Source organism: Peromyscus leucopus, chromosome 17 (assembly GCF_004664715.2).
Source record: "Peromyscus leucopus breed LL Stock chromosome 17, UCI_PerLeu_2.1, whole genome shotgun sequence".
NCBI classification, from domain to species: Eukaryota; Metazoa; Chordata; class Mammalia; order Rodentia; family Cricetidae; genus Peromyscus; species Peromyscus leucopus.
Genome location: NC_051077.1, coordinates 25109081 through 25246803, shown reverse-complemented (window position 1 = coordinate 25246803; position 137723 = coordinate 25109081). Strand labels below are relative to the sequence as shown.

General features: G+C 37.9%; 2 protein-coding genes across 2 annotated transcripts; one reads left to right on the top strand and one right to left on the bottom strand.

Moving 5' to 3' along the window:
* Window positions 1-19855: 19855 nt before the first annotated feature.
* Micu3 (mitochondrial calcium uptake family member 3) lies at window positions 19856-104858 on the bottom strand. Its single transcript, XM_028872365.2, is given in 16 exon segments — window positions 19856-21040; window positions 23269-23337; window positions 25117-25274; window positions 27338-27446; window positions 30201-30372; window positions 30814-30914; window positions 36664-36759; window positions 45217-45255; window positions 47823-47894; window positions 49671-49753; window positions 51131-51178; window positions 54293-54371; window positions 65196-65227; window positions 69291-69444; window positions 104423-104448; window positions 104451-104858. Coding segments are annotated over 15 exon segments (1578 nt in total). The 5' UTR covers window positions 104791-104858; the 3' UTR covers window positions 19856-21040.
* A 24621-nt stretch (window positions 104859-129479) lies between these two features.
* Fgf20 (fibroblast growth factor 20) lies at window positions 129480-137357 on the top strand. The gene is made up of 3 exons (XM_028872384.2): window positions 129480-130122; window positions 135428-135531; window positions 136657-137357. Exons 1-3 carry the CDS (start codon window positions 129834-129836, stop codon window positions 136900-136902), a joined length of 639 nt encoding a protein of 212 aa, XP_028728217.1. The 5' UTR covers window positions 129480-129833; the 3' UTR covers window positions 136903-137357.
* Window positions 137358-137723: the final 366 nt, after the last annotated feature.

Sequence of the window (137723 nt, the reverse complement as noted above, 5' to 3'; positions counted from 1 at the left end):
ATATTAGTGTGTGGTGTAGTGGTGTGTGTGTGTGTGTGTGTGTGTGTGTGTGTGTGTGTGTGTGTGTATTACACACACATAGCCTGCTTCATCCATTTAGTGTTGCATGTATGCTTCTGTGTTTAGGGCAGAGCACTGATTGGATAACCTATCCAGGCCTCAACCCTGTAAAAGACTGATTCCCCCCTCTTAGCAGCAGATAATAATTGCCTATAGCTCTTCATCTAGGGCAGAGCCTGTGAGCTCCAATCCACGTTGGCATGGCAACTGATGCTGTCATTGTGAAAATCTTGTTTAAGTGATCAGATGTCTGAGATTTACAAGGTGCAGCTCCCCTGTTCTATATAAAAGACACTATTTTCCAACATATGCCCATGTCTTCTGGCTCTTAAAATCTTTTATCTGCTCTGTTCTCTAAGTCTTAGGCAGAGGGCCTGAGCTGTAGAAGTATCCATTGGTGTTGGGCATCTGTCTGCTGTCCTCTGTGTTTTGACCAGTTTTGGATTTCTGTAATGATCTCCAGGAAAGTATAAAGGGACCATGGGAGGTGGGGGGAGGATGCTAAAGAGCGGGATATAGTAGAACACAGGTGCTCTGAGGAGGAAAATGGGGAAACGGGGTAGGCTATAACTGAGAAAGGGAGTGGAAGAGCAGCACAGGGAAAGGGGGATCATACCACTAAGCTTGTTTAAAAAGACCCTTAGGTAATAGTGGGGGACCTGCCCCACCTTTATCCCTCAGATACTCTTGAGGAATGAAGGATAAGAGATTTTGATAGAAATATAGAGAAGAGAGAGACAGAAACACAGGATAGCCTCAGGAGGGTTTGTCTAAGGGCTTTTTATAGAAATGCCAAGGGGTGGAGCAAAAGACCTCCCCCTTGCCAGATCAAAGCACACTGCACATCCAAGTACAGACCCTTCCAAATACCTGGTAACCACGCACGTGGTCAATCCATCTCTTTATGCAGCCCTACTGGGTAAAGCCAGCTCAAATCTCACTAGGAAATCTCTGTGGGTTCCCACAGGTTTATATTTTATATTTACTTAGAAATACATAGATAGTTTTTTAATAAATGTATGGATATACATGCATACATATAGGTATATAGCTTGAGTCAACTTATGCCACTTAGGGTGATAATGTTCTCTCAAGAGCCGTAAAAAATCCAGTACTAGAATGGGAAACCTCCTTTTGAGTTGTTGGCCAGGGGAGTACAAGCAACTCAAAAACAGCAAAACAACAACAACAAACTATGTTATTGCTGTAACCATCGCTTGCTTCCCAGAAGGTGACAGTAAGACTCTTTTGTTGAAGACACCACACACTTTGGACACAGGACTTTGCAGAATCAAGCTGGAACCGACCTGAAAGTCAGAGGATAGCATCTCAGCTCTCATAGTATCTAAGGATGCTGTACAAGCTGTCAAGGCAGAAGAGCAACCAATAGCATTACCCAAGTGTAAAGCCTATGAACCACAACACTAACTAGCCTGGCAAGACATCTCCAAGGGTACAATAATGGCACTTATATTTTAGGGGTACCCAGCAGGCATCTAAGTGGACACAAGACCCTCTCAATAAGAGAGTTTATGCCTGGTACTGTACGCCTGGCCAAGTACCCATGGCTGGTGAGGTCATGGATCCTGGAGAAGAACCTACCACTGCCACTTTCCTAAACCAGGTTAATTTCTAAGTGAACCCCAAATACTTTCCCTCTAACAGACAAGTGTAGCCTTCACACAAAATCAAATAAGCTTCTTTTCACAGAAGACAAAGACATAATTAAAGTTAAAAATTCTTAACATTAAAAATTCTTCATCTCTCCGGGCGGTGGTGGCACACGCCTTTAATCCCAGCACTCGGGAAGCAGAGCCAGGCGGATCTCTGTGAGTTCGAGCCAGCTGGCTACAAGTGAGCTCCAGAAAGGCGCAAAGCTACACAGAGAAACCCTGTCTCGAAAAACAAAACAAAACAAAACAAAAAAAAATTCTTCATCTCAGGAAAGAACCAGCTAGATAAATTTGGGAGTCCAGAGCAAACTGAAAATGTAGAACCAATTTAAAAAAAAAAGAAAGAAAGAAAGAAAGAAAAAAGTGTGGTTATGATATTACTATGATAAAACTTCCCCTTTCTGTATTTCTCTCAACTTTTAATGTTCTTTACTTACTATTTAATATCATTCTGTGTCAATAAAATTTGTAAAATGTTAAGTAATTATTGCTAGACATGGCTATAATTGGGAGGCTGAGGCAGGAGGATTGTTACAAGTTGAAGTCTAGCTTGATCTACATAATAAGTTCTCAGCCACTCAGGGCTATCTAGCAAGACTCTGCCTTGTTTTATTTTTTTTAATGGTTAAATAATTAGTATGACTTTTACTGTTTATACTGTAAAATGTCACTTTAAAAACATTTCAGAATATTTAACTGCTATGTAGACTCACTGAAATCACACAACTCATATCTCATGACACAGTGCCAGATGTTGTGTCCAACTGCTCAGAATGCATACACCAGCCAGGCTCATGAAGATTGAGAGGAAAAAGTTTATCCAGCATGTGACTAGCTGAGGAAATACCCCTTGACACAGGATCCTGGCAAGGTGAGTGCCATTGTAGGTGCCTGGGACTCTATGCCATGACATAGGATGTTCAGGCCTCTGCTCAGGACTGACTGGTGGCTGTCAATTTACCTCTGGTGCCTGTTGGGAGCCAGGCCAATCTGAGGCTTTCTCAGAGGCCCCAGTGAAAGGACAAAAGGAATGTTAGTTCTGTGTTTTTGCCCAGGGGCAGACTTGGCAAAGTCCAGTCTGGGGCTGCGGCCAAGTCCTCAAAGGACTCAAGTTTGTGGTTTCTGGGAACTCAACTCTTACCCCTGGGCTGTGATTATCAGCCTCGGGCAGTTGCGTCTGATTATCCTCTGTTCTTTCTCTATTGCTTAATCAGCTTTCTAATGACTATTCTATTTCCTCCCTACAAATTCTATATACAATGCTGCATTTCTTAATAAGCTTGCTTAGCATAAGACATAGCTTGTAAAGACCTTATGATCCCAAGTTTTATCTTTATTTTCTGGTTCCCTGGTCCGTTCTTTCAGGAACCCGTCACAGAAAGATGAGTTGCTGGTCCAGGTTAGGCACTAGCTGCTATCTATACTGATGCAATATGCTCCAGGCAATGTCAAGACAGCCATCTCCTTTTCCACAGCCTGCTGCCCCAACCCACAGGGGAAAGACAACCTTTGAGGATACTGCAAGTTTCACGCTACAAGGCTCCAACTACGTTTATCAGGGGTGAAGAAGATTCATCCTCACTGGTGCGGGGCTTTGGCTGGGTACCAGCTAATACACCATGGCACAGGCAACTGAGGGGCATGGTGGCCTCCCACAGGCTCCACTTTGAGACTTTGTTTAGTCTAGGAGCCTAATTTCTTCCCAACCCACTCCTGTATCAGGGGCCTGCCAGGGGCATGTAGGATGCCAGAAATTGCCTGGAAAAGGTGGGGTCAGGTCAAGCAAGGCAGAAGGTGGCAGTGGACCAATTCTCTGCTGATGCAGAGGAAGTGAGAAGGACAGTATCATGCGAGCAGGAGCTGAAAGCCACTCCACGAGCTCTTCTCCCCCACGAGCTCTACTCCCCCACTGACTTCACAAACAAAGCACAGAATCAGAGATCAACGTATTAAGAATTTGGGGGGCAGGAGAGATGGCTTAGCACTTGTTGCTCTTCCAAAGGACCATCTCTACCTCCATGGGATCTGATGCCTCCTGGCTTCCATGGACACCTGCAATCATATGCATGTATACACATAATTAAAATAATAAAAACAAAGTAAATCTTCAAAAATTATGAAGAATTTCAGGAGGGTGGCAACAGACAATAAAATCCATGTGTGTGGGTCTTTTGATGGGGCTTGGTACAACAGCATGAGGCCACACAAGAAGCCAAACTGTGCAGGAGCACTGTGAAGGATTGGTTTGTGATTCACAAAGAGGCAAAGTGTAAATAAACAACTGTTTTAAAATAAGATGAGAAGATAACTGTTTGAATAGTTGTTTCCTATAGTTCATACACACAAAAAATTAAAGGCCCATTTTATTTTTAAATCACCTCTAATAAATATTTTTAGAAGTCCATAAAGATACAGTTTTAGGGTTCAGTAGTTAAGAGGACTGGTTGCTTTTGCAGAGGACCTGAGTTCAGTTCTTAATACCTGTCTGGCAGCTTACAACTATCTGTAATTCCAGCCCTAAGGGATCCAATGCCCTTTGGCTCCTGAGAACACCAGGCATAAATATGGTGCACAGCCATATTTGTATGCAGGCAAGGCATCCATACAAATAAATAAATATTTTAAAAGTAATACTTTTAAGAAATCAAAATCTCACATTGCCATATTTTCCAACCCCACAGGTGTCAGGACTTCTTAGGGAGTAAGGTGAAGAGGCACTGTCTTATTTGATGAGTTGATAGAATTTGAAGACATAAAATCAGGTTAGAGAACAATCTCTGCTATGTGTATTAGTATTTTATATTGTTCTGGAAGACATTATTAACCCAAGAATACAGAAAATGGGTTTAAGAACAATAAACATGGATATAAATGAAAAAGACATCTGTGAGCTCACTTGCCTATAATATAAACTGAGGGGGGATCAGCTGAAAAACTCTCAGAGTGACCAAGAGTTCATCTGAATGGCTGAACATATCAATTTCTCTGCCATATACCAACAGCAGTCAGGTTGAAAAGTTAATGAGAAAATTCCCTTTCTTCATAAGTATTTATGATCTATTACAGATCCTCTGAGAAGGCAGTTTGTCTTAGGGGGTGACAGCCATAAACTGTGGTATGAGAGCAGAATAGATAATTGAGATGATGGGACAAAATTATAAAGGTATTCTGATGTTTAATGCTGTGTCACTTTGACATTTGGTGACCAGATATTTGCTCAAGCATTACTCTGGATGCCTCTGTGAGAGAATTTTTCAATGAGATCTGCATTGAAATTAGTCGTCTGGGTAAAGCATTCTTTGCTGAATAGGTAAGCCACATCCAATCATTTGAACTCCAGAAAAGAACATAAAGGCTCATCTTGAGTGAGAGGGAATCCTTCCCAAAAGACTATCTTTGAACCATCAGGTTTCCTGAGTCTTTTGCTCTGCCAGTGTTCAGAGTAGCTATCAGCTCCCCAGTTCTCAGGCCACAGGGACCTAGACTGAAAATAGTTGGATTTGTGTAGCCTGTCAACTCAGGCGACTTCATGGCTTTTGGTCAAGAACTCCACACCGCCCCCAGCAGCATATCTTACTTCCTGAGTGGGGCATGGTTCCTCTAGGTGACACAAGAATTGTTCTCAACTGGAGAAAAAGAGATTCCTGTTTGGCTATTTTGCATTTCTTATGCACATAGATCAATGTGCAGAAAGGTAGGTTGCTCTTAGAGTTGGAACAATTTGGTCTCTATTACCAATAGGAAAATGGGTTACTGCTGTATGTTTCAGTTTGGAGGACTAAGGAAGCCAGGAGATTCTCTGGGGTTATTAGTACTCAGCATCACGTAGGAAAGGACCTCCAGCAACTCAAATGAAAGAGAGTGACAGAGGATTCAGACCTTCTAGGAATGAAGATTTGAATTAATCAACCAGCTAAAGAGAATCCTCAGCAGGGGCTCTGGCTAACAGTGGAGGCAAAAAGAAGAGTGACATGGGCCCCGTGTAACAAAGGAGATCAAAGGAATATCATGGTTCTGTGTATTTTCTTGTTTTTTATCCATATGTGAATTAACTAATCTTTTCTTTTCCCTTAATTACACACAAGTTGCTATAATTGAGTTTTAATGCAACAGACCAATTATTGAAAATATGATGGATTTTGAGGGGCAATTAATAAAGAGCTTATGATGTGTTTTATTGGGCTGTGTATTTCAGTTTGAGAAGGCAGTGAGTCTTCTGTTGGGGGAAATAAAGGACTGTTTACTGTCCTGTGGGATGTGACACACTGTGCAGGGTACGTATGGAGGAGGATTGAGTGGTCAAAGGGGTAGTGTGATGTTCATCGATTATTTCCTCTTACTCTGTAATCACAAAGCTGGACTTTGCAAACATTTCTGTTGCTGTGTAGCCTGGTGTGAAACCTTGCAGGTAGAAGATTCTAGATGGATTTTCCCTCCCTGATTCTGGTGCTTCTGGAGTCTTGCAGAGTGCACTTTCTGTTCTATTGGTACCACTATATATATATTTCTTATGTGGTCTAGGTGCCTGCAGGTTACAACATTCTCCAGGACTTCCTTAGACTGGGGTGGCATCTTAGATTCCATGACCAGGCCAACAATTGCCCCAACCAAGGCCATTACCCCCCACACTCACTCTTTAGCCTTATTGTGGCAAGGCTACTCTGGCAATGTTTCAGGCTCCTGAAGAGGGCTGCCTTCTCCAGGTCACAGCTCCAGCAATGCCTAGCTATCAGCAGCTGCCTTGGTTCTTACAGAGTTGAGACAACAGCCAGGGCCTCTGACGATTGAGGATCTTTTTTCTTTTTTTTGTATAGACAGCCTCCCTGGCATCCTGGAGACTCTCAGCAAATCCCAATTATGCTCCAACTTAGGAGACGCCTACGTGATGCAGGGAACAAGCTATGACTTTCTCAAGCAGTCTGGCTCTCAACTGTAGTAGTGGGAGTGCTACCTCAGGAGCCCGTCTCAACCCTAGCAGTGACGCTTATTTCCATTACTGTGTGGACTATATTCGGAATCCTCTCATTGACAGTTTCCAGGGAGGATTTACTGAGGTGGGAAGACACACCATGAAGGTGGGTGGCACCAGTCCATGGACACTCGAGTGCCAGACTGAATAAAATGGGAAAAGGGGAAAGATTAAGTGGGAAAATAAAATCAAAAAATAAAATGGGGGAGGGGGCAGCATTCATCTCGTGCTGCTTCCTGACTGATGAAATGTGACCAGCTGAGTCATGTTCTTGCCCCAGCTACCAGAGCCACCCTCAACACCATGCCTTAAGGGACTGTCCCTTCAAATTGCAAGCCAGAATAATTGCTTTTGTGAGGTATTTTGTCACAGTGATGAGAAAATTAACTAATAAAGTTGTTCTTGGTAAGGTATTGTTAGAATTCTCTTCAACTTTCACAAGTTACCTTTTTACTGTTCCTGTACTCTTTTATGCTGGATAAAAGGGTTGAAATTGTTTTCCTGTTGAAATTGTTGTATGGCTTCTGTCTCCTAATGACTCCAACAAATGTATCTGGTGACATTCCTTGCCTAGTTGTCTACTTTGTCTGAGGCCAGTATAACCATTTTAGTTCCTTATTATTAGTGGTTTTCTCCACCATCTTTTGTATACACTATCTATGTCTTTATATAAGTAAAGCATATCACCACTAGATAGTAAATAATACTTATTAAAAATTCAGTATTTAGGGGGCTAGGGAGATGACTCAGTAGTTAATAGCACTGGCTGCTATTCCAAATGACCTGTGTACAATTCCCAGCACCCATATGGTGGCTCACAACCATCCGTAACTCAAGTTCCAGAAGATCTCACCAAGCATGTATAGGCACATATGCAGACAAGACACTCAAACATAAAATAGAGACCATTTTAAAAATACAATATTTTATTGGAATGTTGAGTCAACTTCTAGTTAATGTAAGTATTAATCTGTCATTGCTACAGCTAAATACGTGAAACTGAGTGACTTTGTTTTTACTTTTATTTATTCATTTAGTTCTTTTGAGACAAGATCGTACATATCCCAGGTTGGCCTTGAACTTGCTCTGTAGTTGAGGATGACCTTGAACTCCTCATCCTATTGCCTCCACTGGGATTACAAGTGGGTGCCGTGCCTGGTTTGTGTGGTGCTGAAATGAAGGCCAAGCTCAGTGCTTCATGCCTGCTCAGCAAGCACTCTGCTAATGGAGCTGTTTTTCCTGCCCCCAAACTCAGGACTATAAAGACTTATTTGGTCCCAGTTCTGGGTTTTAGAAACCGTGGTGCTAATATCAGCTTGGTGGTAAGGCCTGAGTGGACAGGGTTATTACTAGCAGGATTATATGTGGGAGGAAAAGGTCACATCACCAGATGGGGGCAAAAGCATGGGTCAGGGTTTAGTACCCTCCTAAAAAATCTCATTCTTGCAAAAACTCACTCCAAGATACCAGTCTTCCCTTGAGAGCAGGGCCCACAGTGAATCAAGTAAGGGCTTCCTACCAGCTTCCACCTCCAAAGGGTTCCATAACCGCCAACATGGACAGCACAGGGGACCAAACATATAACATACAGATCCTTCCTTCAGAGTCAAACCATATCAGACACCACAGCATGGAATTATTATTAACTTGTTGGAGTCATGCAATTATTTTTCTATGTATTTTTTTTCTGTTTGTTCTTTCCTGCCCCATGGGTAACTTCATCACTGCATCTTATCTGGTTTATGGCCCTATGGTTACACCATACATTAGCTGAATGGACTGTTCCATCACCACAACTGTGATGTAAGGATTTTACAACAAGCTACTTCCACTTATCACTTTCTGTTCTTTGTGGTATCATCATCAAACATTTAAATGATAAATTCAATAATACATTATTCTGCTTTAATCAGTTAATTACCTTCCATACATTTAAGAGGACTATGTATTTACTGAAAGATCATTTTGTACCCATCAAGGTTTTTGGATGGTTTTATTTTCCATGTCTGGACAACTTCTAGTTTTTCCTATGGTGCCAATCTGCTGGCTTTCTCTCTTAGTCTTTATGTGAAGGTTCTTTCCTGCCACCATCACGGTGAAAGGCAGTTCTTCTGGATGAAGCCTTCTAGGTTAACTCTTTGCACTTTACGGGTATGGCACCACGGTCTTTTGTTCTATTCTCACGTCACTCTCTGTGTTGTCTCCATCTTTTGTTACCAGTTTCAAGACAACTGTTTTCCCAGAAATCTGATTAGGTTGCCATCAAGTGTGGGTTTTGTTTCGGATCATTAAATTTGAAACTCTGGTTTATATAGCTCTTTAAATATGGAAAACAAATTGGCTATTACCTCCTTCATGTTCCTTTGGTGCCTACTCCTTCTTCATCCCGTTATCCTTAGGGAGTTGTTTCATGTGCTTCCAGCTATCAATCAGTAAGATGCTATTTTTTTGAGTATATTTTTTTCTTTGTGCATCCAGTTAGATAGCTTGTATCTTCTTGCCTTCAAGATTAGCAGTCTTTTATTCCTCCCCTAAACTTTCATTAATTCACTTACTTTTTTTTTTTTTTTGATGAGGTATTATTATGTAGGCTTGGTTGGCCTAGAACTCAGCATGTAGGCCAGCCTGGCCTCAAACTCACTAAGTTCTGCGTGTCTCTGCCTTCTGAGTACTGGGATTATAGGTATGCACTGCCAAACCCAGCCAAAAATATTATTTACACCTATAATTTCCTTTGAATTTTACAGTTTTCATTTTTCTATATATAATTCACATTTTCATTACATTCAATTTTTCATTTAGTCTCTTGAACTGAGATTACCACAGCATGCGAGGTTTTTTATCTATTAATTCAAACACGGGCGTCATTTCTAGACGTACTTCTTTGGACTGAACTTTCCCTGTACTTAAGGATCCTATTTTCCTGTTTCTTAGCAGGTACAACACCCTTTTACTTCAAAGTGGGGGCAATGGACGCCGTGCTGGTTGGGTTTTGTCAAGCTGACACAAACATAGACATATTCTGAGAAGAGGGAATCACTATTGAGAAAACGCCTCTATAAGGTTGACCAGTAGGCAAGTCTGTTGGGCATTGTGTTCATTAGGGGTTGGTGCAGGAGGGCCCATTCCCACTGTGGGCAGGGCCGCCACTGGGCAGGTGTGCCTGAGTGCATACAAAAGCAGGCAGAGCAAGGCCTCCATGGCCTCTGTAGCAGTTCCCACCCCCAGGTTCCCACCTGAAGTTCCACGTGACCTCCCTGAATGACGGACTGACCACAAGCTGTAAGCTGAAACAAACCCTTTCCTCCCAAGTTGCCCTTGCCTGTTGTCTGTTGTCCTTTTATTCAGTTGTTGCTGCCTTTAAGCCACAGCTGCCCGAAACAGCAACGTCAGCTCAGCAGCTACCAGCAGCGGTTAGGCCGCAAGGGCCGTAGCTGGAGGGAATTCTGTACCATCAGGCTCCAACTCTTTCAGAGTTACAAGGGAACTTAACTAAACCTGTGTCCCTCTAGAAAACTCAAGATTCAGAGGTTAGGGTGGAATTCTGCTCTTCAGAGAGGCTGAACAACAAGTAGCTCACCTCCTCTCCTTACTCATGTCCTCCAAAAAGCCCTCATGATTCTCCTTGCCCCTCTGTTAAAACCCCTTCTCCCCCTGGCTCCTCCCTACCGCTTCCTGTCAGCCAGAAGCCTCCGGACCACAGGTGAATTTTATGTAATCAAACACATCTTTGCTTCATTAAACAAATGTTCCAGAGCAGAAACAAAAGTAATACACCTTAAAGTAATATTCTACAACACTTGGCCATGGTGTTTTATCACAGAAATAGAAACCATAGCTAAGACACATACTACTTTATCAAAGGTAGAAGTTTTTGTCTTTAATATTTGGGATACTTAGTGAGGCCTGTGAGTTCTGATTTGAAGTCAGAAACCTCTTAGCTCTGTGACTGCCAGGCGCTGCTTTCTGCCATGCTCCCCTGCATTTTGCCCTGCTCATGTTCATCTAGATGTTCCATCAAAGACTTGGGACTCAGCAGACCTCAGGGCTTCTCTGTGCAGTTTTCTTTGGTGCTCTCCTCCTACACAACTACCAAGTAACTGAATTCTGTTCTCATTTCTGCCACCCCAACATTTTTTCTTCTTTGTTGAGTTTGAGTTACCTACAATGTACACCAAAGCAGAGAGCCAGAATGAATGTAGAGGTGAATATAGGTTTCCTTTCTCTCAAGTAAAGAACAAAATCCCGAACTGTTGTTCCTTTGTTCTTTGTTGTACAATGTTGCAGCTCTTTGTGGTGGAAGATCCATTTGATAACAGTTACTTGGCCAAAACTATCCAGTGTGATTTCAATTTCAACTCTATTGTTCACTTTCTAGAAATTCTACCTACTGTACTTATTTAATTTCTAATATTTTAAAAAATACTCTATGCGTTTCCCTGGTTTACTTCACATGTATCTCTTTTGCATTTTGTATTCTGTGTAGATGAATTGCTAAATGGTCTTATTAAAGAAAAAACCCAGAGCCAGATATTGAGGTTAAAACCTGAGAGATCAGAGGAATAGGAAAAGCCACAACCAACCTCACCTTATTGACCCTCAGCTTCCAGAGACCTACTTCCTGTATACCCATGCCTATATGTCTTTCTGTTCTGCCATCTCATTTGCTCTCTCTGTTCAGTTACATCAACTCCTCTTCCTGCCCAGCTCTGTCACTTCCTGTCTGTCTGTACAGACCTACAGACCTCTATGGTTAACTAGTGTTGAAATGTTGGAATTTCAGACATGTGCCACCACGCTTGACTCTGTTCCCAGTGTGGCCTGAACTCACAGGGATCCAGACGGATCCCTGCCTCCCAAGTGATAGGATTAAAGGCGTGTGCTACCACTGCCTAACTTCTATGTTTAATATATAGTGGCTGGCTTTTTCTTCTGATCCTCAGATAAACTTTATTGGGTTGCACAAATAAAATACCACCACAGCTCTGTTCTAACATCTATATTCTTGGAGTCTAAATTCAATGCTTCTGTTAATTCTGATCCATAGTTGCTTTCCTGTTCTGCATTTGTCAGAATCTTTTAAAAAAAATATTATGCTTGGGGCTGGAGAGGTGACTCAGCAGTAAGAGTTCTTGTTGCTTTTCCAGAGGACCAAGGTTTGGTTCCCGGCACCTACATGGCAGCTAACAACCTTGTGTAACTCCAGTTCCAGATGATTTTATGCCCTTTGCTAGCTTCCACAGGAACTGCATACACTTGGTATCCATATACATAAAAGAAACATAAAATCTTTTTAAAAGAAGTCATGCTGTGGAGAGGAGTGTGGCCCAGTTGTGGAATACTTGCCTAGCAAGCATGAGGCCTTGGGTTTAACACTCAGCAACACGCACACACACACAAGCACCACACGCTGTGTCTGTAACCTGTGAGAAACTCCGAAGGTTTTGTTTTCTGCTTCAGCCAGTTGTGCTTGTGCACACACATGTGCTTGTGCACACTTATCTCAGGACCCCTTCCTTAAGATTTCTAACTCAGAGAAGACATCTAATCGCCATCTCAAGCACATTGTATTCACATTATTAGTAGAAAACTGTGGGTTCAGAGCAAATCCTCCCCTCTCCCCCTGCTGATTGCTGGCTCACTACTGTTGAAGTTCCAACTGCCACTCCATCCCTTTGCTCTGGCCCAGGCCCCTCTTCTGTACATTCTGGTTCCTGCTTGCTTATAGCAAGTTGAGTTCTGAGCCATCTGGTTTCCACCCATGACTACCTGAAGCTCAACTCTCAGATTTCTAAATTTTTTCTTTTTTCTATATTTTTTTCTTAAGGGGGAAAATATCCCTGGATACTATAATCACTAAAACATATTTGGGGTCCAACAACTGTGCATAGGAATTAAGCTTAGCTTTGAAACTGCATGTGTCTGGAAGCAAAAACACACATGTCCATTTTCTGCTTAGCAAAGCGAGTATCAGAAGCAGAAACTGAGTTGTTAGCATAGCCTATTTAGAGTTTGTTTGTTTCCTAATTTACTTCTCATGCTAAATATAAACTAAACATTTCGCATGGCCCGAGCTGCTGTAAATGTTAGAAATACACACGTGACAAATGAAGGCTGACATTCGGCTATGCTTTAATAGGCTGAACAACTAGAAAATCCCATTCTTCTATTTGTTCCTTTTGCAATAAGGCTTGACATCACCTTCTCCTCTTTCTTACATTCACTTGCTTAGCAGGCACAATGCAGGTTTGATGTGCAATCTGATTTCAAAAGGATCTTTGAGACAGCTAATCTGTACACTCGCTGTAATTAAATATTACAGCACAAATGGTACATAAGATACCCACCTTCTTGAGAACTTCTCAGCACCAAAGAGCAGTGACATAAAAGTATAGATTTCATGGCACTTATTTTTAGGTTTTCAGCTTGAACTTTTAACTCGCATAGTACACCCAGAGCAATATACAGCACGGAGTGGAAATTTTCATTGTCTTCCACTCTGCCCCAAACTCTCATTTTACCTGGTTTAAAAACCTGCTATCATATTAATCTGTTTACCTTTAAGCTCCCTGCTTCCTTCCCTGCATGCTTCAAGCTGCTTGTCTGGAAATATTCCTACAGAGACGCCATGCTGAAGTGCAGTTGCCATTAAGTTTAGTGTCTCACAAATAAATGTGATTAAAAATATTTATCAAGCTCAGGTGCTCAGCGTGGAAGACTATGCTTGTCTTGATGTATAAATAATGTGAGTAAAAACATGGACTGCTCTCACAGAGGACCTAGGGTCAGTTCTCAGCACTCACATTGGATGGCTCACAACTGCTGTAGCTCTCGCTATACGGGATCTGCTACCCTTTTCTGGACTCTGTGGGAACCTCCCTACATACACACATAATCAAAAATAAAATAAACCTTAAACTTCCTTGAAGTAAACATGAGGCTGGAAAGGCACAGCTCAGTGTTTCAGAATAGTTGGTGCTCTTGCAGAGAGAGGACCCAGGTTTGGTTCTGAGCATCCACATGGAGACACAACTAAGTGTAACTCTAGTTCCATGGACCCTGACTTCATTTTTTGGACTTTCAGTGCACCAGACATACATGTAGTAACATACATACATATAGATAAACAATCATACATATGAAAAATAATACATCTTTCAAAAAAGTAGTTATGTTAAAAATATTCAAATAGTTCCATAGCAGCTCATTAAATAAAAAAATAACAAAAGTTCAAATTTCAAAGGCAACCATTTTTAAGTTTCTTATATATATTTCCAGATATATTCAGAAGATGGAGTATAAGTACTCTATGTCGTTTTGGACACACATTTCTGTCATTCCTTGAAATGATGCCAAAATAACAGAATAAAAGCTGATTATTTTTAAAGTAAAGTTTTCTTCTTCATGGACAAGAATACTGGAAATAATAATACAGGGAAAGGATTTTTTTAAATTTTAACTTCAGAAATGGGCAGTAACTAACTTAGGTCAAATGCATGCAAATGCCTATAGTAGGGGAGAACTGTGTAGAGGTGGATTCCCAGAGTTGAGTTCACCAAAGCTCGAGATGAAGGATCATGGCACCGCAAAGCTTGCATGATAAATGCATGGCTGGGTCCTCCCTGCCCTTCCCTTCTTCCTGCTCCCTAACATCCACCAGCAGAGAGCCCTCCCAAGCTTCCAAAGGATTCCATGCACAGATGGAAAAGCTCTGAGGAACAAAGGAGGTGGGAGGTGGTTCAAGATCTCTTTCGTGTATTTAGCTCTGAAGAACATCAAAATGAAGCTTTGAACTATCTGGTAGAATCCTAGCCAGAGAAAAGACCTGTCAGCATGGATAGTAAAGGGCTTCATAGCCAGGCAGGCTGGCCAGAAGAGCAGAAAGGGCAATCTATCCCTTCAAACCTCACCCTATCCACACACAGACTCCAATGTGTTGTAAAATACAAGCATATAGCAAAGAACTACTAGATACTGAACCAAACCCTGTAACATGAGAGGCCTGACATGCAAATGCACAAAAAAGAATGAGGCAATAAAAGAAGTAGGAGAAGACATCAAATAAATGAAAATTAGACAATTAGAAATAAGTAATGTACATATGGAACAAAAAGAGAAGACAGAAAAATTCAGAACATAAATGGTAGAATTAAGAAAAGTCTGGGTGCTGGAGAGATGGTTCAGTGGATAAGAGCACTGGCTGCTCTTGCAGAGGACCAAGGTTCAAATCCCAGCACCCACATGGTGGCTCACAACCACCTGTAACTCCAGTTCCAAGGGATCCGGTGCCCCCTTCTGACCTCCACAAGCAACAGGCACACATGTAGCAAACAGACATGCTGACAAAATAAATAACTAAAAACATTTAAAAACTCTCTAAAGAGATGGATAAGACAAAAGGTATCTCAAGGAGACAGAGGGTGAACAGTGGGGATTATAGGTTGAGTGTAGAAGGTACAGTGTCTGAGTCACAGATCCTTTCAGGAAAAAACAGGCGGAGAGGACAAAAGGAGAGGCCATTCTCAAATACTTACTTCAAAAGTTCCTTTCAAAACTGGATGTTGTGAGTCCATAGATGAACCACTGCTGTGTCAGCACCACCAACGGATAAAAGGCCTGCTGTGTCTAGGTGCAGCAAGGAGAGCCTTACCGGAATGGGGATTGGCAAACAAAAAAAAAAACAAAAAAAAAAAAAAAAAAAAACAAAAAAAAAAAAAAAGCCTGCAGCTTCCAAGAGGGAAGGAAACCAGGTGAGATGAATCTAGAATGAATTAGTGACAGGGAAATGAGGTACATAAAATTTTCAGCAAACTGAAATGGGGAAAGTTATCAATTTTGACTGAAAAGTAGAGTTTATAGCTCTTTGGCTTTTAAAATACATACAACGAAGTGGCTGTCAATCTTCCTAATGCCGCAACTTTTAATACAGTTCCTCATGTTGTGGTGACCCCTAATCACTAAATTATTTTTGTTGCTACTCCATAACTGTAATTTTGTGGCTGTTAGGGTTGTAATATAAATATTTGTGTTTTCAGATGGTCTAAGGTGACCTCTGTGAAAGGGTCATTCAACCCCCCCCAAAGGGGTCGTGACCCACAGGTTGAGGATAACTGATATAATTAATACAATTACAATACAGTACTATGTAATGAAAATGTATTTTGAGCACAACAGTGGCAGAGTACACAATTGTGTACATATAAAAGTATAAATGTAAGTGTATACATCGTGATACTGTGTTCCAGAGGTAAAATCTGGGGGAAGAATTTTGTTTCCTTTAGACAGCTTCACCAGCACTGGTAGAGGGCACCAAACCACCCCACATACTCATGAGCCCTACATACTACAAAACCATCTTTGCCATCTGGAACTCACATGAAAACACTTATCACTTTTTACCTTTATGTGCATGTACTTAAAATTATTTTTCCTGCTGTGTCCCAATTAAAAAAAAAATCTCTTCCCCTTCAGATCCCTTTCCCATGTACCTTATTTCTCATTAGCATGTGTCCCTTTTGTCCTTTGCAAAGTGGACAAAATCATCCCTGCAAGATGAATTTCATAGTAACCCTCCTTTTTAAAATTTAACTTCTTTATTGACTCTTTGGGAGTTTCACATCACGCACCCCAATTCTGTTCACCTCCCACTTCCCCCACATCCTCCCCTCATCCCCACACGCCCCCCACGTAAGGAAACCAATCAAAGTATGCAAACAAGGGAACAAAAGCAAAACCAAAAACATACAAACCAACCCAAACCCAAACCAAACCAAGCCGCAAATCACAACAATAGACAAATCTCTTTGCTTCTGCTTTTCTAACATCTCTTCATTCGTCCTGGTGGCAATGGAGGCCTCAGTGTGCCATACAGTACACCTCTTTGTCCATCTGTTTTACTGGAAAGTGTTTATTGCAATGAATCACTGGTCTGGTTCAAGGCCTCTGGATTCTGGTACACCATCATCACTGGAACCTCACCAGAACTCCTCTGGGATATCTTGTGGCTGCTATGAGTCTTTCGAGTATTGTTCCATAGGACTGGTCCCTTCAGCAGCTCCAGCAGGTTCTAGATGGCAGAGATGCTGGGGCGGGTCAACCCAAGACCTGGCTATGGGGCTGGTTGGTAGCCATGCTGGTCATTCTGGGCCCCTGGGGCCCCTGACCTCGGGTGAGGGGGTGGAGGCAGCTCCCCTTCCTAGTAACCTTTTTTTTTTTTTTTTTTTTTTTTTTGGTTTTTCGAGACAGGGTTTCTCTGTGTAGCTTTGCGCCTTTCCTGGAACTCACTTGGTAGCCCAGGCTGGCCTCGAACTCACAAAGATCCGCCTGCCTCTGCCTCTGCCTCCCGAGTGCTGGGATTAAAGGCGTGCGCCACCACCGCCCAGCTCCTAGTAACCTTTTTATGTTCTACAAGCATTGCATACTTATATGCATAAAGTTACAATTTTATAGCTATGTTCTTATTTTTAAGATGTCAATAATATTTATTATAATATAAAGACAATTAATTACAAAGATATTTCACAGAATGCAACATGTGTCATTGCAGGATAAGCTATTATTTCATGAGCTGCTAAGAAAGTAAAAATGCTGCTCATAAAAGGAAAAGAAATTATAATACTTTCTTAATGCTTATGTTTTTTATTTCACTTACTGAATATTATACAATTCCCAGTTTCACGTCCTTTGGGAATACAAACACTGCAATTTAAAAACTGTTTATTTACTGATAGCAGAAGTGGGATGAGGTGAGGTGACACACATCTAAATTCCAAGAACTCAGGAGGCTGAGGTCAGAGGACGGCTAGAACCATCTAAGGTGGTTTGAAAGAAAATGGCCCCCAAAAAAAGTAGCACTATTAGGAGGCGTGGCCTTGTTGGAGTAGGTGTGGTTTTATAAGAGGAAACGTGCCACTGTGGAGGTGGGCTTTGAGCTCTCATATAAGCTCAAGCCACACCCAGTGAGACAGACTACTTCCTTTTAACAGCAAGTCAAAGTGTAGGACACTCAGCTACTTCACCAGCACTATGTCTGCCTGCATGCCACCATGTCCTGATGATAATGGACTAAATCTCTGAAAATGGAAGCCACTCCAATTAAATATTTTCCTTTATAAGAGTTGCTGTGTTCATGGTGTCTCTTCACAACAATAAAAACCCTAACTAAAATACCATCCTTGACTACAAAGTGAGACTTTAAACTAAAACCAAACCAAAATAAAACAGGAGAGAAAGATAACTAACAGACTTTTAAAATGTAATTTCTAGGTGTCCTCTTAACAAGATAACTCCTATAAAAATAGCAACACTAGTAACATGGGCTACTATAGTTTGACTTTATTTTAAGCCATTTAAATGTTTAGTTCTGTGAAACAGAATAAGACTATCTGTTAAGTCACAGGTCAACTTTCTGACAATCTTTCCAGTACTAACAGCTACAGTTCTATACGAGAGGGATCTCTCTGACACACTTGGAGAAGGCTCCAAGACTCTGCAGATTACTTATCTACAGAGGTATTCGTAAGTTCAATTTGATAGCATGGAACACTATGGAAGTGGATTTAAGATCAATGGTAACCCACAAAGATTTCCCAAGTTAGGAAATATTATTTTCAGAAAGAAATTAGTTCACCGATATACACAATAGCAAACTCCAATGTTTCTTGGTTCAAAGAAGGTACATTTATTTTAAGATAATAAAACAATGTAAGACATGTAGCTTTAAAATTAAGATTTATAGTAACAATCAGACTTTAAGCTAAAACAATTTATTATAAACTATTCTGAAAAGTACCAAGTATCATTTATCATGTAGACTTTCTTTAAGAAGCATAACACTAAAATTTTATGTAGAGTTTAATGTTTGTCAAATCTGTATAATTTGTAGAGGAAAAAATTGAAGCTAACATATGTGTATTTAGTGCATTATTTGCAAAATATTCAAAATATTTCAGTTGATGTAGCCAACACCCCAGTGAGATATTTCTACCTCTATTTTATAGACAAAAATGTTTAAGAGTGATACAAAGGGAATCATTGTAATTCACTATTCTCTTACCATATTAATTCATCAGAATATTTTATTTATTTTCATTTTTATATTATCTTGCCACCTTATAAACTGACCCATTCACAATAAAGCAATAAAGAATAGTGACTATGTTTATATTATGGGTGTTATTTCTTTGGGACAATGACAAGACTTATAAAGGATCTTTAAATAGGTTATTTAATTTTTAGTCCATATTAACAAGGTTTCCATTTATTTATGATAAATGCCAAAGACTAATTTGTACTTTTTCAATTATTTTACATTTCATATATTACCAAGAACATTCCAGGCCTGAGGCATGATAAATGAGTAGGTAGGTAGGCATTTCAGTCTAGACATCAAATGACTAAAATTTCAAAGCAGGTGAAATTAAATAAGTATACTATACTATTTTGTACATTATATTTCTATATTGGTGCAATAAATAATACCAGACAAAGAATGTGGAAAAGTCTAAAAAATACAAAATCAATCAATACTAATAACACCGAAATAACATTACTTTTATAAATAAGCTGATGCAGATCAAGTTCACAGTCAATAACTTAGAAAAATAAAGCCAGTGTTTCCTATTTTCATATGCAAAAGAAAGTAATGGTTGGAGTGTATGCAATTTATACTAAATAAGTCTTATGGAAGAAGAGAAATGAATATATTAATCTTCTAGATATTAGATTAATAACATAATACATGCAATATATAAATATATTAACTTAAACTCATTGCTTTATTTTATAATACCATTGTTTAAGCCAATTTTATCAGGTAGCCAAAGTTCTATTAAGTATTCTAAAATTCTTTTTTAATGTGAAAAATCTAAGATTTCTTTTTCCTCTTTCCTTCCTTCCTTCCTTCCTTCCTTCCTTCCTTCCTTCCTTCCTTCCTTCCTTCCTTCCTTCCTTTTTTCGTTTTAAAAAATTTTGTGGGGTTGGGGATTTAGCACAGTGGTAGAGCAATTGCCTCAGCTCTGAAAAAAAATTTTGTTTGCAGTGTTGGGAATTATACCTGAGGCCTCATACATGGTAGGCAAGTACTCTGCCAGCTACTTATTTCCCCAGCATTTTTATTTTTGGCAGGGTTTTTCTAAGTTGCCCAAGTGCCTTGAGCTTGTGTTACAGCCCAGGCAGGCCTTGAGTAGTAACTGTCTTGGCCAGTTTCTCAAGTGGGTTTTTTTTTCAATAGAAAGTTTTATTTTCCCTTTTAAGACATATTATTTCAACATAATGAGTTATATATAAATGATTCATCACTACTGGCTGTTTGGATCAATTTTGCATGTGGTCCTTTTGCAAGAAACAAAAGATTATCTTCTACCTATTAAATGTACATCAATCTTCTAAATCATTTATATTAGTTTTGATGCTATAGACATATGTTAATAATATCCAGTATATTACTAATATTATTTCCATATATTCTACTTGCAATTAGGAGCAGCACCACGTTTACCCCATGGTAATTACTAACTACTACCACTGTCCTGGCTTTCTAGCATCAGCATGTGATCACTACCCTTCAAAAAAAAAAAAATCTAAATTGTTTTTTAAATAAAATACCTGAAATCCTGTTGACTTTGGTACAGAAATAAAACAAAACACACAAAGAAGAGCAAAACAAACAAAAATTTACACAAATCCAACAATGTATATTACATAAGTACTTTTAAAAGTTGAAAGTACAATGTAAACCATCATATTATGTAGTAAATTTTCACTTGTTTTCTGAAATTACTTCAGTGTAATTAAATATAAGGTAAATAACAGCGACTTACGAACAAGTCTAAGGGCCCTAAGACAAGTCAGAAGCAATATTCATTGCCTGAAAACAGGTTCACAGTCCAAACCAGAAGAAAATGTGTTTCTGTTTTTAAGCTATCTATATTCTATCATTCATAAATTCTTTTGAAATAAAGACATTTCTAATAAATAAATAGACATTTAATACATTCTCAGTTACTGGGACTACCCATGTACTTGTGAAGGGAATGAAAAAGTTCAGACTTTCATCAGTCAAGGTGAAAGGTCAACTGATCATATTCAGCATCTGCAGTAAGTGTTCTCTTGGTGGCGCTAGGGATCAAACCCAGGGTTAAACCTTGTAATTAGAAGGTTCAGTTCTCTTCTGTTTCACATTGACAAACTCAGCTTAAGGAAAAAAAGTAATTTCATAGTATTTCACTTTCCCTTTATTTTCTGCATGCTCTGACTTCACACTTGGATCCACACTCTGAAACTTGCTTCTTGCCTTGTCACACAGATCATAATCCTTCAGTCTTTGTTTTAGGAGGATCTAGTTAAAAAAAAAAAAACCCACAATGTCAAAGCAATAGTTATGTAATGTAACTCAAGGTAATGACATTAATCAAATTTTTACAAAATTACATGAAGCAGTCAGGCATCTAATTAAAAACTGAGCATATGAAATATAAGAATAAAGTATTTAAAAGTTCATAGCTTGTTAAAAACTGTATTAATCTATTCATATTTGTGCATGGGAGCAGCATGTGAATGTATGTATGTGGGAGTCTATTATCACCTTCCATCATGTGGGTTCAAGTTGTCAGGCTTTGGGCCAAGTGCATTTATCCACTAAGACATTTCATTGGCCCCAGTGCATATTTTGTTAAGAAACTTCTTTGGTACTCGGTTTCAGAAAGGCATAGATTTGGGTAATCATTTTGATCTACGGTCTATGCCTAATATATATTACCAGTAGGGTCCGTGTGATGCTATCACAAGTACGATGGGACACCATATACAGAGATGTATAAAGGGGATGGTACTCATTTTTCAGTGAGTTGTTCTTGTTCCGTGAGGCAATACACAGTTTCTTAAAATAGAAGTATGGAAGACCCTAGGTAGCTAAATCACAAGTTACCTTAACAGATAAATAAGCCTGTTTGTTTCTCAATGTCTTGGACCACTGCTTCCCAAAGTGGATTCCATATAATACTAGGCCTCCAAACCACCCCACAAAACACTCATACTGCAGTTTCTCTGTAGAAAGACAAAAACTAATAGTAGCATAGTGAAAGCTGATAAATCTATGAGGAACATAGTAATGTGGCCATTTCTTTTACATTTCTCCAAGTTGACAAAGTGTGATGGTTGGTTAGTGTTGACAACTTGAGAGAACCTGAAATCACCCAAGGAGACAAGCCTCTGGGCAGGCTTGTGGGGAGTGTATGGACTGCAGTTTGAGATGGGATGATTCACCACTCTGACTGGGGTTCTGAAGCGCACAAACGGGGCAGGGCAGTAAGCAGCAGTGCAGTCACTGCTCTGCTTTCCGACTGCGGATGAGGTGTGAGCAGCTGCTTCCTGCTGCCTTCTTGCCAGGATGGACTGAGCACCCTTAGATCGTGAGCCAGAGTGAACCCTTCCCCCTGAAACTGCTTTACTCAAGTATTTTATCACAGCCGTGGAAATATAAAGACACAGAGCAACTTGTTTTTTCTCTTAAAAACTGTTTACCAGTACCGAGAAGAGCCACTTTGGGAAACATATAAAGAGTTTAAGCTTGAGGGAAATAGTAAGAAATATACATCAGAACATATTCTCATTAAATGAGCAGAAAACCTCCAACATGGGAACCTAAAATGACTGACCAAAATCACACAGTAATTATTGATGCTTAAAATCAAAACCAATCTTGATTCTGGAGTCTACAAGTTTGAGATATTTCTTTGACTTCCTGAATGACTCAGTGGCACAACTGTTAAGGCCCGCAGTCCATGCCCTCTGAAAGCAGAAGCAGGAAGATCACGACTTCAAGAGCACAAAAACCACGGGGTGAGAAGCAGCGGCGGAGTGGCTGCCTCGCACACCCAAGGCACTAGGTTTGATTCTCAGCAATGCAAAGCTGGGCGAGAAAGATCTATGTGTAAGAATACATAAGAACAATGCTTAGCATAGTGCCACACACTTACACTCATTCTTTAAAAGTAAAGCTGCCATTTTTGTGGCAACATTTAGAACCACACTCCCTCAAGAACCTAACACCAATTCCCTAGGTGCTAATGATCTTCTATTACAGAGTATTGTACCTGCACAGGAACTGAGCTACAAACTTAACATAAAACATTCCTTCCTTCCTTTTTCTTTCCCGAGACAGTGTCTCATGTATCCCAGCTTGGCTGAGGATGACCCTGTATTTCTGGCTCTCCTGCTTCTACCTCCAATGTTGGGAGAAGGGGCCATGCACCACTACACCTGTGATTCTGGAGATCAAACCAGGGCCTTATGCATGCCAGGTGAGCACTCTACCAACAAAGCTTTGTCCTCAGCTTCTGAACATACAGTTTTTAAACCACGACACCCTCTCTATCTCCACCAAATTGTAGGTGACAATTACATTTCTTTCAGGTATTTTCTTCTCTTGTGGAACATGGGATTTAACGTGTGCTCTAACACTGAGCCCGAACTCTAATCCATTCCCATCTGTTGTTTAGATGTTATAAAAAATGTATCTATTCTCAATTATTACTGGGAAATTAGAATAAACCTAAGTTAACATACTTATCTGCTGTGAAGTTCTTTTTTCAGGCAGGATTTGAAGGTTGGATACTTCTGGACTGTTTTATAACCCTGTGGAATAAAGGATTACAAATGTCCACATGTATATGAGAGAGATCCAGTATAATTTAATTTATATTTTGAAGCTATAAGCCAAATTTATGGACATAGAGCAGGATGCTGGTTTTCAGGATGGGAAGGTTTGCAGACACAGGAAGAAGTGAACCATAAGTACAAATTCCAGTCACACAGGAAAAATGCATTTTCAAGATCAATTGCATAGAATGGTGGCCATAGCTAATAACCACGTGTATTTCAAAGCTGCTTAAAAATAGATTTTGATGCCTCACACTACAAAGAAGTGCAAGATTATATTAACTGGATTAAGATAATTGCGCTACAATGTGTTCATGTAACAAATATGCAAATAATAGTAAAACACTATGGGAACATAGGCATGCACAGATTAGTGAACAGAGTGAGACTCATGGTACCTAGAGGGAAAGCTGTGCCCAAGGCTTACAGTGTGGTTCATACTAAATTGAACCTGGCTATTCTTGAGGAGAGATGAATGGATTTCTATGTACACCCTCACAAAGTGAGCAGCATGTGAAATGTTAACAAGCAACCACTAGGTGGCACTTAAGTACAACGGCGTCTTCTCCAAGACAGCTTGGGCAGGAAGTTATTAAACAAATCTTTGAATTACAATTTCTAAGTGATAATCTTTCTTTTTTCTATATATGGATTTATATACTTCAAATGTTTATCTCTGACTGACTACAGCAGCTGTTAATTTTAAAGGGATTTTTTTCCTCTTCTATTTCTTGAATGTCCATTAAGTATGTTAGCAGTGTAAACATTTATTAAGCTGCATTGTAGTTGAAATTTTTAAAAAGTGTTTTTTAGAAAAGGGAAGATGATCTTCTGTTATTTATTAGTATGTCAACAGGAAAAATATGCAGGAAAAATTATTTCCAGTTTATTTTATTCGTAGGAGTATGTATGCAGTGACTTAAGAGCCTGTTTCCTACTGGAAACATCCAGTGTGCAACAAGGACAGTTTCCTGTTAGCTCCCAAGTCTGAAGCCAATGAGAGGATTACATGAAAATGACAACAACTGGCAATGCCCTCCCCCAAACAGCAACAGACGTTCCCTAACTGAATATAAAAAGGAAGTAAATGGGCGCTGGTGGTGCACACCTTTAATCCCAGCACTAAGGAGGCAGAGGCGGGTGGATCTCTGTGAGTTCGAGGCCAGCCTGGACTATAGAGTGAGTTCCAGAACAGCCAAGGCTGCACAGAGAAACCCTGTCTCAACACCCTCCCTGCTCAAAAAACAAACAAACAAAAAACCCAAACCAAAATAAACAAAACCCCAAAACCTGAAAAAAGGAGTTAAAAATAAAATGTATTATATATATATATATATATATATATATATATATGTATTTTTAAAATTATCTTTTCCCTATGGTGGGACACCTTGCTCAGCCTTGACACAGGGGGGAGGGGCTTGTTCCTGCCCCAACTGAGTATGTCAGCCTGTGTTGACTCCCCAAGGGAGGCCTTACCCCCCATGAGGAGTGGATGAGGGGGGAGGAGTTGGGGGAAAGTGGGAGAAGAGGACAGAGGGGGAACTGTGGTTGTTATGTAAAATGAAAAAAATTTAGGTAAAAAAAATAAATAAAAATTATCTTTTATCACCTTGAATTGTTTTTAAAGTAGGTAAAGCCTATATAATCCTAGTTTAAAAATCATTTAATGTTTATAACCTTAAAATTTCACAAATTCTTTTTGAACTTAGAGTTAAAAAGGATTATCAATAGGTTTGAAATCTACAGACTTACCCGGAATCCTCTATGGAGTCTGTCTTTCATAATTCCAATAAATTCTTTGTAACTTAACTGGTCATCTTTGTCAACATCAAAAATCTTGAAGACGGTGTTGACCAAATGTGGGGAAAGTTTCAGTCCAGTAGCTACATAGACAGCACGTTTAAATTCATCTGGATAAGAGTCCCAAAAAAGAAAATGCGGTGTCTTTTTTAGTATATGATGCCAATTACTGAGAAGGCAGTAAAAAGTTGTTGTTGTTTTTTTCTAAACATGAGCCACGATGGTAGACAGCACATGACTTCCACTAAGTGTGCTGTCTTTCAGGGAAAAAGAAGACACTGTGGTTTAATGAACGAGACAGGGCTCTATGGTTATTAATACACTCTCAATCAATGAATGTTGAAGGAGCAGCTGCTGTCAGCAAGAGACACTTTAGAGGTTATTAGGATAAATAATTCCCAAGACACAGTTCAGATGGGAGACAAGATTGGCAGATACAACCATTACAAAGGATCCCACAGAACATTCTGGAAAAGTGCTCTTGAGAATTTGGAGAGGAGAGATTAATTCTGTCTACAGTGTGAACGAGGGAGGAGGGAGAAAGGGGCAGGGAGTGATTTCAAAAGGCTCTGATTATGCATTGAGCTAAGCCCCAAAGGGAGTAAGGTTTCAGCAGTGGACTTGAGAGAACCTGAAGGAAAATGTGCTGTGAGGGAGCAGAGACTGCAGGCTGTGTTGACAATGGGATGTCTCCCTGGTGAGGGAGAACAGAGGACTGGGGACCCAGGGAAGCGCTGCATGGACGGTGAGGTCAGGAACCTGTCCATTCTCCAACAGACGATTGGGAAACTTGAAGTTTTCCACAGCAGTTATACCAAAGAAAGGTCGATTTCTGTTTGAGGGGAGTCTTCATTGTGTAATGTGTTTCAGGACTAGCTAGCGGAAGGAATGCCACTTAGGTGGCTACTGCAAATACCTTTTAAGAAGTAACTGCCTGAATTGATGGGCTGACAGCAGCAAAAGCAAAAGATATTATTCCAAACATTTGAAAAAGCGACACAACAAAAATTTTCTTGTTTCCTAGTTCCAGAAAATAAGACAGCAACTTTCTGCTCTGAACCAAATAAACTAATTTCTTTCAAAGGATATATTAATCTACTAACATATACTACATATTAAATATATGATATATTTATATCATTTGTGATATAAATATTTATGCCATATATAATTTATGGATATATACATATATATACATATATGTATATATATATAATTTGTGATAAAATACATCATTTGTGAAGACATGCCTTCCAATATTTGAGCATATAGTTTAGAGAAAGAATAAAATATAAAAAAATTTCTTTTAATTCAATGAATAAAATGAGGCTATACAACAGACATTAACATGTGGGTGTTGAGTGTTTTTGAAGCTGGCAATTTGAACCAGGCCCTCATGGTTCAATGAGAGAAGTAATTATCATTAACGTTTATGGGGTGTAGTTTGGCTTTTCCCTAGAATTTGAGAATAAAAAAACTGAAGACTATAATTTGAGATCTAACATAGCAGATTCTGGCAGAGGCAGGTAAAGTTGCCTTAAAGACACAATCAGACCCTACACAACAAGAAGTTTTAATAAGGACATGGTTACAAGGGAGAGAATCCTAGAAAAAGGATTTAGCTTTTGAGTCAACCCATGAGCAAGGGGTGAGGTAGTCTTGAAGACATCAATATTTGAAGTTATATGACAGATGTATTTCTTTGAAAATAAAAAAAGGTAATCAATTTCATATATCAGCCTCAAAAACTCGTTAATTTAAGTTAATGGCTAAGTGGCTCTGCTCCTGTATTTCTGGTTTCTGGTTAGGCAAAGATCAGTGAGAATTTGTGGAGTTGGTGAGTGGCCAGCAGCAGCTTTTACAGGCTGCCATGTGTTCCCTGATGTTACCAAGTAACTGCAAGGTTTCTTCTTAGACCTTTTACAATAAACATTATTAGTTCTTCCTCATAATATGAAATTAAAGGGCAAAAATAAACCCAGTAATAAAACAGCACATTCCCCTAGAGTTTGTATACTTTTCAATTTCAGCACTGATTTCCCACAGAAATTATAAAACCAGACTTTCAGGTAAGCTGATGCACCATCAAACATCCCTCACTAGCCTCTTCCAAAGTCTCTGGGAACAAGGTAGGGACGCTTTGACTTTCAAATTTTGAAGAATGATTTCTTACCTTGTCCTATAGAACGGCTTGCAAAATTATACATATTGAGGGCTATTGCAAAGTCTTCTAAGTTGTTCAGAAATTGGAAAAATGACCTGAACTCATCAAATGTGATGCCCTATTTTGGGAAAGTAAATGTGAAACAATTAGTATTGACAAAGATATTAATATAAGTGCAACATACTTAATAGAGGGAAACATTAGGATCTGCAATATATTTCATAAGCAAGCAGTCCAGGCATACTTGGAAAAATTCTCTAAATAAACTGCAGGACTCACTCAGACTTATTTCTATTGGGTAGTGCTGCTCCTCTAATAATAGTAAACTGTTAAGACATTCCCTTGTCAACACCAAGTTTCAAAAAGTGCTTCAATAAAAATGACTGGAAAAGTTCCAATTATAATAATCCTCTAAACACCATTTCCTAAACCTATAGGAAACCCATGAGAACATGCTTGCTTTGTGTATATATTCTTTCACATGATTCGGCATCGGGCTGTCAATATGTTTATAATGAGAATACACAAATTAGGATGTGGAGGAAGCGTCAACTGTCATCGACTGAACCTATTCAGTCGTTCAAATGCAGCCACGTCACCAGGGCAAGTGCAGTGACTGCAGAGGATGGCACTGAGGCGTCCAACACAGGAGGGCACAAAACAATGAAGGAGCGTGCTCAGAACCACCTGTTCTGGGATGGTCCATGGCTGCAGTTCGACCATTGGTGTTACTTCAGTTAAATAGGAACAGTATTTGAAATAAAAATAATGTATCTCAGGTTTGGATATAATCAGCAAAATTTAAGTAATCAAGAAATATACAGGAAAAAAAAAAAAAAAAAAGCACAGAGCCAACAGTTCCAGCTTCCCAAATCTCAGCTTTGACTGCAGGGGTAAGTGAAGAGGAGGAGCATCAGTAAGGAAGTGCTGGGTGGCCAGGGAACTAATGAGGAAGGTAGTTTTCCAGACCCCCAACATTAAAATTTATAAGCATGGTGACAGCTTTCTATTTACTCTTAGTATCACCATTAGAATTACATCTAAGCCCCCTTTTTTAGTTTCTGGAGTTCTATCAGACCCGACATGTATCTAACTCTCCCTTCTCATCACCTGCTATTTTCCTGGTTATTTAGGAAATGTCAAAGCATTTTCTTAAATAAACTAAGCTTGCTCTGTCCCCAGGCCCTTGCCATTTGTTGCTCTCCTGTCTAAAGTACTCTCTGTCCGATTTTTGCACAGCTCATTAGTAACAGGCTTTGTTCAAAGCTACTTTAGAAGAACTCTAACAGCCTGCCTTCTTTTTAGTCTCCATATTCTCGGTCCTTTTCATAGCATTTCTCTTTATTTGGAAGTAGATCTCTCTTTGTTTACTTATTTTGTTTTTCTAGTAAAATACGTTTCAATTGAACAAGGATTTGCCTATCTTGTCATTTTATCATTTGTGCCTTGAATAAGGCCTTATATTTAATATCTGTGAATGAAAATGAAATTAGTTTAGAAATATTAAGTGCCATTCAGGTATCAGCTTGTCTTTCTTTTCTGTTGCTGGGGAGAAGAGGATGAGGGTGGATGGAAGGGAAAGATTTCAGTAGAGTACAGTAGAAGAATCATTTGCTTAGAGAATCTTGGGTTTGAGTGGACAAGTGTCCAAAGTCCTTAGTTCCTCCTTTTCCAAAAGAAATATGCCAATGCCTGCAAGATTGTTCTGAGAGATGATAGAAGAATCCAGAACAGGCAATCACCATGTGATAAGAATTGAAGAGATACTTTCACAAATTAGGTTTATAGAAAAGCTGAATTTAACTTCAGATTTTTTTATTTTGAAATAATTTTAGATATAAAAATTAATTGTAAAAAAAACTATGAAAAGTTTCTATAAGGTCATCCTGCAATTTGATCTTCTGAATTAGTTTTTCATGTTTCCCTTAGAAAAAGAAAACAAATAGATTAAAAGTCCTATATAATATTATACAGCTTGAATAGCATAATTTATGATTTTTATTTCAAGGGAATTATCTACTGGTTAGAAAAATCCAGCTTAGTGGGTAAAACAGATAAAAGTCCTTTGATTAAAAGATAATGTAAAGTAATAGCCAAATGCATCAAGCCTTTTTTTCTTTTCATTCCTTAGAGCAGTCTGAGAATTGTTAACACTGTCACAGTGTGTCTACTCTATAAACAAACTCAAACTATTTGCAAGTTTTCTTGAACAGTTTAACCTGATCCTTCCATAAACAAACAGAAGGCAATCGATCCCAAACATCCCAGGCTTAAAGGGATACTTGTGACAGCAGTTTCTATTTGGTTGCAATGAAGCATTCAAACACCACTAGATAATGCAACTGCTCCAAAGGGCTGACACCACATTGGCTACCAAGCAAATACACAAGGAGTTGTCCTGGGTTCTTAACCATTCCTGGCATCCAAACTTGTTGAAAAGCCTCACTTCAAATGCAGATAAGATCATTCACTCAGCAATGGCACCTTTCAAATGACCTTTTATTAGAAGTGCTATCCAAATGAGCAGAGGGTGACAGGAATAATGTCAATATCAGCTGCCTTACATGTTTCCATACTAGTAAAAATACCTAACTCACCAGAATTCTCTTGAAAAATAACAATAGTCATAACCTGAAAAAACAAATAGTCTTAAAGATTTTTCAGTATTTCTAAGAATACTGATCTCTACTTGAATTAAAAATTAACAGTCCTTGGGATACAGAGGGAAAGAATGAAATATATCCAAAAACAGTTTTAATTCACAGAGGAGCTAAATTAATAAAATTGTTTAATCAGTCTCTAAAATGCCATTTACTGGATAATGTGTTTCAATATAATGGATGTAACAAAGCAAACATAAGGGGTTAAACACCTTTTCTTCAGGTATACTGTAGCGCACATTTTCCAAAAACACTGATGTATTTTCCACATTAGTGTACCGTAGAAGAATATGGGCAAAATCTTCTTCACTGATAGTATTCATTCCATTAGAGTAGGAAAGAAATTCTATTTCTAGAACTTCTGTTTGTAGGTTATCCATAAATCTGTGATAAAATAATGAAAAATAAACAAGGTAAATGATCAAATGTTTTCTATCCTAGAAAAGGTTACATGGAAATAATTTAACTACATAATGGCTCAAAACTTCACACTGAGGAATTACTGCTCAGTGACTGTAGTACCTGAACATATAGCTTCCTTCTCCGGGCCTGAGCCTGCCCATCTGCAAAATGATTAACAGCACCTTGTTGGGTCATCATTACTGTGGCTTGTTGATACTGAGGAATTTTCTTCTAAATACACAAGCTATAACAATCCACATGTCCTCATTTTTTATCTTTCAATAACTATATATCATAAATATAACCAGAGACAGCAGTACCAGTGGATAGGACATGGAGTGGCACAGTATCACTGTACTAGATGATTTCCCAAGATCACTTGACTTCAGCAGTCTAATCATTTTCAACAGAAATTTAGCTCACCTATAAAAATCTTCAAAGTTGAGCTCGGCTTTTCCTTTCTTTCCAAAAAAGTGTACCAGAAGTGTAGTGTCTGCTACTAAGCTTGTGATGTCGTCAGCACGCTTAAAAACATAATTTAAAATTATCAATAAAAAGAAAAAACAAAGCAAATCAGGATACTCAATATCCCTCCAAGAATTTTATCAAAATATAAATCAAGAGGGGCTGGAGAGATGGATCAATGGTTAAGAGCACTTGTTCCTCTTCCAGAGGACTCAGATTTGGTTCCCAACACCCACAAAGTGGCTCATAGCCACCTACAACTCCAGCTCCAGGGCATCTAAAACCTTCTTCTCATCTCCACAGGCTTAGGCACATACATGGTACACATATATATATATGCAGGCTAAACACTTTTACATATAAAAATAAAAACATCTAAAAAACCAAGAATGTAAAGTACAAACACTAGAATGAAGAGCAAAGGCTATAATCATGAATGTAACTATGAATATAACTAACAAAAGTGGTAAAATTTTAAAAACAGAAATTTGAGCAATACTGATCTTTATTCTCAAAAATTTTAAAGTCATAGTTATATTTTAAAAGTATTCTATCTGAAATTATTATGCACATAGGGTACCTACACTTTATATTATCTAAAATAGTTCAGTTATTTAGACATCATTTAACTATGCTGCTTTTATTTAAGTAGTTAGGTTTTTTTTCTAAACAACCTGAAAAATTCATTCAAAAGACGGATATTCTCCAAAAATACTGACTAAATGGAGATGACAGGGAATGAACCCAAAATTTCATAAAACAGCTTCTTCTAACCATATCTATTATGTAACAACTGATTTTAAAAATGTGATACTGCTTTTAGAAAGAGGAATTAGAGTAGTAATTTATCACTATACTTTTTTCAACACAACGCATGATGTAATTTTTTGAATGGTCAAGAAGTTAATTGCGCAGGATTTCCATTCTTTACTCAACTTACTCAACTGTGTCTCGGCACACACACTCCTAATGTGTCTGATTATGGCCTCACAGAATGGAATTACTTTACACAACTTCCCACCTCAGGGCTTCATCAGCCTTTCCCTCTTCTTCCCTTTCCCTATCTACTTTGTCATCAACTCATACTTCCTTTATAGATTCAAGTTCACAGTTCAGGAAATTCAACAGATTACACCTCACAGGAAACACAAGGAAAGGAGTCAGTGTCACCATTTCCAATATTAGTGAGCAGTTGTGTATGGCCACCGAAGGTGAGGAGCTGAAATAGCACTGAGCAGAATCACAAAGCAGAATGGTTTTCTAAAAGAGATGGGTTTCACGGCAGTTGTGTCTCACTCATCGACAACAAGGTACATTTTGATATTGATTTGACTCCTTAAAATGCTCTCCCCTGTCTTTCACAAAGGTAGTTCTAGTTTTCAACATTAGTCGGATCTCACTTCCTTTTTCTTGGACCAAATATTATTTTCTACTACTGATTAGCATGTGGCAGAATTAGATTGCCTACTTCCCCTCTTAGATGTTCCTCTTCCACTCCATTAAACTGCTTTCTAAAAAGTGATCCATGCTACTTGGATTATTCAAGTCACACCTGAGCCAGGTGTGATTGCACATGACTTTAATTCCAGAAATTGGGAGGCTGAGACAGGAGAATCAAGAATTCAAGGCCAGCCTTAGCCACCTACTGAGTTCCAGCCCAGCTGGTGCTATATGAAACCCTATTTCAAAAAACTAAATTCAAAGTCAAATCCAACACTCCCCCCAAAATGCCAAAAACTCTTATCTTGTAGAGAATCTGTACTTGAAATAAGTTAAAATTATTTAAATTCTTCAGTAATTACCCATTTTTAAATAATTAAGTATAGATTTTCTTACTGGTCTCCAGTATACAGCTTCCTTATACTCTGAAAGAGCCCTAGTACCCACTCTCATTTTAATTTACAGAGAAGTCCAAAACCCTGAGGAAAGCCCTACAAGGCTACGCCTCTGAAGATTGAAGATGGATAAGCCCCATCTGGTTGTTAGTGGAGAAAATAATACAGGTAGCTGAGTATTACACACTATCTTAAAAATATTTGTTTGAAAAGCATATTATGAATGTCAAATAATGAGGGAGGTACTAGCCCTTCTTTCAGTGTCCCATGCAAAGAAAGAGTAACCCTGAAAGACACTAATTCACCAGTAACTGGGTAGAGGAGGTAGACTGTTCTAGTGGGAAAAGGACAGGATTTCAAATCAGAGGTATTGACTGCACTGACAATCTTGTCCATAACAACGGGGAGGAGAATGCTACACTATGCAGATAAAGCGTACACATGGTAGTCACAGGTGCAAACATCACTGGGAAAAATCAACTGATGTTAATCATATGTACTTTTATGATTTTTGTATAGTCTCACCCAATCAATTTATTTTGCTCAGCTGTCAACAGGGTGGTCGCAGAGATCTTGGAGGCATGCTCAAGTTGAGCTTAAGAGTAGGCACTAGCCTATTAGCATGAAAAGCCAGTGCACCTGCCTGGAAGCTGGAGAAATGGAGCAGGAGATAGATTTTTCCTGTTTCTTAGTTGAAAATTGTTTTCATATAATCTATTCTGATCATGTTTTACTTATTTTTGTCAAGTTTAAGAAGTTGAAACATGACTTAGATGACAAAACAAAAGTAATTTCCAAAGATAATGGGAAAATAAAGATTGTTACATGGTACATGCTTACTTCTTTGTTACTGAAATTAAATCTGTATAAACTTCAAACAAGATTTTCAAATTGGGAGGCTGCAGGAGCACCAGGAGTGAGGAGACATGGCTAACATAGTACTGCCTTCGTGCTGTGACGTCCCCACATGTCAGGATGATGCTAGCCTACGATGAGGACTGTGTACACAGGCTGCTGGAATGAGCTCACTGAGCAGGGAAGACCCTCGCTGGCAGTCTTCAGTGTCCAATCTTACTAGCTTCAGTTTGCACTCACTCAGGTAATCCAGTTCAACAGAGGGTAAGTAACACTGGACATCAGAGAAAAAACACAACCAAACAAAAGACCAGAAAATGCAAATGGGGACCCCATTCCCTTAGGAAAACTGAGCCCTGGAGCCACTGAAAGGTATACCAGTGTTCTGGTATCCTAGCGATTTACATAAATTACAAGAAGGTGGAAGCAAAAATAAAAGACTTTATCCTTCTGATTCTTGTGCTTATTGTTAAAAAATGAGTTCAGATGTTTTCATAACAAAGTGAAAAAAACCAAAGAAACCCTCATGGGCCATTTACACACAAGTTCACTATCTAAATCTTCTTTGGCTAAAAGTTATGTCAGCTGGGAAGTAGCTCAGAGGATATAGTTCAGAGGTAGTGGGGTATCGGTCAGTGGTAGTATGTGTTAGCATGGTTCAGTCCTCAGCCCAATAATAAATGCATGACCAAAGTTGTTTTAAATTTCAAAATTCATATAAAATACAAATTCATCAAACTATAAAAATAAAGTTTTGCTGAGCAGTGGTGGCACACACCTTTAATCCCAGCACTCAGGAGGCAGAGCCAGGTGGATCTCTGTGAGTTCCAGGCCAACCTGGTCTACATAGTGAGTTCCAAGACAGGCTCCAAAGCTACATAGAGAAACCCTGTCTCAAAGAAAACCAAAAAATACAAAAATAAATAAAGTTTTAAGATAGCCTTTTAACAAATTCTATTGATTACAAAGTGAAAATAACCTTAATCTCCAGCACAGGGAAACCTTCAAACATAATATAATGAAGTTTCTGAATAATCCAATGTATAAGTAGAACTTATAGCATAAAAAAATTAAATTTTATTTGTAAAAATAAAAATTAATTTTTAGAATACTCGTATTGACAAACTGATTTCAGTAATTGTATGATATACCTGTCATATTGTACTCTGAATTATTTTGGTCAGAAATTAGTGCCAGCTGTGACATATGCAAATTTTCTTTATATAATTTTAGAGTAATTTTAAAAACATGATTTCTCTATAACTTAAAATACCAATAGTTGTAAGCTGCTGTGGAATGTTGCTCGAAATCTATAATGGTCTTTTAATAGAGACCCGGAGCCAGATATTGGGGTAAATGCTGGAAGATTGGAGAGACAAAGGAGCAAACCACTGCCATGTCTCACCTCACCAACTCCAGGAATCCTCTGTTTGAAAGCCTCTGAATCCTTGGCCGGAAAGCTTTTCTTAGCTGAAAAGGGACCTTAGTTCCTGTCTCCTCATGCCTTATATACCTTTCTATACTGTGTGTTTCCTAAGCAAAGGCATGAGGTCTCAAGTGCTGGGATTAATGGCATGTGATTCCCAAGTACTGGGATTAAAGGCATGTGCCACTACTGCCTGGCTCTGTCTCTCTCCTAGACTGAGTCAATCTCACATATTCCTAGGTGGCTTTGAATTAAAAGTGCTAGGATTAAAGGTGTGTGCCACCACTGCCTGGCATCTATGTTTAATCTAGTGGCTTGTTCTGTCCTATGACCTTCAGGCAAGTTTTATTAGAATACACAATCTATCACCACAGTGGAATGAGAAAATGAGAGGCTAAGATCTAATTTACCTATAATATTTTAAGAGTTGTATATTATATGTATTGAAGAAATACAGAAGTAATTTTCCAAGCTTTCCTTCTGAATCAGCCAAATCTTGAAGTAAGATACTAAAAATAATTCTGTCATACTAGTATCCATAGTAACATGAGAAATTATAATAAGTTGTGACATAGTTAATTCTCATTTTCTACAATGTAGGAGTGCAGTAACAGAGATAATCTCTAAATAAGGCTTCACCTCAAAGTTCAAAGAAAGAGAAAAGCAAAAGAAGTCACAAATGGTTGTGATGTACTTTAGTTTTGTTTTTTTTAAGACAGGGTCTCTCAATGAACCTGGGCTTTGCCAATGCAGCCAGATTGCGGCCAGCAAGCAGCAGCAACTGTCCTCTGGTCTCCTTCTCACTGTTGGCACTAAAGAATATATAATGTGCCTCTGCACCAGCCCATCTGTGGATGAAGGAGGGTTGAACTCAGGTTCTCACACTTGCATGTCAAGCACTCTAACGCTGAGTCATAAGTTAATGTTTAGAAAAGAAATGAGATGTTAAGTTTAAAATTAAGATTTAAAGCCTGTTGATGGGGGCACTACAGGAATAGAGGAAGAGAGGCAGTCTGTCCCGAGTGCAGCACTAAAGTGTCTTCCAGGATCAAATTCAAACAATAATAAAACAGAATCTGAGTTGGTTGGATTTTTATTTAAACATGGACTGGCAATCTTAAGTAATATAATGGTAAGCAACTTCTCCACTCCTTGACTGAATGTTCATATCACATCATCTCATATGTCTGCACCCCTGCCCTTGGTAAACTGTTCACTATCAGTTGAGGAAGTTTAATTGTTAAAATCTAACATAAGAGCCAGCCATCTTTTATAAGTGAAGCATTTTAGTATTTCATATAACACTATTATGTTGGAGGATAAATAGTTTCAGTGAATTTACAAATCTGTATTACTATTTCAAGTTTCTAGGAAGTGGTCCTTAATTAAAACTTACTATTATCCCCTTTTAAATAAGTGGGAAAGTTATGCTGTATATAATAAACAAGTTCAATCAACACAGACAATAATAACAGGCATCTCCTGTCAGTATAATAAATATATTAAAATATTCTTTCTATATAGTAATTATATATATGGCACATAGTACTTATCAATTTACTAAAAAAAAGCAAAGAAATAGAAAAATAAATAGTACATTGTTTTTGCTTCATCTTGTGAGTCTAAAAGCAAATGAAGATTAGATTAACAAAATGGATCTAGTGCAAGGACCACATGGAGGTTTCATTGTACCTCTGCGAGGTCTGAAAAGAGCGCTTGGCTTGTGTTACGTCTCAGGGTATCCCAGTAGCTTCTGGAGACGAGTTCCTCAGTATCTGTTTTAAGTACCTGTAGAAGTTTTAAGAACAACATCATAAATCTCAAGAATTGTCACAGTGAATGATAACTTACATGCTTTACATCTCTGTTAACCAAGAGAAGAGAGACCATTCACTTATCTTTATTGTCTTTCTACTGTACACAACAGTATTATATTACGCAGCTAGCAGAGCCATGGTGCTTTCAGGGATGGAATGGTATATAACCTGTTTCTAAGCACAATGTGGCTATGTCAAAAAGAATCAGGCTCTCCAATCTCGTCTGCCTCTTTGTTGAGGCATACATTAACTTCTACAAAAGTATGACATAAAATTTTTATTTACACGTTGTGTGAAGTGGTATATGGAGATCTTTGTAAATTTGTAGTAACCTGTTAAATGCTTATCTAAATTAGAAATTAGTCGTTTTATCATCCATCTTGTTTGACTAACAAAATCAAAATAAACTTATCCATACCTGGTAGATACAAACTTTAATACAAAGCTTGTAAAAAATATATGTAACTGTTTAAATCAAATGTTGTAAACCTAAACAAAGTCCCAGGATTTGACAGCTGTGTCTACAATGAAAGATAAGGTAAGCTTAATGCTTACAAGGGCGCGGTACTCATTTTCATTTCATTATTGGCTGGTGTGATGGAATTTCTCAGGTTAAAAATTACAAGCCTAACCTGAAACTCTAAACAAAAATAATTAAAATCAGCTTCTGTCTGGACATTCAATGAATATTCAAGTTATTAGGCTTACAGATCTTTTGGTTACTGAGAGAAGACAATGTACTATGGCAGGATAATAGAACTTTTCTTTTTCGTCTGTCTTACTTTTAAAAATGGGTATCGTGAGGTGTGGTGCATGTGGCTATATTATCAGATACTTTAGAATCCAGGGCAGAAGGCTGTTTGATCCTAAAAGCTCAAGGCCTGACTGGACAACATGGTGAGATTCCGTCTCAAGCAAACAGACAGGAAATCTGGAGGGAATACTAAAACTATAGCATGCACTGGGAATATTTCAAAGGTATTTTTTAATTTTAACCAGCTTCATAATTAACTAGACAACACTGTCCACTGCTAATAATTTGCTGATAATAAAGTGTTGTTTAGCTGGAAATGGGTACCAGACATACATACTTGTATATCAGTGTGGTCCCAGGACAAGGATCTGTCATTACGGCTTTTTCTAACTGAACTGACGATAAGCAGTTACAAACTGCACTGGGAAAACTGGGTTAAAAAAAGCAGCACAGTGCATTTCCCTTACTCAAACTAGAAATAACCTCAAAAGATGCTAGATTAACAACTTACTCTTATTTATTGACCTATTTTGAACATTTTTTTTGCATTTTACCTGTCACTTAGAACATTAAAACACAATTTTAAAAAAGGTTTATTAAACTCACTAAACTAGAAAATATGGTTTATTGGCCACTATCACAAGAGCTGATAGAAACAACTTAGTGAATCCATGCTAGTAGGTTTTTACATGTATAGAAAAGAACCAGATTTATGAAATTAGAGCAACACCCTGCATGGTTCAGTATCAGACTTTCTGCCCCTTTCAACTTCCCTACAGTTAAAAACACTAAAATGTATATTTGTCTGTGTACTTTACTACTTTAAATTTAGATATTAAAACATAACAGTTATATAGCTGTTATAGAATAATATTTTAAGGTATATTACTTTTGTTTCTGTTCTGGAACATTTGTTTAATGAAGCAAAGATGTGTTTGAGTAAATAAAATTCACCTGCAGTCAGGAGGCTGAGTCAGCAAGTAGCTGACAGGAAGCGGTAGGGAGGAGCCAGGGGGAGAAGGGTTTTCGCATGAGGACTTTTTGGAGGACGTGAGCAAGGAAAAGAGGTGAGCTACTTGTGGTTCAGCCTCTATGAAGAGCAGAATTCCACCCTAACCTCTGAATCTTGAGTTTTCTAGAGGGACACAGGTTTAGTTAAGCTCCCTTGTAACTCTGAAAGAGTTGGAGCCTGATGGTACAGAATTCCCTCCAGCTACGGCCCTTGCAACCTAACCTAACTGGTAGTGGTGGTGGCTTAAAAGGCAGCAACAGTTTAAAAAAGAGGACAACATATAGCCCCCCTCAAAGTTTTTCTCTTATTCTTTACTTAGCTCCAGAGATGAAATCATGCTAGAATATGAGTTTCCAGAATGCTGTGATTGTCTATATTTTCTGTTTTATCTTATACCATCTTTTAAAATATAATGCTTCTGAGGGAAGATCTCATATTCTCACAGCTATTATTATTGCAATGAAAAGATAGTTGCTAGATCACCTCCTGCTGGGCATCCTCACTGATGCCCATATATGTCTGGTTTTAAGCTAGTATTTAATCTTTAATGAATAACTTTAATGATATAATTAAGAGTGAACTTCTCTAACATGCAAAACTAGTAGGAAGATTTAATAGCAGAAAAAAATATAAGTAGGGCTTTGTAATAAAGCCCTTATCTTCAAGTAAATAAGAAGCTCAAACTAGAATTTAAAAGGAAGAAATATAGAGCAAATTCAATATCAGAATATAGGTGTACAGGTTAAAGAAAGATACGAAATTACAACTGTAACCAGGCACTAAGATGTAATGAGACAGGTAGCGCTGATGCTTGGGTGTATAAACAGAAGGCAGCATGTAAAGACTTCTTGAAGACACCTCACTGTGTTATCTCAGCTTTTAGCCCTTTACCAGTGGAACAAGTTAACTGTGGACTTTCATTAAGAGAGAAAAGAATACATGGACTATTCATAAGAACTTCAAAAAAGGATGGAACAGGCAAAATGTTCTACCTCCTAAGTCTGACTGATATCAATATCTTTATCTATCTCTATCTATATATTTTGGTCAAAACCCAGAGGTTAGGTATTAATGGAACTTCTTAAACTTTGCAGATTTGAGAATTTATAAGTTGTTTTCTTTTTTTGGTCAAAGCAGAGTCTGATTTAAGTGATTCTCTAATATCTTGTCACTGATACCTATGAAAGGAAGAGAGGAGTGCAGAGAAGGAGGAAACAGCAGTATCGAAGGTCAGAGGAAGATCAGAAGACTTAGAGGTAGTGAGCTATCACTGTGATAAGCAGAATAATGACTCCAGAAAGCCATGCACAACTAAACAAATACTTTACATACTTAAACCCACAAACAAAAACAAAACTATCTTTATATTTTGTATTACTTGTGTCAAGCAAGCAAGCAAACAACAACAAAAGTACTCCAGAATCATGGAATTGTGACTTAATGTTGTGTTGGACTAATTTTCTCCAGGTCTGTGAAACTCTCAGAGAGAAGCTAACAGACATGTAAGACAAAATGAGTGTCCTTGAAGGCTCCAGAAAGGAGTAACAGAGAAAGATGGGAAATACTATTCAGGTAAAGACAGTGAATTCTCAATAATAAAAGGGAGGAAATAATTTCCTCTTTTTGAAGCTCAACAAATCTCACCACAGATAAAAGGAGGGCAGAAGCTCACTGCAGCAAGACTGTAGAAAACAAAGACAGAAGACTTAAAATGACCTTCTGCTGTACTCATTGAGATCAGTGCTTTGCTCCACCATCATCAGAGAAGCTTCCTCCTGCAGGAGATGGGAACTAACACAGAGACCCACAGCAGAAATTATGGAGAGAGTGAGAGACCTTGGAACACTCCACCCTAGAGAGGATTTTATCAAAACTAACACATCCTGTTGGTTTCTCTTGTCCAATTCTGATGTGTTAGTTTTATCTTATTTTATAATGTTTTACTATTACTTCTTAAAGGCTGTACGTTTTCTAATGAGAGAGAGAAAGGATGTGTATCTGGAAATGAGGAGAGGTAGGGAGGAACTGGGAGAAGTAGAGGGAGGGGAAACTGAAATCAAGATGTATTACATGAGAAAAAAAATCTATATTCAATAAAAAGTGGGAGGAAAGCTGGGCTGGGAGGAGACCCAGGTTACCTACAAAAGAAAAATAATTACATTCAGAGTTGACCTTTTTAATTTCAATTATAGAAGCCAAAAACCAGTGTATAAATTTTATCATCACATGCAAGAAACATAAGTTAGAATAAAGACATTCTAAAAGAGAGGTTTTGATTGTTTTTCTTTTTGGTTGTGATGTGCATTGAACTCAGGGCCTTAGACATGCTAAAGCTCAATGGTAGAATTACCACTGAGCTATATTGCTAAATCATCATTTTATTTTTGAATTTACAAAGGGACTTGCTCTTGAGGACACATTTTATGACTATTAGACTACAAGGTTTAGAAAGGGGTGAGGTTAAATTGATCATGTGGACTGGTGGGTACACAGGAATATACATGCATTAATGTATGTATGCTTAGGGCAGACGTCAACAATAGTTATCTTCCCCTTTACTCCTCACCTTATGTTCCGAGACAAGACACTGTCCCTGGAGCTCATCAGTTTTTTAGACTAGCTGGCCATGAGCTTCAGGGACCTATCTATTCTTGTTCCACATTCCCTCGTGCAGGGGTTACATACATATTCCACCTATGTGGACTCTGGGCATCAGAACTCAGAACGCAAGTACTTTACAAATGGAGCCACCTTAGCTCCAAACAGAAATGGAGTAAAGAAAGGTAAATATGCGGGTAATTCTAAAGGAACATCAATGGCCAGGAGTGGTGGCCCAAGCCTGAAATCCCAGCACTTGAGAGGCTGAGGCTGGAGAATCAGGAGCACAAAGGCAGTCCAAGCTACACAGTACAATTATCATCAATACTGATGGTATGTATTTAAAATATCTAATTTGAGATATTACAAAAAAGAATAATGCAGACACTATACAAGAATTCCAATTAACTATGCTGAGAGACATCAAAGATGGTTAAGCATCCTAAGCTTATAACTAAGGAAGGGCAAAAAGACATTGCCTAATACTTTATTAGTTTAGGTATATTCATCAAAAACTCAGAAGGCAAACACAGAAATATATTAAATATCTTCTAAACTTAAATGAAAAATAAATTTCAGTTAATCTAGAGAGGGCAAAGTAAAGCAAGGAAAAAAGAATGATTTACAGAGAGAAATAACTAAATTCCACATCAGAAAGTAATCATACTAATGTAAATCAACTGAATTTTTTAATTAAAAGGCACAGGCTATCAGCCAGGAGAAGAGAGATCAGTGTAATTCACAAAATATACCATTAAAAATTTCCTAGTTAATGAGAAAAGCAAAGTTAAAAAGGTATAACAGGCTACTGTTGATGAGAGAGCAGTAATTAGCACCAGCTTGCTCACTGAGAATAAATGAAAAGGCCAGACAAAATCTAACATAGACACATCTTACAGAGTTATACAAATGCTATTTGCCTTTGGTTTTGTATTCGTACTTGTACTGATAGTACAAAAGCAACAAATGGAAGTCCTGGTAACTCTGTACAATGAGAAGAGACCAAGTCATCAAAGACCACAGTCACCACATTCTTCAGTGCCGCACACTCACAGCTGGAGAAAAGAAGACTCCACCTAAGAAGGCACTTGCTGGAACCTTTGAGTACAGATTTTCAGTATCTGGTGTGGCAAACAGGAAGAAGTCATTGAGCACTTCTGCTGCATACTCAGGTACTAGAACTGCCCAGCAAGACAGTCCGTGTTACAAGTTCAACTATCTACTTTCTCTATGAACCACCGCGTTCTCTTGACAGAACAACTAATAAAGCCACACTTGCAGCAATAAAGGAGACTGAGCTGGAACTACCTACAAGGATTCCATTCATGTAACGTGCAAAATGAGTAAACTGAAGCATAGTTTTCAGAATGCACAGGTAGCAAAGCAAAGATCTATCTATAATCCATGGTTGCAGTGATCATTTGGGGGACAGAGAAGAATTATGACTGGAGAGAGTATAAAGGGGATTCTGGAGCATAGCAACATTGTATTTCTTAAGCTATTTTATAATTATTCATTTTAATTTGTATTAAGTTTGAGTTAAAATATATTTTTAAAATTAAGAAAAGCTTCATTATCATTACAGGAAATGATGATTAAAAAACCTAAAATATGAATTAAAAAGGTAGTCTATACTTAATAACTAAACTAGAGGTTGTATAAGGCAAAATATACCCAAAAATCTAGTATATTACCTACTGGAGATTTGGCTAAGACATAATTAATCTATATTTTTACACATGTAATAATGTCTCAGAATAGATAAAATAAAAATGAAGAACATCTTGAGTAGACAATAAATCTATAAATGTAACATTTAGTTTAATATACCAATTGACAGATCAAGCAGGCAAACCTGCCAGTAATGACAGAGAAGACTGCAAACACACAATTCACATGCATAGTAATATATATTTTTAAAAAATATATATTTTAAAATATATGTACAGATATATTACAGCTCTACATCATAAGCCAAAAAGACACATTCTTTTAAAATAGAGATCATTTATGAATATCAACATTTAGTCCATAAAACACAGTTCAACATATGATGAAATACCAGAGAAATGGTATTAAAAATTGACATATTTTCTGATAGTAATGTAATTAGGGTATTTAAGAACAATACTCTAAAAAAACTGTATGGGGGATGCTGAAGTCAAACATTCTTGATCTTTGAGTTATTTGAATTACTCATTCTTTTGATTTTCTTTTTATACTTTTTTCATCACGGTGGAAAAAAAAACCAAGACTTGACTACATGAGAAAAATGAAAAGAATCTGGGTTGTTTTGAGCAGAAGAGCTACTGAAGTAACTGCTATATTCATAGACACAAGGGAATAGCCTCAGTCTTTCACTGCAGCAGGGTAAGAAAACAGGCAGAACCGACTACAGGAAGAATTCATCTTGGAACAGGCTACTTGAGAGGTCAGAGTGTCTGTCTTCATGTCCAGATCCCACCTCCTTGCTGAAGGCACTTCAGGAAAATCATTACTAACTGACTTCTACTGTAGAAAAAATTTCATAAAATCAAACCAGTTCTTAAGAGAGTTAAATTATGTCATCCATTTGAGCATGTAGATCAGAAGATCATGAAGTTACATCACATTCACATGCATTTCACATGAGGACCGAAGCTGTCTTCAATAAAATAAAATGAAAAATGTGCTAACCAATAAAATAAAAAAAATAATATGTTTTCCTCATCAAGGATAATATAAATAAAATATACACTGTTTAAATCTGGCTACTGATAATCTCTTAACCCCTGAGACTGTAAAGTCTGTACAGTTTGAGCTATATGGTAACTACTTATGAAATTAAAGGAACCATTGAAACTGCCATGGTTAAAAAGTGGCTCATACAATGACATGGATAATAAACCATAATGTCATAAATACTATTAACAATATGTTTAAAAGTACATATGATATTCTAATATAAGATTTTCATTCTATAAGTTCTTACAAAATTTTAAATGATTATCAGGGAAATACTTCTAAAGTTAACTAAAAATTTCTCTTATTGGGAAGCAGCTGTACATTTTATAGAAAATGTTTCCATTTCTTAGACAAATTTAAACAATCAGATATGTGAGCCCCATAGATTTGCCTTGCTCTCCAATTATTCCCTGTTGTTCCTTATGAGTAGGCAGGATACCCTGTGCTTACTTGATGCTGAAACTGCCTCCAGTATTTGTTCAAATCCAAATAAGTATTTTTACAGTTTAGAGTAGCTAATTAAATAGTACAGAAGGTCACATGCCCACTTTTAGAATTGTACATGACACCTTAAACACTTGCCCCTGAATTTAAGGACTTCTCAGGGAGAATTTCTATAGTTTGAGGAATCCTTTACAGGCTTGACGGATACCTGGGAAAATTAAATGAACTGCATATGTTTATAGGAAAAGGTCAGGTCTATTCTGGGCAAGTTCTTATGTGCTGGGCTAACCAATAAGTTTATTCTCAAGAGAACAGAAAAGTCACAATTAATAAGAGCACATATAGAAATTTTCACAACAAAAGAACAAAACTCATAATCATCTTTGTGTAGTAATGTAACGAGTAGCATCTTATACATCCTTTTAATAGATCAGAGAAAGTAGGCAGGCAACGGAGTTTCAGAAAAAGATGAAAACTGAAAATTAAAAAGTCTATTCATTAACATGCTTTTATTGGCATTGACCGAAGTCTGAATTTAGTTCTTAAAATACCTGTGTTCTTCAGGAAGAGAGCCTATCTGCTCTATTATTTTTGTATAATGCTTCATAAATTGCTGAAAAATATAAAATTTCAATTACTCTACCAAAATTTCTGGTGGTACTTATTCACTCACATTTATTTTAATTTACAGATATATAACTAATAAAGATATACAATTGCTTTCTATATTTTTGTCTCATAAATCAAGAAAAGAAATTTTGGGTTGATTGCATCCTACTGTATTAACAAATTCCAAAACAGTTTAAATAGCAGATATTGCTTTATACGAAGAAACATTATCTAATATAACAGGTGAGGGCTATATACATAAGGAACATTTAAAGTGTTGTACATACACTATTAGTAGGAGAATGGTATCCATAAAGTTGAAGACGCTGACATACAGCACAAAGGGCCAAATGAAGTGTCACATTTCAGAATGAACCCAAGTACAGCAAAAGAAAAAAAGAAAAAGACGACAAAAATAATCAATTAGGAAGGGCAAATCATTATGCTAAATTCTCTATAAAGCACACACACACAAGTGAGATAAATGTTAAAGATGAGTAGCAAAGTTTTGAAAATCTAATATAATTAAACATCAAATGAATTTGTGCTCATTTCAGCCATTTTCGCTGTATGTGAAAGAACTACTGCTGTGAGTAAACATGTTCCTCTTAGGCATGGATGCTGTGGAGAGGTTCCAGGACTTTCCCTAAGATGGGAATGGTGGATACAGCAGCATGCTGGTGACAATGGTATGAGAGGCCTGCTCTGGAACCCTGGTCGCACTATCACTGTATGACAACAGACTCTGCTCCCCTGGGAAGCAGTATTAATACTTACCGGCAGAAATGTGATGAAGACTACATGGGAGGAGAATTTTGTGTGGTCTTGGCACAGACTTCAGAACACAATGTTCATTTACGAGTTTTATTGACGTGGAAGTATTTTATAATTTTGATTTGGATATGCTAGTTTTTTGGCTAAAGAAACCATGAAGTTGCTATTAAGTCTATTAGCTAACATTTTTAATGTTTATTTTTATAATTATATATTCTACTGGTAACTAGCTAAGCATTTTAGCTTATTTAATCCTCATAAAATTACAGATGGTGACCACATTATTCTACCATTTCACTTGGAAAACTAAAAATACTGAGAAGAGACATTAAGAATCTTGCTGAAGATCACATAGGTAATGCATCATAGAGGTAATATTCAAACCCTCCAAAGTTGGTTCAGGAGCCTGGTTTACTTTCTTTTGGGGATTTTTCTTATTTTTTGCTATAAGATAAATTTTAGTTGTTTCAAGCTCAACCTAATGTTTAGAATACATGTACATGTTTACTATCATTTGTATTAACTTGACAAACCATCTGTATTTTACGTGATCCTCTATAGATAAAATAGTATAAAAGCAATTCAGATTTGTATTATTTGAAATATGACTAATATACTGAAACCAAGAACTGTCACTATCAAATACAGAAATGAGGATTTGTAGAGCACTGTGCTGCTGAATGGTGCTATCAGTGAGAGGTAAACTAAAGACTACTTCAGAATCACTGAAAGGAACATCTGATGACTAAATTAAGCAATGAACTTTTAACAGTGCTATTTAGATTAAGGTCAACATCTTTGAGGTGCCTTTGGGATTAAATACTGTAATGAAATCATTTATATATATATATAATATAAATATATATATAATATAAATATATATATATAATATAAAGTTCTATACAACTTATGTGTTATTTTTACTTGTTTAAACTTTAAAACTACATTTCTTTCCCAAAATATTTGCTAGGGAATGCATCACTAACATATGGAAATAAGAGATCATCTAAAATAAGATGATCTAATATAGCTTTCATAATTTACCTAGACTTTGCCTAATTAATCCAAGTTACTGTGATTTACATCACTATTATGAAATACTTGCTTTAACTGTGTCTTAAAATTCCTTTACCTTGGCTTTCCTGTTGATGCTGATTCCCCACTGAGTGCTGTGTGGCAGTTTTCCGTTTCCCCTCTCCTTTTGCTACCCAATGTATTTTAAAAAATGCTAATGACCAGAACCAAACTTCTAGTCAAATGTCTGTTATATGTCAATAAAAATGTATCATTTTCTGGTATTTAAGTAGCAAATGAATAACTGAAGATGGGTAAAAGTATGGAATTCAGAGCTGGCCACCACAGATTCAAACTGTGACTTTGCCATCGAACAGTACTATAGCTTTGGATAAAATATTTAAACTTTATAATTAATGGTCAGTTTCTTCATCCGTAATTATGTACAACAGGAAGGTTGTTGGATAGATTAAATGACAAAATTCACAAAAAGAACTTAGTCCTGCAGTTGATAGTAAAGGCTTAGGGCCAGTCTGTTATTTTTATTATGTAAACTGGCCTATTAATCAAGACTGAAATATTTGGGAAAATAAAATGAAGACTGAAAGGATAAAACACTGTCAATTCTAACTTCAGAACAAAGCACTAATATGTAACCCAGAGGAATCTATACTACTTCTAAGAGATGCAGAAAGTCCACATTATAATTATTATTAAATCTCTTATATTTACCACTCATTACATTACATTATCATTAAATTCATTCACATAATTAAACCTTTGCATATTCACCTTTAAATTTTTACATGCATAATGATCTTATTAATCTATTATATGATATATACCCTTCAAATCTCACAAATAACAACAGCATGGATGAAAGTGGTTTAATGAATATGACTGTGGGTACAGATATTTAATATCAATATTTACATAAATATTGATATTGATGTATAAGATACTGAAGTAATTTTACTACATTAAACCTTTGGAAAGTTTTCAATAAAGGAAAAGTTTCAAATTTTAGATGTTACACTCTTTCAACATGTACCAAGTAATTCTCACCTGGAAAACCCACCTGAAACTATTATAAGGCATGTCTTACCAGCAATGCACGCTTCTCTTCATCTCCTTTAGTTTCTCTCTTTTCATTTTTTTTCCTGAATATTTCCTGAAGCTATAAGGAAATGTATCAGGAATTGAATTCCATCAGAATTTTGTGGTACCTATACATTATTCTATGCTAAATACATCCTAAAAATAAGCAACATAATTTCACCAACATTTAAACTACTCTAGGTATATTTTCTGACTGAAGCATTTTTCACAAGAAAAAAGACATTCTTTGGTACTGGGAACTCACAGTTGAATTAAATGTCTCTAATGTTACCATTTCCCTGGATCTCATGACACAAAGGCATGAGATCAGAGTCTGAGGCATAGACAGAAGAGATGGAACTGTTGGGCTGTAGAGAACATGGAAGCAGTCCCCAAGGACTCTGGTAGAGTCCAGCTTCGGTCTCACACTAATGTTGTTTCAGGCCACTCAGCTCTCACTGCTCTGATTTGTTGATGTATGAACAAAGGACAAGATCACCTGTAAAGTTCTTGCAGTAACTGTACACTGCAGAGAGTATACTGCTGATATCATTCCTCAGATAAATTGTCCAAGGCTCATTTTCTGTACTTGAAAAATAAGGAAAATCTCTTGCCTTATAGAGTACTATACAAAATAATATCACAAAAATTACCTAGCACTTTGTCTATTATTTCTAAATAAATGCCAGCTACAGCTGTAAAGAGTATTATTCATCTTTAAACTCTGACCCTGCTTCCTCTACTGTAGAGGTCATGAGGTCCTTGGGCTCACAGAGGAGCACTACGGAAACTAAGAATGGTAAACACACAGGGTAGTCTCTCTCCAAAGGAAGAGATGTTTTAATGTTTAAAAAATAACCTGTGTTCCACCCAGAAAGCAGGGCATGGATGTGGTTAATTGCCTGGTGATTGTGCTATCTGTATGGTCAGGCCACACCAGATCCTCCCCAAGACCCTTAAGAAGTCACATGTGGTTAATCTATAGAACCCATATTTATGGAAGAGGTTACATGTAACTTACAAAGAGTTTTGATGTAGTCATGACTTAAGCTTTATTGTGTGTAGGGGATTGAGTTAATTATCATCTGGAAACTTTCCCCAAATTGTGCTGTGCTTAAATATGCCTAAAATAAATTGCCCCGTATCAGATTCTAGAAGTTTGAATCAACACAAGCTACTGAGTCATGTTGAACTGGACTTCCTTCTTGCCTCATGCCAATCATTACTCTATTGGCTGTAATGTCTACAAAGACCCCTCTATCACACACATTTTCAGAAGAAAAAAAAGGACAACCAGAGAAAGCATTTTACCACAGAAACAGATGTTGGTTACAAAAGTAGAAGAAAAAAAAAAAACAATTTGGAAGGGGCAATGGGAAAATGAGTAAGCAGAAGAGAAAGACCAGAGGTCAAAGCTGTTGGTCACAGAAAAGGAAGGGAAAAGGGAAGTGGGTCCACACACCTAAAGTCTAAGGTAACAGTGAATGAAGAGAAAAGGAAAGGGAAAAGTGAGTTCAAACTGACAAAAAGAAAGGTTCCTATGGTAAAGAGCTATGGCAAGGTGGCCGATGTGTCAGAAACTGAGTATTAGCTGGACAAACATAATCTCAGGATAGCCTATTATCCATCAAGTAGAAGATATCTGACAAATTCCAAACTTCCAACTATATTCAACTTTAAAAACCCAATATAACTTATACTTCCATAATGTAAACATTACTTGAAGTATATACTTGCTTATTAGATTCAGATGAAACATCACATTATAGTAATTAATGGTCCTAATAACACAAAAAAATAACATATAAGTAAGCAATATTTAAGTATTAGAAAATACAATATATCATGTACATACCACCAAAAATTCTTTTTTATCCACCATCTCATTTCCATCAGTGTCAAACATGTTGAAAGCTATTCTAAAACCTGCATGAGGTTCTGCCAGAAAAAAAAAAAAAAAAACAGAAAGTTTTCATAAAATGGAAAAAATGTATTTAAAAGTATAAAATCCATGCATTCAACAGACAGATACATACACTGCAGAAAATAAACAACAAATGAAAAGCATTATGTTACTATAAATTAAATACAATTAAAGTTATACTAAAGGATACATATCTCTGCTTCATGTATTGCAGACTTAGTAACAGAACTGAAAATAAGATCTCAAAGTACTTGACTGTTGCTTATTGCATAACATTAAAGGAAATATTTGACATCTGTCCCTCTAAAACAAATATCCAAATTCTGCCTATTTGCTAAACAGGAACTAGGAGGTCACTGCATTTGAATGTTTTTTCGGTATTTCTAACTACGTGAAATGACAGAAAAGAGTGATACAGCACAATGCAGCAGCTCAAATTCTTCAGAAAAAAATTATCAAAAACCACCTGTGGAATAAATGTGATCATGAGAGTACAGATCTGGGGTTAAACTTTCAGAAGCTTGAAAAATCAGAAGCTTTTATAAAATGTTTTCATGTGTAATTCCAGGCCCTCCAAAGTCCAGGAAACAATTTTCTTTTTGACTTTTCACAGCCATCACAAGACTGACCACATAAACCAATAATTTCAAACAACCTGAGTTCTATGAAGAAAATAAAGCATGATGCAGGGATTAAAGAGAAGGGCCAGGGAGCTATCTGAAGAGGGGCCAAGCAAGGACTCTGCTGTTTCAAAAGGAAACTCCCCAATGCTACTCCTCTCAGGGAGCTCTTGAGAGAAGCACTGGCTGAGAGCAGGACTGACTGCCCCCTGGGAGGGAGACCCAGGAATGGGAAGGCATTGGGAAGGCAATGGGAAGGCAGGGTAGCCGCAGCACAGGGAGTGCAGCACAGTTTCCTCCACTGGGTGAAAAGAACCAGAACCCAAGCTCTAGGCAACCTTCCATACACACTGCTGCGCGTGTGCCAGAGTAAACCACTGCAGCAGACGGACGATGGCATCTGGACAGACTCACCAGCAGTTAGGAGACTCAAGACTTGCTACTCTTTCACATTAGACTTGCAGAAACCTGGTTTAAATGCATATAATAGAAACTTTATAAATTACTGTAAGTTCTGATCTTTAGGGTCTCATGTAGCTTATACCCCAAAGAGTAATATACTTATAATTGATGCACATTTTATTATTGTCACAAGCCAAAATATAGAGGTCCTTGACACTGACAGTGTTATACTTGACATTCTCCTGTGACATCTAGACATGAATTTGTTCAACAGCTGACATACACAGGCAATTTCCAATAGTATGCTACAGTGTATTTTTAAGATCATAAGGAAAATACTCTAAAAATAAATTTAATGAGTGTACTTACTTGTTAAAATACATAAAAGAAAAAGATATTCGGTGTAAGAAATCACACCTAGAAGAAAACAGTATCAATTTTGCTTTATAAAATATTAACTTACATTTCACAAACATAAAAGTTAAATATTGTATATAATAAAAACTATGAATAGTTTTAAAGTATATGCTAAATATTGTTTTAAATAGGACTACAATATTATGAAATTATTGCAAATGTAGCAAAATTCATTTTATTGAAATTTTTCCACATGCCACTATAAAAATTCCTAAAAAACATCTATTCATAATAAATATGCAACAAAAGCAACATGTTAATGTTTATTTATAGTTTAACTTTGAAACTTGTTACTTGTTATTACTATGTGAAACATAAAAAGGTCAGAAAACCTAGTCACTTTTTAGTAACACTTGAATAAAACATTTATATTTACTTACTTAGAAATTTGATGTGTAACATTCAAAAATAAAACCTTACACTTACCAGTTTTTTTGCTGTCAAATGATCATTAGCTACTTTTATAACAGTTTTTATCCTTAATTGACTCTAAGGATTTTTTAATTCAGTGGCCCTCACTTTATGTTTTCTGCATCTAGAGTTCTCTGTATCCCATAACCGTAATTTTTACCAAGAATGTATATGAAGTAAATAAATACACATTCTGTTACTACATTTTTCACTTCAAGGCTACTCTTTTTTACTTTTAAAGCTAGAATTAATAGCTTAATTGACCAAGAAAAGACTGAAAAAATTAAGTTCAGGAATAAATCTACAATATTTACCTAGATTGCAGTCAATCTGATGTTTGGTAAAAGGTATTAAAAAAAAAACACCCTTAAATAGATTGTGGACTTTAAATCTCCACTTATCTGATGTTCTTTGAGGCTCCATTAACTCTTTGTTACAGAATGAAGAGATTAGGAGTCACTCAGGCAGTTTGTCAGGGACATGAAGGGAACTACCCATGAGACTGGGAAAGCATTCTCTTCTGTTTATACTAGAATGCTGCGACCTAGAGACAGATAGTTCTGGATGACTGCCATGAACGTTATGGGAGAGAGATTCTGAAATAGTCAATGGCTGTAAAAACATAATTATTTAAGAGTCCTCTTACTATTCTAGTTTACTTAGTAGATGACAAAATATTATAGTTGATATAAAGAACTTTAAAATACTGTATAATTAATGATGACTAATTCAAGATTTCTCTTATGAAAGGATTAATTAACTGAAGGACTAACTGACTGCAGAGAGTCATGGCAGGCATTTTTCTGTAGGGCTACCTGGTTACTGAGTTGGATTACTATGCACACAGGAAATGAGAAGAAAGTGATATAACTTAAAGAAAATGGCCAAGGAAAAAAGAAAATACTGCTGAAGCTGAACTATAGACTCCCAATGCTTCCTAACTATAAACATAGAAAACTAGAAAAAAAATTAGAAGATTAACCTTTCGATTTACTTAAGGTTAAAAGTAGGACAAACAATAACATAACGTCAATTGATACTATATAGTAATGATACAGTCTTTATAAGTAAAGGATACAGAAAATGTCAACTAAATTATAGCAATCAGGAGGCTTAAGCAGGAGGATTATAAGTTCAAGGATAGCTCTGGGCTATTTAAAGAGGCCTTGTCTTGAGTAGTGGAGAGGAAAGGAGAAGAAATGACAACTAGGTTTTGAAAACTCAATTAAAAATTTTTAAGAATTTCCTTAAAAACGTGACAGTGTTAAATTACTATTTCTTGATCTACTGCATGTTTTCCTAAGTGTTACATACTACTTTTATAAGAAGTTGCTTAATTTTTTTTTACTGAGTTATAGCTAAAAAGATAAAATAAAACTTTAAATTAATATTTAGTAGCTATAAAGATTTAGCTTTAAAAATTTCCCACCGCTTAATCTCTGTACACACAAACACATACACACACACACACACACACACACACACACACACACACACACACACACACAAATCAAGTAGTTCAGTATTTCTCAACCACCTAGCAAGCTGGTTCTGAACTCTTATAAGACAATGGTTTAATGATCTTGCTAATATCAAGAATATGAGACAGATACAAAATATCCCATAGGTAATTAATGAGCAGGTGTAGTATTTAAATTTAGACTAATCTTCATTCCTCCATTACAGCAGCATTTGAAGACCTCAGTAATCATAACTGGCCAATGGTTTCTATACAAAATAGAAAAGAAATATGGACACTTCCACCACTATAGAAACTTTTACTGAACAGTGCTAAATGAATACTCTCTCCTGAAAAATAAACAAAGGCAGAAAGAAAATATAAAAAAAAATGCATATAACATGTAGAGGGTTAGGTCTTCCAGGCTAATCTTTTCTTAGATAAAAAGATTTCTTTCTTCCATGCATTTTTTCAGATTATATTTGATTCATTTATTTTCCCATGAGATACATTAAGGCAAAAAATTTAAAATTTATTATACTTAACTATTCTTTTTAAGTTTTGAACATTCTTAGTGCTATTATCTCACTCTAAAATATGAATACAATATTCTAAGAATATTTTTGATTTTTGAGATGTATTTGCTTATGTAGTCTACTTTGGCTGTAAACTCAAAATCCTCCTTCTTCAGGCTCCAGAGAAGCTGAGAATAGTGAAATGTACCACCATGCCCAGATATCCAAGGAGTATTTTAGTATACCTGAATCTAGTATTTCAATCCTAGTTTTTAAAAATGTCCACAATAAAAGTGTCTCTTTCATTCATGTGAACAACTGGGAAAATATTATAAAAGGAAACTGCAATTAAACCCAAGATAACTCTTTTTTTTTTTTTAATTAAGGCATCATGTAGCACAAGCTAGCCTTGTATATTCACGAACTGGAGAAGTAACTATAATTCCTTAGATGCAATATGGAATGATAAAAACTAACATTTGAAGATCTAATATTTTTGAAAAGTATTTCCTATGAGCAAATTTAAAATGCTTTTCAGTATGGTTGAAAATGATGCTAAAGAGATCTGAAAGTATATATATTTGTGTACGTATATAGTGACAACATAGTCCTTAATCACACTATACCAAATTATATTAGTTACCCAGAAACATTTGCATTTGGTGATTTTCAATGTCAATTTTCAATCCATGTCAATATTAAAATACATAGACACTAAGGTTAGCTTACCTCTTTCTTTAAGATTTCGAAAGAGCTTTGATGATCCCTTCCAAACTGGTGGTGTTTCTGAGAGCATCTGACTTAATTCCTATAAAAGAAGGATTGGAATACTGATTAGTAGTCAAATCACTTTCTTTCAACATGAATATTAAAAAAATGTAAGCATCCTCCCCAGGAAATTCTCCTTTTAAATGACCAGAAATGTGACATTAATCATCTTATTCTATACCTGCACTTTATTCCACTATAGTATTTGCCCACAATGCAAATATCAAATATATGCTAAAGATGCTATATTAAACTTAATTAGAACTATTCAAAATTTCAGATAAATTTCCTAACTAGATGCATATAGCAAGACAACTAAGTTAAGATAAAACAGCAAGCTTGAGTTCTGGATTGAGGAACAAGGGATTGTTTTATAAAAGCCATGTAGATTTCCTCATTAAAATCAGGTGACCAGATGGCTCCATATTCTTCTTTGCTGCATGCCTGGATTTATCTGAGTCTGAGCGAAAGAAACAAATGAGCAAAGGAATATGCTAAGAAAGAATAGAGTATTTTAATGGTAATGCAAAGAATCTTAATACTGGGTAAATGGAATATTGATTTGTACTCATCTTTCTTAAAGTAAATTATCACTGCTGGTGAGAAATTATTGGAGAATTTAAACAGTTGAACATTGCTTATATAAAAATATTTGGACAGATTATACATATTCTGCAAAAATAATAAAAATAAAAAGGAAACAACTATAAAATAATTGACTATAAGGAAAACCAGTGAAGGGATAATTTGAAGTTTAAAAATGACTTTTCTCAGTAATACATTTTTAATGTAGAAGTCACTTCCAATTCTAGATCTGATCCTTAGTTGTCACACTGTGGTTTCCAACAATCCCAGTGTCATCTGAAAGCTTATGGAAATGCAGAGTAGCATTTCCTCTCGACCTTCTGAACTAGACTTGCATTTTCCCTGACCTCCAGGTGATTTTTATGCACATTCAAGTTTGAGAATACTTCAAACAGACTTTTCCTGGTAAGTGGAATCTAGAAAGTGCTCTGTGATGTTTATAAACAATATTTTTAAATTGCAAAGCTGAGGTATCAGGAAAATAAAGAAACCTTTGGGATGTCAAAAGCAGGAGCATTTTGAGGGGCTTTCCAGACTCCTGGAAACCTGTGTGTAGATTCTAGCATTCATTTCTTTCACAGGGATTTATCTGCACTGCAGGTTAACAGATGCCAAGCTGATGAGCAGTGTCTAATAGGGGACCATGGCAAACAGGTAAGACTAGGCTATTTACTGTTTAGATGAAACTAAAATATTTTTGTCAAATTAAGAGATTAAAAAAATCCTCAATACACTGTACATACTTAAATTTATACTATTTCTCTTGTATAAATATTGATCTCCCATTATAACTATGTATTCCAATCTCTGTTCTGATTTTAAAAATCAATTACTTTTTTTGAGAGTCCTTTATGTGATTAACAATCAACTCATAATAGCTTATTTAATTCTAGTAACCAATTCTCACACATATTTTACTTAGACCTAAACTGGACAAGTAATTTTCACAAGTCAGGTACATAGAAGTAAATTACAGAAACTGATTCTCATTGATTTCAAGTAGTTATTTTTAATAAAAATATAGTTTCTCCAGGCCTAGGTCATCTAATTGCTTTAGTGATCATTTTTGTTATCTGCTAATTTTGATTCTTAACATTTACTAAAATCTTTGTATATCCATTCATGCTGGAAATTTGTTTCCACTCACAATACTTATCTTTTCTATTATACTACTGTTCCACATAAAATGAATTTGGCCTTTGTCTCCAACTCATGGGAGGAAGACGAAATCCATTAGTTACACTTGAGTGTATACTAAGGAAATAACTCAAGATGGTGTTTGCTCACCAGAACAAAGGATGGGAACAAGGAGAGGTGGAGACAGAGATAAAGACATGATCAACAGTTTGGAAACTTACACCTCAGAAGTAAAACCCAAGACAAGTCTAGACTCTGAGCTCACTGGAGCCCATGAAGATGCTTGGAGAGCGACAGACTGCCTCCACATGCAGAGAGGACAGACATTCTTGGTCAGGACGCTTCCAGACCTACTAGTTTGTCTCTTCAGTTGGGAATGTCTTAATAAATGTTCTTTATCTGTAATCCCAACTACAGCATTTTCTGAGTTCTATGGGTCATTTTAGTAAACTACTACACCAGGTGTAGAAAAATCCTGGAACTGTAGCCCATAAAGTCAGAAGTGAGGCACCTTGAGACTTCTGAACTGGAGTACACACCTGTAAAGAGAGCAGTCTGTTGGGCACTATGTCTTTAAACTACTGGAGTCAGATACTAATTCTGGGGCGTCCAGTGCCACAATTACATTGCAGCATTGCAAGTAGGGAACAAATATACATTTGCTGAATTAATTTTACTTTCCTACAGCTATAGGTGTTTTTAAAGTACTTACATAATTTTCTAAAGTGAGTATAGTTTTTTAGTCATATAGTTAGTGCGCGCGCGCACACACACACACACACTGCACAGGAAAACTGTAGGTTTAGAAAAGAAAAATTATATTCAAAGACAAAACACACTACAATTTTATTTGATATTCTTTTAATCTAACTCTCTCATAGATACTGTATATAGCCGTTTATTATTGTAAATATTAAATCTTTATTCCCTATATACTGTTTTGTATTTTACTTTGTCTCTTACATAATATGATTATATCTTCATGTCAAACAGTCCTTATTTTGATGTTAATGCCTACACAGTGGATTTTTATAACGGCACTTTTGAAAGTTAGCTGTTTACATTTTTAAAATACTAAGGACACAAAAGATGTTTATCTGAATAGTATTCATCAATGTTTATTTAAATGTGAAAAATGAAAAACTAAAGTACAAGCATACACAACCACACACTCCATTAGCTGTCAAGAGTGATAACATCACTCATCATACAGCCTTTAGAAAAATCTACTGACACCTGTGAGAGAATGAGACTGAATAAAACAGCTTCCCAGAATCAGGAAAATTACTTTGACTTTCTAGGGCCTAGAAAGCATCAGCATCCTGTCACTTGCTGTTTGCTTAAACGTATCTGTTAGGTCTGAATACACACAGCTCTAACACACTTATTTATTTCATTCTGTATTAATATGTTATCCGTGGTACGCTACTTACAATTATTTGATCCATTTCCCCAATGATTATATTGTTTCTAAATTTTTCACTCTTGCATCAGTGTGTCAAGAAACATGAATAAGAGAGCAGGTGTGAACATTTAAACCTTTCTTTAGCATACATACCTATAAATAGGACCTCAAATATACATTTTAAATTTCATCAGCCATTACCATATCCCTTCCCAAAGCAAAGGCATCATCTATTTTTTCAATTGGTTCCTTCATGCCCTTGCTCAGCATTGACACTGTCAAATTTCTGGAAGCTAGCCATCTGGTGGGTGTGGAATAGAACATCATTGCTTTAATTTGCATGTCTTTGGTTATTAGTTGAACTATTTTATATGTGCTTTCTAGCTATTCTAGCTATGCTGTCCATTTCTTATTGAGATGATTATCTTTTTAGTATCAGTTACACAAGTTCTAGACAATTATAAGGTCCGAAGTTGTTTTTGGATAATAAATTATGAAAGCATTTTCCTATGCATCAAATATCTTTTAGTGTTGTTGATGGGTTTGGGTAGCCACAGTTTAAGTTATTTAATTTAGTAAAATCTGCCAGTATTTTTTGAGGTTTGCTTCATGTATCTTATCTAAAAAGATCCTCTTATGTGTTCTTCAATTTTTACATTTTAGCATTTATAGTTTTTAATCATAAATAAAACACAATATAACACCAAACGAAAACCCAACTGGCATTGATAACTTTGCTATTACTTTTGGTGACGTCCTCTTCCTCTGTGTAACAAGTCTATATTCATTATGACACTCTTTAAACATTTTTGAGTTGGGGCATCATGGAATTCTTTTAGGGTTGGATAAAAGCTTCTGACATTCACTTCTCTCAACAGTAATCACATATAATTTTCATTATTTTCTTTGGTCAGTACAATTATCACTCCCTTCATGGGAGTGAATATCACTTTTTGGTAGAAGAATCTTCTGAATTAGTACATCTGCATGATACTCAGACCTGACCTTTCAGCTAAGATGTATATGTGGGGAGAGTTTACTCTTTTTTTTTTTTTCCTTTGGAAATTCTAAGGTGGTAGGACTTGAGACTCAGGTGGGTAGAAGTTGTTATATATATATATATTTTTTTATCACATTTGGAAGGCAAGAGAGAAGGTGCTGCACTGAAATTCTCTGAATCTTTGTGAAAAGCGTTTCTAGGTGCCAACTGCACCACTAGCACTTGGTAGCCAGGGCTGTGAGGCTCAACTGCTTGCACTGTGTTCTTCTCTTCTCCTGCACATGAAAGCATCTGATGATACTTTACAATGTTCCACAATTCAAGAAATCTGTCAGTGCTGTACCAGAGTTATGTTTATGCGGACTGAGGATTAATAAGGATAAAATATAACTACAGGCAAGGACAGATACAAGCATCTCCAATTCTATTTCCCAGTTCCCTGAAACTTATTATCTCCATTACCTCTGAGCATGAACATTATCTCTTTTGATACTAACAGTCAACTGATATGTCAATGTTTACTGGTGGAAGAATAAGACAGCCAATATATGCACAATTCTCGAATTTGTTTACAATTATAGCCAACTGTTCACTGGACTATCAATTTACTTAGATAGCTCTGACAGTATTTGATACATAATAGTTATTTAAACATAATCATCATATATGTGAATGAACCACTGTTAATAGATGAACACTGTTGGTAAGTATCTATGCTGTGATAAATACAATATGTACTTTTACAAATTTGAGATGATTTTCATAGTACATATACACAATTGCCATGGCATATTATGATGTGTTCATCCTTCTAAGTATATGAAATATATTTTAATGAAGACTAGAGTTACTAGCCATGATGCTTGGAAAAAAAGAACACAATCCATCTTCAATTAGCTTTTATATATGATGGTGGATTCTGAGGATTAGCTTCATTTGCCCCCATAGGGAAAGCCTATTGTTCTTACACATGATTGGGGCATCAGTCTTGTCTCTACTGATTTACAGATCTTCCCTAAAATGCCTCTGGATTTTTCTATTACTATTATTATTCATCTTCATCTACTTAAAATATTCTTGCAATGATACAATATCATTTTAATTATCAACCTACTATTAATCTTTATCAATCTTACTAATATGAATCACTTGTTTTCATTCCTGTCACCTCTTTTTTATTTCCTTTTCAAAACCATTCTAAGTATTTTAGAGTCCTTACTGAAATGTTTCAAAAAGTGAAAATTAAAATCAATTCTGTTGAAATTATATTAGAGTAAGACTAATATTAACAATAATTTGTACATAAATTTGGATATAAGTATTATTATAAATAGTTCAGTACCCATGAACATGATACTATATCTATTCCCTTCCTTGAAAGACATTTTAAAAATGTTGTACATACTCTGTTAAGTACATGCAGTGGTTTGAATGCAAATGGGCCCCATAGACAATTCTTTGAATACTTGGGCTCTAGTATATACTTGGTGGCTGTTTGGGGAGGATTAGGATGTGTGGCCTTGCTGGAAGAGGTATGTCACTGGGAATCAGCTTTGAGGCTTTCAGATCAAGATGTGAGCTCTCAGCTATTCCTGCTGCCATGACTTTGTTCTGCTGTCATGGTGTCTGACCCTTTGAAACCACAAACCCACTTAAACACTTTCTTTTGTAAGGGGCCTTGGTCCTGGGGTTTTGTCACATCAACAGAAAAGTAACTAAGACAGAAATTGGAGTCAGGGAGTGGGCTGTTGCTGTGACATACCTGGCCATGTGGTTTTGGATGAATATGGAAGACTTTGGGGTTTTGGACTAGTAAAGTGGTTGAAAACTATAAACAGGGCTTAATGGACCATCCTACTAGGAGCCTGGGACACAGTCCTGAGAGCTATGGGGACTGTGGAGGCCCAGCTCAAGAGACTTTAGAGGGAAGCAAGGGCTTTAACAGCAACTGAACTAGAGGCCATTCTTGTGCTGTTGTGGGAAAGAATGTGGCTGCTTTCTGCCCTTGTCCTAAGAATTTTCCTGAGGCTAAATTAAAAAGCAATGGACTAATTTCTTTGGCAGAGGAGATTTCAAGACAGCCTGATATTGACTCTATCACATGGTAATTTATAATTACTATGCAGGTCTACAATGAGAAAGCACATGTGGAACAAAAGAAATATGGAAGTGTACAGTTGGAAGAGAAAAATAACATCAAGAAATTTAATGATAAAGTCAAGGCTTGTGCTGAAAGAGATAAAACTGAAGAGAGGCCTGATTGAAAATAGAATATATAGAGTGGTGTCCTCAAGGGGAGGTTGCAAGTAGCTATCAACTTGTGAAGGGGAAAGGCCTAAGGAATTCCCCTCCTAAAAATCAACAACAAAGGAAGGCTGCTGCAAATTTGATTCAAGAAGGCTCCATCCTAGTGGGCAGCTGAACCCGGCAGCCTCAGCCACATGCTTCTGGCTTTAAAGGGGTTATGCAATCTTCTTCCATGAAAAAGGAGAACGGCTGAGGCCAGGCACTGGATGGCGGGGCAGTTCCTGCATGAAGGTCCTGAAGGCCACATTGTGTGAAGCTGTAAAAGTGAAGCCTGGATTGTGCTGGAATCTCCAAGATGTTAGAGGTGCTGGAGACATGAGAGAGCTTCTGGGGAGAGCCTCCAACAGGGAGTGAAACCATGCCAAGAGCAAAGCTGGAAGGGCAGAGCCATTTTGGCCCTCTGACACCAGACACAAACTACAGTTTTGGAGTCTGCCCTCTGTCTTCAGTCCTGCTTCAGTCCAGAGTTCCCTCACTATGCTGCAATTCCCTTATGGAATGGCAGTCACATTCTGTGCCACTGTATGTTGGAAGTATGTAATTTGCTTTGGATTTTGTAGGTGTTATATACTTTTTTTATTTTTTGGTTTTTCGAGACAGGGTTTCTCTGTGTAGTTTGGTGCCTGTCCTGGAGCTTGCTCTGTAGACGAGGCTGGCCTCGAACTCACAGAGATTCACCTGCCTCTGCCTTCCGAGTGCTGGGATTAAAGGTGTGTGCCACTACCGCCCGGCTTGATTTTGTAGGTGTTAAAATTAAGAAATTGCCTTGAGTCTCAGAAGAGATGTTAGACTTTGGGCTTTAAATTGGTGTTGAGACTGAAAGACTATGAGGACTTCTGATGTTGCACTAAATTCATTTTGCATTATGATATGGCCACCAGAGGTCATGGGGGCCAAGAAGTAGAATTTGGTGGTTTGAATGAGAATGGCCCCAGTGTATAATATGTTTCAATATTTGGTTTCTTGTTGATGGCTGTTTGGGGAGCTTTAAAAGGTATGGGTGGCCTTATTACATCACTGACTTCAAAAGCTCTACTATAGAGCAATAGTAATAAAATCAGCTGGGTATTGGCATAAAAACAGACATGTGGATCAATGGAATCAAATTGAAGACGCTGACATTAATCCACACACCTATGAACACCTGATTTTGGACAAAGAAGCCAAAACTTGGAAAAAAGTAACCATCTTCAACAAATGGTGCTGGCATAACTGGATGTCAACATGTAGAAGATTGCAAATAGATCCATATCTATCATCATGCACAAAACTCAAATCTAAGTGGTTCAAAGACCTCAACATAAATCCAGCTACACTGAACCGGATAGAAGAAAAAGCAGGAAGTAGCCTTGAATTCAGTGGTACAGGAGACCATTTCCTAAATATAACACCAGTAGCACAGACAATGGGAGAAAATGATTAATAAATGGGACCTCCTGAAAACGAGAAGCTTCTGTAAGGCAACGGACAGTAAATGAGACAAAACAACAGCCATTTCTGGAAATCAGTATGGCGGTTTCTCAGAAAATTGGGAATCAATCTCCCTCAAGAGCCGACAATACCACTCTTGGGCATATACCCAAAGGGTGCACAATCACAACACAAGGACACTTGCTCAACTATGTTCATAGCACATTATTTGTAATAGCCAGAATCTGGAAACAACCTAGATGCCCCTCAACTGAAGAATGGATAAAGAAAATGTGGCACTTTTACATAGTGGAATATTACTCAGCTGTAAAAAGAAATGACATCATGAAATTTTCAGGCAAATGGATCAAACTAGAAAAAATCATCCTGAGTGAGGTAACCCAGACCCAGAAAGACAAGCATGGTATGTACTCACTCATAAGTGGATATTACATGTAAAGCAAAGGATAACCAGGCTACAGTCCACAACCCCAGAGAAACTAGGTAACATGGAGGATTGATTCTAAGAGGGACTCACATGAATCACCTTGGGAGGGAAAATAGATAAAATCTCTTGGGTAAACTGGGGAGAGGGATGGGGATGGGGATGAGAACATGAGGGAGTGGGGGGAGGTACTAGAGGGAGTGACAGAAAAGGAAAGCAATGAAAGAGCTATCTTGATAGAGGGAGTCATTAAGGGGTTAGGGAGAAACCAGTTGCTAGGAAGAATCCACAAGGATGACCTCAGCTAAGACTCCTAGCAATAGTGGAGAGGATGCCTGAACTGGCCTTCCTCTATAATCAGATTGGTGACTACCCTAATTGTCATTATAGAGCCTTCATGTAGTGACTGATGGAAGTAAATGCAGAGATCCACAGCCAAGCACTGGGCTGAGCTCCTGGAGTCCAGTCAAAGAGAGGTAGAAGGGATTGTATGAGCAGGGGGTGGGGGTTTAGGATCATGATGGGGGAACCTAGAGACGGCTGACCTGAGCTAGTGGAAGTTCAGGGACTCTGGACTGAAGGCTGGGGAACCTGCAAGGGACCAAACTAGGCTCTCTGAATGTGGGTGACAGTTGGGTGGCTTGGTCTGTTTGTGGGGCCCCTGGCAGCGGGACCAAGATCTATCCCTAGTGTATGAACTGGGTTTTTTTTTTTGGAGCCATTCCTTATGGTAGAATACCTTGCTCAGCCTTGATGCAGCAGAGAGGGGCTTGGTCCTGCCTTCAACATGATGTGCCAGACTTTGTTGACTTCCCATGGGAGGCCTTATCTTCTCTGAGGAGAGAATGGGGGTAGGGGTGGAATGGGGAGGAGGGAATGGGAAGAGTGTAGGGAAGGGGAACTGTGGTTGGTATGTAAAATAAAAAAATTTTAAGAAATTATAACAACAAAAAACAAACAAACAAACAAACAAAAAACAAAACAGAAAAAAGAAGATGTGGCCTTGCTGGAGGAAGTATGTCACTGTGGGTGAGATATGAGGTTTCCAAAGACTTGTTCTACTTCCTATTTTTGGATCAAGGTGAGGGCTCTCAGCTGTTTCTGCTGCCAAGTCTTTGATCTGCCATCTTGAACCACAAGCTCAAGGAAATCATTTCTATCCTAAGTTGCCTTAGTGCTTTGTCACAGAAATAGAAAAGTGGCTAAGATGGTACACTTTTAAGTACATGATAGATTTTGTTGCTATTGTGAAATGTATCTTAATGCAATTTTTATAATTGTCATTAAAATTAAATATCAGCCTGTTATTAACTTTGATTCATTTATTTTTATATATAGTAGTAACCTGCAAAACTTTTATTGGATATGATTTTTAATTGTATTATTGCCACTACTGTAGTCCTTATAATGCCTCCTTTCCACTCTTACCCTCTTCCTCCTCCTCTTTCTCCTTGACATACTATATATTATGGCCCTAATGCAGTACCCAAGAACCTGGCTACTTTGGAGACAGGCCCTTCAAAAATACCACTGTTATCATATGAGATTCAACTAAATTATTAGAGGAAAGACCAAGTGGAAACAGAGTGAGAAGATGGCCAGAGAAAAGGGGAAAATCCTCAGAATAAACCAACCTGCTAATGCCCTGACTTTAAGTTTCTAGTTTGCAGAACTATGAAATGATAAATGCAGTTTCAGTCACTAGGCTGTGGTACTTTATCAGGGCAGTCTAGAATTCTCAGCTAATGAGTTATGTCTCTTTGCTAGCTCTCTTGCTATGATAGCATGTACCTTTATCTTACATTTAACTGTGAAGAGAATGTTTCTGAAGTTTCACAAGGAAGCATGCATTTGCCTTTTACTAGTTAAGGGAGTTAAAAGTAGCTAAGTTAAAAGCAGACACTCATCAGTATATTAGAAACCACTTTGAGACCCTCCCTGATGTTTCTACTGCCTGAATTTTATGTTAATTTTCCCTTAGTATTGCCAACTGTGAATGAATCCTTTAATAGTGTAGTCTCCTTTTCCCAGTTTTGAATTCTGTCTGAATGGAGTTATATTTTTTGAAAATGTATTAGGTCTATTACTCAAGTGCTTGTTTTTTAAAGCATGATAAGCAGTCTACGGACTTCTGAACCTCTTCTGTATGTAACTGAAGATTTCTCTAGGTATGAACACAGATGTGAAATGACCTAGTTATAAAGTATATTAAGTTGGACTTTGCTAGGTACATGTGAATGTACTGTTGTAAAATTTAACCTCAGACATGGACCTGCTGGGTAAAGAGTCTATACAGCTTCAATTTAGCAGAAATGATAATTGTTTCTAAACAAGGAAGACTATTTACACTCACACATGACAATCTCTATCTTCACTAGCACATGGAATTGCCAACCTTTATTTACTGATACTATGAAGACTAAAAAATACCACCATTATGGGATTTTAATTTGTAAAACACACACACATACATATAAACATATAATTATATATAATCAGATAATGTGCATGTGTGCCTACACGTGTGTATCATGTGTGTACATGCATATGTTGTATACCAAGAGCTTTAACTTACCTGTTTAGAAAGTGACTTCCACGTTTTAGCAACTAAAATAAATATAAAATAATTAGATAATATTGTATGTAATGTATATCCATATTTAGTAACCATATATAACCATAACTCAAAATCAAGCTTTTATGTTTAAAAGGCAGAAGTTTTTTACTCTCAATATTTGAATCTAAGATAGGATCTTTTCATGGTATCTATTTGTTTAAAATACTATAACTTATAATAAGTAAAATCAGTGTCACAGGATTGTTTTTTCCCCCATAACTGAGTTATGGTTGGGCCTTTCTGGATCCATGTTAAGTTAAGCTACTTAATGTTAAATATTTTATGGGACTTGAAGGACAAATAATGATACTTATAAAATATTCATGCTGGAATCAGATGAGTAAGCATTTGTGGAAATAATTCCTCGGTGAAGGTCTGTCCCGGATAAAAATGATAGTGGCAAAGAGAAGAGGAGCTAACAGAGAGCTGGGAAAGTTCTTACCCAATTTACATTCTCCCTTCTGTATATGGCTGTTCTAGAAGTAGTTTGGAGACACAAGCGTAGTACCTGAATAAAATACCATTTTCTTTATCCTGTCGATGATCTCAGTTTAAACAGTAAATACAGGGACAGATGCACAGCCCAAATCTTGTTCAGATTCTGACATTGTAAATGGCTAAGAATATCTCTAGGTTGGTAGGAATTAAGTTCTACAGTATACCGGCATTAGGAAAACCGGTGGACTATCAGTAATTGTTTCTACATAGCAAGTCTGTGTAATTAAAAATATACCAAATCTAAAGTTATACAGAAGGCACATTGTTATGCAACTCTCTTTTTAAGGCAATATACTAACTCATCTTGAGATTAAAGGTGAAAATATACTTTTATAAAATTTTGAAACTAATTTTTCTTGGAGATCAATTCTCTTCTATTTTAAAATAAATCTTTCTTTTACCTAGGTAGTATATATGAATAGAGATCAAGCACGGAAATCACAGGATTGGCATGTAACCTTACCTATGCTACTGTACACATAATTCTGCAATGGCTCCTTTTAGTAAGCAGAACAATGAAATAACAGTTCAGAAAGAGTGTAAGAAAAATACATAAAAAGTAAAACTACATGGACATGTTCTTATGCAATGCTCAGAAGCTATTTATCCAACGAGGAAGTTAGATTTACTCTTGAGTTTGTGGTTTCATGAGATTTCCAGAGTAGATTATTCACAAAAGACATATTCATTCTGCAGGAAATGTACCATGTTCAATATTATTAGCTGTTAAAGAAATAAAGACTAAAGAACCATTAAGATAAGTCTTCAAAGGCTGTTCTGACTTTCTAAATTCCTTTATCATAAGAAATCACTGAGTATATAAATATAACAGGTGGAGGGAGGTATTAAATTTATAGTCGATTTCATATTAGAAGTATTTTATTTCTCAAGTTATAGGCTGATGTTAATCATATCTGTGATACATTTTTGTGTCTGAATTAATAGTGTATTTTTAAACATATAAACTAAAATTGTTCTTGATGCTATAGGAAAATAACTACATATTCTAATCCTAGAAAGGAAATTTACCTTTTAAACTCTACTTTAAAGAGAAAAATAAGAAAAAAAATAATTTCCAAAAAAGTTATCAGAAACAATGTGGTATATTTACAATTAACATTTATTTGAGCTACAATTACTAAGTAAACACTTAAATGCACTTTCCTATTGAATTTCATCATAAAATTATATCAGATGTTAAAAATCTTAATTATGAATTCAAGTGATCACAATGATGATGACAGATCCAATACTGGTTCTAGTCTACTAGCCACACACAATGTGTTCTCAAAAAATTCTTCATGAGGTTACTATTATATTATGTTAATAAAATTAGTATAGAGTGCTCAAAATTAAATAACTCACATTATACCATGTTAATTAAGTCAAAGGGCTATACATCTTATCTTAGCCTTATAATTACTATTTAAAGAGCCCTATTTAATTTTCAGCTTTTTCTCCCCTATGCATTTCCAAAGTGACTACTGTAAATACACCACTACTGTCTTGATTGTGTGTTTTTCTCAGGCCTTTCCCTCTAGTCAAAACCAAATTCTACTTTTAAAATTTTGGGGGATTTAAAATCTTGCATGATCAAGCCTCTACTTCAAATTCCAATGCAGCTGCACTTCCTTTCCCTGTCAGAGTTGAGCATCTCGACTAGATTATACTTGCCAGTCACTGCCTTCAGTTCCTCTTTCGTATTCCACTCTGCAACCTAGTGTTTGTCCTAGTCAATTCCCTGAAATCCTCAGCAACCTTCATATTACTAAGTCTAGAATCTACTCTATCCTCATCTAACTGACTTCTCAGGAGTGTTCCACTCACTGAACCACCCCAACCATTTCCTTTGGCCTCTATGACTGTACCAGTCTATGTTGGGTTTTGTTTGTTTGTTTTGTTTTTTGTTGTGTCTCTGGATAGTGCTTTTGAGGCCTACCCTTTTCTAGCATTTGTATATCCATCTTTGCAAGTGTAAGAGTTCCTCAAGGATTGGTCCCCTGTCGTGTAAAATAGTATAGTATTTCTCTGGACAACTTCAACATACATAGCATTAACTACGAATCATGTACAGACAAATCCCAAATGTTCAAACCTCTCCTTGACCTTCACTGTTGAGAATTCAAAGCATCTAAAGTCAATTCATTGAGGGTTGTGATGAAACTCAGCAGAAAAGCACTTGTGCAGCATATACAAATCCCTGGATCTAATGTCTAGCACTGAGGGGTTGGAAAGAATTAAAAGCTAGTTTGCACAAGTTTGCCAAATTATTGAAAAAATTTTAAAGTTTGGTTTTAATCTGGAGGAAAACAGCTATAACTGCTCTCGTCTAAATTATCATATATTCTTATGAGAAATTGAAGCAAATATTAGCCAATTTATTTGGTGCATTAATTTTTAGTTATCTTTCAGTGAGCTGAAACTAGATAAATCCAACTTTTACATATTTGATACATCTCAAATACATCAGTCAAAAATTCAGTGACTTTTTTTTCCTTCTCAATCTCATTCTTACCATCCAGCCATCCAGTTAATCTAGCCCAAAACCCTTCATTCTAGAGAATCTTTCAATACCATTTTTGGAGTGTTTGAAAGCCTGAACTACTACTAGCAAGTTGTGACAATGTAAAAAGAGAATGCCCAAGGTCAGAAGAAAGTAGTCTTCCCTTTCCTAACCACCTGTTATCTGTGAAGTGGATTTTCTTTATACACTTCATTGAAAAGAACATATAAAAGTGTATACAAGAATGTTGCTACTTTTTTTTTTAAAGTTTTTTTTTGAGACAGGGTTTCTCTGTGTAGTTTTGGTGCTTGTTCTGGATCTCCCTTTACCAGGCTGGCCTCGAACTCACAGAGCTCCGCCTGGCTCTGCCTCCCGAGTGCTGGGATTAAAGGCATTGTGCCACCACCACCCAGCAAGAATCTTGCTGCTTTTTTATTAAGTCAGTAATAAAGCATTTCCAAAAACTGTGCAGCTGCCCAAATGTTTGAAAACCACTCCTTTAACATATGGAAAAGTGGGATGGAATTAGCCCATCTTTATAATTCAGGAGCTAAGCCAAATGCAGAAGACAGAAAAGTAGAATTCTTGAGCAAGGCTAACTTCAATGCCAGTCCTCTAAATTACTTTACTCATTTTGGATACAAGAAATAAAAGGTAGAACATTAATCTCTTATAAGAATATCTAAAGGAAGGTGGTGTTGAAGTTCAATATACAAGGAAGTGACTCAAAATTTCTGCAATTTTAGACATAATAAAGGTTTTTAAGAAATATCAGTCTGCAAACATTGCATAAAACAATGAATTCTGAGTTGTCACATTGCTTTTGTTATGTATTCTAAAATATGTATACTATCCCATATTTTTACAAACTAGAGATTCTTCTCTTCAAAGTTCATTTTTATTGTCATCTATTTAACCTGACCAGAACTGCTTAGTATCCATTACTTTTACCACCATCTTTGGAAGTCTTTGAAAATTATCACAATACTATTAATATATTTTAAATTATTATGAAAGTAAAATTATAAAGGTAATTTAAAATCTTTACTTACATTTGGGCTCATCTGTTGTAACAGCCAAAATAAAATCATATGGAGTCATGAATAACTGTCCTTCACATTCTATAGATGCAAATAAACGAAATCGTCTCTCTCGAGATGTAGCATAGAGGTCCAAATCTTCAGTAACAGCTCTGCCAGTAGCAACCTATAGTCAAGAGAGCAGGAAAGTATTAACTTGGAGGAACACCACCACCTTGAAGAAGATGGATGCTTTTAAACTATTAAAAGTCAATTGCTCAAGTAAATGTAAAAGAGTGAAAACTTTCTTTCTTATAACCTCAATCCCTTCATAAAACCTCAATCTCTTCATAAGGAAAATTTTTACAGTAATAAAATGAATTGATGTTTGAAGGATCCTATCACAGTGTTACTAAGGGATTGAGGAGTTTTAAACTGCCATTCATCAGGTTTAGTTGGAGAGAACATTACACATCTAGTGGCATTGGGACACCAGCCCTTGCTGAGTGCTTAGTATGTGCTCCATGATCTTGTCTATGTCTTTTCTAGGGAGAAACCAATGCCTTTAGGGTTGTTGCTTATGGCTGTGACGATCACTACAGAAGCCTTGGGACAGTGATGCTTGAGGGTTATAGCTGAGATCATAATCTAGAACAAAGTACAGTTCTACTAGAATACAGCATCAATGGTATTTCTGAATTTTGCATAGAGTCAAAATGAATAGTATTAGCAGGTACTTGTACATAGGCATTTGGAGAGTCCTCTACTTCCCTCACGGTCTTTCTTTGTAGACAGAAACACAAGGCTTGAAAATATTTAACAGTATCTACAAATGATACTTTAGGATAAATTTCTACAACTGGCTGGTCAAACTGTCTCTTAGATATGGCAAGTTGCCTTCAAGAAATTTATTTATGTGATCATAAATTAAGTTTTCACATGTTAAAAACATATTTATATTAGAAATAAATCTTACTTAGAATGAGATTATTTGTCTTTACTTTTTGTTCATGAAGTTATTATTTTTATATTTTTTTATTTTATAATTAACTTGATTTTACATATCAGCCACAGATGACCTCGTCCTCCCTCCTCCCACTCCCCAGCCCTCCTTCTCAACCCACCCTCCATTCCCACCTCCTCCAAGGCAAGGTCTCCCCTGGGGAGTCAGCCCAGCCTGGTAGACTCAGCCGAGGCAGGTTCAGTCCCCTCCTCCCTACACCAAGGCTGAGAAAAGTATCCCAGCATAGGCCCCAGGCTCCAAAAAGCCATCCCTTGCACCAAGGACAGGTCCCTGCTACACTGCCTGGGGGCCTCCTAAACAGTTCAAGCTAATCAACTGTCCCACTTATCCAGAGGGCCAGGTCCAGTTCCATGGGGGCTCCTCAGCCATTGGTTCACAGTTCTTGCGTTTCCACTAGTTTGGTGATTTGTCCCTGTGCTTTTTCCAATCATGGTCTCAATATCTCTCACTCATGAACAATCCCCCCCCTCTCTCGCTGATTGGGCTCCAGGAGCTCCACCTGGGGCTCGGCCGTGGATCTCTGCATCCGATTCCATCAGACACTGGATGAGAGTTCTATCATGACAGCCAGGGTGTTCGGCCACCCAGTCACCAGGGCAGAGAAGCTCAGGCTTTCTCTAGACCATTGCCAGTAGTCTACAGTGGATATATCTTTGTGGATTTCTGCGGACCTCTCTAGCACTCTACTTTTTCCTATTCCCCTGGGGTCTTCATTCATCATGTTATCTCCCTCCCCATTCTACCACTCTGTTCCTGATCCAGCTGGTACCTCCTGCTCCCCTAAGCTCTCATGTTTTGCTCATGTAGATCTCATCCATTTCTCTGTCATTGGGCAATCCCTGTGTCTTTCTCAGGGTCGTCTTTACTAGGTAGCCTCCCTAGAGTTGTGAGTTGCAGTCTGGTTATCCTTTGCTTTACATCTAGTATCTATTTATGAGTGAGTACATACCATGTTTGTCTCTCTGAGTCTGGGTTACCTCACTCAGGATGATTTTTTTCTAGTTCCATCCATTTGCCTGCAAACCTCATGATGTCATTGTTTTTCTCTGCTGAGTAGTATTCCATTGTGTATATGTACATTTTCTTTATCCATTCTTCAGTTGAAGGGCATCTAGGTTGTTTCCAGGCTCTGGCTATTACAAATAATGCTGCTATGAACATAGTTGAGTACGTGTCCTTGGGGTATGATTGAGCATTCCTTGGGTATATACCCAAGGGTGGTATAGCTGTGTCTTGAGGGAGACTGATTCCCAATTTTCTAAGAAAGTACCATATTGATTTCCAAAGTAGCTGTACAAGTCTCCATTCCCACCAACAGTGGAGGAGTATTCCCCTTGCTCCACATCCTCTCCAACATAAGCTGTCTTCAGTGTTTTTGATCTTAGCCATTCTGATGGGTCTAAGATGGTATCTCAGAGTCATTTTGATTTGCATTTCTCTGATGACTAAGGATGTTGAACAATTCCTTAAATGTATTTCAGCCATTTGAGCTTCCTCTGTTGAAAATTCTCTCTTTAGTTCTATAGCCCATTTTTTAATTGAACTATTGGGTATTTTGAGTGCTTTTGGTAAGATTGCCATTTTTACTATGTTAATCCTACCTATCCATGAGCATGGGGGATGTCTGACAACTTCTTCAATTTCTTTCTTCAGGGACTTAAAGTTTTTGTAATACAGGTCCTTGGCTTGTTTAGACAAATCCTTATCCAAACTAATCAAAAGGCAGAGAGAGAGAGCATCCAAATTAACAAAATCAGAAATGGAAAGGCAGATGTAACAACCGACCCTGAGGAAATCCAGAGAATCATCAGGTTATACTTTGAAAACCTGTATTGCACAAAATTGGAAAATGTAAAAGAAATGGACAATTTTCTGGATAGGTACCACAACCCAAATTAAATCAAGACAAGATTATAAACAATTTAAATAGACCTATAACCCCTAAGGAAATAAAAGCAGTCATAAAAAGTCTCCCAACCAAAAAAAAGCCCAGGGCCAGATGGTTTCAGCACAGAATTCTACCAGAATTTCAAAGAGCTAATACCAATACTCCTCAAATTGTTTCACACAATAGAAACAGAAGGAACATTGCCAAATTCTTTTAGTGAGGCTACAATTACCCTGATACCCATACCACACAAAGACACAACTAAGAAAGAGAATTACAGACCAATCTCCTTCATGAACATTGATACAAAAATATTCAATAAAATACTGGCAAACCGAATCCAAGAACACATCAGAAAAATCATCCATGATCAAGTAGGCTTCATCCCAGAGATGCAGAGATGGCTCAACATATGAAAATCTGTAAATGTAATCCACCATATAAACAAGTTGAAAGCAAAAAACCACATGATCATCTCTTTAGATGCTGAAAAAGCCTTAGACAAAATCCAACACCCCTTAATGATAAAGGTCTTGGAGAGACCAAGGATACAAGGAACATACCTAAACATAATAAAGGCAATACACAGCAAGCCAACAGCCAACATTAAACTAAAAGAAGAGAAACTCAAAGTGATTCTACTAAAATCAGGAACAAGACAAGGCTGTTCACTCTCTCCATATCTATTCAATATCGTATTTGAAGTTCTAGCTGGAGCAATAAGACAACAAAAGGAGATCAAGGGGATACAAATTGGAAAGGAAGAAGCCCAATTTTCACCATTTGTAGATGATAGGATAGTACACATGTGACCCCCAAAATTCTACCAGAGAACTCCTACAGCTGATAAATACCTTCAGTAATGTAGCAGGATACAAGATTAACTCAAAACAATCAGTAGCCCTCCTATATACAAATGATAAACAGGCTGAAAAAGAAATCAGAGAAACATCACCCTTTACAACAGCCACAAACAACATAAAATATCTTGGAGTAACTCTAACCATAAGTGAAAGACTTGTATGACAAGAACTTTAAGTCTTTAAGGAAAGAAACTGAAGAAGATATCAGATAATGGAAAGATCTCCCATGGTCTTAGATAGGTAGGATCAACATAGTAAAAATGTCAATCTTACAAAAAGCAATCTACAGATTCAATATAATCTCCAATCAAAATTCCACAACAATACTCAATTTCATAGGGAAAAACAAAAAACTCAGGATAGCCAAAACAATCCTGTACAACAAAGGAACTTCTGGAGGTTTGTGGAGACCCACAAAGGTTTTATAGTGAGATCTGAGCTTGCTTTACCCAGCAGGGCTGCATTGGAGGATTGCTTGATAATGATTGTAGTTACTAGGTGATTGGAAAGGTCTGTACTTGGCTGTGCTAGGGGGAGGTCTTTTGCTCTACCCATTGGTGTGCCTATAAAAAGCCCTTTAGAAGATACTGGAGAGGCCAGTGGATTATGATTCAGACCCTCCTGAGGCTATCCTGTGTTTTTATCTGTCTCTCTCTCCTCTATCTTTCTATCTAAATATTTCTCCCTCCTCCCTCTTCAAGAGTACCCTGGGGAAAAAGTAGGAGTGGGCCTCCCACAGAAAAATGGATAGCCCCCCCATAGATGGTGCCAAGAATAGGTACCAGGGACTTAGTGAAAGGAGGGTTGGGGGCCCCATAGGAAGCAGTTTGGCATGTCTAGTTTTGTAGTGTAATGAAGATGGGGTATTCTATTTTCAGGAGTATAGATAAAGTAAAGTGGCTGAAAGAAATGCCAAAGTGGAAAGTTAGGCTGCAGCGAGTATCTCTATCTAGGTTTCTTTCTTTTTTCTCTCTCTCTTAATTTCTATCTATAAAAACTAGGAAAAAAAATGTAAGGTAGGAATATAGCGTAAAAAGAAACTTAAGATAAGGTAAAATATAGGAATATAATATAGAAAAAGCTTTGGGTAAGATAGTAAAGCAACAAGACAGTGGAGCTGTGTTCTTGGGACTATGAATGCAGATTCCTGGGGGAAGAATGGAAGTCATGAAAAAATACTCTGAAAGAAAATGGGCAGAAAAAGATCACCGTGGATAGCTTAGCTTTAAGCCCTGAGTGGCAGGAAAAAATTTTTTTTTTCCCCGAGGCGGACAAGGGTGTGACCAAATCCTCTGCTCTATTGCGACTGAATACAAATGCTTGCTGATAACATCTTACTATCAGAGTTGGTTTCCTCTTGGCAAAAGCAGAATATAGGGAACAGTCTTGGGAAAAACCTAGTAATCACTCACTAAAAAACTGAAAGCTTTTCAGGTCTTTCCTTCTCAGAGTTCTTTTCTTCCTGTAAGGGCAAAAATTAGGTTCACCTGGAAATAACATCTATCAGAATGGAAAAATTACCTGTAATGGCCCTAGAAAAACAGAAAAAAAAAAAAAACCCTTGAAACATGGCAAATCCTCTGTGCTAATCCTATATCCCCTACAAGCCATTATTAGAAAAACAGCAGCCAGGGTCCCCTGCGGCCAGAGCTGACGCCCAAGAGAGTGCAGGCAAAAAGCCAAGCAGGGACAGCTTCTCCCTAGGGTGGAGCCCCAGCAGAGGTGGTGCAGGACATGGGGAGGGGCTGCTGGCATGGAGGAAGCAGTGGAGGCTTTGGGATCCTCCCTACAATAAAAAAACAAAACAAAACAAAAAACCCAGCTATAGGTGTGGCTGCTGTGGGGACACTTGGTTGGTCCCAGATTCGGGAAAAGAGCGTGGTGCTCTTAGTGTGTAGGTCCTGAGCTGTGGCAGCAGCATCAGTGACTGCATCTTGTGGGAGGAGGCAAGCAGACAAAGAAGTTCTATCTGGGGTAAAAAAAATCTCTCTGAGAAAGCTCTCATTCCTTTTCACTGATCTGGTAAGGTGGGAGAGTGAAGCACCAAGAAGTTTTCACTTCTGGCAACAAGCATATGTCTGAGTGCACGTGGACATGTGTGATCTGTTCTGGGGATGGTGCCAGGCGAAAAGCTTAATTTTGACTCAAAAACCTCCCATGGTAAAGGAGCAGAAACTTGATTTTGACCGTGTGAACAAAACCAGGACCGCCATTGGCTGCAGCTGAGTTTTCTCCCTGTCCCTGAAAGGCACCCTGGGAAATGTAGTTCGTAAGGTAGCATGGGAAATACAGTTTCTAACAGTGTGACAGTATAGAGAAAGGTAGCTTGAGAAATATAGTTGGTAAAAAGCCAGGTGGCATTGAAAGCAGGCTCAGAAAAAAAAAAAATGCAGATAGACTGAGACAAAAGCTTTCATTCCCCGTAACAGAGTAGCAAGATGCCCAAGGGAAATATCCAGCAAATGCATGTTTTAACTCATTTTAAACAGCTTAAGAAGTTAAAAATGTCACGTTTCCCACAAGCCTTGTTAGCCTTACCTCCTGAAAACAGGAAATAGGTGAAAGTTTGCCTGTCAGGAGACAATTAAAATGCTAATGCTGTTTGTCAACAAGCCACTTTGAAAACTTTTAGAAAGCAAGGAAAAAATGGTCCGAACACCAGAAAATTGCTTGTGTGTGCAAAAAACTTATGGTCTAATAAAAATCTATCAAAGACAAGACATCCTTGAAAGAGCTCATGGCAATCTTAAGATACAGCTTCAAAAAATTAAGAAGGGGGAAATTGTACCTTTAGTTACCAAATGAAGCTTGCTGGCTACCTACAGGAGTCTCATATCAAAGCTGGCCATGAACTCTGAACTATAGAAATGAAGCAGTTTTGAGTTCATCTACAATCTTAACTGCAGTAACTCATGATTTGAGAACTCTGTCTTGTTGAAAGAAAATATAACAGTTCTGTTAAGAGAGTCTTTCTAGATGTGTGCTAAAGTTTGTAAGATGGTCCCACAGAGTTTCCTTTTGAACATAAATTTGCAAAAAGTATAAATATGTATAGTGATATTCATGTTACTTGTAAATATGTTGAATGTAAGTTTGTAAAAAGTGTAAATGGAGTTTCCTTTTGAACATAAATTTGTAAAAAGTGGAAATATGATATTCATGCTACTTATAAATATGTAAAAAGTGTAAATATTGAATGTAAGTTTGTAAAAAGTGTAAATATGTATAGTAATGTTCATACTAGAATTGTTTTTATTATTCCATCATTATCTGTCTAGTCTGGACAAATTAGGTAACATTAATTTTTAAATAATAAACCAAATCAATCACATTAGAAGCATCTTGAAGTTTTTATTACTCCTTTACCTTAAGATATATTTGAACATTTTTTAGGATAGCTCAAAATATAATTTTATGGTTTCAATGGCCCTTGGAAAACTTAAATGAAGGTGTCATAATTAGGGAAGCTTTTCTGTCTTCTTCCTAAAAGTTTCCACTCCTCCTCTGTTTCTGTTTAGAAAGGGGTAGGCCTCCCACAATCAAGTTAGTTTATATAGAAATTCTACTGCTGTGATAGGAACACAAGTATATATGAGCTACTTAAACAGCTGAAAGTGTGTTTATAATTAGCATGGGCTTTGTTTACTTGAGTTAATACTTTGAAGTGTTTTGAAATGACTGTTTTTTCCTGGGAATCAAAATAGTCTCTTGAAATTTTTATTGAACATCTGTTAGGAGAGAGTTTTGATTTAGAAAAGGGCTTGGTGCAGCTAAGACTGCTGTAATCACCTTAGACCCATTCAAAAAAGAATATTCCATCTTTATTATTCTCTACTCCTTTACTGAGAGATGTGGCAGCTATGGAGATTGCTGTGGTTGTTTGCAAGCTCTTAGGAGTAACCTGGGTCAGAGCTGAGTTAAGCTCTGTATACCCTCTTGCCAGACGCTGGTAGCCAAAGACAGGCAACTTTCTTGATAGCTTCCTGAATGTATGTATGTAAAATTAATCAAGGATGACCTAAGACAGGCACAGTCTATCTCAAGGGCCTAGAGGGCTCTATATTATATCAAGAGTGGAGAGTTGTGGAGGCCCACAAAGGTTTCATAGTGAGAGCTGAGCTTGCTTTACTCAGCAGGGCTGTACTGGAGGATTGCTTGACCACATGTGTGGTTACCAGGCGATTGGAAAGGTCTGCACTTGGCTGTGCTAGGGGGAGGTCCTTTGCTCCACACATTGGCATTCTAACAAAAGGACCTTTAGAAGATACTGAAGAGGCTGGTGGATTATGATCCAGGCCCTCCTGAGGCTATCCTGTGTTCCTATCTGTTTCTTTCCCCTCTATCCTTCTATTTAAATATTTCTCCCTCCTCAAGAGTACCCTGGGGAAAAAGTAGGAGTGGGCTTCCCACAGAGAAATGGGTAGGCTCCCCCAACAGAGGTATCACCACCCCTGACCTCAAGCTCTACTATAGAGCTATAGTAATAAAACCACTTTGTATTAGCAGAAAAACAGACATGTGGATCAATGGAATCAAATTGAAGATCTTGACATAAATCCACACACCTATGAACACCTGATTTTGGACAGAGAAGCTAAAATTATACAATGGAAAAAGGAAAGTATCTTCAACAAATGGTGCTGGCATAACTGGATGTCAACATGTAGAAGAATGCAAATAGATCCATATCTAATCCCATGCACAAAACTCAAGTCCAAATGGATCAAAGACCTCAACATAAATCCAGTTACACTGAACTTGATAGAAGAGAAAGTGGGAAGTAGCCTTGAATGCATTGTCACAGGAGACCACTTCCTAAATATAACACTACTAGCAATGACACTGAGAGCAACAATTAATAAATGGGACCTCCTGAAACTGAGCAGCTTCTGTAAGGCAAAGGACACAGTCAACAAAACAAAATAGTACCCTACAGAATGGGAAAAGATCTTCACTGACCCCACATCTGACATACGGGTGATCTCCAAAATATATAAAGAACTCAAGAAACTAGATATCAAAATACCAAATAATCCAATTTAAAAATGGCGTAGAGAGCTAAGATGAGGATTCTCAACAGAAGAATCTAAAATGGCTGAAAGACATTTAAAGAATTGTTTGTAGCTGATGTTTTCTCTGGTCCTGTCCAGCCCCATGGACCCCACAGTCGCTTATAAAATAATCACTCAGAAGCTTATATTAATTAAAACTGCTCAGCCATTAGCTCAGGCCTACCACTGAGGAGCTCTTACACTTAAACTCAATCCATTTCTGTTCATCTATATGTTGCCACGTGTTCCATGGCTTTCCCTGTGTGCCATTACATGCTGTTCTCTGGATGGCAGGCTGGTGTCTCCTGACTCAGCCCTTCTCTTCCCAGAATTCTCCTTGTTTGCTTATCCCACCTATACTTCCTGTCTGGCTACTGGCCAATCAGCATTTTATTAAACCAGTGTACAAAAACATTATCCCATGCAATTGTTCAACATCTTTAGTCATCAGGGAAATGCAAATCCAAATGACACTGAGATACCATCTTACACCTGCCAGAATGACTAAGATCAAAACTATTGATGACAGCTTATGTTGGAGAGGATGTGGAGCAAGGGGAACACTCTTCCATTGTTAGTGGGAGTGCAAACTTGTACAACCACTCTGGAAATCAGTATGGTGGTTTATCAGGAAATTAGGAATCAACCTACCTCAAGACTCAGCAATACCACTACTGGGCATATACCCAAAAGATGCTCAATCATACCACAAGGTCACTTGCTCAACCATGTTCATAGCAGTATTATTTGTAATATCCAGAACCTGGAAGCAACGTAGATGCCCCTCAACCGAAGAATGGATAAAGAAAATGTGGTACATTTACACAATGGAGTATTACTCAGCAGTTAAAAAACAATAATGACATCATGAAGTTTGTAGGCCAATAGATGGAACTAGAAAGAATCATCCTTAGTAGATGTGAGATGACTCATCCCTAACAGATCTGGGGGCCAGCTAGCCCAAACCAGTAATGAAAAACTTTCTGAGAGCCAACCTGGGTCTGCCTAAGGGCCTTAGCAATAGCAGCTGAGACATAATCTGGAGATGACCTGAACTAATGAGAGGCAGTCATGTCATTCCAGCAGATGCATATTCATCAGACCTCCCCCAGGGTGGGGTGGAGGGTATATAAGCCTTGCCTCTTCCTGAATAAACTGAGCTTGTTGTTTCAAGTTGGGAAGTCTGTGTCATTGACTCTGTGCCTACTTTCCCCCTCCCCCAAAAGGAACAACAGCACAGTCTACAATCCACAACCCCAGGTAAGGTAGATAAAAAGGAAGACCTAAGAGGGACACACATGGAGGGCCCCAAGAAGGGAAAATAGTTAAGATTTTCTGGGTAAACTGGGGAGGGGTATAGAAAGGAAGGATGGGGGATGGGAATGGGAGGAACTGAGATGGCTGTGTGTGGGGAGGGACAGAAAAGGGGAGCAATGAAAGAGATATCTTGGTAGAGGTAACCATTAGGGGGTTAGGGAGAGATCTGGTGCTAGGGAAATTCCCAGGAATTCACAAGGATGACACCAGCTAAGACTCCTAGCAATAGTGGAGAAGGTGCCTGACTTTACCTTCCCCTACAGTCAGATTAGTGACTACCCTAATTGTCATCAAAGAACCTACATCCAGTAACTGATGAAAGCAGATGTAATCCACAACCAAGCATGGGGTTGAGCTCCGAGACTTCAGCTGAAGTGAGGGAGGAGGGATCACAGGAGCAAGTTAGGTCAAGATCATGATGGCAAAAACCACAGACAGCTGACCCAAGCTGGTGGGAGCTCGGGGACTCTGGCTAGTTAGCTGGGGAACATGCATGTGAATGAACTAGGCCCTCTGAATGTGGGTGACATTATGTGGCTAGATCTGTTTGGGGAGCCCCTGGTAGTGGGACCAGGACTTATCCTGGGTGCATGAAATGGTTTTGTGGAACACATTCCCTATGGTGGGATACCTTACTCAGCCTTGACACAGGGAGGATGGGCTTGATCCTGCCTCAACTTACTATGTCAGACTTTATTAACTCCCCAATGGAGGCCTTACCCTCTCTAAGGAGTGGATCAGGGTGGGATGGGGGGAGGTAGGGTGGCGGGACAAGGAGAGAGAGAGGGAAACTTGGATTGGTATGTAAAATGAAATAATTTTAAAAAAAAAATTAAAAAATCAAAAGTAACAAGAACAAATGGATTATGTACAACTTTACCAGTTTATATATCAGGAAAATCTGAAGAAGAATTTAGATTTTTTAAATTTGAATGAATATTTGGTGTTCAGACATAGGGAAACAGCTAGTTGTTGGACAAAAAGACAAATATGGATATAACTTGGAAAGGGTTGAAATTTGTCAGGATACAGAAGCAGTTTCACAAAGGGACTTAGAAGCAGTATAGAGGATGGAAAACCAGAACAGGACAGCTGAAGAAGATGGAGCATATGGCTTAATTGGCATAGTCTCCAGGAAGTATAAGATCAAGATCTGGATCTCAACTAGGGTACAGGTGGCACTCAGAGGTTAAGTAGCATGCAGACTGCTGCAGTCCACCCTTCAGAGATGAGCAAATCAAGCCAGGAGAGCAGCCTGGGTCAGGAAGAAGAAATTTAGTCTTTGGAAAACTAGCATAAGGTCACTGGGGTACAAGGTAGGAATTTAGGAACTTTGTTTAGATATAAAATTTGAACCAAGTCACAGGGATCAGTCCCATCAACAACGTTTAAATGGCCTCATGAGCAATTAACTCACTCCTTATGTATTTCTACTGGTCTTAGTGTTTGTGGTGAAGTTAGAACTACAGGTGGGCAGTTAGGTGAACGTTCATTCTAGGAGAATATAGTAGACTACTCGATCTGACAAAGTTAATTATCTTCATTAAAAAAAAAATCATCTCCTTTCCCAATGATAAGGGCCTTTTCACTTGTCTATTTTGTCAATTAGTCTCAAATTTTCAAATGTAATAATCAGCTCAAATACAATGGAAGAGAGTTAATTTCTCTAATATCTATGGATCCAGGAAGAAAATTCTTGGACTAGGGTTGGATGTGGGCTCAAGGAACTCTGCTTCATGCAGCAATTCATAGACCCAGTGTAATGGTGACTGCCACAAGACACCAAAGAGAGGGTGGAAGAATGGCAAGAAGTTCATGTGGGAAGTACTTAGGGTCAGACTAGGAGAGGTATAATCTGCCTCACCACTGAGCTGAAGAGAGTTTAGTCACTTGGCCACACAAGTTTTTGAGATGCTGGCAAATGAAAACTGAACTATTCCCTAACTACTACAGAGGAAGAAAAGAGACCATGGCTAACAGTTTACACTCTCTGTCACACTACCTTTTGGAACATCAAGTGCTCATGTGTTGGAACACAGTCCAAGAATGAAGTCATATGAGGAGAATTCTGGGTGCTTATGAGAAAACTCCAAGAAAACAAGACCAAAATCTTGTGACCTTAGTTTCTTTAAAACATGGAATTGTTCTTGGGATATGCTTCTGTGCCTGTCCCAGGTGTAATGGATAGAAGTGAGTTGACTTCAGTTTACTATTCATTACTACTCCGAAGAAAAACATGGTTTTTGCCACATTCAGCTTGTGCTTGTGATTGTACACTTTACACAGGTGACTTTCCTTTACCCTCAGAGTATAAACCGGCCGATGCTCTGAATAAAGTTGGCTATGGCATGAGACTTTAGTCTATCTCGTTTTTTAGGTCCTGCTCTCCCAGGTTCACACCACCAACTAGAGAGGTAAACACTAGTGTAATATAAAGGATGAAGGAGAAAAATACTAAAATTATGCATGTAAGAGTGATTTAGACTACTAACACATAATCCAAAACTGAGGTATTAAAAGGTCTATGAGAGGTAACATCTAAATTGTCTTTATCAGTTTGCAGGTACACAAAGATGCAGTGATTAATTCTGGCTGACAGTCTACGTGCACATTTATCACCATGCAAACAGTGTCTCTCTGAAAGTCTTCAATGCAACCATCATCAATTTGAAATGTAATGCTTGTACTTGCCTATTTTTGAGCTTTGTATTTCCAAATTTGTCAAAATGCTTCTGTAATTCTTTTTCTCCCATAAACACTGCCCTATGATAACCCTGCATGTTGAGATCCTCGTGTTTTGTTTTTCGCTCATAAGAGATGAGCATATACTTTTTGTTCTTTTTCCAGAAACCTATGTATGTATCTAGAAGAAGGTGAACAGTAATTACCATTACTGCCCTATAATTTATAAAAAGTAATTTCAACTAACTATAGGTGAGCAGATCATGATCTTTACATTTTACTCTCTAATTAGAAATGGAGGTATTCCTAAACTAAATCTGGTGACAAGTTGCTATAGTTAAAATATCAACCAAAATAACTATAATTCTAACTTTAAAATTCTAAAAGTTAAACTTCTTTCATCATTGTTAGCAAATTTCATTCTGAAAATAAACGATCATCAAATTTCAAAATAATGAAATAACACATGAATAATTTTGACAAATATTACCAATTAAATGTAATACAACTAGAATTTTGTGGTTTTACATGGAAATATTCTAACTAGACATTGAAAAAATCTTATAGCACTATTTTTTTTTTTTTTAACAAAACAGGAAAATACCGACACCATGTACTTATGGGAAGGCATTGCCAAAGTACTTTAAAAATCTTTGTAGTTTTGAAATACGGTCTGAGGAAGTTCAGGCTTCTTATACAGTTAAGGATGATAATGACCTTCTGGCACCCCTGTTTTCACTTCCCAAGTTCTGGGATTACAGACATGTACCACCACATCTGATTTCATGTGGTGCTTGGATTTGAACCAAGAGCCTCATCTATGATAGGCAAATGTTCTACCAATTTGGCTTGCTAGACCCAAAGGATTTTTATATGTAGCAGTTTTGTTAATCAACCGGAAAATTTTCACATTAGACATTATAAAATATCTGTTTTAAACTACCCAAGCATAGGCCTCACAGTTACCACATGAATTATCTGTACTTACAAGGCCACAGAGTAGAAGATAAAATCACAGACTTCTATAGTTAACAGAAATTTTAAACTTTATATTTTTCTAAGAAATTATATCTTACACTTTCTAGAAAATTAGAACAATTTGACATTCTTTTTCACATTAGCGACAAATGTTTGGGGAATCTCATCTCTAGAAAAAGCTATCATTTCTTCACTAGTAAGAGTCTGTGAGCTTCACTTCAGGTTCGAAGCTCAAAAAAAAAAATGAAGAATTTGGGGCTGAGGAGATGGCTCAGCAGATAGGAATAATTATTTCACAATAATGAGGACCTGATTTCAAATCCCCTACACCTACATAAAAGCTGGATGTGGGTACATGGGCTCCCATAACTCCAGAACTGGGGGTGGGAGCAATCCCTGAGGATTAACGGCCACCCAACTAGCTTCAGGTTCAGTGAGTGACATTTTGCCAAAGGAATAAAGCAGAGTTATCAGGACACACAGTTGATGGCTTCTCCTGGACACAGGTACACATAGGCAAGTGTATATGCTTACTCATGCATGCATACTCACGTGAGTGCACTTGCTCCTGTGCACACACACATAATTTAGTAATAAAATTAGTGACCATTTTTAGGTTACTATGTAGATCCTCTAAAGTCAAGCTGACAGAACTAAGATGAGCTTACAGCAGAAATTTTTAAAAGCCATATTTTTAATTACCGTGCTTTCCAAAAGAAACAAAAATAATGTGTCAATGCAATTATCACCCTGGAATTTCCAAGTGCAAACCTTTGCAAACAACATTTAGACGTTACTTATTACTGGAGTTTAACTAGGGCCTCCAGGCAACAGAGTACATCATTATCCTTCCTATGAATAACAGAAAGCAAAGGTTCACTGCCAAGACACAGTCTCGAGTTACTTCGGGTCAGCAATGTGAAAATTTACTCTGTGGTAAGGTCTGCTTTTCCCAGGGAGGCAAGATTAAATGCCAGATAAGGGATTTACTACTAGACAATTAGAGAAATTAATGCCTACAAGCTGATAATACCATAAAAAGGTAATTTGAAACAATTACCTGAACAGTGTACATTGCATTACTTTTTAACAATCAAGAAACAGAAATGAGAATGAAGAATAGCAAGAAAAATAAATATCATTTGTATTAATCAGATTATTTAGAATAGACATTACCAGTTTCCTTTAAAATACATTTATTTTAATTAAATCAAATAATACTAAATTTGAAAATTAAAAATAATGTATTCAATTATACATAGGAAATGGACCATCTGGTAATAGGTCCTTTCTGATGCTGGCAACTGTGCCAACATTTTATAAAACATTAAAGACCAAATAACTTTTTGCATTTACATTTAAGAATCTGTTGGTCAAGAATCTTATGGGACATACTTATGACTCTATTCAAGTAGCTAGAAGAGCTGTTCATGGTAGTATTATGTTTAACTTTCTCATATGGCTTGAGGCTTATTTAAGAGTCTAAGAAGATAAAAGAGGTAACACTTTCTTAGCTTGCTGGGTGGTCCAAAGGTTAATCATCAAATTCCCGGTGTGGGGAAAACCCCAAAGCACTCAAGGTAAAATGTTTTGATGCTAACAAATATATCTATATGGAAGAACACAGCTGAAGACAAGCCAGTAGTATATTCCTGGCTGAGGTCAGGTAAGAATAAAGGTGTTAATAAAGAACTGGTCATTTATGAGAGGTTGTTTTGTTTTATGTACATGGATGGGTGTTTTGTCTACATGTATGTCTACACACCACTTGCATGTTTGATGCCCAGGAAGGCCAAAAGAGGGTATCAGATACTCTGGAACTGAAGTTACAGATGGCTATGAGCCTCCACAAGCATGCTAAGAGTCAACCCTGGTTCGATGAGTGAGCAGCCAGTACTCCTAACTGATAAGCCATCTCACTGGCCCCAATTTTTATGTTTCTATCTGTATTGCTGAGGTAGCTTAGTCTTTACAGATTTGTCAAGTACATTCCTTAATAGCTGGTAAGCTATAAGTGAGGATATTCTTAGGAAGGCAGAGCAACACCACAAAGTACTGCTTGGAGCTTCTCTCTTCTTGTCTATTGAATACATTATTCCTCTAATACCTCCCTTGCCCTACAATTTCATGATTTTCTTCCTCTACTGAATACTTCTCTTTGAGGGTGCCTATTGCACTACTACTCCTGCCTTAGAAAGCCTCCGTCTTACTTCTCCATTTAGCTACCCTTCTTCTCCCTTCTACTTCTTTCCTACCTTTTCCAGCAGCTATTGGGAAAAGCAGTCTACATTTCCTGTCTCAGATTTCTTCTCATTTTCCTTTGAACTTAAGCAGGCTCTGCTCTCTTCCTCCACTAAGACTGTTTGTCAAGGTTGTCAATGACTTCCTTGTTGCTTAATCCAAAGGTCAGTTCTCAGTTTCCATCTTACACCATTTGACACAGTTGGTAACCCCCTTGAAAAATTTTATTTTTGTCTATTTCCCAAACCTCATTCTTCTGCTACTCTTCTGTCCTTCTGGCAGTTACTTTTGAGTACTTTTTTAAATTAAAAATTGATTTTTTATATGTATTAGTGTTTGCCTGCATATGTTTGTTCATCATGTTTGTGCCCAATGCCCAGGTGCCAGATTTGTGAGAAAACTGCATGAAATCAAGACAAAAGTCTTGTGACTTCAGTTTCTTCAAAATCATGGAACTGTTCTTTTTTTTTTTTTTAAAAAAAAAAAACTGAACAGTTAATGTATTTGAATTACAAATTAATTAATTGATTGATTGATTGACTGATTGATTGTATGTGTAGTGTAAGTGAGTGCCTGCCACACCTGTGGAAGTCGGAGGACTACTTCGGGAAGTTATTCTTGGAATGGGCTTTTGTGACCCTCCCGGGTGTGTGATAAGAGTGAGTTTACCTCAGATTATTCATTACAGCTGACTATTTTTATTTGTTTATATGCTTCTATGGAGGCTTATGCTTGCCTGGCATGTGCAGCTTGTCCTTGTGACTGTACACTTTACTCATGTGACTTCTCTTAACCCTCAGAGTATAAACTGTCTGATGCTTTGAATAAAGTTGGCTATTGCATGAGACTTCAGTCTGCCTCATTTATTGGCTCCATTCTCCAAAGTTTTGCCACCGCTAGGGCAGTGACACCAAGGAGGCCAGAAGAGGGTGAAAGATACCCTGGAACTGGAGTTACAGAATAGATAATTGTGAGCTAACTTGTGGGTACTGGGAAGCAAACCCTGGTACTCTGCAATAACAGAAAATGCTCTTAACCACTGAGCCATTCTCTTAGTCCCTCCTTTTGGGTACTTTTCATTTATACCATGCCCTAGAGTCAGCCCTTAATTTTTCCTTTTCTCTTTATAATATTCCCCACAATGATCTCATTTAGCACACAGGCAGAAATGGTTAGTTATTTAGTTTCTTGGATTTCCCAGTGCCTACAAAAATTTCTGCTGAATGAGTCAATGCATGGATGTAGTTGTAAAACTTACTGTAAGTATTAAATGATGATTCTTTTAACAATTAAGATATATTTGCAAAAGTTAGCATCAAGGCTAGGGTGCACTTCTGTGGTAGAGTGCATGGTAAGCATGTGTGAGGCCCTGGGTCTGATCCTCAGCACTGTGAGAAAAGAATATCAAACAAATCAAGGCCAACAATCTGCTATTTTGTTATAGTTTAGATTAAATGTTCCCCTCCAAAAGGTTCCAGTATTTGAATCCTTGGTCTTCAGTTGGTGACAGTTTGGGAAATTTGTGAAAGTGTTAGTGCATGGGGTCTAGCTAGAGAAAGTGTCATTGTGAAGCCAGCCAGGATCATGTTACTAATCTGAGGCTTGTAGAACTTCTGGAAAATGGGCCAGGTGGAAGTGGATCCCTTAGGACAGAAGAGGCAAGTCTTAAGGTTACTGCCCTTTCAGGCTTCCTGTTTTTCTGCTTCCTAAGTGCTAAAGGATGGAACCAACTGCACCCATTCCTGCCACGACGGTGCTCTGAGCTGCCATGCCCTCCCCACCAGGATGATGGACTGTATAAATCCTCATCTCCTTTTAGCTGCTTCTTGTCAGGTATTTGGTCATAGCAATGAGAAAATTAACAAATACATATCTCTTAAAAATGCTTTAGTTGGCTGTGGCACAGCATTGTGTTTTGTTTTTTGTTTTTTTTTGTCAGAGACAGACAGCCATAGATACAAGGCTAGAAATGTGGCACTCACACTTTAATCTAGCATCCAGAAAGAAATCTACTCTGTGAGTTCAAGGCCAAGAAATAGCAAGCATGTGACAGCTAATCAGAAAGCAGCAATCTTGAGCTCGTGAAGACTGAGATTCGGAAGATTCAGCTGAGACCCATGGATAACTCAGAGAGACAGATCCAGGTGAAAGTGTGGCTGTCTCTCTATTAAGCATGACAATAATCGCCTTAATAAAAAACTTTAGTTAGCACTTCAAGAAGAAAAACATAGATGCAGAAGGTAACAGTGTAATAATCTTGTGTCTTCCCTGGGATGGGACATTTCCTTTTAATGATTTATCCTTAATTTTCAGATATACATATTTCAGATATACAAACTATGTGACATAGGGTTCATTATGTAGCCCTTGATGATATGGGACTTGCTATATAAACACATTTGGCTTAAAATTTATGAAGATTCTCCTGCCTCTGCTCCCAAGTGCTGGGATTAAAGGTGTAGGCTAAGATACCTAATTATAAACTATTCAATTTTGTGTTTAGCCAATAAATTTAAAACTAAAAACAGAACATCCAACTTTCAAACCATTAAAAGGACAAAACCAAGAAAATGAATCCAATCTATGCCAGGGGAAACGAACAAGGGAACATATATTCATAAGAGAGCAGAAACAAATGCAGACATGTGCCCAATCACAATAAATAGATCCAATCTAATGACAAAAGACACAGAAGGAACATACATTCATAAAACAACAAAAGTAAATGTAAACATGTTCCCAATCACAATAAATACAATATTGTTAAGATGCCTCATTAAAAAAAGAATACCTCACGGGGTTAGTGGGACTGCTCCTTAGTACAGTGAAGGCTTGTTATGTACAAGATTCCCAACATACACAAATACAGAAAGAGAAACTCTCAAGTTATACTTTTCAAAAATCCAAATAAATGTCCCTTAGAACTGTCATAGTTAAACATCACTGATAATATCTGAACATACATAGAATTAAAGGTTAGCAGTATTAAATGGGACAATGAAAAACTCATAACTAATCATGAAATAAATAGCTATAGATCAATGAACAACTGTTAAAGAAATGTGTTATGAATTAAATGAATTCAAAACCAGAGTTGAGACTTCAACCTCAATCTCAATCTCTCTCTCTCTCTCTCTCTCTCTCTCTCTCTCTCTCTCTCTCTCGTTTTTTTTTTTTCAAGACAGGGTTTCTCTGTGTTGTTTTGGTGCCTGTCCTGGATCTCACTCTGTACACCTCACTCTGTACACCAGGCTGGCCTCGAACTCACAGAGATTCGCCTGGCTCTGCCTCCTGAGTGCTAGGATTAAAGGTGTGTGCCACCACTGTCCAGCTACAGACTTCAATCTCTTAAAATAGAAATAAACCATATGAGAAGATCTGAATAACAGAACATATATGGTGATTATTAATATTGTTTCTAATAAATAGACCATATAAACTAATCATTTATTACTCTTCACAAAATTATCAACAATTAAAAAAATTATCAACAATATAAAAATGTGAAAGTTACCAAGCTGGGGAAAATCAATTAATAAAAAAAGGATTAAGAATTAAGTAAAGTAGAAAGTTGATTTCTGTACAATATGAAGATTTTAAAAATATCACAGTGGCTGGGCAGCAGTGATGCACAGCTTTAATCCCAGCACTTGGCGGGGGCAGAAGCAGGTAGATCTCTGTGAGTTCGAGGCTAGCCTGGTCTATAAAACGAGTTCCAGGATAGCTAGGGCTGTTACACAGAGAAACCCTGTTTTGAAAAATCAATAAAAAATATATTTACTTACATATAAATATATATGTATATATCTATCTCACAATGATTTTCAATAAGAAGCTAAAATTCCTGAAAATTAAAATAAATCACCCATGTTACTTGGGGGAAAATGTGGACATTCTTTCAGTTTAGTGAAATATTTATACAGTAGATACTTACACTTAAAGTTCAGAGATATGTAATTCATAATAAAAATTACCTGCATGAAAATGGTAAAACCAAACTCAGAACACAAGAAAAGATAATTTCTAGACAAGATACTTTTAAAAGTTCTCTACTTCAAGTAAGCATGGTGCCCATGCTTTAATCCCAGGACTCAGGAGGCAGAGGCAGGTGGATCTCTGTGAGTTCAAGGCCAGCCTGGTCCATATATAAGTTTCAGGCCAACCAAGGCTACATAAAGAAACTTTGACTTAAAATAAAATTAAAAAAAGTCTCTACCTCACTAATTATCAGGGAAACAGAAAGTAAATTGTACAAATAACACTGGACAATATTAAGCGAAAGTGGAATACAGAAAGAAGCCTATTACTAGTTGTATATGAAGTATTTCTTGGAAAAACCACTTTAAAAAAGAATATGGACAATGAAATGGATACAGTAGATTTAGGGGTGATATAAAATTCACAAAACACATAGTTGGCAAAAATAGTTATAGAAAAGTTGGTCTTAAATTTTGTTTATAGAAATATCTATATAGCTAAAACAAATTTTAAAATGGTCTATTAGTTTGTGGATAAGCTCTTTCTTGTGTCCTTCCTGAAGAGGTGATGATGCTACCATTTAACCTCATTTATTCCTTAGCAGCCCAATCTCTGCCACAGCCACACAGGTTAGAGCTTCAAGATAGACTTGTGGAGGACACCAGCATTCAGTACATCCTGTCAATCATAGAGCAGCTTATCTGCTCCTTTCTCTACAGTCTCATACAAGCTGCAAAGATGTTCCAGCAAGGCATTCTTACCAAGTGGGCATTTCACCCTGGGAATGTTTTAGATCACCTGAAAACAAACAAGATCACATCCAGAATCCTTGGCCACCTGGTCTCCATCAGTGGAACTGTCTGCTTCTTTGACCTATGTCAAGGTTAACTAGCCAACCACCTCCTTTGAAAGGCCTACATCCCCAGGGTTTGAGAGGAGGTCTCCCAAGTGACAGCCTTGACCAAATGGCACCCTACTGGTAGGATTTCATGCTGCCAGTCCAAGCAAGCCAGTCTCTTTGCTAGCCTTGGCCCAGCATCTGGAGATTCTGCAGCTACTGAGAAGACTCAAATTCTAACCTAGGGAGGTTTTCCTTTCATGTCTGCTTATTTCTAGAGTATTCTTTCAAATTTTAATCTCTTAATAGCTAACCCCTCACAGTGATAATTTTGTATAAAACTACAATAGTAGACACACACCATTAGACATTTGTTAAAAACCATAAATGTGTAACACCAAGAGTGGAACTTTAATGGGTATGCATATTTATATCTACAGTACTGGGTAGTACTAATTAGTGAATGTAAGTCTATCAGTTGTATTAAATATATCATGAAGTCATGTACTGGTAGTAGGGGAGACTGCATATGGAAGTATATGGTAATGCTATACTTTGTGCTCCATTTGCTGTGAATTAAACTGTTTTAAAATAGTCTGTTTCTTTGTTTTTGTTTTTGAAAGGAGAAGGGAAATTCTGTTTTTCAATATTGCTCTTAAAAATACAGCACACTTAGGGAGTATATATTTCTGAATAAAAGTGTAAAATGTCAAAATATTATTTTTTAAAAAATGTGTAACCTTTGTTGAATCTGCTCTTTGATAATGTCAGACATCAAGTGCATTCTGATTATTTCAACCCTCTCTCTCTTCAACCTCCTACTAAGCCCTCTCCTCTCAAAACTCCTCCTTTTCAAATACCTCCTCCTTTGTTTCTGAGACCCACTGAGTTTAACCAGAATCACTTGTGTGGTCATGGGTTTGGAGCCCAGTGAACACCTCAGTGAATGCACTGTAACTAATATTCACTTCATCTGGGAAGGGCTGGGCCCCATGGGCCCTTTGCAATACACGACTGACCGCTTGCTGGTGGAGTCAGTATTGTGAAAGGTTCATTGGAGACATCCACAGCTGCTGTGAGGTTATGACTACATTGGCTCTGCCATTCCCAAAAGTCAATATTCATAGTCTTTCTCCCTATCTTCTGGCTCTTATAGTCTTTCTGTTCCTCTTCTGCAATGATTGCCTAGCCTCAGAGGTGGTGGTATAAATGTCCTTTTTTTGGACTAAACACTCAACTGTTACTTAAGAGTAGTGTGTTCTCTTTTATAAAAATATATTTTTAAGATCATAATTACATCAGCATATTATCTTTAACATGGAAATAGAAAATTAGTCTAATTTTGAAAAAAAGAGTTAACAGTCTATAGAGGTTGTCACCAGGGTCACATAGACAGCAAATGAATCTAGGACTAGTAGTCAGATGTTTTGACACCCAATCCAGTATTCTTTCCTGTTACACAACTTGGTAGATTGGAATAAAAGTACACTGCTTTTGCAATCCTTCAGGCTTATGTTCAAATGTCAGCTTCACCACTTTCTATTTAGGTAACCTTGGGAAAAATACTACCTTCTGAACTTTAGCTTCAAAATAGATAAATACTAAGCCTCAAATTACAAAGACAAAGCAAAGATTATTGAGAATACTTCTTTCTCTGATAGTCAAGAGAATCCCCACTAATTGGCTAACTCTTGAAAGTCTAGATGCTCAGCTTTGTGCCGCAGGTTTAAACCAAGTCTCTATGTGCGCTGTAGGTTGGATGCTCACTACATCTGTCCATGGTGATAAAATTGTTTCAACTGCCTGCATTTCCTTGAGCTTCCCATCTGCTTTCCATTCTATCACCTTTCTCTTGGTCTCATTCAGTTCCAAAAGTCTAGAGTATATAATACGGCGACACTCTTTACTTCTTGACAGTCACAGCTTTCTGAGACAAAATCTCTAGCTGTACATGCAACCACGGCCAGAAAGGCCTGGCTATACCATGCCTCTGCTATGGTTTGAAAATGAAGGTCTCCATTAGGCTTATGTGCTGAAAGCGGGGTCTCCAGCTGGCAGCACTATTTAGCAGGTGCTGTGAACTGTAGGAGGTGGGGCTTAGATGAAGAAGTCAGTCATTTGGGGGGTGTTATTCTGGCAGTGTTTTGTCCCAGACCTTTCCTCTCATCTCACTGCTTCCTTTCTGCCCTGACATGAACTGCCACTTCTCCCACATGTTTCATGCTCCCGCAGCCATGGTGTTTTGCTTATGGTTCCCTAAATAAAGGAGCCAAGAGCTATAAACTAAAATCTGTGAAACCTAGAGCCAAAATAAATCTTTTAAGTCAGTTTTATATATATTTTGGTGACAGGTACACAAAACTAATACAGGCTCTAAGACAGTTTTTCTAGGTGGCAATTAAAGGAAAGGAACATAAATACATCATCAGTGTTTACACGTTTTTTAATTCTGAATGGTAAATACACAACTTTTTAACTCTATTTGGAAAAAATTACATAAAAGTATATAAGAAAAATGTATGAAAAATTAAAAGATATAAAAACTCAAAATAATATTCATTTTTTTCATTGCAGAACTCATTGCAAAACAATGCTTATTTTGTTTTATTTTATTTTATACAACACTAGAGGTTGGATATCATATATAATGTATATATATATGACTGCTATTATATATGATATACAGTTTCATTTATAAAATGCATACATTTGAGATTTTGCTAGTTCTTAAAATGAGAGCTTAAAAGTTATATATATATATGTGTGTATATATATATATATATACATATATATATATATACCCTAACTCATTTGAGAAACATTTTTATTACAATGATCTAATTTCTTTCCCTATGTTTTTATTGAAAAAGTTTTTTTTTCTGTACAATATAGTCTGATAGTGTTTTCCCCTCCCCCAACTCCTCCCAGATCCTTCCCATTTCCTAACCCATCCTATTCCATGCCCCCCTTTTCCCCTCTCTTTCTAGAATACAAGCAATCAGGCAAACAAATGAACAAACAAAACCTCCCAATAAATCAGATTTATAAAAAAGAAAAACAAGAAATACATACACAGCTTCTTTTTGCAGTAAATGGGAACTTCTACAGAGAAACATTTTTAAAGTAATGATTAAAATACAATTCTAATTTAGTTCTTACTATATACTAAACTACATACTCAGCCCTTTTTTTGAGACAGGATATTACTAATTGTCTAAACTGGTCTCAAATTTGCAATCCCTGCCTCAACCTCCCAAGTAGCTGGAATTACAGGCATGTCCAACTATTTAGAGCTTGAATAAGCTTTAAAAAACAGGAATGATTTAGTCTTGGCAGTCTATTTCCACCCTACTGATGGTTTGTTTTGTTTACCTAAGGGCTTCTTAAATTTAACAGCAATGAAAGCCAAAAAGACACTATCTGTGACAAAGTTTATAAAAGCAGTAATTTATAAAAATTGAATTAATAACTTGATTGATAGTTTATAATAAGAATTTTCTGTGTAATTCAGGCTGGTTTTTGACTTAGCAATCCTGTGGTCTCCCGGGTGCTGGGATTATAGGCATACACAACCACATACAGCTAAAATAGATTTTAAAGTGAGAGTTACAGGGGATTATGAAATGGAAATAAGATTAAAACAATCACTAACCAAATAGGATGCTACTTAGCTTTAAAGATCTTTTTAGGTTAAATGGACCTCATGGATCCTAATTCCATGACACTTCAGAAGTGACGAAATGATCTCCCTGAAAGATTACATGGTTTAATCATTGTCAAAGAGACAGAAAGTGGCAGAGAACTCAATGTTCTTATACATCCTATCTTATTTGAGAAGCATTTTTAAAGGTACAGTTAACATACAATTCTAAGTTATCTTTTATGATTTCACTCCTGAAGACTATTTACAGATGCTTTAAACCATCTAAGAAAATGTTGGAAATGTTTTCCAGTATGAGATAGTTACCCACAAAGTAGAGAAAAACCTGTCATTCAAAGAAATAGATCAAATTCTCTTAAGTTCTGGGTCTCCAGCACTAACATAGCTTTGCCAGAGCAGGCTCCCAACCTGTAAGTGGATTATACAATGCTCTTGGGAAAGGACTCTAGGACCATCAAGATGTTTAACTCAACAAAAACTAAAGTCAATATATTTCTCCTTCTATGAGGAAATGGTGAAGCTAAAACTGGAAAGCAGATGCCACAGTTTCATCAAGCCAGTGGGATCTATTTTTGTAGACTGAAATTACCAGGGAATGAACATATATGGATATGTACACACACATTAACACACACCTATATAATGTTATATGTGATATAGTTATGTTTATTGAATTTTTTAGATTTGGGATTTTATCTGTTTTTTATCCTTTAATAATTTTTAAGTAAAATATAACATTCTTAAAGTGAGAGTTTAAATATTAAGACATGATATGTGAAGTGGGTAGTAGAGAAACTATACTGACTATTAATGAGTTAAAAAACATTTACTGAAAATATATAGACAAGGGGTGGAGGAACATAGAAACATGTCAAAGATTTGTTCAACTAGGGGAAATTGTTGTTCTTGATGACTAATACAACACATAATATTTTCTTACAAGAGTATTTCCAACACAGTAATGTGTCAATTTGGAAAAAAAGAAAATTTGCGTTAAGTGTTTAAAACAGAATTCATGTTCATTCTAACTTCATGGCTTTAGATGGGCAGTATGTTGTGCTTCCGGGGGATTCACACAGGAAGAGCAGACCTGGAGGAAACTGAAACTATAAAGGGTGATGTAATTACCATATTGTGCACTGGGAGAAAAACTGTCCCACCTTGAGGTGGTTCTTCACTAAGGAAGATTCCTCTAATTTCCAACCAAACCTGTTTCCCTTCTTCCTAAGCATGTAGCTGGAGTACATTTCTCAATTCCTTGCACTTAGATATAGCCATATTACTACATTTAGAAAGTGTAATTATGTATGGACAGGATATATGTCATTACCAGGCCTGATCTACAAAACATCCTCATCTATGTTTCTCCTGTTTTCCAACTTTGTAACTATGACGATGTCAGCATTCTGATTAATCCTGGAAGCTACTTGTTAAAGAAAACAAGCTCACCTTGCACTCTGGTTCCTGAATAATCATATGGAAGACAGAAACATGGAGAAGCCTTGTTAACCATATACCTACCTATCAAGAAGGGTTACATAAATAAGCTTCTATTGAGTTAATCCACTGAAATTTGAAGGTGTAATTGTTACTGCAAACTAATCCACCCTAATACAATGATATTAAAAGATTATTATACTGTGTATTAACTTGACTTTCGGTCTTAGAGATGATGTGAATGTCTTAATGTGAAACAAAATGAAAGCCTATCATCAGATAACTTAATCAGCTGTTACTTTATGGAGAAGAGTGTTACTAAATAGAATATTGGTTTAACTAAGTAAAGGTATGTTATATTCGTTTGTGTTGCAGAATAATTGTTTAATTATGTAAACATGTGTTCCTGTTTTACCTTGCCTGCCTAAGGCACCTGATTGGTCTAATAAGAAGCTGAATGGCCAATAGCTAGGCAGAGGAGGAATAGGTGAGGCTGGCAGGCAGAGAGAAAAGGGAAGTGAGCCAGCCAGCTTGGAGCTAGCCAGCCAGACATAGAGGAAGCAGAAAGCAGGATGGACAGTATGTAGATAAAGTAAATGAGTCTCAGGGCAGCACATAGATGAACAGAAATGGGTTAATTTAAGTTAAAGAAAAAAAGCTAGCTAGAAACAAGCCTAAGCTAAGGCCAAGCATTCATAACTAACAGTAAGTCTCTGTGTCATGATTTGGGAGTTGTGGTCCAAGAAAGCCTGCTACAGAAGAGCACATCTCAAGGGAAAAGTCTTCCTGGAATGTGCATTAGTCTTTAAGGGGAGTTTATTAAAGGGTTTTGTATTGGTCCAAAGTAAAATGCTTACATTTTCAACATTTTTTATTTACCTTTAGAAACTCAACATCCCCAAGAATTCAACATATTTAATTAAATTAATAAGCTCTCTTGTCATCTACTAACCAATTTTTGGTAAATGATGATGAAAGTACCCTGTTCACCTCTGCCTCTAATCTCACTTGGCATTTATATCTGGCAGTTCTAAGCCACTAATGCTAACAAAGGTGGGTATGCACTAGTTCTATATTGATTACCACTTTACCAGTAGCAACTTGTATGCATTCCTACTCAACTGTTAAAGAGGACTTTTATACACAATTTATGATCTTTCTCACCACCCCACATCACATCAGAAATAACTCCAGTGTTAAACAGATTGCTCATTTAGTAACAGCCTCAAAGCTCACTGACATCCTAATATTGAGAGACAGGTGCAGAATTTTCTAAGTACCCTCTATCACCCTATAGCTAGAGTAGCTCTAACTCCTGAGGTATTGACAGAATTGACAGCAAATGCAAATATATGAACTGTGGTCTTTTCTCAGTAGCTTCATAGGGAAAATTCTCTCCTAGAACTGGAAGAAAGGAAGCAAGTTGAAAAGTAGGCAAACCTACTTAAGTAATAAATTGACAAAATTTCCATCTGATAGATAACTTCTACCATAAAAACAACGAGAGACCATGTGCCTGTATTAAGAGTTGAGCAGAGTCTGGCCGGAATATTGGGTGGCACATGTTCCAGTTTCTCAGAAGTTTGGACAACATGGAATCAGTCTACCTGGCACCCAACTTGTCTGTCTCTCTCCCTTACCTTCTGTCCCCTTTCTTCTTCCCTTTCTGGTCTTTTCTTCCCAGTCAGCCCTTGTGCACGCTAGATGTTGTAGTTAAGAGTTTCTATTGTTGTGAAGAGACACCATTTTATGGTATTATCAGCTTGTAGGCATTAATTTCTCTAATTGTCTAGTAGTAAATCCCTTATCTGGCATCTTTTGGGTATATGCCCAATAGTGGACTGAACTAGGCCCTCTGAATGTGGGGGACAGTCGTGTGGGAGTGGGACCAGGACTTATCCCTGGTGCATGAAATGACTTTTTGGAACACATTTCCTAGGATGGGATAACTTGCTCAGTTGGTCCTGCCTCAACTTAGTATGCTAGACTTTGTTGACTCCCCAAGGGAGGCCTTACCCTCCTTGAGGAGTAGATGGGGGGTGGGATTGGGAGAGGTGTGTGGGGGGGGCAGGAGAAGGGGCGGGAGGGGGAACTGGGATTGGTATGTAAACTGAAAAAAAGTTTTTTAGTTATGTACTTATTGTATATAGTTTTTCTTATATCAGTTATAACTTTTTTCCTTTTTCTTTTTATTAGAATAGAAAGGGTAAATATAGTGATATTTTATTTGTGCTGAAATGTGATTTTATTTGTATGTTAATAAAGTTGCCTGGAGATCAGAGGTCATAGCCATTAAGCAGAAGTCCAGCAGTGGTAGCACATGCCCTTAATCCAATCACATAGCAGACACAGTCTCTGTGTGTTCAAGGACACACCCAAGCATGGTGACACACACCTTTAATCCCAGTACCAACCGTAGAGACCTGGAGGTCTGTATAGATAGGCAGTGACAAGGAAGTCATGTGGTTGGGTTTAGAGCCAATGAGAAGGCAGAACAGAAAGGCAATAAAAAGATAAGACACAGGAAGAAGTTCTCTCTCTTGGGGGAAGCGATGACAGTGAGTGGTAAGCTAAAGGGAGTCGTGGCTCTTGCTCTGATCTTTAGACTTTAACTCTGTATTTGGCTCCGTGTTTCTTATTTAATAAGAACATTTAGAATTTCATCTACAAATAAATAAATAAATAAATAAATAAATAAATAAATAAATAAAACATATAGCACAGAGTTCACACTTTGTTAAACTCTACCTACCTAGTTTCCACCAACTATCTGAAAAGCACCTTTCTTTTGTTCTATAACAACAAACATTTCATGAAGTTTCATTAATGAAACTACTACCATGTTAGAATGTGGTATGTGAGAAAGCTTAAATCTGTTCCCCCAGAGTACATCTACTCATATTCGGCTCCTGAAACATATCGTATTTCCTTTGAGGTGAGGGTTGTTTTTACATCCACTGGTAGCTTTCTGTGATAGCCTTCGCTGTTACTGCTTCCTTTCCTTAAGTACCATCCTGCACTGGCTTTCATGACCCTCTTGCTTTTCTTTCCACAGGTCTGGACCTTTCTTCTCATGTCTGCACTGCTCTACTGGTCAGTTCTTTAAGTCACTGATGCTCACAGGGCTTCCCCCTTAAGCTGCTTTGCTGTTCACATATTGTAAACCATACCATCTAGTCTTACGATTTTTAATAGTTGATGATTCCCAACTTTTTGTCTATCACACAGACAACTCTCATGAGAGTCTGACCTACGTATCCCACTGGAAATTTTTCCTTCATCATTACCGTCATCCCATTCTTTAATAATTTCTTTAAAATTTTATTTTATTGATGGTGGTATTGGGGTTTGAACTCAGGGCTTCCTAGGTGCTAGGCAAGTACCTCCTATTACCCATTTTAATAATTCCTACTCACTTTTAAAGTCTCATATTAATGTTACTTATTCCAGGAAGACACAGTTTTTTGTTTTTTTATTTTTATTTTTATTTTTTATTATTTTTTTATTTTTTTAAGACACAGTTGTAAGGTGTGGAGTCTAAAGTATATTTCTTTCCTGTGTGAGTCCATGGTACATTGTTTTTCCCATCACATCATTTTAATTGTGGTACATTATAGTCATTCTGTACTCTCACTAAATTATAAACTGAAAACATACATGAATTTTATTTTATTTATCACTCAATTCCTAGTACCATTTAAATTTTAAATTTTATTTAATTACTTTTGAGAAAGGGTCTTGCTATGCAGCTCAAGCTGAGCTCAAAGTCACTATGCTGTTCAGGCTGGCTTCAAACGCATGATCTTCCTGCCTCTGCCTTACAAGAGCTGAGGGAACAGAGGTATACCACCATATTTGTCCCCAATAAATATTCTATGAATAAAGTATTTAAATGAACAATGGACAGATTGATATATTTATTGTACTTCCAAAAGGAACACAAAACAGAAATTTTGGTACCATATCCATGAAGTTAAAAAAAAAAATTTGGTACAATAGTTTAAAAAATATTAATCACTTTGGGCTGGAGGCACAAATCAATAATAGAGGATATAATTTGCCTGCTCAAGGTCCTGGGTTCAATCTCCAATATCATCACAATAAATAAATTCAAAAACACTTATTTACACAGACTTATGTCCACTACCATAAATGATCACTCTATAAAGTGCACTACCCTTTAGGATTCAAAGACAATTAACACGTTGTTTATTTAAAAGAGAAAAAAAAACACAGAAAGTGAGGGACTGTCATGGCTTCAGTCTGAAATGTACCCCCCACATGCTTCTGTTTTGAAGGCTTCTTTCTCAGTTAATGTTGTTCTTTAAGGAACCCTCGGAACCATTATGAGGTGAGGTCTGGTGTGTATTTGGGGGTGTCCCTGAGGTGAGCCTATGAAGGAGTCCACCTGGCTGTCTTGTGGTCCACCATGTCAACTGTTTTCACAGGTTTTGAAATGGTGGACTGAGCTGCTCTGCATGCCTTCTCTGCCATGAGAGGTTGAACACTTCCAAAAGTTTCAGCCATAATAAATCTTTGCTGACTTAAGTTTATTTTATGTCAAATGATATGATCAAAGTGATGCAGAAGTAACTAATTAGGGATGAAAGGAGCACTTGCTGACAGAATACTAAATTGATAGCTATTATGAGCCAGGTGGTCAGCAGTCTCAATACATAATTTTACATGTGCAACATCTCAAAGTAAGAAAAACATAAAAGCATTTGATTAAACACTAATGCTGAAAAACTAAGGAAGTATACAAAGAAAATTACTTTATCATATGCTTAGAGTGATGAAATAAATGTACACACTTTGTACCTGCTGTTGCAAGAACCTGTAATTATTCTGTTCACACCTACTCAAGCTATTGTACCTTAAGTTTCTAGTCATTAGCCCTCACAGATACATTGTATGACATGTGATTTGTCTGCTCAGGGGCCTGGGTTCAATTCCTAGCATCAGCAAAACAACACAGCATACTATGAACAACAGTCACTGTCAACTTTCATGGGGTGATATGCAGTGGGTTTTAATTTTCATTAACATTCATATGCCAAACAGTTCCCCAAAATAAAGGCCCACAAAACTTAGAAGTGACCCTGAACACTAAAATGGCTCTTCACCGAAAATTAGAGTAAAACGTCCAGATATAGTCTGGTGGTTTGAAAGAAAATGGTCCCCAAAGACAGTGGCACTCTTAGGAGGTATGGCCTTGTTGGAGATGTGTTGTTAGAGGAACTGTGTCACTGTGGAGGCAGGTTTTGAGGTCTCATATAAGCTCAAGCCACACCTAGTGAGACAGTTCACTTCCTGCTGACTGCAATGTAGGACTCTCAGCTACTTCTCCAGCACCATGTCTGTCTGCATGCCACCATGTCCCACTATAATAATAATGGACTGAACCTCTGAATTGTAGCGAGCCACCCCATTTAAATGTTTTTCTTTATAACAGTTACTGTGGTCATGGTGTCTCTTCAGAGCAACAGAAACCCTAAGACACATAGTTCTAAGTCTTACCAAAACAATGTTACCTCTCATAAATTATGCCTCAATGAAAAGAAAAGCTCCAAAATAAAAATACAGTTCTGAAGATGAGATCCTATGACAGGAAACACCTTAGAAAATAATGTGAACACAGATTGAAAACATTGAGATACTTTTTTGTAAGACTATCCAGGGTTATAACCTAGTCTACCATTTTCATATTCATCACTAATTACTCCATTTTATTTTTAAACTATTCCTTTGAAGAGCACTACATCTGGAGGTGAGGGTCTATAAGAATGACAACAGGTCAAATACTAGCTGTCTCTCATCTACTGTCAAGACCTGATTACACATCAGCCTGAAAACACACGGTGCTTTCCAGTGCTGGTGCTGGTTGTCTGTTAGCTAAAGATGGAAAAGTGATCTGAATTTTCCAAGGAAGTGATTTGGCATGCTGTAACCTCAACTGAAGTTAGACACTGGACATTGTTTCTTCCTGAAATATTTGCCTTAGCTTAATAAACTAAAAGTGAAAGAAAAAAAGGAAAAGTTGGTAAAGATGGTAAATTAGCTCAACTTAATCTTTTCTACAAAGCATGTGTACGCGTTACTTTTCTGTTGCTACGATAGGATACTCTGAAAACAGCAACTTGGAGGAGAAAGGGAGTTAACTGGGCTTAAGGTTCCAGAGAGGTTATAGTCCATCACTGTAGGGAAGGAATGTAGCAGAAGCACCAGGCTAGTCTGGCAGGAAGAAGGGGAATCAGACTTCATTTCCTCACAGAAAGTAGAGGGAGAACAAAAAGTAGGGCCAGGTTATAAAACTCAAAGCCTTCCAACAGACATACTTCCTCCAGCAAGGCTCTACGTTCCATAGATTCTATAACCTTCCCAAATAAATAATGCTTCCAGCTGGGGACCAATCATCCAAACAAATTAGGGTACTGAGGATATTTCACAATCAAACTGTAATATATATATATACATATATATATATATATATATATGTATATATATATATAAAATCAAAATAGCATATGACACATAAATATATAAATGCAACAAAGTGTAGGGTTAATATAATTGTTTTAATGACTCCAATTGTCCTCTTTAACCTTTAGGTAGACATTTCTTTAAAATTATTAAAGATAAATTATATAGTCAGTCTCTAAGAGGGTAGCTACATTTGTCTTAAGACAGCCCAGCCATAAGGTGGTTAATATTGGTTGTCAACTCGACAGGATCTAAAATCTCCTAGGAGACAAACTCTAAGCATATATATTAGGGAGTTTCTAGACTGGATAATTGGTATGGGGAAAAAAAATGCCCACCCCAACTGCAGATGACACCATTCTGGCCCTGAACTGAATAAAAATCAAACAGTGAGCTGAGCATGAGCCTTCACCTCTCCCCACTTCCTGACTGTGGCTGCAATGTGACCAGCTGCCTCACACTTGTGCGGCCAAGACTCCTCCACCATGAAGGACTGCTCCCTGACACTGGGAGCCAAGATAAGACTGTTTCCTTCAGTTGCTTCTGTCGGTAGCCCATCACAGCAACTAAGACGTAACTATACAACAACCCAAATCTAGATGGATTTAGAAGAATAAATATTTCCTCCTTCAGGTGGTATGCCAAATCTAGACTTCTAAAAGTGAATGTATCTTTGGAGTCCTGCTAAAGGCTGGTTATAATTCTCTGTGGATGCTTTTTTCTTTTTTAAATTTAAATTAGTATTAGAATTAAATTAGGATGTCAGGCTTAAATTTAGACCCATGGCAGTTCTAGAAGAGAAAAAGAACAGAAATAGTATAAGAAACATTACAAGAAACTTTGAAACATGAATTTCCATAATGAAAAGCCTTTAAGTACCTAGCACAAGCAATGAAAAAAATGTTCAGGCCAAAGCTCATTATGGTGAAAATTCCAATATTCAGATAATAAAAAAATTATAAAATGTTTTACAGAAGGAAAAAAAATATCACATGCAAAAGGTGTGACAACTATAATATTGAATCAGAGACTCTGGGAAGGATAAGACACAGGACTTTAGTATCATTTTACTTATAAAACAACACACAGAAAATTGTCTACAGATGAAGCAATAATAATGTAAGTAAATAATTATAGATAATAAAAGAGCTGGGGAGATTATTCAGTGGTCGAGCACTTGTGTAGCATGCATGATGCCCTGGACTTGATCATTAGTAACTTAAAAACAACAACAACAAAAAACCCCCACGGAATATGAATAAAGGCAAAATAAGTTCACTGACTGCTTACTACACACCAGGTGTTCCATTCTGTTGCAAATCTATTAACTTATATAATTCCCATAGCATCCTTTGAGCCTGTTGGGAACAGGCATTGAGACATACATACTTAATCTATAATGGCATAACTAGTAAGTGTCCAAGTCAGATGTCATGCAACTCTGTGATTAAATTTCTCAAATCTAAAGTAAAATCACTTTTTAAAAAGGAAAGAAAACAATATTTGTATGTTCCCTGCCTTGTTAATCTGTTTCCAGATCAACTACAGTTAACTAATGTTCTTACATGGTCAGTCAAGACACAAATGTCAAGCTATTCTCCTAAGCCACAAAATAGAACATGTGTTATGTGGGGATTGAGTGAGTTTGCCAACACTTTATTTTTATTTTTATTTTTTGCACTTATGATATAGCACTAAATGAAGGTACAGAGCATAGATTCCCTAACCTAAATGCACAGCCAACCTTTACCCAAAACATACAAAAAAAAAAGCTGTGTACTTGTATCTATTCACTACTGTATACTTACTTACACACACAGCATAAACAATATAAAAATTTAATAAGGTTAAAAAGGGCACAGCTGCCATTCTTTTAAATTATTTTCACCTAATCTATTCTTCTATTCTTGGAATGGAAATATTCTCTAGACCAACTTTCTAAGCCATTTGCCTGACAATTAAATACAGAGCTGTGACAAAAACACCACACCCCTTACTCTTGCCTTCCTGTATACCACAAACTACATTACAGCGCAACATCTTCATGTGATGCTTCTGCAGGAGTTGGCTTCATTCATAGTTTACCATCTTACCATACTGTCTTCTGGTTTGTTTTATCTACTACTACTTCAGGGATTCTGGTTTCAATGAAAGAGAGAAATGCACTACTTTTAAATAATTTTTCTCTTTCTTTTCCAGTGTGGCACCATATTCCTTGGGGTTTCCATACACTAGGGCGGCAGATTTTGATCTGAAGACACCTTCAAAACTCATCCTGCACTTGGTTCTCCTGTCATTTGTCTCTTGCCGGGCCCAGCGGTCTTGTTCTCTTGTTCATGCGGCCCTCCATCGCTTCTTCGTTTTTTATGCCTGTCAAGTCCTTTATTTGTGGCACTTGTGTGCGGTCGGGGGTGGTCTGGTTTGCATTTGGTTGCTCCAAGGTGGCTGTGGCAACCTTTCTGGTCCTGATGCATCAGTGACAGCATCATCCCACATCTTCCCAGCATCCGTGGGAACAAGGTGGACGTGTGTCGTCCTTCCTGGAGGTTGCCCACTCGCTGCCACAGAGTTCACAGGGCCTCCCTCTCCACCACCTCCAAGGTCAAATGCCACGGTGACACCCCACCCCACACGCCCTCCCCGCGCAGGTGGGACACCTGGCAGCCCAACCCCTCTCCCTCAGGCCGTCACCTGCTGAGGCGCGCGCTCGCGCTTGTCACTTACGGTCTCCTTAGCCGCAGCCACCGGATGGGCAGCAGCCCCCTGGCCCGGGGCGGGTCCTCAGGTTCCGGGGCCGCTGACTCCGAGGGGTCTGCTCTGGGGGGGTCCCCATACAGCTGGTAGCACACGAGGCCGACCAGCCCCCCGCCCGCCGCCGCCGCGATGCTCAGCTCCCCCCAGCGCCGCCGCCTCCACGCCGCCTCCGCCACGGCCGCCTCGTCGTCGTCGTCCTCCCGGCAGGAGAAAGGCCGGCCCGACAGCCCCGGAGCCGTCCCCGCAGGCCGCCCCCACGGCGACAGGAAGGGCTGCTGGGGGGCGAGAGTCGGCGACAGCCGAGGAGGCGGCCACAGGAGCCTCCGGAGCGCAGCCATAGCCGGGAGCTGCGGCCGGAGCCCAGGGGAGGGGGAGCGGGAGCCGGAGCGGGAGCGGGAGGGGCGGTGCTGAAACCTCGCGAGAAGTCGGTGCGGGTGCGGTGCCCAGCCCGTGGTGCGGCCGGGCGACCGCGGCGGCAGAAGCCATGCGGGGTCTTTCCGGGGCAGCCTTGGGGTGATCCGCGCACGGCGGGGAGAGCTACGGTGCCGCAGTAAGGCCGGGTTGTTCCCCGCCGTGCTACCCCAGCTTTAACCACGCAGTCGTCGGCAGAGAACGGCTCCCCCCGCAGCCGGCCGCACCCGCTCCGGGGGAACCCGACAGCGGCGGGGAACAGCTCGTCGGCGGAACTCCGGTAGCGGAGGCTGCGGGCCCAGCCGGCGCCCCTCCGAGAGACGCCCCGGCTCGGCTCCCTCCTAACCGCGCCTCCTTGTCCTCTGACACCCCTGGGAATGAGCTTCTGGAAGCAGCTTCCCGTGCTGAGCGTCAACGAAACACAATGAGAAAGGTGCTTCAAGTCGTCAAGACTGCAGTTCTGAATTTAAAAATGGGGTTTTCGACTACACGATGATGGTTCCTGGACTTTGGGCAACGACAGGCTACTGAGTTATAGTTAGTTAAGTTATGTTATGAGTTATAGTTCTTATGTTTCGGGAATGTTAGTATACCTAATACTACTCAGTTCAATAAAACTGTTGGATATCTGAAACAAAGGATTTTCAAAATTCTCAAGAGTTTTGTCTTTTTTTTTTTTTTTTTTTTTTTTTTTTTTGGTGAGTTTGTTGGTATAACTGTAACTGACAAGTGTACTTTATTTTTGTGCACGTTATACTTTTTTGGGTGTGCACATCGTCAATGTCAACTTTATAACCGAGTTGTGTTTGCTCTGCTCTTCACGTAGAACGGTGTCAGGAAACCCTGAAATGTTTCAGATCTAGGATAGACAATAAAGTCCAGTAGTAGTTTCAATTAGTCGGTTATGATTTTTGCTAAAAACTAAGGACTCGGGGGCAACCAAAATATGGTTTTCTGGTCTACATCCTGCTATTTCTGTTCCTCACTCCTTACCTGCAGTAGTCTATCACATATGCTGCGATACGTTTTGCTTTAATATGGGTTCGTAGAATTTTACTTCCTTAAAGCTACTAAAAATGGTAGAAAGAAATGTCTGTGACATATAAGGGCAATATCTATTTTAGGATATTGTGTTTTTCTACTTAAGCCTGTTAATACCACCGGGAAGACTTGTGGCGGCTCCTTACTTTTTCAGGATTTTTTTTTTTCCTCCATTTTTGTCGTCTCTGAATTCTGACTTTTTTAGATTTCCCAAAGCATTTACTTTCCAAAGGTGTTTCTGCATACATATACATAGCGTTGTGTGTAGCATAGTACCTCTAAATTTGTCTTCTTTGAACTGAACGCAATTTCCTGATTTTTTTTTTTTGTAATTTTCCAACATGAACTATTATTAGAAATCTTGAACAGACTAGATTTTTATTCATGGTGTGTTAAAAGCTAAGAAGCTGTGAAGAGAAATGGAAAAGAAATATATACTGTCCTTACAAATGAGGAAAACAATGAATTAGCTAAGATGATGTTATATGTGTATGACATATGCCCATAGTTATCTGTTTTCTCCAGTTTTAATAAATTTATAGGCCATGTTTCCTCTAAGTATTTTCTCTGGGGAGAAGCCAAATACTGTTGTAAGAGTTACAGGGTACTCAAGTGTGAGATAAAAATGTCTCATTGTGCACAGAAGTTGTCCAACTTTCTACACTTTTTTTTATTTGAAACCCAAACTTTGTTAAGAATAATCATTGTTTTCTTCCCATGTTATATACTCTGTAACAGTAGCTACAACAAAATAGCCAAATTGCTATGCTCTCTGGATATTGTCCCAAGTTTGCTTCCCAGGGCAAAAGTGAAAAGAAAATATGGTATTAGGAATTTGGGACTTCTTGAAGTTTCAGATACTATGCTTGCATAAATATAGGTTGAGCCCAGTTTTTCTCCTCTTTTGGGTCAATTCTAAAGGGAAGCAGTGATGATCCCTCCACCCCAGCAAAGCCCATGCTGCACAGTGAGAACTCAAAATTTCAAAGAAATAGTCACTTGCATTTATTTGCTATGGTTTAAGTGGAAAAAAAAAACTGTTCTGAAAAAAAAATAATGAAAGTGAAAGGATTAAGCCAGAAATGATTCTTAAGGAACGTGTGTATCTTAGACAAGTAGTAATTACAGGTTAGAGATCTGGAGTCTAGTCATTACTATACAGCAACAATTGCAGTGTCTTGGAGGCCACACTTTCATATCAAATAGTGGGATTAAATAGATGGTTCACGTTATGAATCCATTACATATCTTATTTCATTTCCTATATATGTATACACATGCATTTTATAGCATTTTTTTCAGTTCTAGGGCACATAGCATCTCTTACATGTTATCTCCTCAAATCTGCAATTGCCTTACTTGCTTTGTCTTTTTTCAACTTAAAAATTTTATCTGCTATGCTGGGTGGTGGTGTTGCATGCCTTTAATCCTAGTACTTGGGAAGCAGAGGCAGGTGAATCTCTGAGTTCTAGGCCAGCCTGGTCTACAGAGTGAGTTCCAGGACAGCCAGTGCTACACAGAGAAACTCTGTGTCTTAGTTAGGGTTTCTATTGCTATGAAGAGACAACATGACCATGGCAACTTTTATAAAGGAAAACATTTAACTGGGTGACTTACAATTAAGAGGTTCAGTCCATTATTATCATGGTGGGACATGCTGTTAGAGAAGAAGCTGAGAATTCTACATCTTGATCAGCAGGAAGTGAACTAAGACACTGAGTGTGGCTTGAGCATATATGAGAAATCAAAGCCTGCCTCCACAGTGGCACACTTCCTCCAACATCGTCATACCTACTCTAACAAAGCCACACTTCCTCATAGTGCCACTCCCTATGAGTTTATGGGGGCCAATTACATTCCAATTACCACATTCCACTCCCTGGCCCCATAAGCTTGTAACAATATCATATGCAAAATACATCTAGTCCAACTTCAAACATCCCTATAGTCCATTATAGTCTCAATAATGTTTTAAAGTTCAAAGTCTCTTCTGAGATTCATGTAATCTCTTAACTGTAATCCCCTATTAAAATAAATAGATCACTTACTTCCAACATATAATAGCACAGAATATATACTACCATTCCAAATCACAGGGAAGGGAGCATAGTGATGAAATACTGGACCAAAGCAAGACTGGAAACCAGCTGGGCAAACTCTAAACTCTGCATCTCCATGTCTGATGTCAAACACTCATCAGATTTGCAATTCTGTTCAGCTTTGTTGACTGCAACACACTTCTTTCTCTTGGACTGTTAGCAGCTCTTCTCAGCAGGTATCCCATGACTTTGGCATCTCTAATATCTGGGGTTCTCCAAAGCAATCCAGGCTTCAGCTTCTCAGCTTCATGAAATGGCCTCTCTACTAGTCCTCCATTCAGGGACACCCCTGACACATGCCTGGCCTCAGCAGCTTTATGCCATAACTCCTTTCTTCTGCCCTTATTCTAAAGCCAGAACCATGTGGCCAAAGCTGCCAAGTTTTGCTGCTTACTTGGGCTTGAACATGGCCCCCTCATTCTGTTACATCTTCATAGCTTTCTGGTCTTCACTGCTTAAGCCTGGTTGTCCTGAAACTTGCTCTGTGGCCCAGGCTGGCCTCAAACCCAGAGATCTGCCATCCTCTGCCTTCCCAGTGCTGGGATTAAATGTGTGCACCACCACACCAGGCTCTGAGTTTTCCTTTAGTTCCTTTTCATGGGTTAGAAACTTAGCTGTGTGGAATCTTACCCTGAGGTCACCACTCTCTTTATTCCATTTCTTAATCTGTTTATCTCCTTGAACACAGGCTTAGCTCCATTCCACTTCCTGGTGCTTCTTTTCTTCTCAAATTGGACATTTTGTGTTTTTCCTTGCTCATCTTGTGTTTTTTCATTATAAATGTTCATTAGAGTTAACACTAGTAACCACACAGCAGAGTCTATACTACACTGTTTTGAGATTTCCTCTGGCAACAGAAGTAATCCAAAACTGTTCACTTTAGCCCCAGGCAGACCCACTGGACAAAGGCAAAAAGCAGCCACATTTTCGCCAATATATCACATGACTGGTCTCTAGGCAACATATTAAATTTCATCTCTGAAACCTCTTGAGCCAGGCTCCATAGTTCATCAAATCACATTCTGCACCACTGTCTTCCATGCTCCTACTAGTGTGGCCCATTAAGCAACACTTAAAGGATTCAACTGCTTTTCTAATCCATAATCCCAAGGTCCATATTCCTTCAAACAATAGCATGGTCAGGCCTATCACAGCAATACCCCAGTCTCTGGTACCAACTTTTAGTCAGGTTTTCTATTGCTGTGAAGAGACACCATGACCATGGCAACTTTCATAAAGGAAAACATTTAATTGTGTGGCTTACAGTTCAGAGGTTCAGCCCATTATCATCATGGTGGGACATGGCAACATGCAGGCGGACATGGCAACATGCAGGCAGACATGGCGCTAGAGAAGGAGCTGAGAGTCCCACCCCTTGATCCACAGGCAGCAGAAGGAGACTGTCACACTGGGCATGGCTTGAGCATGGCAGACCTCAATACCTATTTCTACAGTGACACACTTCCTCTAACAAGGCCACATCTACTCCAACAAGGTCACACCTCCTAATAGTACCCCCTATGAGCTTATGGGGGCCAATTACATTCATACATCCTGTCCTGAAAAAAAAAAAAAAGGAGTTGCATCTCCTGACCTAATTATGTTAGCTGTTTGATACTTGACATATTGCAAATAAGTAACTTTTATGTTTAAAATGTGAAATTTAAGTATGCTTGTCCAAAATAGCTCAACAAAACTCGTATAGAAGCTTACCATTTGTCTTAGTTTGTGCACTTGAGCTCCTGAAGCCTGATTAGCTGGAAGAGAAGCACATGCTCTGTATTTGTGCATGTTCCCCCTCCCCCTCAGGTCTACTCAGCCCTCACTACAGCAGGGCTGTAATAATCTCAGTCTTCCCTTTCAGTAAGCCATACAAATAATCATCCCCCAGTCTTGGAGGCTGTGCTACTTAGAGGCAGTTTGGACTCTGTGTGATTACAACCCGCTCTTGCTCTTTTGTCCTGAGAGCTAGCCACCAGGACCTGGAGCTCAATTCCTAATGTTTGAGCTTGTGGACAGGAAGTTATCTGAGGCACTGGGGATCTGCTTTCTACTTTGACTAGCTCCCACCTTCATGGACAATGTTCTACACTCATTCTCTTTCCCTTACTCTTACCTAAACTGTAGCTGACCAACGTGGAGTCAGAACATCTGTGGAGCTCAGCTTCTGCTGCATGATAGGACCTTAATAGTGTCAGTTAAAATGAAGGAGTTTTAATATGATTGTGAAGCAGAGAGGAGAATGTGAGGATACAGAACTAGAGTGGCCCTTCTTTTTTTATACGTGGGACTCCAACAAACGTCCACATTAAGTAAAAAAAAAAATAGTTTTACTTCCTAAAAAATCAAACTGCACATCTGGTTGGTTCAAATTGGAGGCAGTGATGGTTGTTCTTGATTATCTACGTGACAGGATTTGGAATGATAGGAGATACCCGTGTGTGTGTGTGTGTGTGTGTGTGTGTGTGTGTGTGTGTGTGTGTGTGAGAGAGAGAGAGAGAGAGAGAGAGAGAGAGAGAGAGAGAGGAGAGGGAGAGAGAAAGAGACAGACAGACAGAGACAGACAGAGACCAGAGACAGAGACAGAAAGACAGAGAGAGACTGTGGGTAATTAACTAGGTGAGGGCAGATATCTGCCCTCAAAGACACATTACAGAAGGTGGCCTAGATACAAAGCTACAAGGAAGTTCCAGAGGAAATAGTATGTTCCCATTAGCCTTCTGGAGCTTCTTCTTAGTTGAATATGGCTACCAGCCTATCAGCTGCTTCAGTCTTCCCAATGACTTCAGACTCCAGCCTCTTCAGCCTTCCAATGTGAGCTAAATACCAGCATCTTTCCAGGGAACCTTTGGGTCTTTAGGGTCAGTTTGGAACTACTGGGGCATCCAGCTTCATGGGCTGAGCAGGTACCAGGATTCCCAGCTTCTCAAGCATACAGACAGCCACTATTGGACTCCCTCGTCCCATCGTGTTAGCCAATCTAGTAATTTCCCCTTTTATAATATACATTCATTCTGTTGGTTCTGTTTCTCCAGAGACCCAATGCCCAATGTAGAGGCCAAAATGGAAAAGTGAAAGGATCAGAGGCAGAAGGTGGTCATGGAGAAGGGCTAATTCAAGAACAAGATTTTAGTGCTGGGGCTAGCACTTTATTAACTGGCACAATCACATTGGAGTAGAGCCTTGAATTTCACTTCTAATGATCCCATAAGGAAGTCCAGCAACATCCATGGCAAAGTCACTGGCCTTACTGGTCACTCATCCCTTTTTATTCTCATGTATCTCTCTGTTAGCATTAACCAAATTGTTACTAATGCACATTTATATTCTAACATCAACCATTCTAACACCAAGTCATGTCTAACCATGACCTTCTACCTATTTAGCATTTTAAATGTAATCTTCAAGGTCTTTGCTGTTAGTGCTTTATTGCTCAACTCCTATTGGGTAGTCCTTAAAGTTCCTGTCTTTGCCTACCACTTGCTGGTAGGGACTTTTACATTATTTAGGGAATATTATGGAACAGCATCTCAGACTTGTGACCAGCAAAGCCCCTTGTCCAAAGCAAGTGAGCCCATCTTGTTCTCACACTCCTTCTGTTCATGTGTGTTGTGGTGGTTTGAATGAAAATGACTCCCATAGGCTCATAGGGAGGGGAGTGTCACTATTAAGAGGTGTGGCCTTGTTGTAGATGTAACCAACCATCTTATTAAATAAGAAACACAGAACCAATGCAAAGAAGAAAGCCAAGAGATCAGAGCTAAGAGCCTTACTGCCTGCTGTAGCTAGCCTCTTAAGCCAAGAGACCTCTCTGGAAAGGGCCTACTTCCTGTGTGTTTGTCTTTATATAGTCTTTCTGTTCTGCCTTCTCATTGGTTGTAAACCCAAACACACGACTGCCTCGTCACTGCCTGTATGTACAACCCTCCAGGTCTTCTATGGTATTGAGATTAAAGGCGTGTGTCTCTAATGCTGGCTGTATCCTTGACCACACAGAGATCTACCTAGCCCTTCTACCAAGTGCTGGGATTAAAGGCGTGTGCCACAAAAGCCCAGCTCTGCTATGGCTTGCTATTAGCTCTGACCCCCAAGCAACTTCATTTATTAACATACAAATAAAATCACAAATAAAATACCACCATACCTTGTTGGAGTAGACGTGGCTCTTTTGGAGTAGTGTGTTACTGGGGGTGGGCCTTGAGGTCTAGAATGCTCAATCCAGGCCAATGTCCCCCTTTCTTCCTGCTGCCTGCCAATCCAGATGAAGAACTCTCAGCTATCTCTGTGGCACCATGTCTGCCTGTGTGCACTGCCATGCTTCTCACCACGATGATGATTGACTAAACCTCTGAACTGTAAGTGAGCCACCTCAATGAGATGTTTCCCTTTCTAGGTGTTGCCATGGTCATGCTGTCTCTTCACATCAATAGAACGTTGACTAAGACGGAAGTGATAGTGATTAAAGCTCCATGCCCATCAAAGGCATCTTCTGGCAGAAAATAGCTCCCTATTTCCTAGACACTAGTCATCCATTATACAACCACAATACCAAAGTAGCAACATACATAATGAGCTTCTGAAAACTGTTGCAGTGTTTACTAAGACCCAACACATGCTTGTTTTGTGGCCCATTAATTCCACTCCTACTTGAAATAACGTAAGTGAGGACGTACGTTGCCCAAAGACATAAGAATGTATTCAGAGCAGCATCACTTGTAATGGTCAACAGAATATAAGTTAGTCATATGTCCCTCAGTGGAAGTGTAGGTTTAAAGGGCATAGTTTATTTAGGCAACTGGATACTATAAATAAGAAAGAATTCTAAACTGCAATTTGCGTGTAATCATAGTGACTCATTTCACAGGATAAAACTGAGTCTAAGAAGTCAAACACCGAAAAACCAAAAAAAAAAAAAAAAAAAAAAAGAAATGCATATTTGGCCGGGCGGTGGTGGCGCACGCCTTTAATCCCAGCACTCGGGAGGCAGAGGCAGGCGGATCTCTGTGAGTTTGAGGCCAGCCTGGGCTACCAAGTGAGTTCCAGGAAAGGCTCAAAGCTACACAGAGAAACCCTGTCTCGAAAAACCAAAACCAAAACCAAACAAAAAAAAAAGAAGTCAAACACAAAAACTCGCTTACGGGTCTGGAGAGATGGCTCAGTGGTGAAGAACTGGCAGCTCTTCCAAAGGACCCAGTTTGAGTCCCAGCACTCATGGGGTAGCTCATAACTGTCTGTAACTCTAGTCGCAGGGGATCCGACACCTGCTTCTGGCCTCTGTGGGCACAGATGCAGTGCATAGACATCCATGCAGGCAAAACAGTCACATGCACAAAAACATATTTAAAAATTAAACTTCCTATGTATTTTTTGTGTGTATGTATGTGCACAAGTGCATGCAAATCGTGCATGTGGAGGTCAGAGAGCAATTTGTAGGAGTTGGTTCTCTCCCTCCATCATATGGGTCCACAAATGCCTTTGCTCTCTCAGCCAGCCCTATCTATTTGTTTATAATGTTAGAACTCAGGGTAGTTGATTCCCTAGACAGGCAATGCTGATGAGACTAGTTAAGAAAAGAGACTTCCAGAGTTCTGCGAATGTCCTGGGTGAATTGACCCAAGTATATCCATTCTAAATAACCATAGAGCTATACTCTTAAATTTTGCATGTCCTTTGTACATGCCACTGCATAAAATGTTTATTTTAAATAAAAAAAAACTTTCTTCTTGATGCTCTTACACTTTATCAACTAGAAAATCTTGTAGAGTTACAAGCTATAAATTTAGGAGCATATGGAGCTTAGTGTGAACTAAAACAATAAAATTAATTGAAGAGTTCAAAACTCAAAGGAGTTTTGGCATGAACTACAGAGCTTTAATCAAAGAGTGTTTTACAAACTGTCCTTTTCAGTGCCTGGAAACTACAAAAGATGGTCACTAGCTATTTTTTTATTCATAAGGAAAGTCAAAAGGAACTTAGAATTGTAAGCAAATGCTCAGTGTTTCCCTTTTGTGGGTTGCAGAACTCTCTACTGAAATGTCCATATGGACAGACTCAGTAGGTACCTGGTCTTAAGGCCTAGTGCAACTAGTGTATACTCTTGTCTCTGGCTATCACCCCGGACTGGCATATGTTAGATGGGAAATTGCTTTAAGGGCAGATATCCAAACAGAAGGACAACCTTCGGAACAGATGGACAGCTCAGCACCAAGAGGGAACCATCAAAGAATCAAAAGTAGCCAGGAGAATTCAGTGTACATACATGGGGAAAATTAGTGGGCCAGCAAACCAGTTTCCACTTTTGCCAACATCTATGATCTAGTATTGTTAATTAGAATTTGGACCAAGTAAAAATTTCAGGGCAAGCTCAGAATTCACATGGAAAAGTGGATGAATAGGTCTGCTAAGGGTGAGCTATACAAATGAGACTGATCGCCACAGTTTCTTTGAGACTCCTCCAAAAATGAAAATGTACACAACAGCAAGAACAACACAGACAAATAAATAAATGTTTAAATATTTCTGTAATGTTCACATTGTAAAGTCAGAGAATACTGAAAAGAATTTAGGGATAGCTTAATCTAAATTTTTTTAACCCTTTATACATTTTTCCCCAAGAGTGTTTAGTGGAAATTGTCAAGAAATCTTATATGGAAACCTGAAATACAAAGTAGATAATGTAAAAAGCCCCTCATTAAGAGGGGGAGGGGTATAAATCCTATCTATATAGTGTCCTTTACAATGTCCAGTCTGGGGGCTTGGGTACTTGGAAAAGCCTTAAAAAACAGTAGCAGACATACTCATTAATTATACTGATGAGGAAACTAAAAGGCTATTGTAAACATTGGTTGACTGTGTTTACTCTGGGTTATCTAAGACTTAAACCTAAATATTGTGCCTAGCACTTAGAAATTTCTTATATTCAACCCATCAGAAACGGAGAGACACATTAAGACACATTAATTTGCAAGGAATGCAATCATAATCCCACTCACTCAATTAAAAGATGTATTTTTAGATGAAATCATGTGGAAGTCAGTGAAAAGATCCTAGAAAGTTCAAGAACATTCGATCTCTGTAAATCTTAGTTCAAATTATAAAGGGAAAGCATTAGCTTAAGCCAGTGTGTTAGAAAGTTGGGGAGTTGTATAACAAGTTGTTGAAAAAAGGAGAGACCAACCTCCTTTAGAAGACCCTATGGCCAGGTGGGTTGTTAAAGGTTTAATGACTAGTTTGGGAAGAGAAAGGATGGGGAATTATAGCTTGTAGCATTTGCAGGACAGATCAGATATAAATATTCCTACCATGATGCTCTTAAGCTACCAATATGATATACTTGATTGTAGAGTTGGGAAGAAATGCAGAGTACTGTATCATCATTCAGATTTTCTACTTTCTGTTTACAAAAGAAAGGTACAATAAGTGACAGCAGAATAAACAGGAAGGGGTGAGTTTAGGTACTTATTACCTTTGTATTCATATTTAGCTAATGAATGTAAATTATATTAACTTGTAATTTAATCTACCTAATGATAAATTTGTATAATTCAGCATTTGATACCATCTGTGGTATATAACTGGTTAGAAACCTTTTGGAAAATTCAACAACTGACATAAGAACGAGATGGGGTAGATAAGACATTAGTCTAACCCAGGAAGGCCAGGATTGAGGATTTGTACTTAGCTGTAAGTAGCCAAAGGAATTTATTCATCTTTAATGAAAAGGAGGATTCCAGTTCTTCTTACTTTCACAAGATTGTTCATTAATTTCAGTCAACCTACATATTACCATTTTTTTTCTCTAAGAATTTAGAACACTTCAGGCCTGCAGACACTACATGGGCACAACATACTACTCATACCAGGTAGAGACTACCATGGCTGGATCAGCTAAAAGCAACATTTTTTATTTATGATAGCAGGACACGAGGTCTTGGTGTACATAAACACTAACTGTTAGATTTGATCAAAAATACATTTCAAATTCATATATCAGTGATGTAATCATTTAACCAATGCTTAAATTTATTCCACTTAAAAATTTGTATATTATCCACATTGAAGGTATTCACACATAAAAGAAAGTAGTATTTGAGTAATTTATATAATGTGTTTTTTTTCTGTTAAAATAAATTAATGTGCCTCAGAAACTTGAGATTGATCTAAACACAAAGTTTGAAAGTGCAAATGTTTCTAAATTCTTTGGCAACTGAAGCATATCAAAACCCATATACTTCAAAAAATGATTTCCAATTTTTCAAGGTCATCTCAAATCTTGTGCTCAGGACCCTGCAAATGCCAAATGACCACATGAAGGAAAATGAAGTACACTTTTTACTTGGTGATAAGACCTTCTAGAAAACCACTAGATGACTGACTCATTGCTCAGGTATACAGGTCTCCTTGAACAAGTTATTCCAGAATAAGGAGGCCTGTTCCTTCCTACCTCGAGTGCAATATAAAAAAACCACATTTGACTAGAATCTTGATGTATGTAGTATTTGTTTCAGGGTATATACTTTGATCAAAACGTATTTCATAGAGACTTATGCTCTGTGAGACCCACAATTAATCATTGTACTCATGGCTACATCTAAACACAGATGTTACACTGACTTACTGGTGAGTTTCAGAAGAGTTTGTCATTATTGTGGATCTCTTATCGTGGAAGAGTACAATTAAAAATCAACCCACAAAATTCAAGATATTTTCCAAAACTAAGGTGATCTTTCAAACTGGAAATACACCCAATGAAGAATGAAGAGTTGAAAATTGCTTAATAGGACAGTTTATCCAGTCTTTAGTAAGTAGAAACTTGCTCAATAAATCTCAAAAGGTGGCACAAATGCTCCCTTGGTCTTATCTCAAGTCTGTTCATTGAAATTAAATTTTCCTCGAATCTTTTTCTGATGACTATGTAGGCTGATATGACATTAAACTAGAAGAGACTACTGCATAGATATGAACCATACCTTTGGGAGAAGCGCCTTTTTCTTTTGTAAAGAATGTTTAATTCATCCTTATTTTTTCATTGAAATGCAGTTGACATTTATTGAAAGTCTGGAATGCTTGGATGTCAAATGTACTGTTCAAATAGTTTTGGCAAAGACATTTCAAGATAGAAAATATTTTTCTTACCTTAGGAAGTTTCCTTATGCCCCTCCCAATTAATTCACTATCCTTCATATCCAGAAGTCAACACTGATCTGATCTGATATCTATTGTAAAGTTAATTGTCTTTGCAGACTGTGGTATTTACCTTTGGGGACTTTTATATAAATTGATGTTATCATTTTCAAACAATCCAATTGTCTGACTGCTTTAACTCAGCATGTTATTTAGATTTATCTTTTCATTTATGCCAATAATTCTTTTTGCAGAATAGCATTCTACTTGTTTATAATATGGTATCATGATCTATTCTCCTGTTGATGGGCATAGTTACTATATTCAGTTTTAGCTCCCACAATTATTTGTATGGGCATATCTTTTAATTTTTCTTGGATTAATTCCTGCATGTAGAACTGCTGAATAATTGCATAAATATGTGGTTAGCCACTTAAGAAACAAAAGCATTTTCCAAAGTGCTGGTGCCATTTTACACTTTCATCGGCCAGTATGAGCATTCTAGTTACTTAATAACTTACATAGAGGCCATAAAGGTGGTTACTGAAATTTAGGTGGCTAATGCCTAGAGGCATTGCTTGAAAAAAATCACCTGAAAATTAGCTGAGTTTTGAAAGCCAGTATTTTTTTAAAACTCATGATTTAAACGTTTATATATAAGTGGGTTATGTTAAAATAATATTTTTTTTACACAGATAGCTTTCATACAGTAACAAACAGGAAGTTGTAGATAGACCTGCAGAGATATTGTGTATGTTTAGGAGAGCTTCGGAAACTTCATGCTCTTATATGTATAAAACATTTATATGTGGACTTGTTTTGATGAAGTGTCAATATTTGAGTCCCATGGTTAGAACCTTCTTCATTTCTCTTAGAGCTCTGACTCTCCAGGAAGGAGAATTTAAGTAATTTGAAGACACAGGTTTGTGAGAATTGGACTAGAAAGTCAAGTTACTTAACTATATTCTCTTATTAAATATTACTGTGAAATTTGGGTAGGATATCAGAACATTAGGTTGGCTGGCATTAGAGACTATCTAGACAAGGATTGGGAGGAGACAACTGAATAGATTCCTACTTTCCAAGAGAAACTCTGTCATCTGGCTTTTGTCTGCTGCCCCTCTTTTCTCTCGCCCTCTCCTCAGGACTCCTGTGTGTTTACATAAAAGCTTCCCCTTCTCCAGTGATGGCTTCATGCACCCTCTGCCTAGTTTCAGCAAAGCACCCTAACTTCCTGTCCTGCTATTCCCACCAATACAGAATAGGATTCTTTTTCATTTTTGTGTGTTCAACAGGTAGCCTATAAGCTTTAGGAGGGTTAGATTTCATTTTACGTTTTAACAGGATAGCATTGTCTATTAATTAGTAAGAACTTATGATTCGAGGAATTGCAAGGTCCTAGGCTCAATCCTCAGAACCTCAAGAGAGGAGAGGTGAAAAAAGTTTTAAAAGGTATCTGTGTGGGAGGACCGGGCAAGGGTATCACTGTGGATATGAGGCCAGCCTGGTTTACACAGCAAGTCCCAGGCCAGCCAGGGCTACATTGCAAGACTCTGTCTCAACAAGCCAGCAAGCAAACAAAAACCTTATGTGTTTTTAAAAGTAATTTTATAAAATTACTGAGAACCCATGCAAATCTAATGTGCCTAGCAGTTCTTTCTTCAGGGCAGTGAAAGTGTTGTTGAATTATTATTCTAGCTTCAGAAAACCAAGTCAACAATCTCCCGGTTGAAAATAAGACTGAGCTGCAAAACAAATTTCAATTGTAACGGCTCCTTAGAAATACTTACAGCTTATAATTGACAGCTTTGAGGAAACAATACTGGATCTGAGTTTGCTGGAGACATAAAAGGCTGCTGTCAAAATTTTTTTGTGTCTCATTTTATAAAACCCACAGAATGGATTGCTGCTGTGATTCTGTTATTTTGTTGAAGATCCTGATAAACACAGCCTATGGGTGTTACAGTTATTAAAGAAATCTTTAGTCATTGTATTTGACACAGTGGATTCCAAATCCAGCCACTAGCTCCTTGCTATTTCATTTACTTGACTTAGCTCTCGTCCTTGAACTCATTTTCAGGTTTCACTGCCAGCTAGAACCTTATAGCTTGTTCGCAGGAATAGCTCGAGTCAAATATTCTCAGCGTCAACACTTTCTCAGTGTCCTGACAGCTGTGTAGTATCTGCTGACCTGCATTTTCTTCCCCTTCAAGACGACTGACATTTCACAATTTTCTGTGACTTTTTTGTCTTGCCAATCACCTACGCATTCTAATTTTTCTATTTTTTTCTTCTCTCCACATTTGGAAGTCAGAATTACATGCAGAATTTGCCAAGGGTAGGGCTAGAAGCTGGGAAATGAAACCTGGCAGCATTCATCTGGCCTTGAAAGGTCCCCTCTTGGCCTTATCAAGGTCTTGGCATGTGACCACACCGTCCTCTAGTGGCTGACCCAGAAAAGGCCAGCAACCACTTTCCCACAGTAACAGCAAGTGGATGTAAGTCTAGGTGTGGTTATTTTTCCAAGATCAAGGGTATTTTCCCCCAAATGTACTTGCTTGGAGTCAAGTTACATTTTTATATCTCTGGATTCTATAATTTAGAATCATTATTAATTGTAAGCAATAGTAAAGTAAATTCAAGAAATTAAAGTAACTACTTGAGGTTTCTAAATAAGTTCCAATGTGTATATCAATTAAGCAAAATGATTTATTACTTGCAAAATATGCCAGAGTTCATAGCATATTTTACCAGGTCAGTTGTTACAGTAGCTGAGAGAGTTGAGAGCTATGTAAGGCTGTTATGGGCTTTTAACTTTTTTCAACTTTTATTGCTTGAAAATTTCATACATGCATATAATGTGTTTAATATCCACCCTGCCATACAAACTTCTTCATTCCCCCCCCCCTCACATCATTCCTTTCTCAACTTCATGTGCTCTGTTTTTCTAAAAGCCACTGAGTCCATTTGGTGCTCCCTGTATGTGCATGGGTGTAGGGCTATGTCCCGGAACATGGGCAGCCTCAAAGACCACATCCCTGAAGAAAACTCACTTTCTTTTCCAGTAGTTGTCAACTGACGGTAACATCTTAGCTAGCTGCAGGACTTAATGATCCCCTCCCCTGCCATTAACTGGGACATTTGAATGGGCGTGATATTTTGAGCAGGTCATGTGCATGCAGTCATAGCTTCCAAGAGTTCGTGTGTGCAGAGGAGCTGTCATATTTGGAAAATATACTATTTTGCTGCAGATGTCTATTTCCTTTGGCTCTTACAATTTTTCTGCTTCCTCTTCTGAGATCATTCCCTGGGCCATGGGGACCAGAAGGTATGATATATATCATATATATATCCCATTTTAAGTTCAATCTTCCACAGTTTTTCTTTTCTTTTCTTTTTATTTTATTTTTTTTTTATTTTTTATTTTTTGAGACAGGGTTTCCCTGTGTAGCTTTGGCGCCTTCCCTGGACTTCACTCTGTAGCCCAGGCTGGCCTCAAACTCACAGAGATCTGCCTGCGCCTGCCTCCCAAGTGTTGGAATTAAAGGCATGCGCCACCACCGCCCAGCCCACAATTTCTTATACTCTCTAGTTTGACTGGTTGTAGGGCTCTGTATTAATTACCGTCTACCACAAAAAATAGGCAAACAAAATCTCCCAATGAGGCTTGAGGGATGCATTAATCTATGGGTACAAAGGTAAGAACATATTGGGCAGTTTACCACTATGTCCATTTTGCAGAATATGGCATTAGATTCTGCCGTAGGTCCTGTGCCTTAGCCAGTCATGGGTTGTGGTTCCAGTTAGTGGTCATAGGGTTGAGTTCTATCTTGTGGAGAGGCTTTAAATCCAATAATCGTGAAAGGTGGCTGGTTGCTCCTGTGATATTCATGCCACTAATGTACCAGTGAGTCTATTTTGTCAGGCCTATTGTTAGAGCAGGTCACAGAATTCATAGCTATAGAATGCTGTTGACTACTTTTCTAAACCCCAGCAGTGTGCATAGCACCTGTCAGTATGGAAGCCAGCCAACAGGAATGAAACTTCCAGGTCGGTATGATCTTTACTCCTCCGTGTTCTGTGACTCAAGAGTGTTGGTATCGTTAGTGATAGTGTCTTACCATCAAGTTCTGGAAGATACTCAAGAACAATGGCAATAGCTTGTAATATTTTGGGGGTATTATAGAATCACAATTATAACCAACTATTTAAAAAAGAGTATCTCATATCTGGCACTGGGCTTTTTATTTGATGGCCTATGGTCTCTGGAAGAGGCCTTGCCCCATTGTAGGATAACTCTGTTTAAACTCCCTTTGTATGTATATGTTTCTGGAAGTTTCTACAGTACTAAGTTTCCATATGGTATTTTCAAAGTTTTTTAATGTTAGTTATCCCTCCTCATACCCTTTCCCCTAGCCTGTCCTCCCACCTCTCCCTCTTTAACCTTCCCTTTCTCTGCCTTCACGGAACGTACATTTTCGCAGGACTGTATAATGACGAATCAGCGTTTCTTGTTAGGATGGAATTCAAACCAGACTATTTGTAGATCAGACAATCTCAAAAACCATACTGTCGTGCTCTGTGCTCGTAACATCAGTGCTGTAACTGGCTTTGCCTTATCTCCTCTAACCTGCTTTCCAGACAGATACGAGCCATGTCTCTCTGCCAGATGCATCACTCAGCTGCCATGTGCTAGTGCTTCTCACTCTAGACTGGTCATTGTAGGAAGCTGTGTGTATTCCTAACCTGGGCCAAGTTTAAGAAATTTCCAAGTCTTCTTTTCATTCCTCCTATTTGGTTGTTCCCCTGGAGGGATGGATTCTTCCCTATTCCCCCAGCTCTAGTTTGGCTAAACTCCTGGGCAGATTTTTAACCACAGACTAGGCTCCAGTTTTTCCTAAACTGGTCTAATTAACTCAGACTTCTAATTAAGTGAGAGGAATGCATAAATAAGGTGTTAGTCAGCTTATCACTTTGCTTGCAAGATATATAATCTCGAGGTGGCTTAATAAGTAATAGGTCACTAGTTCATCTTTTGAATTTCAAAGAGAACATCATTCTTCCTTATTATTGATGTTATTACAGATTAAACATGTACCTCCATCTCTGAAATGGCAGTTTTATTTTTATCTAACTCTAAAGAGACAACAAATTTATTAGTTATTAATTTTTCCCTATGTTTTATGGAATGATTCATTATTTGAAAGAGTACCACTTAAAATGAAATTTTACTGACAGTTTCATTCTCTTGGAAATTTAATTTATTTGAATGTGGTAATTTAATTTCTACATCATCATAGTAAAACCATCCCTGTAATGTTCATGTGGTATTATTCTTCCAGAGAATGAAGACTATTAAAGAACAGGTTTTTTTTAACTTGAAATGGAAAAATAAAAAAACAATCAACTTAGTAGCATCTCTGGATACATTCATAATGAGATACTTAAAAGGGCTGAAAAGTAGCTATAATTATGTTCCTTAATCCACTGTTCAATGGCAGCGTCTGGAGCCATCAAGTAATGTGTATAAACAATATTGCCAGTTTTTTATATACTTCGATTGTTTTTTAAAAATTAACTTTTATTACTTCCTTAGGTATTTGTAGCTTGATTGTCAAGTAGAATTAACTGTTAATGAGCAAAACAGATACAGACCCCTCCCTGCATGACTTTCATTTTGGTAGGACTGTGTTTCTCTTTAGTGTGACACTGATACCAGACAACTTTTAAATGTGGTCAGTTTCAAGTAACCAAACTCTCGTGATCTGTGTTTTTAATATTAGTAATGTGATTGTTTTTTCTTTTCTGACCTGCCTCAGGACAAGTAGGAGATACTGTTAGAATTAATTTAAATTATGTCTATTTTTCACTAGCTTCATGGTATTGATTGATAATAATAATAATAATTAAGCCACCTTGTTCATTGTCAAATGAAGCTCTTCAATTGAGGTGATCTGGCCAGTTCCTCCCATGGAATTAGTATTAAGTATGTTCAAGGTAAATTTTTTAATGAGTTTTCAAATGATAATGAAGGGTTATGTGAGGCATTAATGGACATGTGTTCATCGAGATGTTGCTACACAGGCTGCTGCTGAAGGTCTCAGGCTCATCTCAAAATAGTATTGATTAGTATCTGAGCTACTTTAGAGGCATAAATGAAAGGACCACTTGGGCTTGAGAGTTCACTACCAGCCTAGGCAACATAGCAGAGTCTGTCCCCCAAAAGAAAAACCCAGCTGTTGATTAAGCTTTTTTTTCCCCCAGCAGAAAGTAGACAATTTCTTTCCTTCTGGGTTCCAAATATCATTGCTGTTTTTCATGATGCTATAGACCTCATGCTCTATCTTTGTCTTCTTGGAACCTAAATCAGAACATGAAATGTTATGTGGCCTAACAGGGAGAATTGGTAACCAAAATGGTTACTAGAAACCATGCCTTATATTTTCACACACAGTGACCCCTGTGATTCCTACAGTACTCACACAAGCTGAGGAGATGAAAGTTTACTCTGAGTTTTATGAAAGGAAAAAGTCTGAGTTCTGTGGAGATAATAAAATTTTCCCAAGATCTTATAACAGCCAGTGGCATTATCCTGCTTATGTTGAGCAAGACAAGGAAAGGAAAAAAAAAAACACAAAAGAATAACAAATTCCAAGGGGACAAGGAAATACAAAGTTAACATTATATTATGTGTTTCTGTTATTTTGTTCCTCTTTATGGTTAAAGAAATGGAAAAATGGAACCCCCATATTCAAATTCATGAGTTGTGTAAATACAATTTGTATGGTTTTATTTTTCTAGTTCAACCTCTAGGCTATAATTATACATCACATTTAATTTCCAGGTCACTTTAGTTTTCTTTAATCTGGACATCGAACCTTTGACATTTTGGAAGAAGCACAGGCCAGTTGTTTCCTGCACTGCCCCTCAGTTGGAGTTTATTTGATATCATGATAAAATCAGGTTATAAAGTTTTGACTGGAATAATACAAAAGTAGCATTGTATTCTTCCTAGGGTTCATGATGTTACTACTCATTGTCAACTTGACAAGATTGAGAGATTATGGTGATTAGTAAATCTCTATATTATGGTGATTAGTAAAATACATCACCCCATGTTCACCAAGTATTTCCAGAGAGGGCTGCATCATGACAGCTCTGAGGTAATCAGTGGATTGATCTCTTGCTGAGATCATAACATGACAGTCTTATTGGGATGTAGTAAAAGGTAGAAGGTAGGGAAATGCCCTCAGGGCTAGATTTTGCCCTGGAGTCCTTCTTTATCTCTTCTCACTTTGCATCCTATTTGCCATGAGGTGAACTGCTTCCCTCACACGCTTACATGGTTATGATGTTCTACCCAAACACATGAGACTGATGATGTTCCACCCAAACACATGAGGCCAATGATGTTCCACCCAAACACATGAGGCCAATGATGTTTCACCTAAACACATGAGGCCAATGATGTTCCACCCAAACACATGAGGCCAATGATGTTCCACCCAAACACATGAGGCCAATGATGTTCTACTCAAACACATGAGACTGATGATGTTCCACCCAAACACATGAGGTCAATGATGTTCCATCCATAAGGTCAAGCAACCATGGACTGAACCCTCTGAAACTGGGAGCCAAAAAAAGCTTTTCTCACTTAAGCTTTTCTCTCAGGTAACTAACTAATACAGGGATAAGAGGATAATGGAGTTTACCTGTCACATTGCTGTGTTTATTACTCAGGTAGAACAGAAGTCACTAGATTTGTGGGCTATAGTTACTGCTCTCTGTGTGATAGATACACTTCATTTCCCTCCTACTTCAGTTGCTGGTTTTAATCAAAACTTACTATCTAGCTTTACCATGTACTAATGATTGTGTCTGGACCAGCAGTGTTCTTATTTTAAAAAAAAAGATCTTTTTCTAATCCCATAGTTTGTTTTTGCTATTTGTTGGTATTTTTCCACAATACAAAGATTCTCTTTTATCATTTGATTGTTCCCTTAAACAGTTGCCTGTGACTATTCTTATTTTGTTCCAGAAACATCTTATTCTATCATTTATTTTGGTGCTCAAATTGTCAAAGATTAAACTCAATGTCCCTTTCATACTTTCTCATAGTTTTCTCTGTTTCCTTGTTAGCTGGTACATAAAAAGATACCCCTGTCCTAGAACCAATGATAATTTCTTCAAGTTTACCAGTCATTTCAGAATGTGAATGAATTAAAAAGACTAAGGTCTAGATGTTAGGTATGCTCGTTGCTTAGGCATATATTTGCATTTGCATCTAGGCTCTTTTTAGTGGATAGAGTACATACACACACACACACACACACACACACACACACATTATAGGTGGTGGACAGGGAGGAGAGAGGGAGAGAGGGGAAGAAAAGGAAGAGAGGAAAGAGAAGGAGAAAGGGAGGGAGAGAGAGAGAGACAGATATAGGGAGGGAGGGAGGGGGAGAGAGAGAGAGAGAGAGAGAGAGAGAGAGAGAGAGAGAGAGAGAGAGAGAGAGAGAGAGAGAAGGAGAACTAATACTGGTAACCACTTGTAATTCAACACTACTGAGTAAATTCTAGTCTTCCTTCCTTATGTAAACTCCTTTCTCATCCAGGGTATCTATCTATCTTTTTTTTTTTCTTCTTCAGTCGTGCTGTTCTCCAACTTGCACTGCTGGGAAAAGAATCTTTCTCACCGAAGTTCAATATTTATTTGTTTAGGTGTTTAGAACAGGGTTCTATAACCAAAGGCCTGCTTTTGCTTAAAAGCTTATTTTCTGAAAGCACTGTCTTTTTTTGTGTGTGCTTGTCATCTTATTTGCTTTAACCTATACAGCTAGGTTCTGTTGTTCCTGATTGTATTCTACCCCCAATCACCTTTGTTTATTTTACTTAAAAGAAAAACACTTTTTTTAAGAGTTGAAGTTCTGTAAAAAGTTCTCAGAGAAGTGCCACCACTCCTTCATTCCATTTAGTTTTTTAATCCAGGAACCACTTTTATTAGTTTCTAATGCATTTATTCATTTATTTTTAATAGGCATATACAAGTAAAATTCTTTTTACTTTCCTTCTTATAGAAAAGATATCACTCTGTATCTAATCTTTGATTGTACACTTTTAAATTTATATCATATTCTAAAGATAAAGGATATTACTTCATATATCTTTCTCATTTTAAACTATATAATGTCTCATTATGTTTATTATAATTTATTTAATCAGTTTATTGTATACAGAAATTTATGTTGCTACCAATGTTTTATAGTATGTATGTAATGTATAATGTTGCAATGGGGATTTTGGTTTTATTTAAGGTGTAAATCATGACTTTTAAGTGAGCTATTTTTTTCTCAAGTGAAGCACATGTAGAGTCATTGAATGTATAAAAACAAATGTTTATATGAGACTATGCTGACTGAAAAGGTGTATAGGATTATATGGTCTGGAAAACTGAAACTACATTTTGTGTAAGTAAAAATCATACCATGTATTTGTATAACAGCAAGGCAAGTGGGGTCTCTAGGAAGCATAGGTAAAGTTGATTAGATTGCAGTGTATACTTAAACTTTGAATAATGTACTCTTGTAAAACACTCTTCAAAATTATTTAACTTCCCATGATATCATCACAGCATGTGCAAAAAAACCCTTTAACGTTATCTTTTCCCGTCACATGACTAGAGCAAACAAAAGAAATCCTTATCTTTTTGTTTCTATTCTGGTCTTTTATAAAATAGCATTAAGTACCATTTCAAACTTGCACATTAAAGCTTTGGTTGTGGGTTAAAAAAAAGTGTATTTTACATTTCAGACAAATTGCATTTGCTGAATTATAAAGTAAAAAAATAAAAAATCCTGCTCAGCAACTGAAGTTGTGCAGGACTTTATACACAGAGGACACTTTATAGTTTTAAAACCTCGTTCCAATGTGTATTTTCACATTGATGTCTCATAGCAACCTTGGATACAGGGAACTACGGAGTGGGGCTGTCTTTATTCTCCAAATAAATGATGTTAGACTCTGAACTAAAACCCAACAGAATATAGGACTCTCTCCCTTAATAACCTGGTTATACTTAGCTCTCTTTTGGGTTATTGTTGTGATAGAAAATACACAAAAATGCTAAGTTATACAAAGACAAAGAAGGTCTGTTATTACATTATTTGGGCTTTGGTGACTATGTTTGAAAAGTTGTGTGTGTGTGTGTGTGTGTGTGTGTGTGTGTGTGTGTGTGTGTAATACAAGAAATTTAAGAATTCTAATAGCTACAAATTGAACACCATGACTGAAAGTTTTCATGTGAGGAAATACATACTGAACGAATACTTTTAGAAGCAAGTGGCAATAATATATTCATTGTGGAATATTAACAGTGTTATATGTTGCATAGAACTTAGTTCTTGAAACAAACCTCATTAAAAGGCACTTGATCTCAGTCTAAAACCTTTAAGCATCCCCTCTTTAAATGTGATCAATGTATGTTCTGGCTACCTGAATTATCCTGCTATGAGATTCACACAACTTTGATCTAACTTTCTTTGATTTAACACTGCAATTAAGAAGATTTGGTTCAAAGTAAAAGCCCATTGGCTGATGCTTTACACTGATGTGATAATGTTTACACAGATGTGCTTTGAAATCTTGATTATGGTGGATTTGGGGGTCCCACCACAAAACAGGCTGCTGTTATTGGAAAGGTAAAATAACATGACATTTACCTGGTGCAACCTTAAAAGACACTTATCAATATATGTTTCTAAAGTAATTGATCTGCTTGCTGTTTATAGCCTGGGCTTTTGTTTCATTTTGTGTCTATCAACAGTAAATCACTTGCTTTAAGGACTCTTTTATAACCTGGTTCCACAAGGGTCAGTAGTTAGGCCTGGAGTGACAAAAAAAGTGTCACTTTACCTCCTTTAGAGCACCTGCCAATTAATTATCCAAAGGAGAGGGAGGATGAAGAGAAGGAGGAGGGAGAGAAGGAGAAGAGGAGGAGGAGGGGGAGACATTTAGCGAAAATAAAATAAACCCAGTCAAATCCATCTGAGCTCCCAAAGTTAGGCTTTTGCTGAATAAAGCACAAAACAAGACTGAAATTCTAATACTAGCTATGCTTTACAACTCTCTGCATAGGGAAAGAATAAATCTGACCAGCAATTCTGCATTTTTCTGCCACTTGAAGATTTCAGTAGCTGGCTCTCGAGGCTAGCTTAGTCATACAGTTTTAACATTTAAGATATATGTTGATATATGTCTAACTCCTTCAGGTCAATTTTTGTTTTGCAAATATGTTTAGGTATTCTTAAATTTGACCAATAATTTTTGAAATCTCAGACACTCATCAAGAACCAATATTATTTCTGCTTAGTTGTATACTTGAAGTGTGAAATAAAAAAAGAAAGAAAAGCTAGCTTCTAGGAAAGTGTCACTAAGGAAAAGGAAGTGCTCTTAGACTGGATAAGGGTCCAGAGGCGTCTGACATTATTCCTGACATTTGTTTTGTATTCACGGCAAACCATAGGAATGTGAACCAGCCTATTTAGATGTACTCGCAATCCCTCGATCCCCGATTATACTGCGCTGTTTTATTATTCTAATGAGAAGCCCAGGACCTCCACACACCACTTATGAGTTCCATATAGATAGAAGGCAATCCTGGTTATATCATTTGCTGAGTTAAGATAAACATTAAAGAGAACTTGAGAAGGTGGGGGGGGGGCGCAGGGTGTTCCCAACCTAAGCTTGATTATGTAAAGAAAATCCCCCATCTAAATGATAAAAGAAAAGAGTAATGCTTGTACATTTTATTAGTGTTTTAAAATTAGTGAGTTAAACTGTCAAAGCTTTGATTTTCCTTTCATGTGTGTCTGGGCAGGCCTAAGCCTCGGGTAACGCCCCTTCCCTTCCCCTTCTCCCTCCTTGCTTTTCTTTGCACCTGTCCACTGCAGGTTCCCAGCAGCTCCCAAGGAGTCCAATTCTCTTGTACTCTCTTTTCCCTCCTCCCACCCATCTCCGGTTCTGTACCCCCTCCCCCTTCTGCATCCTGCAAGCTGGGCTCCTTCCCCCAGCTCCCTATCTCTGCAAATGAACTCACATCAAAGGTGGGTTGTCCAGAAGCAGCCAGACAACACCCTGGTTGTCCCAGAGACAACCCAGAGTACCAGGGGTGTACGGCTGAGCCTCCCCGAATTTGCTGGCTGACTGACTCTGGCCAAGCGCAAGAAAGGAGTTTTCCAAGTGCTCGGTTTAGTCACTTCCGAAGAGCAAAAAACGTGTTGAGAGGAGGCTGGTTTAAGATTTCAAACAAAACCAACCTCCCAGGCGCGCATGAAAGGACTTGATTAGCATATGTCAAGAGGACCCGCATATATACCGGGAGTGTATGTACACAGGACTCTGATCTGATCAGTTTGCTGAGCTGGAGCCCCAGCCCCCAGCCCCAGCCTCAAATCAGCAGCCTCAGCCCTAGATGTTTCTGCAAAGCCAGCAGCCAGCTCTCACCTACCCAAGGAGAGAAGATCGCTTCCAAGACAGTGCAGCGCACTGCCCCTGCAGAGACCTCACAGGAGTAACCCAGCCTTAACTTTTTTGTGCCTATTTTGCTATAATTTTTCTGCATTAGCCTCGCCACCCTTGCCACACTTTTTTTTTAATTGGGGTTCTCTTGTTTTCCGGAATTTCAACCTTTCAGTCCGGACCCCTCCATGGCTCCCTTAACCGAAGTCGGAGCCTTCCTGGGCGGCCTGGAGGGCTTGGGCCAGCAGGTGGGGTCGCACTTTTTGCTGCCTCCTGCAGGGGAGCGGCCGCCACTCCTAGGCGAGCGGCGGGGCGCGTTGGAGCGGGGTGCCCGAGGCGGCGGGCCGGGTTCGGTGGAGCTGGCGCACCTGCACGGTATCCTGCGCCGGCGGCAGCTTTACTGCCGCACCGGCTTCCACCTGCAGATCCTGCCCGATGGCAGCGTGCAGGGCACCCGGCAGGATCACAGCCTCTTCGGTAGGTACAAGCATCCCGCCCTGCCATTGTGCCCTCAACTCCCTTCCTCTTCTCACCTCTCTCCCTCCACGCTGGCGGAATGAGCAAGGGCTTGCCTGAGACCCTAGACCCATTGGGTGCGAGGTGCCGGGCTCTGGGCTTGGGAGCAATTGTCCTGCCCTGGAGGAGCGCAAGCTCCTCATACAGGGCGTGGGAGGAGAAGGCGTGGGTGGGTTCCTCACCAGGGGCCAAGATGCTGCTCTGTTTTCTCTACTGCCTGGGGCCCCAAGTCTTGGCTAGGAACCATGTTTTACCCCACCCCACCCGCCCCCAGCCTTACCCTGCAGTTCTTGCTACTCAGGCAGTTTTATTATTTTAAGAGGTACCTATATCGTGTTTTCTTCCTTACACACTTGTAATTCCGTGTCCACTTTTTGGAAATTAATAACGGGAAGCATCCCGTATCTTAAAGCATGCCCCGCAGTTATGCAGCTAATCCTCCGGTTTCTCACTCTGAAGGGATGGTTCTTAAACAGGATGTGACTCTTCACAGTTCTACTTGGAGGACTGCCTGACTGCAGTTTTCTGAGCTCCTGGCTAGGGGGTGGGGGGTGGAGGGAGATGGAGAGAGGGAGGAGGGAGAAGGACCGACGGAGCATGCCCACCTGGCCAAGATTCCCTTTAGAAATTGCGAAACTCGAAAGCAGAGATCTTGGTATTGACCTTAGGTAAGAGGAAATGGGAAAGAGAAAGAAGATATGGCTGGGAACACAGAGAATCGTTTCGACATACAGCCAGCAGTACCTGGGAGCAGAAGGGGTTAATAGGATGAAGCCGATTCTAGATTAGATCAGTAAAGTTTCTACTGTTCATTACTCCGGGGCCAGCCAGGTAGCTAGCAAGCGCCCTCCTCAGTGTGAGTCCTGCTTCCTTGCCTGCACAACAGAGAAGATAGGTTAAATCCCATGGTTTGCTAAAGGTGCCTTTTGGTTCTGATATCCGGGATACTTCCCCCGTGGCTACTTTTTTTCCCTCATCAGTTAACCTGCTAACTTGCTCAAGGGACTTTCCTTATCTAACCTGTGATGTCATTGGAGGAGGTCATTATATTAAAAAATACATACATAATATTATTTATTTGTCGCCAGCATGAGGAAGCCCTACACAACCCCCCCCCCCACTATGGAATTTCTAGAGTATATCATCTCGGTGTCCTCTTTCTTGTCTCATCCGCATCGTAGCCTTACACTCGCATTTCTTTTCGCACTTGCAGTGCTCATTAAAACTTTGGAGAGTGTAAATCTCCGCTTCAGGAGCATTTGTAACCTTAGATGGGAGAATAAGCATGTGGTGGTCATTTGGCAGCACTTAAGGGCTTAGAAAACTTGACTTTTAAAAACCCACGTGCTTGCAGCTTCCACTGATCTCTTCCAAATTCTCACTGACTGTGAGTCAAGAGTGTCATGACCTAGTGGCCAACCTGGGGTCACTTTTGGAAAGTGTTTTTTAAGTGGAGGAGGCTGACAGCGAAGAATTTGCTGACCAGGTGGCCCACTGACTGACTGTGGAATGACTGTAGCCCACTCCTTACATAGGAATCTCCCCAAATGTGCTAACTCTTTCAGGCAAAGCAGCTGAGAGTTCAGTGTAAGCAATATCCGACTTTCCCCCTCATACCAATGGAGTAAGGAAATTCTTCCTATAAGCCACTTGTAATGTAATTGTTACCTTTTCTTCAGCTGTGTTCTGTCTCCTTAGAAGACAGATTCTGTTGGAATAGATTAATGAATACTCCCAGACTTGGTAACCTTCCTTGAGCTGCATTGAAATCTGATCCTTTAGGAATGGGTGTGGCATATTCTTATTAGGATACCGTAAAGCTTATATGTTGTATGATTGTTTAGGAAAAATATGACTTTGATTCTGTGTTGGCTTAAGTCACACTTTGGTGGTAGATTATATAGAGGAATAAAATAATCACTATTATGTAAAGGGAAGACAACCCATATTAGTATGTGAGCCTAAAGGAACAGCCTCTTTATGATAACTTAAAGTGCTCTGAGTGGCCTAGATATCACAACTGACTGCTAGAGGATAGGGGACAAGGTCATATTTAATGTATGCAATGTGGTGTGCTTCTCCATCCTCTTTTGCTAGTGCCTTAATAACTAAGCATTAAATTATATCCATTAAAAAAAACTCACTTCTGTGATGTTAAAATAAGAATTTTGAAAAAAAAACCTCAATGATGGCTACTTAAGATGTTAAATACCACTAAAATAGTTTTATGATAATTTGAACACAACAAATAAGAACTCACATTTTTAAAAATTTAAAACTATATCTACTGAACATAAACAGAGAGTTCTCAGTGAGGCTAAAATAATATCCCACCCGAGCTACCTGGATCTCTCTAGCAGAGAGTTTTTCTGCACAGTAGTACAGAAGGAAGACTTTACCTAACACGTAAACATAGAATCATTCCTTTAGAAAAAAGTGTAGCCTGAGATCAAACATATTCATTTAAAGCCTTTTCCTTTATTCTCCTCTGTTCTCCATAGATTTGTCTGATGTGGTTGCATTGTGGGTTGACTCACCTGTTTATTATGATTTGAGAAAAGGCTGGCTTTGAAAATGATACCAGAAAGACAAAGGACCTCCAAGTCTTTTTATGGGACACTGGGCATTAGAAAATCTACCTAAAATCTGTGATTACCTCTTAAGGAAAGTGCTTCACGTCTATTCTTTGGAAGAGAATTAGCTTAGTTGCCACCTCATATTATAAATAAGAAAGACTTGTCACATCTCATTTAAGAAATCAAACGATTACAAATTACTATGTGGTATACTATTTCTTTGGTGAGAAAAAGGATCAGAATTTAAAAGTGTGGCTAAAATCTTTAGGAGTGGCACAAAAACACACGTAATCTTTTCCCCATCAGTTCCATGAGCCTTTGCAAAATCATTTATGCCTGGTTATGTATAAGGTTTTACATGTTGTTTAATAAAGCTAAAACTATTGGATATAATTATTCTAAAGATGTGTAATCATTTTTACTTATGTAATTACATATTTTGGACAGCATTATCTTAAGATAAGATTTAATGTGTAGGTGGAGTGTGTCCTGGGGTAGAAACATTGGGTACACAACAGCCACACATAGTTTTTAATTTGAGTGAATATTCAATATAATTTAAAGTAATTATACATTTATAATTATATCCTGGGTGAGATTCCATTTATATATATTTATGCCAATTATGGTTCAGGTTTATATTTTTGTTCCTAACATGGAACTTTCACTGAGGAGCTTGGCAGGGAGTGTGATTTTCCTCCACTACCCCTCAGTCCACAGCTGCATTGTGCTGGTGTCCTGTGGAGTCTAGATCTTCCTGCTGCATCCTGTCTTCCCTGCTTCAGCCTCTCAATCAGGGAGACTGGCTCTTTCAAACAATTTACAGGCTATGTAGTAGTGCATTGTGCTGTAAGATCCCTGATAGTCTAGAGTTCTACTAGTATGAAAGTCCTAATAGTTCCAAAGAGCTCATCTGTCTTACTAAGAATCTATGCGGTGCATTTTTTTTTTTTTTTTTGGCCAAAGAGCAAATTAATAATCTCTGTGTAGAACAGAGCTTTCCATATCAGCAAACAGTCAGATTCTGTACTTTCTCTTGGCTTTGGGAGTATCATGTGTCCAAACAGGAACTTGTACAATAAATCAAGAAATGATTTAAGAGCAAGAGTGGGGCTAAATGGTACACATTTATGCTATTTGTAAAGCTTAGGATAGGGTGAAGACAAAAAGCTATTAAGGAAGGGAGGTCCAAGCACAGTACATATGGTGACACTTGTTCAGCAGTCTAAGGAAAGGACCAGAAAAAGGTGTCATTGGTCCAAAGGCTTGTGTGTACAGCAAAAAAAAGAGTATCACACAGAGATACACTGTCTTTTTAAACTGTAGTTTGTTAATGTATTAAGTTCAGAACTTTCAAAATTAGTTTATCTCTTCGTACATCAAAATAATTCCAGAAAGTTATGCATAGAAAAATCCATTTATATGCTAAACTCTTGGTATCTGGCTATCATATAAAATGAATTATAAAGCCTTATTATTTCTCTGAACTGAACATTTTATTTTTATATATCATGGAATAGGATATAGCACATTTTTTTTTTTGTAATTTACAAAGTCTAGAAACTATTGTACCCTCACATGTTGTCTTAGAATCATTAGATTACGGTTCAGAAAATGTAAGTTCAAGCACCGTTTTTATCAGTTACAAAGGTCATATCCCATGGTCGTGTTACAAAGGCATTTCAGTCAATATTTTTGAGCCTCAGTTTCTTTCTACCTAACAAGGGAATAAAACTATCTTCCTCCCTTATTATCAGAGAGCTTTTGAAGTTGAGGTAAAAATTAATTATTAGCCCTTTATTTTTAAAAATTTTATTCTATGTGCATGTGTGTTTTGTCCGCATATGTGCCTGTGTACCACATGTGTACTGCAGTGCCCACAGAAGCCAGAGAGGGCATCAGATCCTCTGGAGATTTGGAAACCAGTTGTAGCTGGTTGTTCTCTGCCATTTGGGTGCTGGGAACCAAACCTGGGTCCTCTGCAAGAACAATGTCTTAGGTTTTCCATGGTTATTATAAATCAGGAAGCAAAAGGAACTTGGGGAAAGAAAAGATGCATTTCTTTTGCAATTCCCAGGTCACTAGTGAAGGAAGTCAGGTCAGGAGCCTGGAGGAAGAAATGTTGTTTACTGGCTTGCTTCTTATAGCTTACTAAGTTTGATTTCTGATGGCACCCAGGACCACCTGCCCAGGGAATGAACTATCCATATTGGGCTGGGCCCTTCCATATCAATCATCAGCCAAGAAAATTATCATGGCGTTGCCCACAGGCCAACCTGATTAGATGCTTTTTCTCCATTGAGATTCCCTCCTCTGAGGCGACTCTAGCTTGTGTCAACTTGATAAGAAAAAAAATCAACACAAGCTGCAAGTACTCTTAGTTGATGAACCATCTTTCCAGCCCAAAAGAAGCTTTTTAGAAGCTTTGAAATAATGTTATACCCATATGAAGTATAAGAGATTGGTCTGATTCTTGTAAATGAGATAAAAATAATTCATGGAAAACGGTTATAATTAACTAGTAGAACCATGGAAGACCAGAAGTAACTCTGTCACCTATTCATCCATGATGTCAGTAGCTTCCATTTATTTGTGGAATGAATGCTTAAAAGTGCTGATTTTATCACTGTCCTTCCTGTAGTTATATGTTCATTAATCAATCCAAATCTTTAATTTGTTTAAAAATTCAGGTATCCTGGAATTCATCAGTGTGGCAGTGGGACTGGTCAGCATCAGAGGCGTGGACAGTGGTCTTTACCTTGGAATGAATGACAAAGGAGAACTCTATGGATCAGTATGTATTATCATTTTTGATTATTATTAAAATTATGATTTTAATTAAAGTGTCTATCTATAATGACTGGTAAGCATTATTATATGTGACTGACATAAATTATGTATGTATACATACTTGTATAAAAATTAGAAACTAATATCCTAAATTTAAGTGTGTTGAAGTCAGAGTATAGTCTTTCAATATTACTTTTTAAGTTTTCAACCATTATTGCCATAATCTCACCTGGTCTTCTTGTCCATTGTCCTGAGTCTTTCCAATTCCTCTATATTTTGATCATTCCTACCAGAAATAGAACATTAGGTGTCAGCTCTGGAAAAACAAACAAACAAAGAAAGATTGTAATGTATGGTGATCTGAAGATAGAATTAAAAAAACAATTGATAGAACTTTGAGAAAGTACACGCACACAGTGTTCATGGTATGTGTTGAAATAAATAAACAATTGAGGTCTCACCTTTAAAATATATGTATATATGAGCACACACACACACACACACACACACACACAGAGAGAGAGAGAGAGAGAGAGAGAGAGAGAGAGAGAGAGAGAGAGAGAGATGTTTTGAAAATAAAAGAAACCATTAAAATTCTACTTCATTTTCCTTGATATTAATAGTAGCATACTCAGAAGCTAACAATGGGAAATTAATCATTGAATAATACATTTATAAGATGATATCTGATTTGAAGTGATGAACTCGAGTTAGGAATTTAAACTGTAGCAAGGTTTTGAGTTTTCCAACTTGGTAGCAGAGATTTAATGTTCCTGCCTTTGGTATCTAGCTCATGATGAGACAAGATAAATTACAGACCCACTTCATGATGGGGGCAGGAAGGAGATAATACAGACACAGGAAAGCTCAAAATATTTATTGCATGTTTGAAAATAAAATCAAAAGTTGGAATATTTGGTATAAAGTTCCTTGAACTACTGGATAAAGTGAAGTAGAGGAACGAATTGCACATGATGTATGAACAAAATCAAAATAAAACATTGTAATTTAACTTGACAAGGATATAGCTATAAGCAAAGACATACTATAGAGTTGAGACTTTTATAGAGAACTTATTTTGAAGGCATTTCTAAAAGGCTTTCTTTCTTTTCTCTTTTTTTTTAAAAAGGAGAAATTGACTTCGGAATGTATCTTCAGGGAGCAATTTGAAGAGAACTGGTATAATACCTATTCATCCAACATATATAAGCATGGAGATACTGGCCGCAGGTATTTCGTAGCACTTAACAAAGATGGAACTCCTAGAGATGGTGCCAGATCCAAAAGACATCAAAAATTTACTCATTTCTTACCGAGACCAGTGGACCCAGAAAGAGTTCCAGAATTATACAAAGACTTACTGATGTACACTTGATGAACCTGGAGCCATTATTTTTAAGTCACAGTTTCTGTTAAATAACACTGAAGAAGATGTCCACAATATTACAAAGTCTGTTTTTCACTGAGAGACTGTATTTGTGAAGAATATTGAGAATAAGGAATTAACTTGAAGCAAAGCAAGATCATTCCTCATAAATGGATTATATTTCCTCAGACTCATTGGCCCAGTCTTACCAGCTGACTGAAGCTGAAATCAGTTAATCTGTGGATAATGTGAATCTTGCTGCTGAGCATCACCTCTATGGATAATGTTTACTTTGGACATTTACCTTAAGAATAGATACTTCATGTTGAAGAAGTGTATCAAGATGACATAATTACAGCCTCATAAATTCTGAGGACCTTGTAGAAATCTACAGGTTATAACATTATACATAAAAAAAACCCAAAAATCAAAATTCTAGATGACTTTGAGCTACAAAACATGCCACACCAGGATGGAACATTTCTTTTAGAAGAATGGACCTATTTATATGTTTTTCAATTTATAAATATTTATTATATATATTTATTTATTAAAGAGTTTATTTTTACTGGTATATGAAGACTATACAAAATAAAGCAAACAAAACAACAACAAAATGTCCTTTATTGTTCCATTACATTGTTTTTGTTTTGGGCTGTAAAGAAGACTTCATTATAACCACAAAATAAAACTTTCATTTGTTTTTTAAAATTAAGTAAAATGTAGGTTATATTTCTATGCAATGACTTGCCTTCTAAATGTAACATGGGTCCCTTTTGGCCTTGAAAAATGTTTTATTGATTTGTTTTGAATTTAACACAGGTTTGAAA

What these genes read in the sequence shown, in the direction of transcription:
- Fgf20 (XM_028872384.2), top strand. Translation starts at nt 129,834, where the DNA reads ATGGCTCCCTTAACCGAAGTCGGAGCCTTCCTGGGCGGCCTGGAGGGC. An exon ending in GCAGGATCACAGCCTCTTCG is followed by an intron (nt 130,123 to 135,427) that starts GTAGGTACAAGC and finishes TTAAAAATTCAG; the next exon opens with GTATCCTGGAATTCATCAGT. An exon ending in AAGGAGAACTCTATGGATCA is followed by an intron (nt 135,532 to 136,656) that starts GTATGTATTATC and finishes TTTTTTAAAAAG; the next exon opens with GAGAAATTGACTTCGGAATG.